Source organism: Xyrauchen texanus, chromosome 38, assembly GCF_025860055.1.
Source record: "Xyrauchen texanus isolate HMW12.3.18 chromosome 38, RBS_HiC_50CHRs, whole genome shotgun sequence".
Classification (NCBI taxonomy): domain Eukaryota; kingdom Metazoa; phylum Chordata; class Actinopteri; order Cypriniformes; family Catostomidae; genus Xyrauchen; species Xyrauchen texanus.
Window position 1 is genome coordinate 3,638,324 of NC_068313.1, and position 144,179 is coordinate 3,782,502.

General features: G+C 44.1%; 1 protein-coding gene across 5 annotated transcripts; it reads right to left on the reverse strand.

Annotated features, from left to right (window-relative positions):
- Window positions 1-249: 249 nt before the first annotated feature.
- Window positions 250-67,205, reverse strand: LOC127631728 (angiomotin-like protein 1). Of its 5 annotated transcripts, XM_052109992.1 has the most exons (15): window positions 51,692-51,979; window positions 50,494-50,560; window positions 50,299-50,401; window positions 50,077-50,202; window positions 45,009-46,194; window positions 38,378-38,699; window positions 33,613-33,757; window positions 32,163-32,243; window positions 29,460-29,605; window positions 27,098-27,247; window positions 26,665-26,855; window positions 26,249-26,365; window positions 22,386-22,579; window positions 8,254-8,616; window positions 2,010-2,995 (listed from the first exon to the last, which is right to left on the reverse strand). In XM_052109992.1, the coding sequence occupies exons 5-15, from the start codon at window positions 46,127-46,129 to the stop codon at window positions 2,820-2,822; spliced, it is 3,006 nt and encodes a 1,001-aa protein (XP_051965952.1). In that variant the 5' UTR covers window positions 46,130-46,194; window positions 50,077-50,202; window positions 50,299-50,401; window positions 50,494-50,560; window positions 51,692-51,979; the 3' UTR covers window positions 2,010-2,819. The 5 variants fall into 5 exon arrangements, with proteins under 5 accessions (XP_051965950.1, XP_051965952.1, XP_051965951.1 ...); XM_052109991.1 differs by lacking the exon at window positions 50,077-50,202; XM_052109990.1 differs by lacking the exons at window positions 2,010-2,995; window positions 50,077-50,202; window positions 50,299-50,401; window positions 50,494-50,560; window positions 51,692-51,979 and adding exons at window positions 250-1,990; window positions 59,832-59,980; window positions 67,081-67,205.
- Between the last annotated feature and the right edge of the window lie 76,974 nt (window positions 67,206-144,179).

The following is a 144,179-nucleotide window of genomic DNA, read 5'->3' on the forward strand; positions in this document are numbered from 1 at the left end:
CCTAAAGCCAAACATCACTGGAGTAAATGAAGCAACATGCTTCCGGGCACGCCATAGGAGAGAGTTAACACATTTGAACCGATGCAAAAATCTCTGATGGGAAATACAGTCTTTCAGCGACTATCATTATGAGGCCAATGTCAGGGTACTGCAAAATTAAAGGCAACATGCTGACTTACCATATTATCATGTATGGGACATTATTCCAGGTGTTTTTACATACATGAATCAAAACAGTATTTATTGTTGTAAAATTATTTAATCACTCTTATTTGCAGCAAGTTCAATCACTAGACACAACTTTCACTCGTTTAGTCTGAGAATGAAGCTATAATTTCTGTACATACAGTATAACAATAAGCAGTATTTTTTTGGTAGATACATCCATCCTCACAAAATATTGCTCTAAATATTATAAACATGTTATAAACTTTTATCCTAATAATCAGCTCCATGGAATGCGCTTAAACAAGAGACAGTTGAAAAACTAAGACAGAAGGCAGCTTAAGACATTTATAACATTCTTTAAAATAGAATTCTGATTAGAGCGATGGCTTTTTTAGCCTGTTGTCATATGTGAACCTTTAAAGAATATTTTATTCAATGGTTTCTTTAGAAAATGTACTGGGAAAAAACAATCTGAACAACCTTTACATGTAATATCAAGTTTGCATAAACTTTATCAGGTTTTAAAGAACCACATATGGGCTTTTCACACTAGTAACCGTAATCCTGGGTTATTTTGTTCCATGTTCATACTTTAAATACGTATATAAACAAAATACTTTTGGCATCACAATTCAGGGTTAGCACCTGGAACATTTGATAACCCTCTTTTAAAATGACAAGAGTGAAACATTACTTTATCCAGGGTTAAAGTGGCCATAACCCAGGGTTTAGCATAGTGTGAAAAGTCCTAGTCGACTTGATAAGAGGGTTTTTACTGAACCCAAGGTAAAAAAACAACTAAAAAAAACACACAAACACACACATGACAGTTATGCACATTTTACCCCCAATCTCATTACCACAATGTTATATATTTTTTTGTAACCAATTGATTTGGGGTTAAAGGAATTTTCTTGACAGATTTCATGATAATCACCCAAAATTGGCAAGTACAATCACGATCAATCTTCAAATTCAGTGTTTAAAAAAAAAAAAAAAAAAGGAATATTCTGGGTTCAATACAAGTTAAGCTCAATCGACAGCATTTGTGGCATAATGCAGATTTCCATAAAAATTTATATCGACTCGTCCCTCCTTTTCTGACAAAAAAAAAGCAAATATTGAGGTTCCAGTGAGGCACTTACAATGCAAGTGAATGGGGGTTTCACAATTATAGCCACAAGACATAAACAATATGTGTGTTAACATGATTTTAGTGTGATAAAATCACTTACTAACCGCATGTAAAGTTATAGCCAATTTCACAACTTCAATTTTACAGCTCAAAGTTTTAACAAGTATTCATGTGCATTAAGCACATTTCTGCCATTAAACTCTCCAAAAATGGTCCCCATTCACTTCCATTGAAAGTGCCTCACTGTAACCTCCATTTTTGCTTTTTTTTAAAGAAAAGGAGGGACGAGTTATAAGAGATAATTCCTTAATATGGAGGTGGAGGAACAATACCTCCTCTTCTCACTCTCTCCTGCTCTCTCTTTTGCCCCCTTAACACCTGGTTTCAAGTTTAGGGTGATCTGTTTGAAATGTCTCGCCTGTCCACTTGTGTACTTGTGTAATGCACCAGGTACAATAAACAATACCAGGTGTAAACAGGGCCTTTGTTCCATTTTTGTCTTCTCTCTCTGTCTAACTTTTTCTTTCCCGCTGGAATGCTGTGCTCTCTGTAGGAATGCTACAGATATTCCAGCACTGTTCTATCAGATGAGGATCTCCATCTGGTCTGGATCAGGCAGAGGCAACTTCTGTCCTCCACTCAGATGTGCTCGACCATCTAGGGCTTTGCGCTTGGTGGATGGAGATTCTGCACATAAACACACACACAGAGGGTCCAAATATTTAGTCTCACCTGCCAGTGGAATGGTGAATTCAGAAAATTTGCCTACCATTAATATTCTTACTGGCCATTAAACTGTTTTGCCTTTTTTGATTAAAAAATATTTTACTCAGAGACAAAGGAATTATTTTGACATACAGCATATTATATTTTTTCTTGCATATTTGTGGCAAATAGCGCAGGTCATATTTTAACTTGCAGCATAGTCTCAGGGGTCAGGATCCACTTGACACAGCTTGTGCACTAACTGTTTGCTGCAGTAAACTCTGGTCTGTGCTTACCGAAATACGAAACACTTCGAAACTGGAAGTTTTTTTGAATGTATAAGCAGGTACAAATGTAAAAGCTCCAGTTTCTCAGGTGAAATGCCCACAGAGGGACACCAAAAGGGAGTAGTTTTTTGTTGTAAATGATGTAAAATAGTAAAAAATACAAATGCATATTTTATTATCTCTACCCCAAATCCCAACCTTAAACCTCCACAAGACCTCTGAAGGTGTCCTGTGGTATCTGGCACCAAGACGTTAGCAGCAGATCCTTTAAGTCCTGTAAATTGCGAGGTGGAGCCTCCATGGATCGGACATGTTGGTCCAGCACATCCCCATAGATGCTCAATCAGATTGAGATCTGGGGAATTTGGAGGCCAAGTCAACACCTTGAACTCTTTGTTATGTTCCTCAAACTATTCCTGAACAATTTTTGCAGTGTAGCAGGGCGCATTATCCTGCTGAAAGAGGCCAATGCCATCAGGGAATACCATTGCCATGAAGGGGTGTACATCTGCAACAATCTTTAGCTAGGTGGTACGTGTCAAAGTAACATCCACATGAATACCAGGACCAAAGGTTTCCCAGCAGAACATTGCCCAGAGCATCACACTGCCTTTGCTGGCCTGCCTTCTTCCCATAGTGCATCCTGCTGCCATCTCTTCCCCAGGTAAATGACACACACGCATCCAGCCGTCCACATGATCTAAAAGAAAATGTGATTCATCAGACCAGGCCACCTTCTTCCATTGTTCCCTATCAAAAGCTACACTTTGATACTGCACTGATTTTGCGCTTTGGGAACGTCTTTAGGAGTGACCAGCTGTGAATATGTGTGCAACACGTCAATGAATTTGACTAGAATTTATAGCCTCCGCTGATGACATCATCAGGATTCGCCGGTACAGGGGCTATAAATAGATGCGCCACAAGTGCATCATCAGGTCTTCAGACCATTCAAATCATTCTGTGAGTGTTTTGCTACTCAACCTTGTCAAAAACTTTCTATTTTCCTCTGTTAGGAGTTAGAATTTGTTAGGCAGTGCGCATAAACTTTTCTCTTTAAAAATGAAAAGAAAAAATGACTGATAAACAAAGCAAGCTGTGTGTGTTCCCGTGTTTATGCTCTATGGCTGAAACGGACACACACCAGTTTTGTTTTGTGTGTTTGGAGGAAGAGCATGCTGCTTTTGCTTTGGGGTGGGTGCGAGCATTGGTGATCTGCTTTCAGTCAAAATGCTTCGCACTTGTCTCGCTTCCGAGAGTCAGCGCCCACTCTTCCATAGTGGGGCTCTCATATGGATATGGCCGAGGAGGGAGAGACGGGTTCTTCCCTATAGCTCGCTCTCTCCCCAGATCCAGCCGGTCCTTCTTGTGATCTTGAAGAGCGCTCCGGCGCCTCTTTGGTTCATGAGGGGGACGCCGAATCTCTTGAGCCTGCGGACTTTGCGCTACCCACCTCTGAGCATTCCTCGCACGATAATAAAGCAGCTGAGGAATTACTCAAGGTGGTTACTCGGGCGGTGGCCAGACTACAGCTAGACTGGCCACGCTCCAAGTTGGAAGACCAAAGGAAGTGAACGCTACATCAGTCCCTTCCTTTCTTTGATGACCTCCATGACGAGCTTTCTCATTCATGGAGGACAACTTATACTTCCCGTGTCTTCATGCCATCGACGTCGACTACAGACCTGTCGCCCTGACATCTGTGGTCATGAAGTCATTTGAGAGACTGGTGTTGGCCCACCTGAAGGACATCACTGGACCCTTTCTGGACCCCCTTCAATTTGCTTATCGAGCAAACAGGTCTGTGGATGATGCAGTCAGCATGGGTTTGCATCACGTCCTGCAACATCTGGACAGACCGGGGACATACGTAAGGATCCTTTTTGTGGACTTCAGCTCGGCTTTCAACACAATCATACCAGATATACTCCGGACTAAGTTAAACCAACTCCCTGTTCCCACCTCTACCTGTCAGTGGATTACCAGCTTTCTGACGGACAGGCAGCAGCTTGTGAGGCAGGGAAAATTCACTTCCACCACCTGTACCATCAGCACTGGTGCCCCCCAGGGATGTGTGCTCTCCCCACTACTCTTCTCCCTGTACACCAATGACTGCACCACCAAGGACCCCTCTGTCAGGCTCCTGAAGTTTGCAGACGACACCACTGTCATCGGCCTCATCCGAGATGATGATGAGTCTGCATATAGAAAGGAGGTTGAACGGCTGGCTTTCTGGTGCAGTCAAAACAACCTGGAGCTGAACACGCTCAAAACAGTGGAGATGATTGTGGACTTTAGGAGGAACACCCCAACATTGTCCCCCCTCACCATTCTAAACAACACTGTGGCAGCAGTGGTGTCATTCAGGTTCCTGGGCACTACCATCTCAAAGGACCTGAAGTGGGAGATACACATCGACTCTATTGTGAAAAAGGCCCAGCAGAGGTTGTACTTCCTTCGCCAGCTGAGGAAGTTCAACCTGCCACCAGTGCTGCTGAAACAGTTCTACTCAGCAGTCATTGAGTCTGTCCTCTGCACTTCAATAACTGTCTGGTTTGGTGCAGCTACGAAATCAGACATCAGAAGACTACAAAGGACAGTTCGGTCTGCTGAGAGGATTATTGGTTTGCCCCTGCCCCCCTTCAAGAACTATACACTTCCAGAGTGAGGAAAAAGGCTGGTAAAATCACTCTGGACACCACTCACCCAGCCCACTACCTTTTTGAACTGTTGCCTTCTGGCCAGCGCTTCAGAGCTCTGAACACCAGAACCGTCAGGCACAGGAACAGTTTTTTCCCTCAGGCTATCCATCTAATGAACAATTAAATTGCCCCTTTGAGCAATAATTATGTGCAATACACAGTTTAATTTTAATTTATATTATCCAACATATCCACTTCTGCCATTACTTACATTGCTCTGTACATAATATACAGTTTTTTGTTCTTTATATAACTGATTGTATTAGATTTGCACTACGTGTGTGTATGTGGGTATGTATGAAGGTGAGTGTATGTACGTTTATGTATAATTATTTATTTTGTGTTCTTTTCTGTTTTTAATTACCTATGTCTTGCTGCTGTTTTTGGTATTGTTTGTATTGTTGTAGACAGGAAGCTCCTGTCACCTAGACAAATTTCTTGTATGTGTAAGCATACTTGGCAATAAAGCTGATTCTGATTCTGACATATTAGACTATCGTGGGTGCTGAGGCACAGGTGTATTCCATGATGCCGCGGGTAGAAGAGACACTTGCGGGTTATCTCTCGCCTGATTCGGCATCATCTCTAAAGAGACCCACTCTCCCCACAAAGCCGTGCAGGACTACCTCTACGATTGTGGAGAAAGCTTATCAGGCAGCAGGTCAGGCTGGTGCTGCCCTGCACACTATGGCAGTGTTGCAGGCATACCAGGCTGATCTGTTGAAGGACCTGAGTGCGGACTGTACGGTCGACGAGGAGGCGTTTTCAGAGCTTCGTCGAGCCACGGATCTGTCTCTCCGGGTGACCAAACAGACAGCTCGTGCCATTGGCCGGTCTATGACTGCTTTAGTTAGCATGGAGAGGCACTTATGGCTGAATCTGTCGGGCATCAGAGACAAGGACAAAGTCTTCCTTCTTGAAGCCCTTCGCCTTCTGGATTGTTTGGTGACTCTGTGAACACGGAGATCACCAGGTTCCAGGAGGTAAAAAGTCATGAGGAAGCCTTTAAGGAATTCCTTCCTCACTGCACTCAGGGGGAGGGGCCGCCGGCCACCCAGCCCCGCCCCAGTCCTTCTAGAATGGAGGCTCAAAAACAGAGCGTGGCGAATCGCACTCCCCCTCGTAGAAACTGGGGACCGGCTCGTCGCCCTCAGCAGCCCCCAAAGCAAGACATCAGGACCGTTATCTCTAGGAAGAGAAAGTCCTGATGGTCTTGCACCCAGCCTTATGGGGGTAGCCCCCCTTGGGATGGGTCACGTGAGACATTCACCTGCACCTTCCCGATACCCTCACAAAACCTCTCCATTCCCGCCGCCTCTGGTGTTTCGGGAGTTAGCGGTTTGTTGCGGAAATGTTGGGTGTTCCGTTGCTTCCTGCCGTAGTCCAGGACATGGAACCCTCGACATCCCCTCAACAGGAAGTGTCAAAATATATACCTATCTCAGAGAACCTGGCAGCGTAGAAGCTACTGCTATGTGGGTCCTGAGAACAGTAGGAAAAGGCTATAGAACTCAATTCGTTCGCTGTCCTCCTCACTTTGGGTCCCACTCTAGATGCGTCTTGCCGTCGCAAGCTGCTAATGACAGACGCCTCCCTGACGGGCTGGGGAGCGGTATTAAGTGGTCGTCCAGCTCACGATAACGATATAATAAATGTAATTCACTTCACCTGTCAGTGGTTTTAATGTTTTTGCTGATCAGTGTATGTCCATGTACAGTGTAAAGTTTTGTCGGTGAAAACCACATATAAGGGAGTGAATCCCTTATATTTTCATTCCATGTGTGTACGGAATACAGGACTGTATTTAAATCTATGCCCATGTTTCTTACAGATAATGGTGATAATTTCTTTTGTCTTATCGAATGCGGTAACCTGCCAGCAAATCCGCCCGCTGTCTACAAGATTCTTTTTTGTCAGTTTATTTGTCGACGAAGCAGTGAATTGGTTGGAAGGGGGTTAAGCACTAAAGAGTGGACTGACAACCGAATTTAGCTTCAGTGTGTACACGGCCTATGTTTGCGCTTTCATAAATATATTTCTATGTATATTTCATATCTATATAAGATCACTATGACAGGACATATATTTCTTTATTTATTGCAAGACAAATGAGTAATATATTCATACAAATGACTGCTATATTATGTTGATTTTCTGTGCAACAGAAATTTATGGTGAATTATCAGTATACCATACACATTCTCTACTCAACAAATTGTATTTGTTACTTAAGGTAATACTGTTTTTCAAGTGATTGACTTGATTTACATTTGACATGATTTACTATTTGATGAAGGAGCAACGTGGAAGGAAATTATAGCAAGTGCAACACATGAACAGTATGATGTGGCTTTAGCCGTTTGGGTGTACTACTGAATTTCTGCACATTTTATGACTATTCAGACACAATAAGTGACTGAGAAAATGTGTTATGTAGACAGTAGCTAAATATGTGTTTGACAGCCAGCTTCTTATAAAATGTCAGCATGTAAGTAATAAATCCTGTTCTATCTTTTGTTGCATCTTCTCTTTGAAATATATATATATAAAATGATTCATTACACGGCTCTCTGGAATACTCAATTCTGATTGGTCAATGGCGCCATCTAGAGGTCTGATATTTCTTAGTAACAACCTCACATCCTCACATCAGACCGCTCATCTGCTTCTCAGATCAATGTGCGATTTATACAAGCAAGCTAATAACATAATTTCAACTCAAATGAATGTTTCATGTGCATTTATTTATTTATTGGCAAGCAATCTTGCAATACGAAGCATAATGAGCAGTCAGACACTCATTTATTACAAAATAAACACCAACAGAACTCAAACCGGAAGTGGATTTCAACTGTTCAACGATTTATGAATATTTTCAAAATGTAATGTCCATATATTTGTTATAACAAAACTGACTAGGAATGATTGCTTAACATCAGTCAGATGGCTTTTCCTTTTTAAGGTTGCAGCTCTTGACCTGATCAAGCAGCAATAGAGCCCAGATCTTTTGCCGCATTCAAAGGTCAGGCTACGCGAAACTACTTGCATCATCGCCTACTAGCCAGTTTCTCCAATCTATTGAGTTCATCAAAGAATAAAGATGCTATCCTCATGCACTCACCCTCATGTTGTTCCAAAACCATATGACCTACTCTCTACCATGGAACATAAAAGGCAGAACGTTATCCACAGTCACCATTTACGGTATGGAAAAAAAGATGCTCAGTGAATTACGCTCTCTGTATCTCTGTCTCACCTGTCTTCCAATGTCTTGTGGTGGATGCGGCTCTATACGTCTCTGTTTGACTGCTGCTGTCTCTGCTGGCAGATTTGGAATGAAGGGACAGGAGAGGAATGGAGGGCAGAGAGAAAGATACAGGAGGAAGGAGAGAGGCTGAGGAGGGCAAGGGTAACATGGAGGAGGACGAGGGAGGGGTGGAGCGGAGAAGACAGGAGGATGAGGTTATTAAAGATGTGCTTGAACCTGCAGAGGCCAGGAAGGGAGGAAAAGAGGAGGGCAGAGAGGAGAATGAAGGAGAGAGTGGTGAAGAGACAGAGAGTGAAAGAGAGGGCAGAGAGGGAAGGATGTGCTCAACTGTGTCTTTTCCCGAGAGTACACCTGCAGACAAAACACAAGCCATTTAGGAAAAACCACAAGTAACACAGGTCACTAAGCAATATATGGTTAATCTAACAGTATTCCAAATGTGATAAATCACCCTCTGAAGGGCAATTTGAAGGGAGAATAATCATGATAATCAATCTGTAAGATCGTTTAAACAGAATTGCCAATAAAAATTACTTAAAAATTGAGTCCCGAATGACAATTATTTTTTAACCCCACAACTTTTAGCCTTTCAAAACTCTTACAATGTATAGTAAAGTCTTTGAAGTACATAGGGATGATTACATTTGAACAGAACGCACCCTCGTTCAAAACAACAGCATGAGGTGCTTCATTCATAGTGACCTACTAAGCTCTGCATGTCATTCACTTTTACATTTAGTCATTTAGCAGACACCTTTATCCAGAAAAAAGAGGCAAGAAAAGTATTTTAACCATCAAAAAAGAAATCCTTACCTGTCACACAGAGAGCTCCATTGAACGGCTTCATTGATTATAAAAAGACTATTTAGCAGAGACGGGTCACTTTTATTAAGATGAATGGGAGAAATTGAAACACCTGATGGTCAACGGATGTAGAAAGGAAGTCCTGCCTTACAGGTAAATTATCCAATCACCTTTTAGGTACAGACATCAATTCAATTCAATTCATTTCCAAGTAGCTTTATTGGCATGAGTGTAACAGTACAATATTGCCAATGCAGAGGTTGTATAAAGACAGAACTACATCTATAATTAAATTTAGTCGAACAATTTAACAAATCTAGAAATAAATAATAAATAATACAAATAAATACAAAAACAAGATCAACTGCTGATATACTGACATAAACTAACATATACACACATACTGTAAATTGAGGGTCACTGTGGTGAACATTGGAGTGACACACGGGGGTAAAACACGTAACACAGATTCACCCGCTGTCTCTCAGGCTGTGACACGTTAAAACGTATCTTGCAGCCAGTGCTGCTGTGTGTCCCTCTCCAAGTATTATATAAATTTTTTTTTGGTCTGTCATGGTTATAAATTTGTCTATGCTGTGTGTTAATTTATCTATATAAATGTCCCTTGTATCATTCAATTTTGGGCAGTGAAGGAGAAAGTGCTCCTCTGTCTCAACCTCACCTGTGGTACAGTCAGCACACACCCGTTCTTCTCTGGGTAACCATGTTTTTCTGTGTCTCCCTCTCTTGATGGCGAGACTGTGCTCACTGAGCCTGTACTTACTCAGGATCTGTCTCTCTCTCACTGTCTGTCTCTCACTCTCCTGTCTCTCTCTCTCACTGTCTGTCTCTCTCTCTCACTGTCTGTCTCTCTCGATGGCGAGACTGTGCTCACTGAGCCTGTACTTACTCAGGATCTGTCTCTCTCTCACTGTCTGTCTCTCTCTCTCACTGTCTCCCTCTCTCGATGGTGAGACTGTGCTCACTGAGCCTGTACTTGCTCAGGATCGTCTCTCACTGTCTGTCTCTCACTCAATTTTCAATTTTTTCAATTTAAAAGTACTTTATTGGCATGATTGTGTTTACATACAATGTTGCCAAAGCATTAATACATGAAACAGATAATGACAAGACAAATGATAATGATAAAACAGTAACAAATAACAATAAAGGTAGAATTAAAATAAGGTGCCAGGTAATGAATCAAATAAAATAAAAACTATAATAACAATATACACTATACAATATAAAATAAAATATGCATTTAACACAACATTATAAACATAAGAAAAAAAGTACTGTGAATGAAGTACATTAAGGCAGTAATTGGTTTCTGAGGGTGTGCAGCTCAAAAATGAATTTTGCTGCAACTGATGCATGATGGTCCTCCCCCAGTAACACCAGCATCTGATCTGATCTCCCCCAGTAACACCAGCATCTGATCAGTTTCTGCTGAACTGGAAAACTGTGGCATGAGGTTTGAGAGTTTGTGGAGGTATCTCTCTCTCAACTCTGTACATTTCTCACAGTGAAGGAGAAAGTGTGTCTCTGTCTCGACCTCACCCGCGTCACAGTGAGCACAGACTCGTTCTTCCTTTGGAAGCCATGTTTGTCTGTGTCGGCCTTTTTCTATGGCCAGACTGTGATCACTGAGTCTGTATTTGGGGAGGATCCGTCTCTGTTTTGGATCTCTTACAGTGTGCAGATATTCTGCCAGATTATATGTTCTGTTTACGGCCCGATAACATTCCAGTTTGCTTTGGTTTTTACTTTCATTTTCCCAATGGTCCAAATATGAATTTTTGCTTTCTTTTATGATTTGGTTTATTCTGATCTGGTTTTGTTCAGCAGTGCTGGTCTGAAACTGGTGTTTGTTAGTTGTTAGTGGGTTTGTGAGTTTCAGAGTCAGCTGACAAAGGGGACTGGTTTTAGGCTTCAGCTCTTGGGTTTTAAGGGCTTCATGTTGCAGTGTGTTAGGGGAACTTGAATTTAGGTGTGTCCAAAATTTGAGGGATCGTTTTTCAATATGTATAATAAGGGGGTATCTGCCTAGTTCGGCCCGGCATGCATTAGTAGGTGTTCTTCTGCATGCAGGGATTCTATGGGGTGTTTGTCCCATCTCGAGTAATCTGCCAGACAGAGTGGACCCCAAACCTCACATCCGTACAGAGCAATAGGCATTATAATACTATCAAAGATCTTACACCAGATTATTACAGGAATGTCAACTTGGGTATATTTGCCCTTAATAGCATAGAATGCTCTTCTAGCTTTCTCTTTTAGTGCATTCACATTTAGTGCATAGTCTCTCACTCTCACTGTCTGTCTCTCTCTCACTGTCTGTCTCTCTCGATGGTGAGACTGTGCTCACTGAGCTTGTACTTGCTCAGGATCTGTCTCTGCTTTGCATCTCTGACAGTCAGGAGATACTCTAACAATTCATACTTTTATTTTAGAGTCTGATAGAATTGTAATTTGCTTTGTGTTTTAGTTTCTTGATCCCAGTGTTTGATGATCTGATTTATTCTGATGTTTGGTTGTAAAGCAGTGCTGGTCTGAGGCTGGTTAGTGTTAGTAGTGTTAACCGGGTTAGTGTGTCTCAGAACCAGCTGACTGACAGGACTTTTTTCAGGATTCAGTTCTTGGGTTTGTAGTGGTTTATAATGAAGCGACTCTGTGGGACTTGATTTTAAATGCATCCAAAAATGTAGAGATCTTTTTTGTATGTTAATAATCAATGAGAATCATCCTAATTCTGCCCTACATGCATTATTGGGTGTTTTCCTTTGTCATTTCAAAATGTATTTGCAGAATTCTGTGTGTAGGGCTTCTGTTGGATGTTTGTCTATCTAGTGTAATTCTGATCACTGAATGGACCCCATACAGCGTTATGTCTTTGTCTTGCAGAGTGAGTCCAGGGGCTGTAGACTGTTCCAACTGCACCGCTAATTCATTAATGTAAATGTTGAAGAGTGTTGGACTGCCGCACTCCTCTCTTCTGGGTGAAGTACTCTGTTTGTTTGTTGCCAATTTTTATTGCACATTTGTTGTCCGAATACATTGATTTAATGATGTCATAAACTTTACCCCTACACCACTTTGTAATAGTTTGTAATATAGTCCGTCATGCCAAATAGAATCAAATGCTTTTTTGAAATCAACAAAGCATGCAAATATTTCCCCTTGTTTGTCTGGTTTACGTGTTTATTGATTAGGGTGTGTAGGGTGTAAATGTGGTCAGTAGTTCTATAATTTGGAAGGAATCCAATCTGACTCTTGCTCAGAACATTGTGTTCATTAAGGAAGTATACAATTCTATTATTTAAAATACTACTGAATTACTGCTCACACAAATGCCTCTGAAATTATTCGGGTCCAGTTTGTCCCCATATTTATGATTGATATAAGTCCTTGGTCCAGATGTCAGGGAAACAGCCCAAAAAAAAAGTACCAGGTTGAATAATTTGAGCGCAGCCATCTTCAGGTCAGGTGTGCTGTGTTTCAGCATTTCACCGAAGATGTTGTCAGCACCACAAGAGTTTTTTGCATTTTTGGCTTTTAAGTTTTTGAACAAATTCATCATGTGTGATTGTAAAGTCCAGTGGATACTGGTTATTTTTTATTGTGTTTTCATATATTTGTAGTTTTTGTTTGACCTGATTATAATTCTAATTTAGTTGTTTTGGTGGGATTTATATACTTTTTCAAAATGTTTTTTCCAGATTTCTCCATTTTGGATTGGCAAATCTTGTTGTTTGTTGTGCTAAAATTATTCCACAAATCTCAGAACTGATTTTGATTTATTGATTGTTCAGTGTCATGTAAGCTTTTGGTGAGATGGTGATGCTTTTTTACTCTAATTGTTTGTTTGTATTGTTGTCATTTGGAACAGTAGTCAATTCTTATGTCTGTATTGTTTGGTATTTGATAATTTTGAGTTGTTTTCTTAAATGTTTTACAGTCTGTTTCAAACCACTTTTCCGTTTTGGTTGTTTTTTTTCAGATGTTTTTTGCCTTTCTTTTTCAACTCAGTTTTACAGGCTGCTTTTTTAAATATATTAATGATTTCATTTGTAGCCAAATTGACACCATCCTGGTTCATTCCAAATAGTTTGTGAATAAATGTAGTGATGAGGTTTTTCAGTTCTTCAGAATTGAGGGCCTGGATATATTTGTCTGAGATGTCTGGAGTCCATCTGTATCTCTGCTGGACTTGATACATTAGACAGTTCTCCATTCTTCTTTGTTTTGCTGTGTGATGTCTTTTAATATATATATTAGTTTGGTTATGATCTGAGAATGGAGTTTGCTGTCTGACAGTGAATGCACTGAAGGAGGAGGGGTCCATGTCAGTGATGGCATAGTCAACTACACTAGCTCCAAGACCTGAACAACACGTGAACCTCCCTAATGAGTCCCCTTTGATCCTGCCATTAAGTATGTACAGGCCTGAAGCTTGGCAGAGGTGCACTAATTCTGTATCATTTTTATTTACAATATGGTCCAGATTATTCCGTGCTGGGAGGTTTTTCGTGAGGCTCAGGGGGCTCTGGCCAAACACATGTTTACCCTTGTGACCGTTCCTCTTCCTGCCCCCTGGCCTCTTCCCTGGCCTCCTGACCCTGTACGGTGGCCTCCTGATCTCTGTGTGGATGTTGTTCAGATATTCCTCATCATGGTAAGGGGATTCTGCTGGAAGATTGTAGATGGCACAGAGATATGTCAATTTCATTGTTTAATTTTAACCAACGGTGGAATTTTAACCAAAATCCCTCCCGAGTCTCGACCGCGATGGACTGTACTTAATTTAACTGAGGGCTCAATTATTTCATAGTAGCCTGCAGGACAGCGGGTAAGCACATCCTGTCCAGGTTTCAGTGAGAACAATAACGTTGATAATGTCATAATGTCTTTATGACATTATGACCACCTGCACTCGCGTCATCTGCACTCCTGCACATTAGTTTCACCTGCACTCGTCTCATCACCTTTCATTGTTTACACCTGCACCTTGCCCTATAAATACCACAGCACATCCGTTTCACGGGGGTTGGTTATTGTATTTAGTTTCCCGTGTCTTTGCCCCCCCTAGTCTCGTCTAGTTTTGATCTCCTCTTGAACTCCTCTTGATTACCCCCTTAGCTTGCCAGCTCCTTGTTCCCCTAGTACCCCTGTCTACTCCCTTTGTTAGTTTACCTGCCTCTCGATCCTGTTTACCCCGGCTTTGACCCTCGCTCCCCTCGACTACTCTCCCGGATTTGCCCCCTTTACTCTCTTTGATTCCCCAGCTTTTGACCCTACGCTTCCCTCGACAACTCTTCACTGGATTTGCCCGTTTGTACTTTTGCCTGCTTTTATTGTTAACAATAAAAGCAGTTTTTGACTTACATTGTGACTGTCTCATCTTGTGTGTGTGTGTGCCGGGTTACAGAATAACCAACCCCCGTGAAGACAGTCACAATGCATCACGCGGAGAATTCGCGCAGCTCACTAGAGCGGATGTTTTCAGCGCACTCTGCCCCAGGATCTACCGGTGGGAGTCATGATTTTTGTCACCCTGCTTCACCTGTGTCTGCCCCTGAGCCCGTTTATGCTTCCCATGCATATTTGAGCGCCGTGAACTCTCCACCCCCGGAGAGGTTTTTTGGCTCTTCGGACGCTGACCAAGGGGTTTTTATGCGAGGCAGCGGTTGTGTAACTCATAACCCCGCCCTCGACATTAAGGAGCCAGAGGCCCGACTCTTGGGGTTGCGTCAGGGGAGTCAACCCTTGGATGTTTTTGTTATGGATTTTTGTGCCCTGGCGTACCAGGTGAATTTTGATGAGGTGGCTCTGAAAGACATTTTTCAATGTGGACTGAATGAGCCAACCTCATCATTCATGCCAGGTGGTCGCTGCTCTCTCAACCTGGCTCAGTTTATTGACCTCGCCCTACTGTACACTGGTTCCTCGTTTACTGTGGGGGAGGCAGAAACTGAACCAGCGTTCCATACCACGGCCCCCGTCTTGAAGCCTACCACGACCCCCATCTTGAAGCCTACCACGGCCCCCGTCTTGAAGCCTGTCACGGCCCTAGTCCCGAAGCCTGTCACGGCCATAGCCCCGAAGCCTGACACGGCCCTAGCCCCGAAGCCTCACACGGCCCTAGCCCCGAAGCCTGACACGGCCCTAGCCTCGAAGCCTTACACGACCCTAGCCCCGAAGCCTGACACGGCCCCAGTCCCGAGGCCTGTCACGGCCCCAGTCCCGAAGCCTGTCACGGCCCCAGTCCCGAAGCCTGACACGGCCCCAGTCCCGAAGCCTGACACAGCCCCAGTCCCGAGGCCTGTCACGGCCCCAGTCCCGAAGCCTGGCACGGCCAGCGAGTCAACGCCCATGCCTGCCACGGCCAACGAGCCAGCGCCCATGCTCGCCACGGTCGGCGAGTCAGCGCCTGTAACCTCGACCGTCCCCATGGCCACGTCCCCTGTTGGCCGAGGACGCAAGAGAAGAGGGCCCCTTCTCCCCAGTCTCGTCTTGTACTCAAGACCGCAGAGGTTCCCTCAGAGTCTTCCACAGCTCTACCGACCTCTGCTCCGCCCTCAGAGTCTTCCAAGGCTCTGCTGGGTTCTGCTCCGCCCCCAGGGTCTTCCACGGCTCTGCCGGGTTCTGCTCCGCCCCCAGGGTCTTCCACGGCTCTGCCGGGTTCTGCTCCGCCCCCAGGGTCTTCCACGGCTCTGCCGGGTTCTGCTCCGCCCCCAGGGTCTTCCACGGCTCTGCCGGGTTCTGCTCCGCCCCCAGAGTCTTCCACGGCTCTGCCGGGTTCTGCTCCGCCTCCAGAGTCTTCCACGGCTCTGCCGGGTTCTGCTCGCCCCTCAGAGCCCTCGCGGCCTCCGCCTCTCGAGTCTCCCAAGGCTCCTCCTCCCAAGCCTCCTCTCAAGCCTCCGAGGGCTCTTCCTCTCGAGCCTCCTAAGGCTCCTCCTCACGAGCCTCCCAGGGCTCCGCCTCACGAGCCTCCCAAGGCTCCTCCTCCCAAGCCTCCCGGGGCTTCTCCTCTCGAGCCTCTCAGGGCTTCTCCTCTCGAGTCTTTCAGGGCTCCCCCTCCCAAGCCTCTCAGGGCTTCTCCTCTCGAGTCTTTCAGGGCTCCACCCCTCAAGCCTCTCACGGCTTCGCCTCTCGAGTCTCTCAGGGCTCCTCCCCCCCTCAAGCCTCTCAGGGCTTCCCCTCTCGAGTCTTTCAGGGCTCCTCCTCCCCTCGAGCCTCTCAGGGCTCCGTCCCTCGAGTCTTTCATGGCTCCACCCCTCAAGCCTCTCACGGCTTCGCCTCTCGAGTCTCTCAGGGCTCCTCCCCCTCTCAAGCCTCTCAGGGCTTCCCCTCTCGAGTCTCTCAGGGCTCCTCCTCCCCTCAAGCCTCTCAGGGCTTCTCTTCTCGAGTCTTTCATGGCTCCCCCCCTCGAGCCTCTCGAGCCTTCCAGGGCCCCACCTCTAGAGCCTCTCGAGTCTTCCACGACCTTTTTCCCCGAGCCTCTCACGGCTCTACTCCCAGAGACTCCAGAGCTTCCTAGGGCTCCGCCTCTCGAGCCTCCTACGGCTCCGCCTCCCGAGCCTCCCATGGCTCCACCTCCCGAGCCCCTCACGGCTCTGCTCCCAAAGACTCCAGAGCTTTCTATGGCTCCGCCTCTCGGGCCTCCTACGGCTCTACCCCCCGAGACTACAGAGCCTGCCAGGTCGTCGCCTCGGGGACCTCCCACGGCGCCACCTCCATTGGCTCCACCTCCTGAGCCTTCCAGGCCTCCGCCTCTAGAGCCTCCCACGGCGCCACCGTCATTGGCTCCACCTCCAGAGCCTTTCAGGCCTTTGCCCCTAAAGCCTGCTTCGGCTCCACCTCCAGTGCCTTCCAGAACCCCACCTCCAGAGCCGCCTACAGTGCCGCCTCTGACGGCACCGCCTTTCATGGCTCCGCCCCCTGAAACCTTTCCTCACTGGGTCTTGCCTGCTCCCCTTGTGACCGTTCCTCTTCCTGCCCCCTGGCCTCTTCCCTGGCCTCCTGACCCTGTACGGTGGCCTCCTGACCCTATTCCTGTTCCGTGGCCTCCTCCCAGGTCCCCTAGTTCCGTCCCTGTCCGGTGGTCACCTTCCAGGCCCCCGGACCCAGTCCCTGTCCTCCAGTCGCCTTCCAGACCCCCTGACCCAGTCTCTGCCCTATGGCTGCCCCCTAGATCTCCCGACCACCCGCCTGTCCACTATGTTCCCCCTGACCTTACCTTGAACTGCCCATGGACTGTCTCACTTCCCTTTGTCTGTCCCCCGATCATCCTGCACCGCCTCCCGCGGCCGTCAGGAGCCGTCCTATTCAGAGGGGGGAGTACTGTCACGAACCTCACTCCCTCGCTCCGCCCCCTCGAGCTTTTCACGCTCTTTTTGCTCGCTCGAGCCCTCACGCCCACTTTGCTCCTACTCGCTCACATGCTCGTAGGCAATCTCCCTTCCTCAAGGTTCTCACGCGTTTCCAATCCCCCAGAACATTATGACCACCTGCACTCGCGTCATCTGCACTCCTGCACATTAGTTTCACCTGCACTCGTCTCATCACCTTTCATTGTTTACACCTGCACCTTCCCCTATAAATACCACAGCACATCCGTTTCACGGGGGTTGGTTATTGTATTTAGTTTTCCGTGTCTTTGCCCCCGCTAGTCTCGTCTAGTTTTGATCTCCTCTTGAACTCCTCTTGATTACCCCCTTAGCTTGCCAGCTCCTCGTTCCCCTAGTACCCCTGTCTACTCCCTTTGTTAGTTTACCCGCCTCTCGATCCTGTTTACCCCGGCTTTGACCCTCGCTCCCCTCGACTACTCTCCCGGATTTGCCCCCTTTACTCTCTTTGATTCCCCAGCTTTTGACCCTACGCTTCCCTCGACAACTCTTCACTGGATTACTTATAAGTAATGAACGCATTGATATTACTAAAGATAAACCTATTTGGTAAGACAGAGAGAAAACATGTACAATATATTGCATATGTAAACACATGCATGCAAACAATTTACATTAGTGAATTATTGTTATTATTATATATTTTTTCCTTCCTTTTTATTTTTTTATTTTTTTTCATTTTGCTGTGTGTGTGTTTGTGGATGTGAGTGTGTGTGTTTGTGTGTGTGTGAGTGAGAGTTTGTGGGTGTGTGTGAGTTTGTGTGTGTGTGTGTGTGTGTATGAGTGTGGGAGTGTGTGTGTGTGTGTGAGGATGAGTGTGTGTGTTTGAGTAATGTTATTATCTCTGTAAAAGCTGGTTGCACAGTGTTTGTAGCATGTCTTTAATGTGCGCCAGCTCGCTGGTTGTCGTGAGTGTGTGTGTGGCAGGGGGCCGGGCCACAGCTTCAGCATAGCTCTGTGCTCTCTGCTGTGGGGGTCTCTCCTGGTTTGGGGCAGTTTTTTGTTTCCTTTTCCTTGTGGGGGATTGATGGCCAGCAGGTGGATGTGGGGCAGGTATGTGTGGGTTTACAGGTGTATAAGGGGCCTCAGGTAGGTGTGTTGGGGGTACTGGACGACGTAAGTTGCTTGTCCAGCTGTTGTCTTTCCTCACCGGGGTTAAAGAGGCATATCTGGGCATGTAGGGATGGATGGGCCGGTAGTGTCCTGGTGTCGTTGGAAAGGGGCTCAGTGATGTTGGATTGCGGCCCAGGGCAGCATCCTTTAGGTTCTTTCCAAAAACACGCACTCCGTCTTTGTGTAGGTGAATTCCATCATAGAGGTGGTGGAGGCCGATGTGGTGGTGTTGGGCCAGGTGCACATTAGGGAGCGTAGAACATCCTCGTGAGATTTCAGCATTGATGTTGTTGATGACATGAGGTGGTGTGTCACGCCTCGGCAGGAGTGTGGAGATGACAATACAGGTTTCTGGGAACTTTTTGCTGGTGATTTCTGCAATTTTCTTCACAGAATCAGCAGTACTGTTGCGCAGTGTGTGAAGGTCATTAGTCCCTGTGTGAATAATCACACATGAGGGGTTTCCTGAGAAGTCTCTAAGGAGCAGGTGGGCGTGGCCTGTTGTGCTGCATCGTTTCGCTGAAACTTTGTGATGTGGGAAGAGCTTCTGTGGGTCCAGGAACTTCCCATTAGAGTCCATCAGAATGAAAACATCTGGACCAGGGTCTGATAGGTTACAGTGAGGAGGCTGGGGTAATGAGGCCTGTGTTTTCAATGGTGTCTGTGTGTTAGATACAGACTGTGTGTCAGCGTATGTGTCGGTTTTGGGGGTTACAGGCGTTGTAGTGCTGCAGTGAGGTGTACTATCTCTGCTATTCTCCTGTTGATCTCTTAGCTCTTTAAACTTTCTGGAGAGGTTTTTTTCATTACTCTCTGTGTCTTCTGTTAATTTGTCAATCTGTGCACGGAAAGTGTGATTTTCTTCTTTAAGTTCTTTGAGAGCTGCTGTGAGTTTAGTGATGGAGCTGTTGCTCTCTTTCTTCAGCTGTTGGAGTTTGTCTTTGAGCTGTTGGATGCAGATGTTTGTGTTGTGTGTGTCTGACTGTCTGTTTTGAACGTGTTCTCTGAACTCAATAAAGTCCAGTTCCAGCAAGGCCAGACTGTCTCTCAGCTGACGCTCAGACGGTGATGGTGGGGGTTTTTCTACACTCTCATCCTCAGAGTCGGAGCAGTTTGCAGGGGTCTTGTCTCTCTCCTTATCTACTCTGGCTAACAGCATAGGAAAAATTTCCTCAAATGAGTTCAAGCTTGCCTCATTGCCTTGCAGAAGAATAGTGCCTTAAGTGTAGTAAGTTATGGTGAGAACGGGGTTGTATGTGTCCAGCATTTCATCTTCACATACAGTTAATCTCCCACCTCTGCTATTTCCTTCTTTAAAAACATGCTTAAGTTTATCACAGATGGCTGATTTCCATGCAGTAGACATCCCCCAGTGTTAATTATTTTCACATGTAAAACATAACTATGATCAAAATAATGCAAAGAAAGCAAAATCCATTAGGATGTGGCACGATGTGTGCCCACACACAAGATTTAAAGTGAAGGTGCTTTCGTAAATTCTTTGCATTTTTGTTTCCAATTTAAAGGTGCAGTATGTAACAATTTTCATTTAATATTCGCCCTTTTTTACCAATGTGTGAACGGCTTGTAACGCAACTTAACAAATAAGCCCTTCTTGGACTTTCTATGTTGCCTATTAAAGCCTGTAGACTGATTTTCATGCGAAGGGAGTGGGTCGCTTTTGCCGGAAAACTCAAAGGACGTGACGTTTATGCGCACTCATGAGAGCCTTGTCTTAGTGCTTCTGCAATTCAACAGCGATAACAGTCTGCAACACTAGGTAACGTTCTCTTAGATATGGAATCCAGCAAACGTTTGGCTCCCAGAACAACACCGACTACTACACAAACTCAGAGTAGAAAACATGATCTACTGAATCCCATCTGGCTAGGTTGGAACGTGATTGTGGTCAAGTGAAAACTAGAGTGAACATCGGCAGGGCATTTGATTCCTGGAGGGACCTTCATTCGGACTTTGGGGATAAAAACAGACCCTGAATTGGCATTCTTCTTATTGGACAGGTAAGCTTACATGACTGTGTGGCAGGGCGGAGGGCGGGGTCGGGTCGTGATCATACACACCCGGTCCCTTATCAGGCTAATCAAGCCTCCGAGAGGGATAAAGGTCGACTGCGGAGGATTGTGCGGGAGAGAGAGATAGTTTACGGGCATGTCCGTCATGTGTGTGTTTGGGTATTATTTATATTGACAAGCCGGTTCTCGCCTCCTCCTTTCCACTGACTGCTTTACACTGGTGCCAAAACCCGGGAAGGAGGAGGGATACGCCGTAGTAGAGTTCTCGTCACTACCGTCCACCCCAACGGAGCAGCTGTGGCCATCTGCCGGGGGACGAGGAGCCCGGCCGTCTGGAAGAGGACGCCGGCCGCCGACCGCGAGGGGAGAAGGGGGCTCCTAACCGACCGCCTAGAGCGGTCAGGGCTGCTGCCAGGGGCGGAGGAGTCGCCTACCAGCTGCTGAAACGCGCCGGGGTCTGAGACCGCCGACCGCGAGCGGGGAGGGGCTTGCTGCCGACTGCCTGGAGTGGGAGAACCACTGCCAGGGGCGGGGGAGACACCTTCTGTTCCCCAAGAACGCGGCGGGGCGTTCCATCCGGGGTGTTCCATGTCGTCCGTTAGAGGGTGGAGTGGCCAAGGAACAAGATACGGCATATCGGAGAACATGTGTGTGTTTGTGTATTATTTATATTGACAATCCGGTTCTCGCCTCCTCCTTTCCATTGACTGCTTTACAGACTGCAAAGCATGTGAAATATAGTGCCATAAGGATTGATCTGTGTCATTTTAGATAACTTGATCTTGCCTGCTAACACTGCTGAATTGCAAGCTATCTTGCTTCATAACTTTCAAATAATTTATATAATCTTCTCTTTATACTAAAAGTCAGGTTTACAGGTAAATTCACTTAATGGCCACAGGTGTCATTAATAACAAGGGTTTCTGAATCTTACTTACTGCACCTTTAAAACCAACTGAAATAACATATATATAAGTTTTTTTATACTATAATAAACATATAAAAAAGCAATTTGTCTATTCTATTGTATTCTCTTTTCTTCCTTTTTTATAGACATCATTACAATGAATATATCAGATATTCTAATTCTCAAATATAAAAAACATAGAATGTCTATATAAAAACATAGAATGACATGTAGACCACAGCAATCAGGAAGTAGACATTGGTCCATGAAAACTGAGTGGACTATCTAGTTACATGCATATTATCTTGGTTTAATTCTTGGAAAGTGTGAGCTTCAATTATTTAAATTTGCAGATGAAATAGAAAATATAAACATCAGTGTGTGTGTGTGTGTGTGTGTGTGTGTGTGTGTGTGTGTAAACCATTATTGTAATATTTCTTTACTCATTTCAATGTCTGTAACATTAGATAAACCCTCATGTGATTGAAAAGGCTGCTTAAGCAGCTGTTTCTGTCAGACACATAGCGAGTCTCTTGCTCTACTTGTAGCAGATTCTAATCTGCCAGTTTGTGGCGTGTATCACTGGCAATTCCAAAAGCACAAATATGAGACGTTATTAACGGTCGCTAGGTTTGTGACAGCTATCATAATTTCACATTATGATAGCTGTCACAAAAAATACCATGTTATTGTGTTATTAAGGTGCATTGCTAAGCATTTTTATGAGCACGAGAACAAGTACATGAACACTGTATCGGGCCCGATTCCAATACCAGTATCCGTATCGGGACATACCTAGTCCCAAGTAAACTCAGGGTCAGTGACTGTACTTGTGTGCTGTTGTATACTCACTCGTACTGCCTTTCCAGCTGTGCTGATCTCTTTGATCAGTCTGCGAGGTCTGCCGCACGTGCAGTCCAGTCGTTATGGATATGGATGGCACAGAGCGGGCAGGGCGCAGAAGGGCGGGTTCTCGACGGGAACGATGTTGTAGGACTTTAATCATGGCATCTTTCTCCAGCAGCTGAGCATGCAAGTCCTTCATCCTGTAATGACATAGAGAGACATTTTGTTGCTCAGAGGTTGCCCTTTTCTTGCACTTAAGACATAACATACTGTATTTATATGAATTACCTGCCAAGATACACTAGGATGTCAGTTAGCACTATATAGCATTGTTAGAACAATATTAGTAAGTGTTAAATATGAACACCAATGAACATGCCATTACTTGACATGCCTTTGATCTTAGAAATACTTATAAACCCACCTAAGTACTCCAGTTGCACTGAATCATACGCCGTAGTAGAGTTCTCGCCACTACTGTCCACCCCAACGGAACAGCCGCGGCCATCTGCCGGGGGACGAGGAGCCCAGCCACCTGAGCGAGGACGATGGCCGCCGACCGCGAGGGGTGGAGGGGCTCCTAGCCGACCGCCTGGAGTGAGAGAACCGCTACCAGGGGTGGAGGAGTCGCCTACCGGCCGCTAAAACGCGGCGGGGTTTAAGACCGCCGACCGCAAGAGCGGGGAGGGGATCACTGCCGACCGCCTGGAGCGAGAGAACCGCTGCCAGGGGCGGGGGAGACCCCTTCTAGTCCCTGAGAACGTGGCGGGGTGTTCCGTCCACCAAGGGCTGGAGGACTGCCTAGGATCCGCCCGGAGAGGTGCGGCTGTCGTCCGATAAAGGGTGGAGGAGTGGCCGAGGAACAAGCTGCGGCGTATCGGAGAACTGGCGAGTAAGTTTTTTTTTTTCATCTCTCTCCACTCTCTCTCACTGTCGCTCTGCGTTGGCCTTTATCCTCTTTTAAATTTTACAGTTTTTGGGGGGGGGGTACTACACTGTTACAGGAGTACCCTCCCATTTGAATCATTTCTGTTTCCCTCCCCTTGTCCCCTCCCTCGTCCAGATAGATGGGGATGACCTGCCGGCAGTCAGCGCGGAAGGCGCACCCTCCCCCAGGGAAAGAGGGGGGGGGGGGGTGTACGTCAGGCCGGGGGCTCCCCAGCCTGAGAGAACGAGGGAGGAATGTGGCAGGGCGGAGGGCGGGGCCGGGTCGTGATCCTACACACCCCGTCCCGTGTTAGGCTAATTATGCCTCTGTGAGGTTTAAAGGCTGACTGCAGAGGGCCGTGCGGGAGAGAGAGATCGTTAGCGGACATGTCCGTCGTGTGTTTATGTTGTCTTTTAAGTTTTCCATTAAACTATGATTTATATTGTCAAGCCGGTTCTCGCCTCCTCCTTGCCCATCGTTTAACTGTTTTACAATTTTGTAATCTATTAATTTCCAATGGCTGGTCATTTTTTACGGGAACACAACAAGCGTAACAAAATGAAATAAAACAAAACATTTTTAAAGAGAATTATAATTTTTCTTTTGTGTTTTCAGATACCATAAGTGAACAAATTCAAGGAATTCCATTCCAATTGGATCATTATTTTTTTTTTAAATGATATATATTTTGTCCTACTCTCTCTCTCTCTCTCTCTCTTTCTCTCTCTCTATATACAGGTGAAACTCGAAAAATTTGAATATCGTGCAGAAGTTCATTAATTTCAGTAATTCAACTTAAAAGGTGAAACTAATATATTATATAGACTCATTACAAGCAAAGTAAGATATTTCAAGCCTTTATTTGATATAATTTTTATGATTATGGCTTACAGCTTATGAAAACCCCAAATTCAGAATCTCAGAAAATTAGAATATTACATGAAATCAATAAAAAAAGATTTTAAATACAGAAATGTCGGCCCTCTGAAAAGTATAATCATGCATATGTACTCAGTACTTGGTTTGGGCCCCTTTTGCATTAATTACTGCCTCAATGCGGCGTGGCATGATGCTATCAGCCTGTGGCACTGCTGAGGTGTTATGGAAGACCAAGATGCTTCAATAGCGGCCTTCAGCTCTTCTGCATTGTTTGGTCTCATGTCTCTCATCTTTCTCTTGGCAATGCCCCATAGATTCTCTATGGGGTTCAGGTCAGGCGAGTTTGCTGGCCAATCAAGCACAGTAATACCATGGTCATTGAACCAGGTTTTGGTACTTTTGGCAGTGTGGGCAGGTGCCAAGTCCTGCTGGAAAATGAAGTCAGCATCTCCATAAAGCTTGTCTGCTGAAGGAAGCATGAAGTGCTCTAAAATGTCCCGGTAGACGGCTGCGTTGACTCTGGACTTAATAAAGCACAGTGGACCAACACCAGCCGATGACATGGCTCCCCAAACCAACACAGACTGTGGAAACTTCACACTGGACTTCAAGCATCTTGGATTGTGTGCCTCTCCATTCTTCCTCCAGACTCTGGGACCTTGGTTTCCAAATGAGATGCAAAATTTGCTCTCATCAGAAAAGAGGACTTTGGACCACTGAGCAACAGACCAGTTCTTTTTTTCTTTAGCCCAGGTAAGACGTTTGACATTTGAAGCCCATGTCCAGGACCCATCTGTGTGTGGTGGCTCTTGATGCAGTAACTCCAGCCTCAGTCCACTCCTTGTGAAGCTCCCCCACACATTTGAATGGCCTTTTCCTGACAATCCTCTCCAGGCTACGGTCATCCCTGCTGCTTGTGCACCTTTTTCTTCCACACTTTTCCCTTCCACTTAACTTTCTATTAATGTGCTTTGATACAGCACTTTGAGAACATCCAACTTCTTTTGCAATTACCTCTTGAGGATTTCCCTCCTTGTGGAGGGTGTCAATGATGGTTTTCTGTACAACTGTCAGGTCAGCAGTCTTCCCCATGATTGTGAATTCAACTGAACCAGACTGAGAGACCATTTAAAGGCTCAGGAACCCTTTGCAGGTGTTTAGCTGATTAGAGTGTGACACTTTGAGCCTACAATACTGAACCTTTTCACAATATTCTAATTTTCTGAGATTCTGAATTTGGGGTTTTCATAAGCTGTAAGCCATAATCATCAAAATTATATCAAATAAAGGCTTGAAATATCTTACTTTGCTTGTAATGAATCTATATAATATATTAGTCTTCCATAACACCTCAGCAGTGCCACAGGCTGATAGCATCCATGCCACGCCACATTGAGGCAGTAATTAATGCAAAAGGGGCCCAAACCAAGTACTGAGTACATATGCATGATTATACTTTTCAGAGGGCCGACATTTCTGTATTTAAAATCCTTTTTTTTTATTGATTTCATGTAATCTTCTAATTTTCTGAGATTCTGAATATGGGGTTTTCATAAGCTGTAAGCCATAATCATAAAAATTATATCAAATAAAGGCTTGAAATATCTTACTTTGCTTGTAATGAGTCTATATAATATATTAGTTTCACCTTTTAAGCTGAATTACTGAAATTAATGAACTTCTGCACGATATTCAAATTTTTCGAGTTTCACCTGTATTAAGATTGGAAACAGGAAATTGAATGGGAAAAAGAATAGGACAAAAGGTGGATTCAAACCACGGTCGCTAAGACAACTGTACACATTAACATACTGTCTTTACACCCCATGCCACTGCAGCGACAGCTACTGTTTAGTTTGTCGTATTTTTAATTGGTTCCACATGACTATTGGGGTGCATATAGATACACTATGTGGCAGATGCTATTTACACCAGGGTGCAAATAGACATGCTGTTAAAAAAGCCGTCCGGGTCAAAATGACTGGAACACAACATACGGGTTAAATGGCAAAATAACGGTGAGAGCACATACATTATACAGTATATGTTTATGAACATTTACCTTTGCTCCATTTCCTGGCAGCGGCGACTGCTATGGATTCTCTTCTCATCCTCATGCTGCCAAAGTAACCCGTCACTGAAACTGCCACTGCGAGAATGCTGGATTATAGTTGTGTCTCTGGAAACAGAAAAACACAACCGCCACTTTCACACATGAAACTCATTAATTTGCAGTAAAATTAACTTTTCCAGTAAGTACATCTTCTGGTAACACATGTATTGGCTTTTTGTCTTTTATCTGTATTCAGTGTTACATTTTTCAATGAAATAACTTACCAAAAAAAGACTGTAAAGAACAGAAAGGGTATTAAAAGAGACATTCAATGACAAATGGGTCGTGTGGATCTCTTCTTTGGACACACATTACACGGAACACATTTTACTCTCAACACGCAGCGAAAGGATCTATATATTGACCTTTGTGCTGCGGCTGTAGCTGCGGCCTCCATGGCAAAGTGTCTCATTGCAGTCTCCTCTAAATACTTTTGCTCCCAGCGTGTCATATCGGCCTCCAATCCCAGAATCCTCTCCTCTCTCTCCCTCAGTAGGTCCAGCATTGCAGGGGCACTCGACTCACACACAGCGAGGGGCACACCTACACGAGCACGCTACACACATACACAGACAGACAGAGATTTTGGGTAATGTTGGACTGGATAATTGCAGCTTTGCCATATTCAGCTCTGCTGCGGTTGCCAACTCCCTTCTAAAGCACTGAAAGTACTTTCACTGTCATGCATCTCTGGATTGTGTGTGTGTGTGTGTGTGTGTGTGTGTGTTGATGTACTTGTTATCACACAAAAACAGACTTGTTGCATATAATTGGCTTCTATATGTTTCATATACAGACCTGTTGAGTTCGTTGTGCCTCCAGTTCTCTCTCCAGGTGGTTCCGCAGACGTCTCTCCAGCTGCTCTCGTTTCTCACATGCAACTTGAAGATGTGCTAGTGCCTGCTGCAACCGCTCAACCCGCTCCACATACATCTGCTTTTTACTCAACTACAGGACATAGAGACAGAGAGGGAGAGTGAGCGAGAGAGAGAGAGAGATGGATTTAAAATTCAACTGTAAAATAATAATCAATATGTAGTATACTGCATTTATCTGGATTAATGAATGTATACTTCCAGATGGCAGCAAATATATTCAATTAACACATTGGTGCCAGTGGAGGAGTCTGAAGAAAAGAAAAACTTCTGGAAATGTGCTGCTCTTTGACACAGAACAAGTCAAAAGACAGGGTTCGTACACAGAGGGTTTGGACTGCAAACGAGGATGATCAGCAACAGAAACAAAAAGCTGCACTTTTAGGTTTCTCAGCGGAGTTTTTCTGCTTCCAGGCTTCACCATCAGAAATAAGATGGCCAGGATCAGTAGAAACAAACTCGCCTTTCCCCTGCACATTTGGAACCAGACTTGCGACCGCTTTCAGATTACACCTCATTTTTTGCAGACTGCAAGAAAAGTTGAGACTTTTCTCTATTTGGACCTTCAACAACACAAAATGGATTTTCAGCCTGAAGGCACAGAAGGAAACACACTAGTGTTTCAGCATGAATTCATCAGCAACAACTGCAGCATTTTCGAGTGAAGTTACCTTTCGTTCATTCAAATAAATTTTTGGGGCTGTTCAAAACTGTTGGTCTTGCTATCCACACACAATTTTTCAAAGAGAGCGTTTTCTCTCTGGCAAAGTTAATGAAAGTTTGTTTGGCTGTCATCAAGTGATTAGAAAAACAGCCAACAGTTCAGAGAAAAATCATTCACCAACTTTTTCACCACAAAAATACAGGCAGCACGAAACGATAGCTCAAAAGATATCCCGGACGAGCCCCCAATTGTTACATCACACCCCAGTCTAGGGATGGGGAGGAGTAACAAAATTAAAAAAGTTTGAGGTTCCCCTTCTCCCGTCCCAGCACTCAATGATCACTTGAGTTTAAAATCCAAAACAAAGTATTTATTTAATCAAAACAAGAGAAGGAAGTCAAAAAGGCTTCAGGAGGGGGCAAAGGCCAAAATAACAAACAAAACTTAAATATCTGTTGGGGAGTCAAAACTACCTTACCTAACAAAGAAAAAGTGCAAATAAACAACAATAACTTCCCTACCTCCCTCAATAACCAAAACACAGGAGAACAAAAATGGCACCCACCTCCCTACAGATTCCAGACTTAACTAGTATTTACAATATTTAATATTTACAATATTTACACAATGATTATGGTTAACTTCAAATCACTATTTACAACAATAGATGATGACCACAACAACACTATGTAGCAGCAATACATCAAACACAACTGTCTGGTATGGGGGAAAAAGGGAAGTTCAATTGCAGTGAAGATCTGCTTAGAATTTATCCTGTTTCTCGCTCCTCAACAACCAATCCAGACAGGGGAGTGATTGGTAAACATAATTTCAGACACCTGATGTTAATCACCCTGCAAGGAGGCTGAAGGAAAAGAGAGATAGAGAGAAACAAAACAGGAAAGCACAACACAAATTGGAAAGTATCTCCAATTGCAATAAGGCCAATGCCACACATCTATAGATGTAATTGAACAAAATGAGTTGACAAAGGAAGGAACCAACAAATACGTCCTAGGACGTAACACTTTGAATATCTTGCAGTTCGTTCACCCTCTGCTTATGTCTGGAGGTGGTTTGATATGCATTCTAGACACGACTTGGCCGAGTATACATGCATGTGGTTGTTCTTGCCATTTATGCGAACCCAAAAGGCACTACGTCAGCATGCGGAAAATACGGCACATAAGAGCTGATATGGAATATCTGCATAGAGTGCATGCAAACATGATACAATTACAGAAAACAGAGGCACATTTTAGGAAAGACAGAAATTAGTTTATTTGATGCAGATCGCTGACAAAACTGAAACTAAACACTAGAGCGATATTTCGGTTTTACCGATTAAATGGTGCTGATAGTTGCTTTTAGGAACTATTGTTATCAGCAAAAATTAACGCTGATCATTGCCAAAATTTTTTCTTTCTTTCTTTACTCCTCCATGGCAATGGCTGGAAGTTCTACAGTTAGAAGTGGTTAGATTTACAGTAACAGTGACCAAGTGTAAATACCTCTAACAATAGCCTCATGTGTTTTTCATTACATGAGAAACCCCAGTGACTACTATGTTTCACAATTTATCATCTCTGATTACTTGATCATAGATTGTGTAAAGACTCACCTCTTCCTCTAATCTGAAGGCTTTACTCCTAGCATTATTCAAAGCCTGTTCTAAGATTTCAATGTGTCGCCGCTGATCCTCATTGGCCGATCGGAGACTGGCTGCCTCCATTTCTAATTTCTCCAGATCTTTCAGGCTTTCTCTTCCTGAGAGGTAATACAATGAGAATATGTAATTATAATTTTCTCATTATTTACTCACCCTTATGCCATCTTAAAATAAGATATTTTGAAGGATAAATTAAGTGTTTATATCCATACAATGCAAGTACATGCTAAGGTTGTGCTCGAGTAATCAACTAATTGAGTACTTGTTCTGCACCAGCTACTTGAATGTTGCAAATTGATTTTCCTTTGCCTGCAGTGAACAACGCTGAATAACAACATAGTTTCCCAGTGAATCTCTTACCAAATCTCACAGTAACAATTGAGTCCACTGGGGGGTGCTGTGGATGTGTGTCATTGAGGTGTTTGAAGATAGAAGAAGATATAATGGCGTCTGTGCTTTGCAAAGGGCATGATTTCCCCCCCAAAACCACTTAAGTGCAAACCACGTCCTGCAGTCTTGACTAAACCCTAAAAAACGTTTTCATTCATCATCTCAATAACGCAGTCACATGTGAATAGTTCGGACTTCAGAAAGATTGTGAATGGATCTGATGCCGACAAATGGTAAGATTGGTAGATTAAAATAGCATTTTATTGTCAGACTTACTTGTTTGTGTTTGAAGAATTCAAAATGTTTTTTTTCTCATCTTCATCGTATTTAAGGTGCACTCAGTAACTTTATGTTTGTGTCATCTTGGACTTACACTGACACCTAGTGGTGTGGATGCAACATCATTCAAAATCAATAGTTTTCAGTTACTGATGTCATTGTAGAAATGTACTATTCACAATCACCCATGACTAATTCGATCCAAGAGTGAAAGTGTCCAATAACAGGATGGTTAATGAGATTAAGCGAGTAGTATTCAGCTGGTCATGTGATTCTAAAATGGCAGCACTGATGAGGAGACCCTCTCTATGTAGAATAAAACAGCTTTTATATGGATACTGATATGAAAGGACTCGAGTCTTCATTTTAATGTGTTCATGATTTTATACATATGTTTCAAAAACTTTTGAGTGCACCTTTAAGTCTGTGTTATAAATCCTAGGCTAGGACTGCATGTTGTGAAGTCATATTATTTGCAAGGATTTATAAAAGAATTATGAGTTAAAGAATTGAAAAGAATGCTTATTTGTTTTTTTTATAAAAATTTTTATTGTATTGGTAGAGCCACAAATTGTCAGAATCTGCCGCAATGAATTGCTCATACCAAGCTTGAAATGGCACAAATATTTGAATGTTGTGTTTGATTATTCATCCTAAGTGGTTCAAAATTATAATTAGTAGACAAGTTAATGCAATTGGCTACATGGTGTGATGGTTAAAGTGCAAATGCTCTGATTTAATTACATAAATATACAGTTTACTTGTAATACGCGCTCCACAGTGGATTAGAGCTCTGCTTTGTCATCTCATACAACGAGAATGATCCTCAATGTCTGTGGAGTTTCCAGTGCATAAACGATCGGCTTCACACATTCATTTAAAACACATAGCTTAAGTTTACCACAATAATCTCAATAGGACACATCACGATTTTAATTTGGTTAATTTTCCATCTCAGTGTAAAAGGAGAAACGAAGCACATGCTCAAATAAGCGTGTGAGCATTTGAAAGCAGTCATGTGTCAGTCAGGCAAGTGTGCGGGTACCGAATTAAGTTGGTGTACTTAACAGGAGTTAAGTTCTACCGGTACTGCAGAAACACTGTCTTTTGTATTTTGTTATCGACTTGGAACCGAAATACAGGTACTTTTGACAACACTAGCGTGAACTATTACTTTAACTAGTATTTGACATTTTCGAAAGAAATGCGATATAAACAATATTTTAATTATTAACTTAAACAAAAGACAAACACACACACATGACGGACATGTCCGTAAACGATCTCTCTCTCGTCGCACCACCATCCGCAATCGGCCTTTATCCCTCTTGGAGGCTTAATTAGCCTGATAAGGACCGGGTGTGTAGAATCATGACCCGGCCCCGTCCTCCACCCTGTCACAGATACTCTTTGGATAAGGAACGATATGAAGGGGAGAAAATTATGACAGGATTTAAATTTTTGGGTGAACTATCCCTTTAAGGCTAACTTTAATACAATGTCTCAGTGTTCTCCAGTATTATGTGTGAGTTTATGGCTCTGAGACTATAAAGGAAATGAGATAATTCCATGTTATCATTTTTAGAGAGAGAGAAAGTTGAGTGTAAGGGAGGAAGTGGAACAGGAAGTTAAGGGAGGGATGCAGGAAATAATTTGGGCTGAGCATGACACATTTACAACAGAGAACAGAACTTTTTAACAGGACAAATTCATTGTGTATCAACCCTTACAAAATTAAGAGGCCACTGCAAATTTGCTGCAATTGCCGCTAATTTGCTACAGATAATTTTCACATGTATTTGAGCAAATTGTCCATTGCTGCCAAAGGTTTTCCGGAGTTTCACTGCAAACTTCTTTGCAGTGAATCACAAGCTCATTTGCATGTGAAAAACAACTGTTGAAATTTTGTGCCTAGTTTCGATTTTTTGTAAGGGAAGTTCACTTATGTAGTGACAAACACCAAGCAAATAAAATATAGTCCCTTACTCTGTGAAAGATACAAGTGTCCATCCTCTTGTCCATTCAACTCCTGATTGGCTAGTTGCCGATTGGCTGTTTCCAAGCGATCTGGACAACACATTAAAAAAAAAATTATTATAGAAGCTACTTCACAACAATAAAAATGGCATTTAAAGAAATGTTCCAGTTTCAATACAAGTTAACCTCAATCGACAGCCTTTGTGGCATATTGTTGATAACCACAAAAAATATTTTTGACTCATCCCTCATTTTCTTACAAAATCTGGGATACAGTGAGGATGGCAGGGATGAAGAAAAACGTGGAAGATATGCGAGAATCCAAATGCTGGGATGTTTAATTAAACCAATGATAAGAACATTCAACAAATAAGTAAAAACAGATGTAAATCAAATAGTAGCAAAGAACAATCAGGAATAAACACAGCTTGAATGGAGAGCACGAGAACTGGTCTGTACAACATGGACGAGACTAAACAATGAATGGAGACAAATGGAGAGTATAAATAGTGTCCTTAATGAGATTGGGATGATTAACAGGTGATGCTGATTAGAATGCCGGTGAACTGGAGTGGGTGATAGCAGACGATTGGGAGACAGATGTAGGCATGACACTGAATGTGTGAAAGTGACCGAGATTTGAGGACGGGTCAGTCTTCCATGCCCCCCCGCCCCCCCCTGCAATTCCTCCATGCCCCTACCCTACGGGGCTCGGCCAACACTTTGAGGACCAAATAGCAAAGAAGCCTTTACACACGCTACATCCCCGCAGTAACGCGCTCAACAAGCCACGTGATAAGATGCGCGGATTGACGGTCTCAGACACGGAAGCAACTGAGATTCGTCCCCTGCCATCTGGATTGAGGCGAGTCACTATGCCACCATGAGGACTTTGGAATTGGGAATTGGGCATTCCAAATTGGGGAGAAAAGGGGAGAAAAAATTTATCAAATTAAATTAAATAAAAGAAAATAATGTTTTTATGTTGCTATGTTGCAAGCAGTGACAAATAATGTATTTTTTTAATGCTCCGATGAACTTTCATTGCCTAGCATACAAAAGAGACCATCAGAAAATTCCACCCACAGCACTAAAACATCTGAATGTCCAGCTATAATTTCATTTAAGTAAATTATACATAAAAACTACAACCTTTAGAATCTGGAAAAGTTTTTTAATAACCGTATGTGTTAAGGTGCAAGTCATTTAAATTAACACTTGGTGACATAATGGTAATTGAATCTATACTTTTGAAACTGTGTGTATTTTAATGTTTATGAACTGGCCCGATCATTTCCACTTGAGCTTTTTGAGTGATTTTTAAATAAACGAGGGACGAATCAAAAATATTTTTTGGTAATAAATATTATGGCACAAATGCTGTTGATTGAGCGTAAATTGTATTGAACCTTGAACATTCCTTTAAAAAATAAATAAAATACAAATTTCACATTCTCACCTCTCAAGTCTCTGTTGAAGTCATGAAGGCGTCTGATCTCTCCCTCTAGTTTATTCTTCATGGTTTTTTCCAGACTCTCCCGTTTGGATGAGCTCTTCACTAAACTCTCATACGCATCAGACAGGTGTTCAACCTCCACCTCTAACTGTGAACACAGCACAAACTCCCATTCATCATGCAGAGTAAATCATATTCCTCCTGTGATGTATTCAAGTCATACTGGGCAGTATCCCAATAACATTTCCACACCCCAATATCACCATTATGAATTAATTACCTGCCAAGTTAATTTACAAAATACTTCCCTGCCACATAATTAACCATATCATTTTTATGAATTATTTTTGAGCACTTTGCATTATTATGCTCTCTTCATATTTATTAGTATTCGTAGCTCATACTAATGCATTATTTTAATTAGTAAACTCCAAAATTTCTCACACATTACAGTAAAAACGAATATGTTGAATTTTGCACACTCGTTGCCTTAATTCACTTAAAGGGATAGTTCACCCAAAAATGAAACTTCTCTCATTATTTACTCTCCCTCATGATATCCCAGATGTGTATGACTTTCTTGCTTCACCAAATATTTGAAGAAAAATAGAAAAATATCTCGGATCAGTAGGTCCTTAAAATGCAAGTGAATGGTGATCAGACATTTGAAGCTCCAAAAATCACAGACAGTCAGCATAAACGTCATCCATACAAATCCAGCTGTTAAATGAACATCTTATAATGCGACACGATCACTTTTAGTGCGAAAACATCAATATTTAATATTTTTTAACTCTTAATCATCGATTTTGGTCAGCAGCATTATAATAATTGCATTGATGAAACACAAAAGAACTGACGTACATGCGTCACACGTGGCAAAGCAGCAGTGTTTACAAGTGAGAAGGAGGAACACTGTACAGAAGCTTCATTGGTTTTGGTTTAGAAGTGTATTTATCTGTTTTTTACTCACAATGGTGTGTTTGTGTGTTTATCCTGGATGTCTCAACTGAGTGGAGAATGTGAGATTACGTCAGTAACATGGCAACATGAATATGTCACAACTCGTGAAGCTTAGTGGAAGCAATGGTTTATATTTAAAGTACTTAAATATTGATATTTTTTCACACCAAAAGAGATCATATCACTTTAGAAGACATTCATTTAAACGCTTGAGTTGTATGGATGACGTTTATTCTGACTGTCTGTGATTTGTGAAGCTTCAAAAGTCAGATCACCATCCACATGCATTTTAAAGGGGTCATGAAATGAGGAATCAAATTTTCCTTGATCTTTTGACATATATGAGGTCATTGTAGATCGTTCACTCCAGAAATGGGCCGTTTGAAGTTGTGGAACTTGTGACATCACAAGGACCAAATATATCTGCATATGACTGCCTCTTCAGCAAGACATCAACACTTATTTTCCGTCATTGCACCCTTGGCCCCGCCCAGGGAGGGAGATTCATCTACAGCAAAGGCGATTTATACAGGACATCTTCATGAGCTGGATTAAAATGTTTTTCTACATAATTATGATTATGATTCATTTTTAAAAGATGCAATGTCAAGTTATAACTCTAAAAAGGAGACCTCATTCCTGTTGTTTTGAAGGCTTCCTGGACCTTTTTTTAATTGTCATCTTTTGTAAACATGCACTTTAGGGACTTCTTTGCTCGTTTTGTTGTGTTTCTGGACGATGTGAGGTGTGTTTTAAGAGTACAATTACAACCTTATTCTGCTTCTGCCAATGACTGGGAGAAACACATGCCATTATAAGTGTAAATTAACACAGAAATTGTGAGATGTGAAGACCAACGTCTCTGCATTGGCCTGTTGAAGCACCCAACATCATTGTATTACATTTGAGTTTAAAGAACATTTCAGCTTGGATTATGTTTTTTTTTTGGCTGATATCACCATAGATTGCTTGTGAACCAGTCAAGGCATGATTCAAGCTTTGCAAAGGAACTGTTATTGAGTGAGCACTAATACAGATGGGGCAGTTAAAAACTCTATTGGACCCAACCAAATCCATAAGTAAACAGTTTCATTCACGTATATGTCAAATGTCATGACTGTTTTATAGTTTTCATTTTAATTTCTGTTCACATTTGAGTTTCAAATATGTCTGTATTGGAGGGGCTTCATGATGTTATCCATTCATAACCGTGGGCTTTAAATTGAAGTCTTAAAGGGCAAGAGAGCTTAAAACTGAGCGTTTCAAACTGAGGGCCAGATGTAAAATGTATGATATATTTGTAAATGGTTACTGTTTTAGTACAAAAAACTTTACTAACATTATAAGTGGACTTCAGGGAAGATAATACAATTATATATATATATAAATATATATGTCATGATCCCTTAAAGGACCTAATGAGCGAAGATATTTGTTTATTTTTCTTCAAAAGTGTTCTGCTGAAGAAAGAAAGAAATACAAACCTGGGATATCACGATGATTAGTAAATGATTGTGTGAATTATCTCTTTAAGTAAGTTTAACTAAATTATATCAAGCTAAATAGAAGTCTCCGTTATTAAAATACTCAGTGTTCCTTCCTCATTCTGAGCCAATTTTGTTACCTAAATTCTATCTGTGAACCAAGCAACAGTGGCAGAAATACACACAGTATTAATGTTCAGTAAGGGTTAGCCTACTTTAAGTAATGCATGTGTTTTGTTTATACAATCATCCCTGTATCACTAAGTGCAACTTTATCACTTTGTTATAGTTAGCACAGCGATTACTCCATGGATAGAGCGATATGTAAAGTACTCAATATGTACTGTATTATTCTCAAGCTCCACTCTATACCATAATGGTCATCAGGGCCATTTCTATCTATATGCAGTATAAGCAGCCACTTAGGGGCCCCCGAGCCACCAGGGTGCCCCGCAAAGCAAGGTTTTTTTGTTGTTGTTTTTTTATAAAAAAAAAAAGAATATATGTCTTTTTTTTATTTATAGACATTTGCTGTTAATTTTTTGTTAATTTATTTAAAAAAAAAATTGGGGGGCTGAAAACAGGGTTTCACTTATGGCCCTCATTTGATCAGAAACGGCCCTGATGGTCACCCCCAAAATTACAACATACTAGAAATTCTAATAATAATACATTAAGCACTAACAAGTTTGCCCCTTTATATTCATGTTGCACAAAGACACATAAAATAAAACTTAATTTTAAAATGTATTCTCCCAATCGAGTCCCAGCAATGTATGCTGGGAACTAGAAATCCTCTGCCCAGTTTCAGTTAACCAAACAAATAATATTCAACGCAAATGGATTAAGTAAAAATGACAAATACATTAAGCTGAATCAAATAAGCTAATTTAAGTTTCCTTGGTTACATGATTTTTTATTTGTAAAATGAACATGGTATTGAGGATTGAGTAAAACTGCAGCTCAAAGACTCCTTAATGCCCCAACACACTTATGGAGAATTTTTTCTTTGTTCAGAGGTAAACATTAGTACATACTGTTTGCAAACACTAACTAAGTTTCCATCCACTTATTGTGCTATGTTAACGACAAAGTGAAAATACGTAAAAAATGTGTTGCTGTCTCCTACTCGTTTCCATTTAAATGGTCGTTTGCTGATAAAATGGTGTGTGTCATAACGTCATTCTTAAAAATATACTTTGTTGCATTAGTTTTGGTTTAGCGCAAAATAAATCTGCCATTGAGCCATTTCCATACAAAATGTTGTGCATATCACAAATTGTGTACTTTTCACGTCCCAGATGTCCCCACAGTGCAGATTCACAATCACATGGGATTAAAATAAGATGTTTTTATTTATATATTTTTAACATGTGTTTTGGTAAAAGACACAATGTAATCTTTACTGGCTCAGGAACACGCAGTCCGCACATAAAGAATAAAGGTAATGTGTAATTTAAAGAAATTGAGGAAAACTCGTCTCCTCAGTCCAAGTGTTCCTCTCTGTTGTGCTGTTCAATGTAAAGACAAATGTAAATTCTTTCACGTGACGCTACATTTTTGTGTTAATGCCCTTTTTCTAAGCCAGTTTCCAAACCAGTTTTTCATGACAATTAATGTCAACATAGGATTTATATTCTAAACTTAAATGAAAAACATATTGTCGACATTTTATCGATAATTTGCATTTCCATCAGCTTTATTTTGATGAGCTAAAACATAATATTTGCAGAATATACTCTTTTATTGTAATTTATGATGACACAGATACTACTGCAAAAAATGTTTGCATAAAAGAGTGTTAATGGGCAGAAATACAGACTATACAGAACGGTCATACAGCTCACTAATAACGCTGCACCATGGTGTGTTCATGTTGACTGATCTGAACTGACTGAACAAGAATTGTCCATCAGCCTCAAAGTAGGTGGAGCTTCAGGTCACACCTGTCGATAACGTGGACCAATGGCAGTAAAAAGATGTTTAGCAGCCGGTACAAAGTTTTCCTAAAAGTTCTCCCTGGCGAGCTTTTTACGAACTACCGAAACAAACCAGATTTTGCTCTAAATGACATGACACCCATTCGTTCATAATTTCGTAGAAAGTGTGCAGAAGCCTTTTAGTTTGCTGAACAAAATGGCACTAATTTAATTCAAGTTATCTTAACTCTGGATATCTAAAGTAAATTAAGGCATTGTACCCCAAAAAGGTTACCAAATAGTTGCACATTAATTAAAATAAACAAAAAATTAAGTCAGCCAATTTGTTTGGGATTTAGAGTAAATCTTCACACAGAAAGGGAAAATAAAAATGTATAATACCCGTAGCAGTTTGCAAGCTTTTTCATTCAGCTGGTGAAGCTCTTGTCTAAGGCTTTGGTTCTCATCCTTTAAGATCTCCATCATCTGCTGCGCATGGCTCACCATGGCAAATGCTTCCCCTGGGAAAGGCTGCCCTAAAGGGGCCTCACGAGGAGACATCACAGATCCAGTCTGAGTTGCAGGAAATCTCAGAGATTCAGATAAAGACATCGCCTGATACGGCTGTTGAGAAGCCTGAGAGGGTAGGATACAGCTCTCAGAGAACATGGGACAGTTCTGCTGTTGGTGCAGTGATGAAGAACTTAGAGATATTGGGGACTGCCTAGAATGGACAAAGACAGTGTGTGAGATATGTTGACATCTGTGCATTTAAAAAGCTGCTATGTGTAATATTGGCACCATTAGTGGCACCTAACAGATAACTAACTAATGGCTTTTTTTAAAGGGGTTTCTAAGACAAAATACTGTAATCATTATATTTGGGGTCCTTGGCATCAAACAGTTTTTAAAAACTTCTGGCCTAAACAATAAAAAAGATAATTTTTTATAACTACAATGTTATTGCTGCTAACCAATTTAACATCAAATGAACATTTAGCATTTAATTAGAAAATGTCATCCCTACATTTGTCACTTTCCTTGGGAATTAAAAATTCAGTGGATAAATCCATGTATCCGCAATATACAGCATACAGTGCATTCATTTTTTCTCTCTACCTTTTTCTCCCCAATTTGGAATCCCCAATTCCAAATGTGCTCTAAATCCTTGTGGTGGTGTAGTGACTTGCCTCAGTCCGGGTGGCGGAGGACAAATCTCAGTTGCCTCCATGTCTGAGATCATCAATCCGCACATCTAATCATGTGGCTTGTTCAGCGTGTTTCCATGGAGATGTAGCGCGTGTGGAGGCTCACACTATTCTCCACAGTATCCAAGCACAACTCACCAGTCACCCCACAGAGAGCGAGAACCACATTATAGCGACCACGAGGAGGAAACCCATGTGACTCTACCCTCCCTAGCATCCGGGCCAATTTGGTTAATTAAGAGACCTGGCTGGAGTCACTCAGCATGCCCTGAATTCAAACTTGTGACTCCAGGGGTGGTAGTCAGAGCCTTTACTCGCTGAGTTACACAGACCCTAAAGTATTCAGACCCCTTCATTTTTGTATTGCAGCCTTAATGCTTTAAATTATATAATTTTTTCACATCAATCTACACACCCCATAATGACAAAGCAAAAACTTTTGGCACCTTTGGCAGCCTCAAGTATTTTCGGGTATGATGCGACAAGCTTTGCATGCCTAGATTTGGGGCTTTTCTGCCATTCCTCTCTGCAGATCTTCTCAAGCTCTGTCAGGTTGGATGGGACCGTGGATGGACTGCCATTTTCAGGTCTCTCCAGAGATGTTTGATTGGGTTCAAGTCCCTAATCCACTCTTGCGTTGTCTTGGCTGTGGGTCATTGTCCTGTTGGAAGGTGAACCTTCAGCCCAGTCTAAGATCTTGAGCACTCTGGATCAGGTTTTCATTAAGGATATCTCTGTATTTTGCTGCGTCCAGCTTTCCTTCAACCCTGACCAGTCCCCCAGTCCCTGCCGCTGAAAAACACCATGCTTCATCGTTGAGATGGTTTTGTGCAGGTGATGAGTGGTGCTTGGTTTCCTCCAAATATAACGCTTGGAATTGAGGCCGAATTGTTCAAACTTCGTTTCATCAGACCAGAGAATCTTGTTTCTTACAAGAAGGCTTTCATGTGTCTTGCACTGAAGAGAGGCTCTTCTCCCCTGATTACTCAGTTTGGCCAGGCTGACAGCTCTAGGAAGAGTCCTGGTTGTTCCACTGTGCTCACACAATCCTGTCTCTGAGCTCTGCAGGCAGCTTGGTTTTTGCTCTGATATACATTTTCAGCTGTAAGACCTTATATAGACAGGTGTGTGCCTTTCCAAATCATGTCCAATCAATTGAATTTGCCACAGGTGGACTCCATCAAAGTGTAGCAACATCTCAAAGATGATCCAGAGAAATGGGATTCACCTGAGCTAAATTTCAAGTGTCATAGCAAAGGGTCTGAATACTTATGTTAATGTGATATTCAATTTTTTTTATCCAAGTTATCAAAAATATGTTTTTTGCTTTGGCATTATGGGGTAAGGGGTGTAGATTGATGCGGAAAAAAAGAATTTAAAGCATTTTAGCATAAGGCTGCAACATAATAAAATGTGACAAAAATGAAGTGGTCTGAATATTTTATATATATATATAAACTGTGTGTGTAAATATATATGTGTGTGTGTGTGTGTGTGTGTATATATATATATATATATATATATATATGTGTGTGTGTGTGTGTGTGTGTGTGTGTGTGTGTGTGTGTGTGTGTGTTTATATATATACTGTACATCACTTGCACTATAATATACACTACTGGTCAAAACTTTCCCCTTCTGTCACTCACTCAACGTTGTGTCGAATGTAGTGACACAAGGGGTCTTTCTTGAGAGTCTTGCGTACCTCTGAATTTGAGAAAAGGCCAATGAGAAATTGCCAGACAGAATTTGCATGTCCCGCCCCTGGACATATGGGTATAAAGAGAAGCGGGCATCAGTCTGTGACTTCGTCAGGCTCCCGCCTCGTTTGGCATCAGATTGTTTCGCAGCGGTAAACCTGAAGGACGCGTAATTCCACGTCTCCATTCTGCCTTGACATCGACCCTTCCTGCAGTCCGTGTTCGACGGCCAGGCGTTTAAGTATAAGGTCCTCCCCTTCGGCCTGTCCCTGTCCCCTCGCGTCTTCACGAAGGTCGCAGAGGCAGCCCTTGCCCTGCTATGGGAAGTAGGCATCCGTATACTCAACTACCTCGATGACTGACTCATTCTAGCTCACTCTCGTGAGTTACTATGCACTCACAGGGAGCAGGTGCTCAAGCACCACAGCCATCTAGGGCTTCAGGTCAACGGGGAAAACAGCAAGCTCGCCCCGGTTCAGATCATCTCTTTTCTCGGCATGGAGTTAGACTCAGTCATCACAGCAGATTTCCAAACGTGTCGTGGTCACGACAGATGCCTCTCAAAAGGGTTGGGGCGCCGTATGCAATGGGCAGCCGCTGGCTCCTAAATAGAGCCCTGGCTGCGTTGGCACACCAACTGCCTAAAGTTGCTGGCTGTACTCCTTGCGCTGAGGAGGATTTGCCCACTGATTCGGGCAAGTACGTCTTGATCCATTCAGACAGCACCGCGACAGTAGCGTACACAGAGTACAGGCGGCGTGCGGTCTCATCATATGTCACAACTCGCCCGCCATCTCCTCCTTTGGTCGTTGCACGCCACTCATGTCCCCGGCAACCTCAACACGACAGCGGACGTGCTGTTGTGACAGGTTTCACCTGGTGGAGAGTGGAGGCTCCAACCCCAGGTGGGCCAGCTGATTTGGGACCGGTTCGGTATGGCACAGGTAGATCTCTTTGCCTACCAAGATAATTCTCACTGCCAGCTCTGGTACTCCCTGACAGAGGCCCCTTTCGGGACAGATGCATTGGCACACAGCTGGCCCCGGGGGCTGAGCAAGTATGAATTTGCTACAGTGAGCCTTCTTGCACTGGTGCTGTGCAAGATCAGGAAGTAGGAGGAACATATCACCTTAGTGGCCCCTTACTGGCCCACTCGGACTTGGTTCTCGGATCTCACGCTCCTCACGACAGCACCTCCCTGGCAAATTTCCCTGAGGAAGGACCTTCATTCCAAGGGACGGGGCACCCTCTGGCATCCGCGCCCAGACCTCTGGAACCTCCACGTCTGGCCCCTGGATGGGACACGGAAGATCTGAGTGACCTACCACCTGCTGTCGTAGACCCGATCAACCAAGCCAGAGCTCCTTCTACCAGGCAGCTTTACGCCCTAAAGTGGCGTTTATTCGCAAATTAATGTTCTTCCCGGTCTGAAGACCCCCAGAGATGCGCCGTTCGGTCAGTGCTTTCATTCCTGCAAGAGAGGTTGGAGGGGAGGCTGTCCCCCACCACCTTGAAGGTGTATGCAGCCGCTATCGCGGCCCACCATGACGCAGTGGACGGCAAGTCCCTGGGTAAGCTCGACTTGATTATCAGGTTCATTAGAGGTGCCCGGAGGCTAAACGCTCCCCAGGCAACACTGTACCCCTCCTGGGATCTCTCAGTGGTCCTCACGGGCCTTCACAGACCCCCCTTCGAGCTGCTTGATTCAGTTGATATCATCTAGCTTCCTATCCTAATAACGCTCACTTCCATCAAGAGGGTTGGCGACCTGCAAGCGTTCTCTATCAGCGACACTTGCCTGGAGGAGGCAGACCCAGCCTTTGCTTTGCGGATCTATTTGGACCACACGCAGAGCTTTAGCTGTTCTGAGCAGCTCTTTGTCTGCTTTGGCGGACGGCGGAAAGGGAATGCTGTCTCCAAACTCAGGCTGCCCGCTGGGTCATTGACGCCATTTCCTTGGCCTACCAGACTCAGGCCATGCCTGCCCCCTTATGGGTTCGAGCTCACTCGACGAGAAGTGTGGCATCCTCGTGGGCACTGGCCAACGGCACCTCCCTAAGCAGACATATGCAGTGCAGCGGGCTGGGCAATACCCAACACATTTGCAAGGTTCTACAATCTCAGGGTTGAGTCGGTCTCGTTCCGTGTTTTGTCAGGTCCGAGCCGGTAGAACTCGGTAATAAGGAACAGCCGACTGGTTGGTCCGTTTGCACCTAGCGCCCTTCACCAAGTTGATTCAGTGCGCTTTCTCTCCCAGGTTAGCCAATAAGCTCTCGCTTCCTGGATGTTCTTCCTCCCTAGCCTTCTGGCCTGCAAATTCAGTGGAGGAATTTGCAACCAGACCCACTACGATCCGCAAGTGCTTTGTACTGGGGTAGGGCTCCACAGGCCTAAACTCCCTGTGATGTATTTTCTGCGTTACGGTCCCCCTGTCGGCGGACCCGCGTCTCCCTTGGGCAGTCCCTCTGCCTCCAGTCGCTGTGTTTGTAGAGCTCCTCCCTCATCAGGTAGGACCTGCCACCGTGCCACTCCCATGTGTGACTTGACACATGTGGTGTATTGGCCACATATCACCTCCCCCTAGTCTGGGCAGGATGTGGTCTCTGCAGGGTCTTTTCCCTCTGAAAGAATAGGACCCGACGCATTTCATAGTGTTAAGATAGCCCCAGCCGCTTTACGCTCTATGCGAGAAACATAGAGAGAGAAAAGGCTGTGGCTGGCTGGCTTGCTCCCATGATGGTCATGTAGCGCCTGTTCCCTCCTTAGGGGTGCTGGGAACCTAGGGTCTGTATATGACATCTTTTTCTGGAGGCGTTGGGGAGGGTTACGTGCAGCCGATACAGTTGCTTCTAGCACGCAGCAGCCTGCTTGCACCTATGTCAGCAGTTCACGTAACACGGTCTAGTGCATGGCGCTTTGAAATGTGACCCTTAGTGTCACTACATTCGACACAATGTCGAGTGAGTGACAAAAGGGGAATGTCATGGTTACTGTTGTAAACTCCATTCCCTGATGGAGGGAACGAGACGTTGTGTCCCCTTTGCCACGACACAAGACCTACCACTGTGATTGGCCGTACCTTATTCTCGGCTCCGCAGTGCAAAAACCTGACTGACAGAGGCACGTCCGCTTCCCATTATACCTGTATGTGCAGGGGCGGGACATGCAAATTCTGTCTGCCAATTTCTCATAGGCCTTTTCTCAAGTTCAGAGGAACGCAAGGCTCTCAAGAAAGACCCCTTGTGTCACTACATTTAACACAACTTCTCGTTCCCTCCATCAGGGAACGGAGGTTACAACAGTAACCATGACGTTTGAAACACTTGACTGAATTGATTCTCATTATCTTAAATATCTTTTGATCTGAAGGCATATGCTTAAATGTTTGAAATTTGTTATGTAGACAAGAATATAATTGTGCCAACATATACATTTTTTATTTAAAAAAAAGTTAAAACTAAACTTTTATTTTAAAAATGTTTGTGAAATTGATGACTTGGACCAAATAATACAGAAAAGCAGCCGATAAGTGCCCAAGATAGATTGGAACTCCTTCCATACGGATTAAAAAACCTCCCAGGGTGATACCTCAAGAAGTTGCTTGAGAACATACTTTGAAGATGCTAAAATATAACACAGTTTTGATTTATTTTGGATTTTGTTTAGTCACAACATATGTTATTCCATAGTTTTGATGACTTTCCTATTATTCTAAAATGTGAAAAAAAAAATATAATAAAGCATGAGTAAGTGGGTTAGGTAGGTTGGGTATATATATATATATATATATATATATATATATATATATATATATATATATACACACACACTATCTACCAAAATTACAATATTATATTATATTATATTATATTACACTGTCTAGACCAAACATTTTCACTTTGGTCATGTTCACAGTTCTTATCTGCCCTAATAAAATTTTTCTTTTAATAAACCAAGATTAAAACATCTGCTAAAGATCTGGAGGTGTTTATTTTGCAGTCACTGACAAAATCTATTTCAAAAACTGATGGGGACATGTTCCAACTGTCGAACCCATAAATGACACAGATGAGGAAAACATAAAACAAATTGCACATATCAACTTTAAGAGTATGATACAATTACCTTGCTACATTTGAATGTGGCACTGTTTCTATCATGGCTGCTGTCAAGGTGTCACTGTAGAGGGGGACATATTCCAGAGACCCAGGGTTGGAGTTTAATGTGGCCGGAAGCATCGGTTGTAACTTGAACTTAAAGGGATATTCTGGGGGAGGACCTCTTTGTTCCAAAGACCATTGTGGTGAGGGTAGGGGTGGTGGTAGAGGTGGAAGTATAGTTGTAGAGGTCTTGCTAGTTGGTGAGGTGGAATTTGCTGGACTCTCAGCCCCACAAGGAGCAGTGTCTCCTGTGCAGGGAGAACTGGGGGGTCCCCCAATTTGCTTAGCGCCATTGCATTCTAGACTAAGTTGCATGAGTCTTTCACTTAACGAACGAACATGACCCTGTTTCAGTTCTGCCAGGCCTTCATCCCGAAGAGTCATCACACCAGTGCTCCCTTGCTGAACCCACGCTTGACCCTCCACACGGGCCTTCACAGGTACCATGGATAGAGAGGTGGAAGATGATGAAAGAGAAGGAGGGGAGGAGAGAGAGTGTACATTGGAAAGTGACAGAGGATAGGAGAATGAGCCTGTGGGGCTGTCAGACACTATTGAAAATCGTTGCGTCTGTTGGACCTGGTTGTGTTGCTGCTGACTTTGGTGGACAAGGTTTAGATGGCCCTCCATGTGAAGGACCTGGTTCTGAATTTGTTGCAGATTTTTTGGAAGACTCTGGTGGGTGTAGCCTGGGTTTTGAGATGGAGTGTTCATTGGACTCTGCTGTTCTCTGTAAAGGTGTGACTGGATTTTAGCTTCCTCATAAGATGGAAGCTCTAAGGTATCAAACCTAGGCAAAGTTAGGGTTGTCTGGACTATTCTACTTGCAACCTGGCCCACTCCACCAGTATTCTCCATGGAGCTGCTGTCCACTTGATGCTCCTGACCTTGAGGTTCCTGTCGTGACTGACTCTGTAGGGGTCTCGCCTCTTGTAGAAGTAGGTTATCTGTAGATGTGGGATTGCTTTGCATCTGAGAGCTGTCGTTTCCTACGCCTCCTCTGGTTCCACTTGTTTCGTATCGCAGATGTTCTTGCATAAGCCTCTGAAGCATGGTTCCTGACGTGCTGTCCTCAGATACACGCATGTCTGCTGATGAGTGGGTGGGCAAGTGGTAGCAAGGATATGCACCAAGGAAATGGATGATGTTACCTGCAAAAAACAGATAGCATAGCTGATCATCCCAGTATTGGCACAACAATACCATATCATTCTTTGAAATGAAATGTATCTTCCAGGAAATAGATTATTAAGGGTCCAAGCCCCTGGAGCCCTATTCGATTGGGACTGATTTTTTATTCTTATTCTGCCCTGGGTGTGGAGTCTGGGCAGGGAGGGTCTGGACTGGTAATCTGGTATACCGGGCATTTTCCCGGTGGGCCGACGCACTGTGGGGCCGATCAGGGGTGAACTGGCCATTGGGCAAACCGAGCGGGCCAGTGGGTCGGCCATGAAATGTGCCGAATGGCCCAAAATAAGCAACAATGAGCTACTGCGTTATGCAGAATGGACCACAAAACGATATGTCCAGAAAAGGACAGCGTATTTTCATCTGATTCCCAAAATCTATATCTCCAATTTCATTTTCATCTAAAAAGAATTTCTTCCATTTTGAAAAAAAAACTTTTTCAAGCCCTTTAGACAGTTATTCCGATTCACCAAAAAATTTCATGAATCGTCTAGGGACCCTCAAGATAATAAAGTTATCAAAAGTATTTTAATTAATCAAATCTTTCAGAAGATATCGGCTAAGTGAATTGGGCCATGGCCAAACAATTAATTGGCTTATATCTTTTAAGCAACTCAACACATACAAAATATTTTGATAATTTTTTATCATGAGTGTCTCTAGATGATACATTCAAAATTTTGCATAAAACAAACTAGTAGGAGTTTATAAAAAATAGGTATTTTGGAAAACTAAAAATGGCAAATGGATGCAATTCCTACGCAGTAACTAGAGTACTTAATAATCAAATAATTTTGCCCCTGACATCTCTGTTCCTGCAAATTTGGCACACACATTGGGAGATCAGGTTAATACAGATAATCCACTAAAATAATGTATAATTCAGATCTAAATACTTTGTTTGTGCTTAGATAAAATTTCAGATACAGCTGGGAGTCACAGCGTGCTGTTTTCTTTCACACCTTCTTTGTCTTTCCTTTGTTGCGCTTTAATATCATGCAATAGCACACTGACATAGTGATTGATGTATGTCATCATGAAATCCAAGACCCTCCCCTCAAAATCCAGACACAAGTGGGACGCATTTAGGGGGCTTTCACACTAGCACTTTTGGTGCGCACCCCGGTTCGAATGACGTCAGAGTTCGGTTCGTTTGGATGATGTGAACGCTGTCTTCCGAACTCGGGTGCGCACCCGCGAACCGTACTCGGGTCCGCTTAAAAGGTGGTCTGGGGTACGGTTCATGTGAACTCCAGTACGGTTCGCTGCTGATATGAACGCAATCGAACCAAACCGCGGAAGTGAACCGCTATTGATGACGTATAATGTGGTCGTCAGTCTCACACACTTTCAAAATGAGCGGAAAGGGTTTACTTTCGTGCGTGCGTTCGTGTGTATACACTTACCTTGACGAAAAGCGGGACTGACGCACACGCACACGCACTGCAAGCAGAGAGATGATTTCTGCTTGCCTTCGCAAAAATTGTCTTCGGCGGACAGCCCGCTGTCTTTTGAACGATTTCAGTATTTTTGCGGCAGACAGACGCAAGTGTGTTTCTGTATCTTGATGTTGAAAACAAAACCAAAGGTTAAAAAAGGAAGAACAAATGTGAACCGAGCAAGTCTATTCATTGAATTTTGCCGCTTTTCATTTCAGCGGTTATCAAGCAACACGATTACGCACCAGCTGCAGCTTGATGACGCAAGCGTACCGCGGTTCGGATACAAATATATAATGTGAACACAGTCCATCGGGGGCAGGGGGGAGGGGGGAGCAATCGAACTCGGGTTCGGAACAGGCAATCGAACCAAGTGTGAAAGCCCCCTTAGAGACCAAGTGTGAACAGCAATGTGTCTTGCATGACCAAATGTGATCAGATCAGCCAAGACGCATCTTAATACTAGCTGTAAACAGGGTCATAATGTATGCACCATTTAAGACTTGTGATCACCGCAGTTTTAAAAGTCACATTATATTGTATGTTCAGTATTCAACACACTCTAATGACAAAACGTCACTGATGGGACTTTTTATTCCACTTTTTACTGAAGTTCAACTCATTTCAGAGCATTCCCTTGCTTTTCCAGATGCAAAACTTTAATATTAAATTATTTAAAAATTCTGTCATTGCTTTATTTATTGCTTATTTGTTTGCTGTGGGACACAAAGGGAGTTTCAGAATGTTTGTGTTCCAGCAAAAAAATTTTTTTTAAAGCACCATAAAAATTATAAACAAAATTAAGACTGTATTTGTGTGCTGCATTCAAGATGTTCTGATGCTGTGTACGATAAATCCGATGATTACAGGTCCAGTGACGGAATTGTAGGAATTGTTATTAGAACGGCATGACAATGACGTTTTGGCGATGCAGGCAAAAAGTTGAAACAGGGACGTATTCGTCACGAGAATGACCTGTCAGTATTAAGTCTGAGGATTATTAACAGACGGCAGTCACACCATCTGCCAAGTACTTTGAATACCCAAGTTCAGCAATGTGGAATCAAGAGCGAGGAGCAGCTAAAAGAATGTTTGAAGTCTGTAACTGGATGCACTTAACCTCTGAGGATAGGTCAGCTCCCAAAACACCCCATTGACACTCTATAGCACCATCAATTCTTGGCTTTTCAAGGATGTAATTTCTGCTCATGTGATACTGCTTCTTTGAATTTCATATTCATTCAAATTAGTTAACAACATTAGTTAAAATAAACTAACAAAGAACAATACTTTTACAGCATACAGTTTATTCATGTTGGTTGATATTAACAATACTAATATGTTTTTAAATTGAAAAGTTGCATGCACTAACATTAGGTAATGCATTGTGAACTAAAATGAACTAACAATGAACAATTGTATTTTCATTAATTAACATTAACCAAGATTAATAAATTAACGATGTAATAAAACGTTATTATGATTTAAAAAACACATTTTTATATAAAAAATGTCATGTGACATACTATACTTCTATATAGTTAACTAGTCATTAACTAGTTTCAAAAAGGTCAAAAAACATGTCCTACATAAAAAATGCACTTTGTTAAAAATCAAGAAATTCATATTAATAAAAAGACTGAAAAAGTAAAATCTAAAGGAAATGTTTATTCTCTGGGCATTCATTACTTTTTTGTCCAATACTTGGAAGCACATGTAACTTAATCTGTCCTCAGCAAGAGGTCACAATGTTAAACTGTATAACAATGTCTTTACAAATTAATAAATATCAAATGAAAGGTAGGGATCTGTAAGATATCAAACAATACATTAAGTAAACTTTAAATGATAATTTCCATAAAAAACTGTATATAAAAGTTGTGTCTTCACTTATCTATTTTTATAATCCTGAATAAATTAGAATGAAATCAGCTATAACTAAGAGGACTCCTTTCCCACTTCCTGCTCATGTTGGATGCAACAGCAAGACATGTGGTCTGGTAAGTCTGATATTTTTTTATATTTAATTTTTTTTAAGGCTCTGCGGTCACAGTTTCAACATGTCAACTCCTTCATTCGCTTTGTCATAATTTCTGTTAAGAATGGTGGAATCATTTTGGCAATTTAGTTTAGATTATAGAGGAAGATTTAACAGAAGGAACAAAAATGGATCCAGTGCACAACACATGATTAAGATGGAAAAATATTTTAATTTCAGAACAGAAAGAAAACAGAATAAAAAATTATAGAATAAATGTTATCACTTAAATTAATATTACCTAGCATGTGTGGAGGCTTCACGCTATTCTCCGCGCCATCCACACACAACTCACCACACACCCCACCAAGAGCTAGAACTACATTATGGCGACCATGAGAATGTTAACCCAACATGACTCTACCCACCTTAGCAACCGGGCCAATTTTCACTCAGCAAGACCTGGATTTGAACTCGCAACTCCAGGTGTGATAGTCAGTGCCTTTACTTGACCTACCCAGGCCCCCGCTCCCTGTAACTTTTAACTGTCTTGTCTAATGATAAAAAGGCAAATATCAATAAAACTAATATCATATACTGTCTGCAAATATACACATCGTTTAAACGTTTAAACAGTGTAATAAACCAACCTCACACAACTTGAGCAGATCCAGCATCCTGTGGAGCGCTTATAAATCTTCCTCTGAAGCACGTATTATAACAGTCTCTCCTCAACAGTTCCCTGTAACTTTTCTAATGATAAAAGGCAAATATCAATACAATTTCTATTATATACCATTTGCAAATATGCAGATAACTCGTTTAAACAGATGTCATTCACGAACCTCAAGAAAATCCAGCGTTTTCTTGCCAGCGAGCACTCATCTAATATCTTCCTCTGAAGCGCGTATTCTATCAGCCAGAATAAAAAAATTCAGGATCAAAAGTTCCTCTGTTTCACAAAACATGATGGTCAGTCCATGACAATCCAAGCAGGTAATCTAGGCAGTTTAAACTGTCAGGAGATTAAGCATGTGAGTGCAGTTTCAGGGCTGTGTCCGAAACCAGGAAAATGCTGCCTCCAGAGGCTGTATATGGAGGTATGATGGAAATAATGTGCTTTTCAAACTGTTCGGAGATCAGTTTCTTTTAGAGTTCAGCTGTTTAGGAAGCAGCCCAAAGTAAAAGCGCTTCACGTGTGCTATGAGCAAACTTTATATTCACTATGCACTGTATGTACAACTGGTTTGTAAATGTTTTGAGAAAAAGTGATTGTTAATGTTCACATGCCATCCATGGTTGCTAGACTACTGTGTGTACTGTTATTTCCTTCTTCCTAACATATTAACAATTTCTTCATGTGCAAATAAATTACTCAAATTTGATGACTAAACAGAAATCTGAAGAAACTGCTATATACCATTAAAATACACCTTTATTTTTTAAAGTTTGTGTGAAATTGAGTAAATATAGTGCTAAATAAGAGTTTATATAGCAATTTTATGTTTATGTTATTTACTATATAAAATTGTGTGATATATCGGCATTGTATCGGCCTATCGGCCACCCTGCTCTCTGGATATCGGCATCGGCCATTAAAAAACCCATATTGGTTGACCACTATATCAAAGGTAATAAAATACACGTAGAATCACCATTTACACTTCTTACACTGACGTGCATGTTATTTTGCAAGCAACTTCTCAAGTCCAAATCAAGACAACACAAGAAAAATGACAGAGGGTGAGCAGGGAAACATCCTCAGAGGCACCAGTCCAGAAACACATGCTGACACACATTCAACAAGATCAAAAATAGAACCACCACATGAACTTCAGTAATACGTAGCCAGCTATTTAAAAAAAACAAAAAAAAACACAAAGCAATCCACATTATGCTACAGACTGCATAAAACATTACAAGACTTTTAGGAAACAACAAAAAAAGATATATATAATTTGTGACTCTATTAATGTATACTGTATATTCCATGTTTAAAAGTTTAAATGGCAGCTTTACTAAATTATGAGAGAATTAACTTACCACAACATCACCAATATAGACACCCTAATGCTGGGAAAATGCAGATTTGTCAACTTCAGCTGAGAGCTGGTAAACACGAGTCACGCATCACATGTTAAATGATCACATCATACGCTAATTACTCCTCTAAGGAAACTTTACAAAATAAAGAAGGCATAGAAATTAGGAAAGTTCTGCTGAGAAATAGCCCGGAGATCTTGACGCGGATTACTCTATCTATCAGATGGGATATGTTTTAAGAGTGAGTTTCCCTGGACTCTCAGGAGCTGATCGCAGTGCTGAGCGCGTTTGACGGACTCACAACAATCACTTGCATTCACTGCGGTATGACAGGAATGCGCGTGTGCCCGAACCGCTGGACAAAAAGCGATGCTGGGTCCTAGCGCCACCATTTCTCTGTTCGCAGCCCTCCTAATGGTTTCATGTTTGAGTCCCACCCATTGTTCTGAATGGTGATTAAGCCCAGCTCTAAAAATGTAAACGACCAATTCAGCCTTATCAACAGCAAGTCCTGTGTCCTAAATGCTATGCACACGGTCATTTCTACTGTATGAATTTTAAAACTGTAGAACTGTCCCAAAAGGAACACTAATGTGTCCTTTACTACAGAGAAGCACTCAAAGTTTTTCAGCTGAAGACAATGTGCTGATACTAGCATTAGCACATTAGCCAACTCCGTACAACACATATCTACAAAAAAAAATAATAAACACAAATAAATGTACATTTTCATACAATGTAGTGGGGTGATGTTACAGCATTCAACTCATATTTGTAAGGTGCTGTCTTTACAGAAATGGCTAAATTTGCCATATTCTGCATTAATTATAATTTTTTGTCAGGCCAGCATTGTGGCCCAGCTGGGACCTGTTGCAACAGCTACAAGTTACAACTTAAGCTAGTTGTGGCGTAAATGGGCACTAAGTCACAATTTACACACAACTAAATATTTGAGCGTTGCACCATTAAACTTAGGTATGATGTAACCCTACGTATAAACTAAATATTTACGGCAACCTCTGACCAGGAGTAACGGATGGAATAAAAAAGCAGACTGATATTTTATGACAACGATTGAGCTCGTGTTTTGCGTGACAGGCTTCAATCCTTTCGACATACATTTTGATGTTGACATTTACACTCCTTTACATTTAAGAGAGAAAACTAAAACTTTTAAGAGGCTCTTCAGTATGAAACCATTCTGATGGTGCAGTTTTCAGGATGTGTCGCCCGGTGTCAAGTTTCAACACATTTAAAATATAGGATATTAAATTAATTAATGTCTGTTTTCACAGCCTGCTGTGTATTTATTTATCACCCATTATTTATTTTAGATACAGGTCCTATATATTGTTATTTACACAGGGCAAATATACTAATTATCAAATGTTCTTTTATTACGTATCGTATTTTAATGGATATAATTTATTACAGCTGATAGTTACGTGAGCAAACAAGGTTTGAACATCAAGCGTAACAAGATAAAACTGAAATTCTCAGCTTTTTAACACATCTGTCCACAAATTTGAATGCTGTTTATTGGATCGATACAGGTAAACGTCATATTTTGCGACTACGCTTTACGGAGAGTTTGCGACCTACTAGTTAAGTCTTGCCTTAAGAGCAGGTAGTGCAACCAAATTAAGCACTGACTTCGTTACAAACTAACTAGTAGTTACTAAGCACTTGAACTTTGTGTGAACAAAGTGTGAACACTACTAAGTATGAACTTTACGTCCTAACTTAGGCTACATGAGAACTTACGCACAGCTGTTGCAACCCTACCCAGATAACTCCGCCATGAAATGCCGACATTCAATACTCTGTTATATCGATAGAAATAATCCATCAACTGGGTACTCATAGTACACTTTTTTTGTTGCAATTTCAGTGTAAATATACTCGCACTACTTGCACAACAAAAATAGTGTAGTCGAGTAGAATAGTGCAGAATTATATGTGATAGTTTTTATCGTGAGTGTCTCTAGATGATACATTCAGAAATTTGCATAAAACAGACCAATGGTCTAGTAGGAGTTGCAGATGGATGCAATTCCTACGCAGTAACTAGAGTACTTAATATACTTAATAATCAAATAATTATTTAAACAATATTTAAACCATAATCAATGGAAACATATACATTTTAGTTCCAAGTGACTGATAATAGTTGACTCGATTCTTATAACTCAGTTTCCACAGTTTTTATTCAGAATACTGTGTAATTTGACAGTTTCTTTAAAGAAAACATCAGATAAAAATGTAATGTCACTTTATATTCCAATATCACTCTTTTCAGCCCATTTAAGAATCATATCCATTCAGTTTTTGAGTACATTTTGCCAAACACTGTGCCGTTTATGGCAATATCTCCATGAGCTTGTTTGCGTGCACAATCTTACACCGGTTATGCTTAAAAAAACAACAACATTTGTGGTCATGTAAACGCCTTTATTGGGGTAAGGATTGATTAAGCAAAAAACAATCAACACAGGTAGCCTACATTTTTGCCCATTATCCAGATTTTGCTCTGCATGTAAACACCTTTACAGGCATTTTAACTGGCAGTGCGTAAGTGTTGTACATATCACTGTTTACATTTTGGCATCAAAAGCAGAGAATAATATGATGATGAGGTCTCATGTACATGCTGTTTTCTTGCATTGTCAGATTGTTTTGAATAAACTGATTCTTGATAGTTATCAGCATTTTGGTGGGCATGTAAACATGTTCGTTTGGACAAACTAATGTAAATGTAAGAACAATTACTTAAAATTGTAAAGCTCCTTGCAGGTGAAATATGTTTATTAAAAGTGGTGTATAAATATATAATATATATTCATAAACCTCTTCTTTCTGTGAGGACATTTTAAGTATGTTTCATTAAAAGGTTTAATCTATTAAATAATTTCAAAAGTTTGATCAAATAAAGAGAAAATAAAATGAATTAATACATGTGTGTAAAGAACATTCTATTGATCTATGTTAACACCACATAGTACAAAAATGACAAAAAACACTGTAAAGAACTGTATTTTTTTTTTTTTTTGAGTGAATAGAAATATAAATATGTATAGAAATGTGCAGTGAATTGAGTAGCAAGCAATGTTTTGATCGCCACTGTTTTTGTCACACTCTTCAGGAACGAATCGGTTACTAACGTAACCTCGGTTCTCTCTAGATGAGGGAACGAGTATTGCGTAAGCTAGCTTACGCTACGGGAAAGATTAATCTTTTCTGAGATATTGAAGCCAAAAAATTATCCTTAATTTTGTATCCATTGTCAACGCAGTGCGGCAGCTGCAGCCTATAGACGATCGTTCCGCGAGCTTGCGAGAGGAGATCTGCTCTCACTGGGATGGGCCACGGTGCTGTCAGTGACAGCTGCGTAAGCTCCGGGAACCATGTTTGATTCTCCCAGCGCGGGGCTATGAGGAGCACCGAGTGGCGCGTTTCCCTGATCCTCTGCATTACCTGTGGCAATAGCGAGACGGGAGGGAAGGAGTAAAGCGGGCGGTTGGGCCAGTCCTGGGCCAGCGCGTCCTCGCTTTTCGAGAAAAATATTGGGCAGTGAGAGTTCTCTTCTGACGCAAATAGGTCTATCTCTGCTCTGCCGAATATGCGCCATAACGTCTGGACTGTTTGAGCATGCAGGGACCATTCCCTGGGGGAATATTGTCTCTGGACAGTCTGTCTGGGCCGTCGTTCAGGTGGCCTGGAACGTGCGTCACCCTCAGCGAGCGCAGGTGGCGCTGGGACCAACTCAGTATGCGTTTCGTCAGATGGAAGAGGTTCCTGGATCTGACACCGCCTTGACGGTTTAGATAGGATACCACAGACCTGTTGTCCGAGCGGACCAGGACGTGGTGACCCTGAATGATCGGGAGGAAGCGCACAAGCGCGTACTCGACCGCTATCATTTCCAGACAATTTATGTGAAGGAGCTTTTCCTGAACTGACCATAGGCCAAAAACCGGAGAGCCCTCGCAGACCGCGCCCCAACCCGTGTTGGACGCGTCTGTCGAGATGACTTTTCGGCGAGATACAGCTCCCATCATCACTCCCCGCTGATACCACTCGGCCACTGTCCAGGGCTGCAGAGCTGAAATACAGGTCTGAGTCACTCTGATTGGCTGGCGGCCTGTGGCCCAAGCCCGGCGAGACGCGCGGGTGTTTAGCCAATGCTGAAGCGGGCGCATGCGCAGTAAACCCAGTTGAAGTACTGCTGCGGCTGAGGCCATGTAGCCTAGCACTCTCTAAAACTTCTTCAGAGGTGTGAGGCTGTTCATCTGAAATGACGCGGCTAGTCGCTGCACACGGCGCGCGCGCTGTGTAGATAAGCGAGCCGTCATTGCCACTGAGTCTAGTCTAGTAGGAAATTGTCTGACTGGGCTGTAGTGAGCTCTTGGTCCAATTGACTGCAAGGCCCAAACTGTTCAGATGACTGAGGAGAACTGTCCTGTGAGACAGAAGCTCCGTATGTGATTGTGCCAAAATCAGCCAATCGTCCAAATAGTTCAGAATTCGCAAACCCTGACTCCGCAGGGTTGCGAGCGCCGCGTCCATGCACTTCGTGAAAGTACGGGATGCTAAGGACAGGCCGAACGGAAGGACGGTGTATTGATAAACCTGGCCGTCGAAGGCGAATCTCAAGAATGGCCTGTGACGGGGATTTATCTGAAGTATGCATCTTTCAGATCGAGAGAAATAAACCAGTCCCCTGGCGCACATGCGCGAGGAGTTTGCTGGTTGTAAGCATTTTGAACGGTCTTTTTGCAAGCGCTTTGTTCAAAACCCTGAGATCTAATATTGGTCTGAGGCCGCCGTCTTTCTTGGGGACAAGAAAATAACGGCTGTAAAACCCCGACTCGCTCAGGGGAGGCGGCACTCTCTCTATGGCCCTTTTGCACAGAAGGTTTGCTATTTCTGAACGAAGCATGCACGCTGCTTCCGTGTTCACAGTAGTTTCGAGCCGCGCTCTGAAGCGAGGAGGACGGCGATCAAACTGTAGCAAATAGCCCTGTTTTATTGTGCTTAACACCCATTCGGATATCCCTGGAATATCTTCCCACGCTTTGAAGCGTAATGTTAGAGGGTGAGTGGCCAAATCGCTCTGATTGCCGCACACAGCGCGCTGAACAGAATGTGTGAGCGCGCTTACTGTGCTTATGCTGGACTGCTCACAGACAGCATGGACAGGCTGTTCTGTGAGTGACTTCCCGATTGAGGTGAATGGGGAAAGAGTCACGTCTGTTAAGTGATACGCAAGCATAGTCACGGGCACGGGACTTACATACAGAGAAGTGTTTGCTGGCCGTGTGACAGAGCGGGCAGAGAATGGGCGCGCACGTATTCGTGAGCGCATTTATTGACTCTAACACTCGAGTGGTTCGTAACCGCTTTTGAGTGTGCTCTGATGGGGACACGGAACGTGTAATGCTTGTGTGTAGAGGTGAACACTGGATTGTGGGCACATTTTCTACACATAAGACATGTTTGCTCTCTGGTATGGACACGGGATGTGTAATGCTTGTGTGTAGAGGTGAACACTGGGTTGTGGGCACATATTCTACACATATGGCATGCTTGCTCTTTACCAGATTTATTTGGGTCGCCGTGAAAATGCCGTTTGAGCGCAGGCAAGCGGGCATTAACACCGGCTTGTTGGCTGCTGAATCTACCACTGTAGTAGCCTGAAGGAAGGGGACTGACAGGGGGTGAAGCTTTGATGGTGGTCCGGCCGCAGCGGGACTGGTCCGTCGTTTTGTCAACAAAGCTAGGAGGACTTCGGTTGTTCAGGTTTCAGCGCAATTCTAGTCCGAGGCCCGCGGGGCGGCGGTCTGCGGCGGCTGTCTGAGCGCGATCGAGGGCGGCCGCCCTGTCGACGCTGAGAAGTCTGGCTTTGTTGAGCTGGGCGCTGTGAAGAGGCTCGTGCAGGAGGCTCATGTGGGCGGCCTGCAGAGGAGCTAGCGCGACGAGGCAGAAAGAGATTCATGGCTTGTGTGGCTTTTTGGACCTCTGAAAACCGGTCAATGATACCACTCACAGCGGAGCCGAAGAGACCGGATGGAGAGAGCGGTGCGTTGAGGAACGTAGAGCGCTCTGCTTCTCCCATGTCGGCTAGCGTTAGCCACAGATGTCTCTCGGTCACAGTCAGCGCGGCCATGCACTACCCTATAGCTTGGGCTGCAGCTTTGGTAGCGCGGAGGGCGAGGTCCGTAGCACTCCGTATGTCTGCAACCGCCTCTGGATGCCTGCTTTCCTCATCCCACTCCTGCAGAAGGTCCGCTTGGAGGATCTGTAGGACGGCCATAGAGTGCAGAGCAGATGCAGCTTGGCCGGCGGCGGAATAGGCGCGGCCAACACAGGCGGAAGTTGTTCTGCAGGCCTTAGACGGGAGCACTGGTTTAGACCGCCATCTCGCGGAGGGCGGGCAAAGGTGTGCTGCTACCGCATCCTCGACCGGAGGGATGGAAGCGTAGCCCTTCTCAGTGGCGCCGTCCACCGAAGCAAGAGAGGTGGAGACGTGGGATCGGACCCTGGCCGAGAAAGGCGCGTTCCATGATTTGGAAAGCTCGGCGTGGAGTTCCGGCAGGAAGGGAGCGGCCCGGGTAGCGGGTGCTGCGCGGCGGCGGCTCTGTAGAAAGCAGCCGTCAAGTCTGTTGGGTGCCTGCTCAAGGGGCGGTGACCACTCGAGCCCGAGGCGGTCGACGGCCTGTGTGAGGAGGCGTGTTAGTTCCCCTTCGACTCCGGCGCGGGTCCTGCTGGATTCCTGGGCCGAGGAGGAGGCGTGTGAGCCTGACCACTCCTCGCTGTCCGAAGCCATGATGGAACAGCCCTTATCCTCCGCTTCTTCCTCCGAGATGGCAGCAGAGCAGCCGCTCGGCGGCAACTGCGCATCCCGGGTGGGCGGGAGGGTGAAGGCGATGCTCGAGGGATGGGCTCCGGCAAGGCAATCGCTTCTACCACTGTTTCCGGCAGCCTTTGAGAGCGGCGCTTTTTTCTGCACGGCTGAACGGAAGGCGGCGCGGCGGCTTCGGTCCTGAGCGCTTCGAGTCGAGCCCGCAGGGTCGACATCGGCAGCTCCTCGCAGAGATCGCATCCGCCTTCGGCGAGGGCGAGCTCTGCATGCCCCAGTCCCAGGCAGAGAGCGCAGATGATGTGGCGGTCTCCGGTGCTGAGAGGAGCGTGGCATGAGGCGCAAGTGGAGCGAGGCATCTTAAAAAAAGACGCTCGTACTCTTTTGTGAAGTTCTTTAAGAACTAGCTTGCTTTTAAAAAGGATACGTCGCCGGATGGCGTAGCTCGCAGGACGGCTGAAGGTGGCGAAGACGGCCGGCTTCTTCGAGCGCTGTCCACGCTTGCTTGATGCCCCTCGAACGGCGACGCGGCTTCCGGTTCAGTGATGCGAAGAGCTTCGCTGAAGAGATGAAAATCAGGGTTCCAGCCTACGAACTACGCTTATATGCACTCTAGTCACGCCCTTTTTGGCGGGCTTTGATGCAGTGAGCGCGCGGACGCCTCTCATTGGATGCGAGTTCGCCCAAGCTCGTCTATAGGCTGCAGCAGTTGCCGCAGAGCAACCAATGAGCTCGCTAGCTAGCCCGCTCAAGGTCTGCAGCTGCCGCACTGCGTTGACAATGGATACAAAATTAAGGATAATTTTTTAGCTTCAATATCTCAGAAAAGATTAATCTTTCCCGTAGCGTAAGCTAGCTTACGCAATACGAGAGAACCTCTCGTAAGAGAACCTGTGACTTACTTAGTTTCCTCTGTAGTTTCCAAAGAGTGTGTGTGTGTGTGTGTGTGTGTGCGTTTGGGTGGTTTACGAGAAAACATTTTTAGGTTACAAACTGGTAATTACAAGGGTATTATTTCTATAAATGTGGTTTATGAGGACATTTCTAGTGTCCCCATAATCCAAATCACTTAAAAAAAACACTAAACAATGTTTTATTGAAAATGTAAAAATGCAGAAAGTTTTTTTTTGTGGGGTTAGGGGATAGAATCTATTGTTCATACAGCATAAAAATCATTATGTCTATGGAGAGTCCTCATAAGGATAGCCGCACCAACGTGTGTGTATGTGTGCGTGTGTGTGTGTGTGTGTGTTGTTGTGATAAGAAGATGGTAATACATACTTTGCTGCATGTCTAGAGAAAGCTGGTGAACTCTGTTTTGTTCCAGCCTTTGAGGAACATCCTCAGGAATCCAGTTTTCTCCAGGATCCATGCTTTCAGATTTCCCTCAAACACAAACACAACCCTTTCACCACTCTCTGGAACACAATCTGTACCAATGGTGCTCAATTAGTATTCACCTAGAATGAGCTTTCAAAACTCAACAGAAATTATATGCATCATATATGGTAAGGCTGAACGATTTGGAAAAAACGAATTGCGATTATTACGAAAAAATATTGCGATTGCGTTATCACAAACTGTGATATGATTAACATAGGAAGTGTTTCCTTTTGACCAAAATTAAGTCATGGGCAAATATGCTCCACAGCCTATAGAAATGATAGGGTGATTACATTTGAATCTTCTTAAAAAGAACCAGACTAATAAAAGTGAAACATAGAGGGGGGAAACATTTCACATCACATTCACATTAGATCTACTCAATGTGTTCCTGTTTGGAACCAAAATAATAGGTTATTATTAAGTTAAGAAATAATTATGGAAATATATTTTTGTATAATATTAACAACAACAATTATTGGTAACACTTTGCTATAAGGTTAACATTAGTTAACTACATTAGTTAACATGAACTAACAATGAACATTTTTACAGCATTTATTTATCTTGGTTAATGTTAATTTCAACATATCAACAATACTGTACACTGATAAAATAACATTTTTGTAACATTAGTTAATGCACTATGAATTAACATGAATGAACAATGCACAATTGTTTTTTTATTAATTAACATTTACAAAGATTTATAAATGCTGTGAAAAAATACTGTGCAATTTTAGTTCATGCATTTACTAATGTTCACAAATGGAACTTTACTGTAAAGTGTTAACCTATTATTGCTATTATTATAATTATAATTATTATTGTTATTATGATTAAAAAGTACAATATTTATGTCATTGTTTTAACCTGTATGCGGCATAGCTATACAGGTCTTTATTTTTTGTGAAAGCTTTTACTTTGATGGTAAACTGATGGAAGGAAGTTTGTAGTTGTGTTGACAGTGGCCTTTGAATTCAGTGAAATGCCCTCATCCACTCTTCTGTCCTCTAAAAAACAGGTGTTATGCATACTTTAGATTGGATAGTAACTTTTAGCGGCCAATCATATTTGGGATTACACAAATATGTAATTAATGCATCTTAAAACGCTCATTTCATGAGTCTCACACGTGCTTTGAGTATGTGCAATACACTACACTGCATCACAACATGATGTATGTGATTATTAAACTGCAAAGGCTGTGATAGATTCACTGCACATACAGTAAGTGCAGTGAATCTATCGCAGCCTCTATGGGTTGATACACTACGTCATATCACGATTTCAGGTTTATTTTGATTAATCATTCAGCCCTATAATTTGTAATTGCTTTGATTTCCTCTGGCTTTAGTCAAACCTTTTTGGTTCTTGAGAAATGATATGATGACACGTGGGCATGAGATGCGAGAGAACCAATGAGCTTTGATGTTTTCGACATAGCTTCAATATTGATGTTTTTCTGTACTTTTACTCAAGAATGGAAAATATACTTACTATACTTATTTAAGTATGGAGTACATCTTCAATCACAGCCAGTAGCTATGTTTTTATAAAAGTTGCAAATTTAATCTATACTAAAAATCTGAATTTCCAACCCTTGTGTTTAAGGTACAAAATTGTCACTTCTGGGGAAATTGGCACCTAATATAAATGAAAATAGAAGTAGCGTGGCTCATTTATTATAAGTGATGAATTACATAAGGGATAATTCACAGTCATTCTGTTGTTTTTGCTAAATAAACCCTGAATGGATGATTAGTCTTGACTGACCGGCCACTTCTTACACGGCTAACCAAATAAATAAATGGACATAAAATATTGATTCACGTTGAAATTATGTGAAAATAAATAAATCGTAGAACAGTTGAAATACACTTCCAGTTTATGCCGGATATCTGTTGGTGTTTATTTTGTAATTAATAAATGTCTGACTGCCCATTATCCAGACTATTATAAGTGTCACGGTCTCGTGTCATCCGCACCGTGTTTTCTGTTTCACATAGCACTGATCCTGTTCTATGTCACGTTTTCCCTGTTGTCCGCCCTGATTCTCACTGTCCGTGTGTAAACTTCACTTCCCATCTTTCCCGGCGCTGTCACAGCTTTATTGTCCGCACCTGTTCGTCATTTTGTTATCACCGTGTCTGTCCATTTAAACCCCGCGTTTTCTCCTTCCCCTGTCGATCGTTGATGTTCCATGTCTCCACTCATGTATTGTTTGACTTGCGCTTCGTGTTCCCTGCCTGCCTGCCTGCCTGCCTGCCTGCCTGCCTGCCTGCCTGCCTGCCTGTCTGTCTGTCAGCCCGTTCATGGTTACCCCGTTCTCTGTCCGTCCAAGGTTACCCTGTCGTTCTCCGCCCTCCGTTTTCTCTTGTATTTAGTTTGCCTTTTTTCCCTTTGTGGACTTTGTTTTGTTCCTGTGTTTTGTTTATTCAGTTCTTTGTTTCAATAAAGCCCGCATTTGGATCCACACACCCATCTGCCCTCTTCTACTTCCACTAGTCATTACAGAACGATCGACCCAAAAATGGATCCAGCGGCATTACGTGCAAGTTACCAGCTCCTCTGTCTGAAGCAAGAAGACCGCCCAATAGAGGACCACGTTCGCGACTTTCTCCATCTGGCGAACTTTACAGACTTCCCGGACTCAGCATTGGTGGTCTTCTTCAGGGACAACTTGAACCCCTCACTTAGGGAGCGGTTGCCACAGGCAACGCACGGCTGGACTCTCTGCGACTTCCTGGGGGCGACCCTACTAGTGTGCGGCTCACCGCTCACTGTGGGCGTCGCTGAGGAGGTTCCTACCTCACCACCCACAGTGGAGACCCCTCAGCCATCCCTGAAGCTCCCTGTCACACCAGCCCCACCTGTCAGCGAGCAACCCCCCACGCCAGTTGCTTCCCTTGAACCTTCACGGTCAACTTCGTCCGCCCGGAGGAGGAAGAGAAGACGGGCTTCCGCCTCCCGGCCCACACCTTCCCCGGTCTGCGAGCCAGAGCCCACGCCTGCCCCGGTCTGCGAGCCAGAGCCCACGCCTGCCCCGGTCTGCGAGCCTGAGCCCTCGTCAGCCCCGGTCAGCGAGCCTGAGCCCTCGTCAGCCCCGGTCAGCGAGCCTGAGCCCTCGTCAGCCCCGGTCAGCGAGCCTGAGCCCTCGTCAGCCACGGTCAGCGAGCCTGAGCCCTCGCCAGCCACGGCCGGCGAGCCTGAAGCCACGCCGACCAGGAACAGTGTACCAGCGCATACCACGGTCAACCAGCCAGAACCTGTCGCCTCAGAAGTCAGTGAGCCAGTGCCTGTCGCCTCAGAGGTCAGTGAGCCAGTGCCTGTGGCCTCGGTCGTCCCTGAGCCAGTGCCTGTGGCCTCGGTCGTCCCTGAGTCAGTGCCTGTGGCCTCGACCGTCCCTGAGCCAGTGCCTGTGGCCTCGACCGTCCCTGGGCCAGCGCCTGTAGCCTCGACCGTCCCTGAGCCAGCGCCTGTGGCCTCGACCGTCCCTGAGCCAGCGCCTGTGGCCTCGACCGTCCCTGAGCCAGCGCCTGTAGCCATGACCATCCCTGAGCCAGCGCCAGTAGCCGTGACCGTCCAACAGCCAGCGCCAGTAGCAAGGACCGTCCAAGAGCCAGCGCCAGTGGTCGTGCCCGTCCTAGAGCCAGCGCCCCTCGAGTCTCCCAGGGCTCCTCCTCTCGAGCCTCCTTGGGCTCCTCCTCTCGAGCCCTCCAGGGCTCCGCCTCTCAAGCCTCTCGAGCCTTCCAGGGCTCCGCCTCCCGAGCCTTTCAGGGCTCTGCCACTCAAGACTCTTGAGTCTTCCAGGGCTCCTCCCCTCGAGTCTGCCAGAGCTCCTCCTCTCGAGCCTCCCAGGGCTCTGCCACTCAAGTCTTCCAGGGCTCCTCCTCTCGAGTCTTCCAGGGCTCCTCCTCCTGAGCCTCCTAGGGTTCCGCCTCTCCAGTCTCTCGAGTCTTCCAGGGCTCCTCCTCTCGAGCCTCCCAGGGCTCCGCCTCTCAAGCCTCTCGAGCCTCTCAGGGCTCCGCCTCTCAAGCCTCTCGAGCCTCTCGAGCCTTCCAGGGCTCCGCCTCTCAAGCCTCCCAGTGCTCCGCCTCTCGAGCCTCCTACGGCTCAGCCTCCCACGGCTCCGCCTCCCGAGCCTCCTATGGCTCAGCCTCCCACGGCTCTGCCTCCTGAGCCTCCCATGGCTCCGCCTCCTACGGCTCAGCCTCCCGCGGCTCCGCCTCCCGAGCCTGCCACGGCACCACCTCCAGAGCCTCCTAGGGCCTTGCCTCTAGAGGCCCCTATGGCGCACCCTTCCTCGGCTCCGCCGCTAGAGCCACCCTCGGCTCCGCCTCCGGAGCCTCCCTCAGCCTCTCCTCTGGCGCCCCTCCCGGCTCCGCCTCCGAAGCCTCCCTCAGCCTCGCCTCCGACGCCTCCAAGGTCCTTCCTGGCTCTGCCTCCGATGCCTCCCTCGGCTCCGCCTCCGGCGCCTTCCCCAGCTCAGCCTCCTGAGCCATCATCGGCGTCGCCCCCTGAGCAGTCCTTGGCGCCACCTCACAAGTCTTCTACGGCTCCGCCTTCAAAGTCCTCCTTGGCCCCGCCTACCACGGCTCCGCCTCCTGGGCCTTCTACGCCATCGCCTCCCTCGGCTCCGCCTCCTGAGCCTCCCACGGCCCTGCCTACGCCTCCTTCGGCGCCGCCTTCCAAGTCTTCTACGGCTCCGCCTCCGAAGTCCTCCTTGGCTCCGCCTCACACGGCTCCGCCAGCCTCTGTCCTGCGGCCACCTCCCAGGTCTCCTGTACCGGCCCCTGCCCAGAGGCCAGCTCCCAGGCCACCCAAACCAGCTCCTGCCCCATGGCCCGCTCCCAGACCTCCTAATCTGGTGCTCGCCTTGTGGCCAGCTCCCGAGCCCCCCAGGCCTATCCCTGTCCTGTGGCCACCTCCCAGACCTCCTAAACCTGTTCCTACCCACTGGAGACTCCCCAGGCCACCTGACCCTGGCCCCGTCTCACACCCCCATAGACTGCTTGCCTGCCCTCTCGGCCTTCCTGGTCTGCCTATCTGCCCTTTGTACCCCCATGGCCTGTTTCTATGCCCCTTGTGCCCCTGTGGTCTGTCTCTGTGCCCCTTGTTTCCCCCCTGGTCTGTCTGTTCTCTCCCTAGTCTACCCCCCTCTCTCCTGGGTTCTTCAGTCTTTTTTATTTTGTTGTTTGTGTTAGGACCGTCTGGTATCCGGTCCTTTTGAGGGGGGATTATGTCACGGTCTCGTGTCGTCCGCACCATGTTTCGTGTCATCCGCACCGTGTTTTCTGTTTCACCCAGCACTGATCCCGTTCTATGTCACGTTTTCCCTGTTGTCCGCCCTGAGTCTCACTGTCCGTGTGTAAACTTCACTTCCCGTCTTTCCCGGCGCTGTCACAGCTTTATTGTCCGCACCTGTTCGTCATTTTGTTATCACCGTGTCTGTCCATTTAAACCCCGCTGTTTTCTCCTTCCTCTGTCGATCGTTGATGTTCCATGTCTCCACTCATGTATTGTTTGACTCGCGCTTCGTGTTCCCTGCCTGCCTGCCTGTCTGTCAGCCCGTTCATGGTTACCCCGTTCTCTGTCCGTCCAAGGTTACCCTGTCGTTCTCCGCCCTCCGTTTCCTCTTGTATTTAGTTTGCCTTTTTTCCCATCGAGGACTTTCTTTTGTTCCTGTGTTTTGTTGATTCAGTTCTTTGTTTCAATAAAGCCCGCATTTGGATCCACACACCCGTCTGCCCTCTTCTACTTCCACTAGTCATTACAATAAGATGACTTACCAAATAAATAAATAAATGAACATAACACTTTGATTTGAATTAAAATTATGCAATTATGTGAGAAAAAATGTATTGCTGAATGGCTAAATTCTATTCTGAGTTTAATTGGTGATTTTTTGTAATTAATGACTGTCTAATTGCACATTATCCTGCTCATTAAAAGACTACTTGCCAAATAAATTAATAAATGGACATGAAGCGTTGATCTGAGTTGAGATTATTTTATTAGCTTACTTGTAGAGATCAAACAGTTATGAGAGAATAGTAAAGATGACTCGCAAATATCCGGAGGATCAGTCTGAATGTGGATGTTAGATGTTACTAAGAAATATCAGACCGTTAGATGGTGCCATTGACCAATCAGAATTACTATATACGTATATTTCTATTCTATAGAAATATACTTACTAAATGTGTTTCCATCATAGTTTATACATGTATTCTTACCAAATAAAATAATCATAAAATAGTCAATAATGAAATAAATTTGATCCTTGGTGTTCTACCCAGCATTTTTTATGAGACGATATCCCCAAATTCACATAAACATATGAAGATGGAAACCCAGCTGCTGAGACCTTTAATTAAATTATATCTTTTTATGTTCCACAGAAGAAAGTTAGACATCCAGGTTTGAAACTATGAGAGGTAAATGATGAGAGGTAATTATGCCTTTAATAATAGCAAAGTCTGATATCACTGATTGACTTTTACCTGTACATTGTGTCTCCTAAGTTTCAAACATTTGTTTTAAATTATTATTATTATTATTATAAAATCTTTTTTTCCTTACAGAGCCAATTGTAAAATCTTTTAACCCGGCTGTTCAACGAGAAATAACAATATCGTTTCAATGTCCTTTTTCTGAATGGTAAATTTAAGTATTAAAAGCATTCAATTATTAAGTGTGTAAAGAAGTGACACAAACAGCCAGACAGTTAGACTAAACACTGGCCATTGTGCATACAGTATGTGTGCATACAGATTATACACCCTCAGGCAGCCTATTTTGGAGTGTCTGTATTATCTGAACTCAAGTTGGGACATGGAACGACTTACTGTACGTTCTGAAGAAAGACTAAACAAAATTCCACAACTGCGAAGCTGTTTCACAAAAAGCTACGCATCATGAACTGTACATTTTACAAAGCAGTAACTGAAATTGTATTTCACCATCTAGTGACATCTGTCAAATCTTAAACTATTCTGTATAAAGACTGTAGATTGTTAAAGATCTTGATCTCTCTCAGAAACAAAGGCAGATCTTAATTCTGTCTTTTCCTCTATCACTCAATTGCTTATCTTTTCTTTTTTTTCTCTTTAATTGCCCTCCCAGACTGTTATCTGTGTCCTACCTATTTAGAGGCTCCTCGGTTGTTGTTGCTGCAGCAGATATCAATAATACAGACGGAACTTCTGGGCTACTTTGGGTGTTCAAGTTGTCTTTTGTTAAAATGCAAAACGTTTCTCAATCAAGGAAAGAAGGGTGGAAGTACTCAGGAATTCATGTTTTTGTGTGAGCCTTTGTGATGCCAAAACGATGCAAAATATCCTGCCGCAATGCATGTGTCCCAACAAGCCAGTCCAAGTGTTCACACATACACACACATTGTTTTTGCCCAGACATGCACAGATCAAAAGGCCTTGGAATGGGAATAAGGGTGTGTGAGAAAGAGACGTGGGTCGAGGGAGCTAAAGGAGGAGACAGATACCAACATGCATAGACAAAGACAAAACATGTTAGAAACACACCATTCAAAGATTAATATCATTACTGTAAATTAGAGATTACAGAAAGTGAGTTTTGATGTCTTTATTGAATCCGTTAACTATAGCATTTTGATATTTCAGTTAGGGAGTACATAACTGGCTCCCTTTTGCTGATACAGTAAGTCACTTGATGATTGTCTGTAAGGAGAAGACTTACCCCCGTAACAGACACATAAAAAATGAACACTGAATGGTAATGATGGGTTAATGAGAATGTTCTGGTTAGGATTCTGGAGAATGCCAAAAGGAATGACCCGTGAACTTAATCTGCTGAATAAAACATCATCATCGTTGTCTTGAGTTAGGTTTCTCCAGTAGGACTCTCCCAGCAATAGTTTATGCTTCTGTAAAAAAAAAAAGTATGTGAAGTGCCAAGTAACCAAAGATGTAAATCATAGAGCAGGGTAGTGAGACCTTTTTCCTTTCTTAAAAGAAAACATTTAATAAAAAACAGAGGCCGTATGTATACAACTTTTAAGAAAATCTCTTAGTCCTAGGCTTTCGCATATTTTCCAATAATTCTGAGCAAACGCATGAGATTTTTATAAAGCATCTAAAAGTATCTTTCAGCAAAGTCTAAGTCTGAGTCTGATTCTTAAGCACTGTCTGAGGTGACACTTAAGTGTTGTAAAATGAGAAATACATTGACGTCAATCCAAACAGAGAAATTGCCAGTGGCGAGTCTGCAAGGGTAATATGCCACAGCCGCATGACCATATCCACCACCCATGTATCGACAGCACAACACAAGTGTCTTAACTCATGTCTCTTCATTTCTCCACACAGGGCTTCTCATAACTTCAGAGGGATTTAATTTCATATAATGTTTAATTTCATATGGTATCTATGTAGATCGTTCACTCACTTGGAATACTCACACTGAATGGGTTTGTGCTCGTCTGCATCAGAGATTGTACTTTTTACGTAGACTGTGTTTTATTGTGTTTTTGATTTATCAGGCTGTTTTAGAAAGTATTGTCAGGTACGGAATAACTGTATGGTTTGGGAATCCTACTGTGAAGCTAAAATAGTTTACATTTAGTACAGACAGCAATGAAAATTATGGGACGGAAAGAATACAACAACCTCCAGTCTCTATATGAGCAGTGCATACTTAGCCAGGTGAAGAAAATTCTGAGTGATCCACCCCAATTTTTGTACTCACACTATGAATTGCTTCCTTCTGGAAGAAGATACAGAGTGCCACATTGCAAATTAAATAGATTTAAGAGCTCATTTGTGCTTGTATCAGTGCAAATGTTTAATAGCAATTCACACTGATGTCTTTTTATTGTGTGTTTGTGCTGTACTATGTGTAATTTTTAATGTTCAATGACATGTAGCAAATGAGATTCCACACCAAATTTCCACTTCGGGACAATAATGTATACTTTGACTTTGATATAATGTTTTTGAAGCTTTCCTTATCTTTCCAAGAAGAGCCATGCTTATTGTGACTGCTTCCTCAAAAGATTAGGCTTTGGTAGCATTGTTCCCCGTCTGTCGCTCTCTCGACGTTGTGTCAGAGAAGCGACACTGGGGGTCACTCTTGAGTGCCGAATATGCCTCTGATCTATGAAAAAAGGCCAATGAGAAGTTGGCAGCCAGTATTTGCATACCCCGCCACCGGACATACGGGTATAAAGGCGAGGAAATACTATGAGTTCATTCAGAAATTTTCTTCAGAGCCAATGGTTGTGCATGCTGTTTGCCACGAGTAACACCTGTTCCTGTATTCCTCTGACGCTCTGCATGCTGTTGGATTGACGGCGCATTACAGTGGTTATTTCCCCTTCTTTGCACGGCAGTGCAATTTGCCCCTGGGAGCTTCGGCAGTGCAGAAAACAAACTCTAAAGAGTTATTTAAAAGAGTGATTTCTCTAAAAGTGTACATTTTCACTAAAAGAGCAATACACAGCGGCGTTGAACGTCCTTTTCAGGACACGTCTTTTTAAAGATGCCTTTCCACCCCTGTGTAGTTCCTGGATGCGGTAGAGTGCTCTCTGCTTCAGACGGCCACAGGCGTTGTCTCGTGTGTCTGGGCAGCTATCCCATCGAGGCTGCGTTTGTGGATGGTTCATGCTCTCACTGCGAGGGCATGACCATGGCAACGTTGCAGTCGCGGCTCGCTTTCAATAGAAAGCAAGCCACTCCAGCCGCCCCCCCGCATTACTCCTTCTTCCCACGGGTTTGAGGACGATGCGGCTGGCGCTGGAGGCGATCTGGCGATGGCAGCGGGTGCAGCTCCACCAGGTATGCCCCCTCGGACCACCCGCCCCCCGGCACGCTCGTTGACTCCCGTCCGTGCTCGAGGCAACAGTCAGATGACCGACATGCTTTCCCTGGCCACCGGCAGCGTGCGCTTGGACTGGAACCGGCCGACCTCCCCACAGCCATCGCGGTTAGATGACTGGTTTCTGGGGTCTGGGCGCCGCTCCGGAAATGGTAAGACCACTCCGTCCCCCGGTGGAGGGCTGGGGCTGCGGCAAATTCATCCTCAATAATAGAGTTATTTCCTTTGTCTCTGGGTCACCTGGTTCGCAAATGCCGTTCTCACGGCACTCTGTCACCAGATCCTTCAGCCCCAGGACTGTTCCCCGGCCGGCCGGTTCCTCATCCTCAGTCGCTAACCCGCCCCCTGCCGCATGTGTGGAGCAAGGTAATTGCTTTGAGTCTTTTCTCAGCACTAGAGCCTCGGGACGCACGCTTGCCTCCTGACGCCATACCACCTGCTCCGCACCGCCGCGAAGCCCCACCGGGTACGTCAAAAATACTCGTCCTTTTGGTGCCCCTAGCACGGAGATTGGATGCGTGGCTTTCACTTCCCAACCCATCCAATTTATTCCAAGCAGATGACGATCTAACTAATACTGTTCTTGCCATACAATTGGACCTTGCAGATGGAACCACTAACACACCTGAGCTCACCTGACGCGTAACATGTCCGTGACAATACCCACTAAAAACCAACTTATCTACAAAAGATTTTGGATTGTTTTTAAATAGAGCATTGTGCATATAACAGAGAAGACTTATATTAAGTTTGTCCTCCACCTTTAGCCAGCCCAAACAGGTGTGCATTTTATCCACACTAGAGCGAAAAGAGCAACCAAGGGCTACTCTTGCGGCTCTATTCTGAACGATTTGTAATTTTTTCAGATGTCCCTGTGCAGCACTGGACCAGATTACTGGGCAGTACCACAGATGTGACAGAACTAAAGACTGGACAAGTATTTTCATAACTACTGGTGGACAATATACTGAACATCTCCTGGAAAAAGCAATGCCTTTAGCCATTTTTGACACAATATGATCAATCTGATCAGCCCAGGAGAGCTGACTATCCAGCTTAACACCCAATAGTTTAGTCTGACTCACCTGCTCTACCACAGATGTATCAACAATTAGATTTAAGTTGCAAGGCTTGCCAAGCATATGTTTAGTACCAAAGACTATACATTTAGTTTTAGATATGTTGAGAACTAATTTATTAAGTTTAACCCAATTTATAATGGCATTAAGTTCATTCTGCAAGGTGCAACTTATGTCATTTATTGTAGATGCTGCATAAAACATTGTAGCATCGTCTGCATAAAGTACAACATCTGCTCTTGAAACAGCAAGTGACATATCATTAACAAACACTGAAAACAACAATGGACCCAAACAACTGCCCTGAGGAACACCACATGACAATTGCTTACAATCAGAAAAGCTCCCATTGAAAAATACCCTCTGACTTCTACCATAGAGATAGCTGCGTATCAAGGACACAGACTGATGTGAAAAACCATAGCACTTAAGCTTAGACAGTAAAATGTCATGGTCAATAACATCAAAAGCTGCTGTAAAATCCAGCAGCACAGCACCCACAAGCTTTTTATCATCCATAAAAGTTAGCCACTGGTCTACCATTTGTACCATTGCAGTGTTAGTGGGGTGTCCTGGCTTATAAGCATGCTGTGAATTAGAGAGCAAATCATTTGATACAAAGTACTGCATCATTTGATTAAAAAGTAACTTTTCAAATATTTTGCTCAATATAGGTAGAATGTTAATTGGTCTACAATTTGATTCAGTGAGACCTAATCTATCATCTTTCACTAACGGTATAATTTTAGACTGCTTCCAGGTTTCCGGAAACACCCCACTTATCACAGATCTATTAAAAATGTGACTGATAGGCTTGCATAAGATATTAGCAACAGTTTTAAAAATGTTGCCATCCAAATCTATACCTGCAGTTTTTTCCTCCGGGAGAGAGAGCAACATCCTTTCAACCATTTCCTCTCTAACTGTACCAAATGTCAATGAACAAGATTTATTCCTCATAATGTTCTTCACATTACTACAAGGTGAATCTTTATGATAACATACTAGATCTTAAATTTGCAGTTTTCTTTATAAAAAAGTCATTCAAATGATTTGCTATATCCAAAGGTTTAGTGATTATTTCTTCTTCTGTTTCCAAATACATATTAGAACACTTTGGTTTTTTACACATTATTTCATTTATAACTTTCCACAATTGCTTGCTATTATTTGATGAGTTACTAATCTTTTGGCTAAAATATATTTTCTTTTTTAATCTATTTAACTTTGTCACTTTATTTCTCAACTTACAATAATACCTTTCATCCCTATCACTTTTAGATTTTAGAGTTTCGGCTTTGGCATTATCCCTTTCCCTCATTATAGATTTTAGATCGGCATCTAACCAAGGAACATTATTGCCTTTTATCAACCTTTTTCTAATTGGTGCATGTTTGTCAACTATTTCCACAAACCTATCCATAAAAATACGTAAAGAAGCATTAACATCCTCCTCTTCACAAACCGCCGACCAAGTGGACCTTTCAACATCTTCCACAAATGCATTAGGATCGAACATTTTATAAGATCTTTGATAGACAATCCTTGCACCAAATTTAGGCAATTTAGTTTTCTTTGTTGTGATGATTAAATTATGATCACTGCATCCTACTCCAACTGAGATGACATGTGAACACAACTCATACACATTTGTAAAGATGTGGTCAATGCATGTCGATTTAAATTTACCATTCAAAGAAATTATTGTGGGTTGTGTAACATTCTGCTTAAGGTTAGAAGCATTAGTTATAGTAATCATCTTTCTATGTAAATAACACTTCTATGAAAACCAATCAAATAGAATGCTACACTTGAAATATAAGAAATGAGAAGATTACCTGTGAATGAGAGTTTAGTATTGTTCTGGATCATATAATTTATTTAATGTGTTATTGATTGCTAGTCACAATCAATTCTATACCTAGTCATGCAGTCTTTTAAATGGTTGCCAGCAAACATTCTGATACAGTTTTATTCAGTAAAGTGCAATGCTTAAATTATTATCACAGCTAGACTACTAAAGCCATTCTTTCTGTGATCACTTGTAGAAAGCATTGTCTGTAAGTGTTTCTGATCATTGCTGTATTTACTGTTTATATAGCTATATGTACAGAAATATTTAAACCATTTAAAGAACAAAACAACTCATATTGGAGAGGTGTTGTTAAGAGATTTGTGTAGATGTATAATATTTTCATCCTTTTACAGCAGTTTCACGCTTTTTCAACAAATTAATTGTGATGATGAATAACAAGAATGTTCTCCCAAAAGCCTATGTGTGAAGGAGTTTACCTATTTGTCTAACTGAGGAAAGGGACTGCAAATTGAGGACAGTATAAGTATGTTAAACATAAGTCAGAACAGGGGAAGGTACCTCATCACCAAGGATACTAAAGGCTATCATCACACAACATAAACTGATTAAGACCTTTTTAATTAAATGACTGAAATAGGTTGTGTTTATTGTCCACAGTGCAACACATGGTCTAAAAACAGACAATAGTGTCTATTTCAAGTTTGTATGTGGTATTAAGCTGTTAGTCCTAGTCATAGTCTGTTTACAAAATGAGCAAGAAATAAAGAGTGACACAGAATAATCATACCCCCCCAAAAATATTAAATCACAGCTAGTTCTGCAATTTTAGTCATAGCTGTTAAGGATAACTGTTACACCTGCAGCGTCTGCAATCTCTCATGTACGCCACCAGAGGTCACCATCCCCTGAGTTCTAACTTTCACAAACTACATCTCCAATAATCCTCTGGTCAGACTGATTACTCACCCACCTGTTCCACATCCAATCTGTGAATTTAAGTTCCCTGTTAATAAGCATTCATTGCAAAGTCTTGTTTGCCTTATCAACATTTCTGTGCGTTTATTACCATTCCTGTTTACCCTGTGTTTTGACTCATGCATGTTTTCTCATATTTCCCAGCCTGCTTGTGAGTTATTGGATTTTATGCCTGTTTACTGGATTACCCTTCTGCCTCTCAAATTTATTGGTTTGCCTTTCTGGACCGTCTGCGTCCTTTGCTTGCCTTTTGTCTTCCCTTTATTTGCTAATTTGTTTTACTATTTATACTGTTATTAAGGCTGCACATTGATCTTACACAACTGCTCCGGCATCTTTGCTACAGAAAACTTTGCCCATTTTAGATCCAGCAGCTTTCCAACAGTTAAATTAGCTTGTTTCTGTGCAAGCAGCCATGCTTACCAGTCACCATCAGCAGCTGTGCAAGCTCACCTCAATCACGGAAGAACTCTTGAAATCTGTGCAGCCAAACCTGCAAGTATCTCTGATGGGGGTTTCCACTAACAACTCAGCCTTCAGCACAACGCACTCTACAGCCATTGTTAATCCTCGAATCTTGCTTTTAGAGAAGTTTGACGGATCACCCAGTAAGTGTTGATGATTTCTTATACCATGTCAGCTTTTTCTGTCTCAACTACCTCTAATGTATCCCACTGATGAAGTTTCCTTCATTGTATCACTGCTGTCAGGAAAAGCACTAGACTGGGTTACGGCAGTTTGGAGTTGTGAGAACATTTGAAAGGGTTCCTTGTCTCACTTCCTAGCTCGTTTAATGGAAGTTTCTGAGCACTCAGAGGGAGTTTAAAACAGGGGAGGTCTGCTGCTGAATTCGCCTTATCATTCCGCAAGCTAGCAGCACAAACTGTGTGGGTGGGGGACAGAATGGAGCTGTTGTTCCATCAGGGGTTAAATCCTGACCTTCAAACTGAATTAGCATTTCGTGATGAGGGGAGATCTCATGATGAATTCATCAGGTTATCCAGCCATTCACCTGGATAACCTGATCAATGCCCATCATCCAGTCAGTTCTCTACCGTCACATCGCTGCAACCAGTCATCACGAGCCCATGCATGTGGGTCTTTCTTCTCTCTCCTCCGAGGAATGATGACGCCATCTCCAAGAGAGATTATGTATCTACTGCAGACAGTCGGGACATTTACTTGCTGCCTGCCCACCTCATCCCCCTATGAAGGGTGTCTGTTACGTTACATGCTCTAAATAGTGAACATCAATTATCTGCCATTTTAGATTCAGGGGCTGCAGGTTATTTTATTGACCTGGGTCTCACCTCAAATCTAAATTTGTCTTTTGTCCCTTGTGTCCCTCCTCTACATGTCTCTGCGCTTGACGGACGACACCTTTGCTCTGGCAAAATTCAACAAATCACCCAACCCGTTCGTCTTCAAGTTGGACTCTTTCATCATGAGGAGATTCAGTTCCTAGTCACTCACCTAAGAACCCGAATAGTACAAATACCTCACTCTCCTAAGAACCCTATTGTTCTTGGCCTGCCATGGCTGAGACTTAACAAGCCTGAGATCTCCTGGAGAGATGGACAAATCATTCGTTGGATTACTTCCTGTTTCCTGTCTTGCTTCAACCTTCCTGAACCCATCTCTCTCCCACCTGTAAGCACCATGATGATCCTCACAGAGAATCAGATTTCGATCCTACCACATTGTTATTCGGATCTCCAGGAGGCATTCAGCAAAGAAAAGGCTATGCAGCTTTCTCCTCACCTTTCCTGTGACTGTGCCATTGATCTTCTGCCAGGCTCCTCTCCTCCATGCAGACGGATATACCTCTTACCTGAACCTGAGACTAAAGCTATGGAGGAGTGCATTTCGGAGTCCTTTGAAAAGGGATTCATTCGACCATCCACTTCTCCTGCATCTGCTGCTTTCTTCTTCATAGAAAAGAAGGACGGGGATCTTCGTCCATGCATTGACTACTGAAGCCTGAACTCAGTCACTATCAAGTATCAATATCCCCTCCCTCTGGTACCAGCCGCATTAGAGCAGTTAAGATACGCCAAGATTTACACCAAACTTGATCTTTGTAATGCCTACAATTTAATCTGCATCCGGGAGGGGCATGAATGGAAGACAACCTTTTCTACACACACTGGCCACTATGAATATCAGGTTTTTCGGACTTTCCAACAGTCCATCTGTCTTCCAAGCCTTTGTTAATTACATTTTTCGAGATCTTATTGGCAAATGGGTTATAGTCTACATTGATGACATTCTGATATACTCTTCTTCCCTTGATGAGCACGTTCAACATGTCAGAGTGTTGCTCAGCAGCCTCATTCAACATCAATTATACGCCAAGATGGAGAAATTTGAGTTTCACCAGACGACCATCTCTTTCCTGGGGTATGTCATCTCCCCTGAGGGGGTCACCATGGACTCTTCCAAGGTACAAGCCATGCTATAGTGACCACTACCGGTGTCTGTCAAAGAACAACAGTGCTTCCTTGGTTTTTGCCAACTTCTACAGATGGTTCATCCGAGGTTTAAGCTTGGTGGCTGCCCCACTCACCTCATTGCTTCGTGGTAAAGCCCAGAAACTAAACTGGACACCTCCTGCTCGTCAAACCTTCAAGGACCTCAAACGTCGCTTTACCACTGCCCCATTCTCCATCATCCAGACCCAACTTGACCCTTTTTGCTGGAAGTGGATGCCTCTGATTCGGGATTTGGTGCATTACTCTCCCAATGACAAGGATCTCCTGCCAACCTACATCCCTGTGCCTTCTACTCATGCAAGATATAAGATACTGAGTAAATTACGATGTTCCAGTATGTCTTCTGTTTCTATGGCCTACCTGAAGACATTGTCTCTGTCCATGGGCCGAATTCACCTCCCGAGTCTGGTCAGCATTCTTCAAATTACTCAACGTCAATGTGAGTCTAACCTCTGATTATCACCCTCAATCCAATGGTCAAGCTGACCGTCTGGACCTACTGTCAAGTCAATCAGCACAACTGGAGCCGTTTCCTTCCCTGGGCTGAGTATGCTCAAAATTCTATGTTCAAACCAGCCACTAGAACCACTCCTTTCATGTGCGTCCTAGGTTTTCAACCTTCACTGATATGCCTGCAGTTGATGACTGGATGCAGCACAGTGAGGCTATCTGTGATCAAGCTCAAGTCCACTTACAGCATGCTATTTGCAAAAAGAGAGAACAGGCTAATTGACATTGGCGCCCTGGCCCCAACTATGCTCCTGGACAACGGGTTTGGCTATCTACCCAAGAGCTTCATCTGCGACTCCCGTGCAAGAAACTATGTCCCAGGTATGTTGGTCCTTTCAAGATTCTTCGTCAAATCAATCCTGTGTCATTCAAGCTTCAACTCCCTGCTAATTACCATGTTCCCCACACTTTTCATGTTTCCCTGCTCAAACCCATGGTGCCTCCGGGAAAGGAGGGCCCTCAAGACCCCCAGAGACCCCTTCCATTCCTCATTGATTGAGAGGAGGCCTTTCGGGTACACAAGCTTCTGGACTCTCGACGCTGGGGTCAGATGCTGCAATACTTGGTTGACTGTGAGGGTTACGGTCCTGAGGAGTGTTCCTGGACGAACTCTGAGGACATTCTAGACCCTGCTCTCATCGCTAAACTCCACCACAATATCCCTAATAGTCCCATTCCCAGAGGTCGAGGTAGACCCCGACACTGACCGTCACCTTGTGAGTGTTACATAGTGGTGGCCCGTACGGGGACTACGTGCTGTTTCTTTTTGTTAGTGTTTTTTTGTGTGTCCATAAATATGGAGGAAGAGACACACGTAAATGGAGTAATTAATCAGACTCTAAATACTGATGAAACTGATGTAAATGAGTTAAGGTGTAGCTCTGATGAAGCACAAGCGGCTGATTTCACTGCAGGCCCATTTGTAACCAGACATAATCCAGGAGCTGAAATAACATCTATGCTGAGTTCATTGTATATTTCTGATGATGATGATGATTATGATGATGATGATGATGATGATGATGAAAGAGATGTAGTGAATGTAAATGTTGTACAAACAATGCAAACAGAGGTTGATAAACTTAAGGTGGATTTATTGGCTCTTAGTGATAAAATACAACATAATGAACAGGAGTTAAAACAGTCTGTAGATAGTTCCCTTAATAGAGAAACCAGTTTCCGGGAGGCAGTGGACGCTGGCTTAGCAGATTTAGAAGATCATTTCCAGAGGTCTATAGAGAAGTTGGAAAGAGCAGTGGCTGACTGTTTTCTGCGGAGAGATGCCAGATGGGAGAATCAAATGAAAAAGTTAAGATTCACCAGTACCCCATCTTGCTCTCAAATACAGACTTTTAACCCTGCACCTTCCATATCTACGGTGAATGATTTGAGAACTCCTATACCAGCATCGAGAGGTAAAGTCCCCCCTGCCAATAGGGTCAACGCTACCTATGATGTCACTTCTGGAGCTCCATTAACAAATATGCCTCACTCTACTGTTGTGACCAGTTTCTCGTCCTTCTGTGGGAGACCCCCGATACGGCTGGAATTTCCTTCCTTCGGGGAGTCATGTGAGACATTGGACGTACTCCATTTCATTGAGCAATGTGAAAATGATCTGGACATCAGGCCCCTTCCTAGTGTGGAGCTGGTTGGCACGCTGAGTACAGTGCTCAAAGGACCCGCTTTGAGCTGGTGGAAGGCAGAAAAGGCCAAGTTAACAGATTGGCAATCTTTCAAAGATGCTTTTATGTCTTCTTTTCTCCCAGAGGATTACCTCACTGAAGTGGAAGACAAGTTGAGGTCCCTGGTGCAGCAACCACGTCAGCGATTGAGAGATTTTGCCTATGACTACCGAGCTCTGTGCCTCAAATGGAAGCCTAATATCACAGAAGATGAGATGGTGAGCAGAATTCTGAACAACATCAATCCAAAGGTTGCGGGCTGTCTGAGAGGGACGGTGAAATCTGTGGAACAGCTGGTGAAGGTGGGATCTATGGTGGAGAAGGACTGGATGGGTGCAAAAGATTACTGGCAGAAAGTGGGTAATTTGAATGGTAAAGACAAGGTGAATAAAAAACCACCTGAATGGAATACCTCCAAAGGTCTAGCAGGATTGTCCATTGCACAACCACACCCTATAACTTCCCTTCTGGTAGTGCCTGTAACCATAAAAGGACAAGAGGTGAAGGCGGTGCTGGTACAGGGAGCACGTACACCCTTATTCAGGAAAACCTGTGGAGACAATTAGGAGGGGAAGCAAATCCTGACCCTCCAGTTCCCCTTCAACGGTTCATTATGGCTGATGGAAAAGTGCACCAGGCTATTAGCCAGAAAACCGTATGTTATAAGTGGCATGATAAGGTATGCATAGTGGAGACTTATATAATGAAGGATGCTCACCTGGCCTTTCCCATTATAGCTGGCTTAGACTTCCTAAGAGCCGCTGAAGCCATAGTGGATGTAGGACAAGGGAGATATGGCCTGAAAATGGGCAAAGGATATATTTATCATCCCTTCCTAACCACCCTTATCAATCCTGGGCTGTCTACGAATCCGGTGGGTGAAAGAGTATGCACTACTACTGCTGTGAGTCTCTATTACGCCTTACCTCCAACCTGGAAACCTCCACTCGTTTCCCTGCACCCAGAAGTTGCTCCCAGCTGGGACTCCGACAATCAGGAGGAATTACGGAAGCTGATGGATACTTGGCCTCATACCGCCTCCAAGGTCCTGGGCAAAACATCTGTGGAACAGCACAAAATCATCCTATCTGAGGAAATGCCCATTAAATCCCGAGCTTATAGGGTCTCACCTTTCAAGAAAAAGATTATTGATGAACAAGTAGAACGAATGCTAAGAGATCACATCATCGAGCCTTCTTTCTCTCCTTGGTCATCACCTGTAGTCCTTGTCCCCAAACCTGATGGTACCTACAGGTTCTGCGTGGACTTTAGGAGGCTGAATAGTAAGCCCATACCTGACGCTTATCCAATGCCAATCATTCATGACATCTTGGAATCCATGGAAGGCGCCTCCTAGTTCAGTACATTGGACTTGCAGTCAGGATACTATCAGGTAGAAATGGAGGAAAGAAGTAAAGATAAAACAGCATTCATCACCTCCCAGGGACTATTCCAATTCCGCTCCATGCCATATGGGCTCAGGAATGCCGCCGCCACCTTCCAGAGGCTGATGGAGAAGGTCCTAGCAGAATTGAGAGGGAAGTTTTGTTTTGTTTACATTGATGACATTATAATCTATTCACGGTCTTTAAACGAACATGTACAACATCTGAACACCATTCTGCAAAGACTAAACCAAGCATCGCTTACCCTGAACATGAAGAAATGTCACTTCTTTAAAAAACAGTTAAAGTTCCTTGGCCACATCGTCTCAGTGAAAGGAGTGGAGGTCGATCCTGAAAAGACCAGAGCGGTTGCTGACTATCCTCCTCCCAAAGACCTTAAAGCCCTCCAACGCTTCTTGGGATTAGCAGGGTGGTACCACAAGTTCATTCCCCATTTTGCCGACATCACAGCTCCGTTAAATAACCTGAAAAAGAAAGGAGTAAAATGGGATTGGACTCCTGAGTGCCAAACCAGCCTTGAGAACATCAAACAAATATTACAAGAACCACCTGTATTGATGCAGCCTGACCTCAATCAACCTTTCCAGGTACATACAGATGCCAGTGATGTGGGCTTAGGAGCCATTATCACCCAGCAAAGTCCTGAGGGGGAACGGGTAATAGCTTATGCATCACGAACATTGCGTGGACCTGAGGTGAACTATTCAACGGCTGAAAAAGAGTGTCTGGCGGTGGTCTGGGCGGTGGAAAAATAGAGACATTACCTTGAAGGAAGACAGTTTGACATTTACAGCGATCATGCTGCCTTAACTTGGGCCTTCAATAGCCCTAAAACCTCCTCTCGGCTGACCCGGTGGACTCTTAGGCTGCATCTTCCAAGTACATCACAGGAGAGGATGTCTGAACCTGGGACCAGATGCCTTGTCACGAGCCTGTGAATCTAAGGAAAGAGAAAGTGTGCACTGTATGGCCATAACAACATCGAAATGTGCATCAGACATACCTCACATGTTAGCGGAAATCTCTCAAGCACAAAGTAGTGACAATACCGATTCTCTCCTACAATTGGCCCAAAAAACAGAAAGGTACAGGATCAACAGATTACCGTCGAAGTCCACCAGGGGGTGTTATATCGTCGGGTACCTGTAAAGAATAACGGAGATAAATTCCAATTGGTTGTTCCTCAGGCATTAATACCTGGATTTTTACATTACTTTCATGATAACCCGCTGGGAGGACATCTGGGACGACTAAAAACACTGCTGAGGCTCTTGGAGGTGGTGTGGTGGCCCACTGTCCGTAAAGACGTCTGGCAATACGTCAAAGGATGTGATACCTGTCAAAAATATAAACACGACAATACAAAGGCTGGGGGGGGGTCTATGTAGCGTGGCCACATAAGGGGACGTTTTTAAATAAGGTTAATGACAAAAAACTAAGTATGTTTAGTCATTATATGCAATTAGTTTTATTGCTTTCCCCTGTATGCTGTATTTGCCTTAGCTGTTGTGGATTTGACCCCGATTTCTGTTCACGCGATAACTTCTCGTGACTTCGCGTCACGTGATGACCTGTCATGTAAACAGGAAGAGACTTTGAGTTTCCATATAAGGAACCGTTATGCCGGTCTTCGGGAGAGCGTACTCTCATTCACAAACTTTCCTATTCATTTGTTGGATTATTGCTGACTGACTTGGAAGCGCGGGGTCGCCGTTCCTCAGAGGAGTATTTTCGTTTGGCTCGCAGCCTGGATTACTTTTATTGGAGGACTAAAGCCAGTTATCTTCTTCATTTGATATTGCTCACGGACTACACAAAGTTACCGGTGAGGCTGATCTGATCTCTGCCATTAACTCTGTGCACGCTGGATGATACTTTTACACACACACACATACACATCACTTACATGCGATTGCCTTGTAATATTGTAAATGTTCTTTGGTTTTGTAAATACACTTGGGTTGATTGTTTATTCATCAGTATTGAGTAATACTTTTTTATACTCCGTAGTTTAAATAGAAACGGAACTTTTGTTCCCATTATTTTGTTAATACTCAACTTTTTAATATTGTGGAGTGTTACAACCTCATGTCAGTAGTCTTTTGCGGGGGGGCTCTGTAACACCTGCAGCGCTTTCTATCTCTCCTGTATGCCACCAGAGGTCGGCATCCCTTGAGTACTAACTTTCACGAACTACATCGCCCATAATCCTACGGTCAGACTGATTACTCACCCACCGGTTCCACATCAATTCTGCAATGAATGCGTATAAACAGGGAACTTAAATAGGCAAAGTCTTGATTGCCTTGTCAACATTTCTCAAGTAACAATCATTCCTGTTTACCCTGTGTTTTGATTCCTTCCTGATTTTTACTAGATTACACCTCTGCCTCTTGGATTTACTTGGTTTGTCTTTCTGGACTGTCTGCCTGTGTACCAAACCTTTGCTGGCCTTTTGCTTTCCTTTTATATGCTACTTGTTTTACTATTTATACTGTTATTAAAGCTGCACATGGATCTTAACACAACTGCCCTGGCATCTTTGCTACAATAACAACTAGAAAGTCAAAATTATTTTGTGAAGGTCCTCCTTGTGCCACCAAAACAGCTCTGACCCATCGAGGCATGGACTCCACAAGACCTCTGAAGGTGTCCTGTTGTATCTGGCACCAAGATGTTAGCAGCAGATCCTTCAGTCCTGTAAATTGCGAGGTGGGGCCTTTATGGATCATACTTGTTGGTCCAGCACATCCCATAGATGCTCAATCGGATTGAGATCTGGGGAATTTGGAGGCCAAGTCAACACCTTGAACTCTTTGTCATGTTCCTCAAATCATTCCTGAACAATTTTTGCAGTGTGGCAGGGTGCATTATCCTGCTGAAAGAGGCCACTGAATGCCAGGATCCTAGGTTTCCCAGCAGAATATAGCCCAGAGCATCACACTACCTCCATTGGCCCGCCTTCTTCCCATAGTGCAACTTGCTGCCATCTCTTCCTCAGTTAAATGACGCAAACGCATCCGTCTGTCCACATGATCTAAAAGAAAACATTATTCATCAGACCAGGCCACCTTCTCCCATTGCTCCATGGTCCAGTTCTTACACTCACGTGCCCATTGTAGGCACTTTTGGTGGTGGATAAGGGTTATCATGGGCACTCTGACCAGTCTGTGCCTACGCTGCCAGATACAGCATTACGTTTTTCATCAGTTTGTGCTACAGTAGCTCTTCTGTGAGACCTGCCGTTTTGGAGATGCTTTGACCCAGTCATCTAGCCATCACAATTAGGGCCTTGTCAAAGTCGCTCAAATCCTTACGCTTGCCAATTTCTCCTGCTTCCAACACATGAAATTCAAGAACTGACTGTTCAACTTGCTGCCTAACATATCACACCCATTTGACAGGTGCCATTGTAACAATATAATAATTGTATTCACTTCACCTATCAGTGGTTTTAATGTTGTGGCTGATCAGTGTATAACTGTAGACTACTGTATTTGTATTTGTAAAGTTTGATCTTTTCTAATGTTACCTAATACTAACTTCAGTAAATGCTGTATTCAGGAACACAAAACTAATCAAAACACATATTGCAATTATAAGGTCTCAACTGTTACAAAAAGCTCAATATTGTAGTTTATACAAACTTCGTTCAACACTGAAACTTAAATACCTTTTCAAAATAATCCTTCAGGCAAACTGAAGTTGAGTCATTACAGTGGTGCACTAATGCCTCGTACTCACTATATGACTTTCAAAGACGTTGGATCGTGGTACCATTCATATTACACAACTGTCTGTCTTGTCATGGAAGTCATAGCGTTTTCAGATTACACGACGAATCGGCAACAGGGGTGAATACATTACAAAACATTTCACTATTGACGAATCCCCGACGACTCTGCCTGGACTCCAAAATTACATTTCACAACAGAGTACACACGAGAAGTGATACTAGATACGATGATCATATGTTATGCTTTTAAGAATATGATGTGTATGTTTTTAATCGCCTTTACATAATGTGTAAAGCCATGATATATTTTTTTGGTTAGAATATGAAAAAGTACCTCCTACTGAAAAATCTACCTATTTGCTTACCTGACTGTCCAAGAGAATTGGCAATTTTCCTCCAACTCTTCTCTTTCTCCACCCGGTTGTGGTACAGTTCAGATGAAACATTGAAACACTTGTGCTCCTGCCGATATTCCACAAAATTTTCCTCCATTTCTTCGATCCAATAAGGTATTGATACCGCAGACATGCTAGTTGATGTTCTGTTACAGGTACATCAGGACTCCTCCGACTGAAACTTCCTGTGGCCTGTTTCTTACTCTCTCATTGGCTGTAGGTCAACCCTGCAGTTGTATTCAGTCAAAAAACATTTCACATTGTGTGATTTAGAATCTTAGACAAGTCCAAATATTTTCCATTTTAGATATCTCACTGACATCGGCGACGTGTCGGCGATTCTCTCAGATTGTGTCTTTGATAATTCATACATTGCGATCGTCATTCATGGGAGCGAGCTCTGATTTGCCTATGATTTCAGGATTTTGTCGGCGATCTCTAAAAAACTGTCAGCGAGTGAAAATTGGGCTTAAAATTGTGTAGTGTAAACTCGGCATAACATTTTCAGCTCAACTTCAACATCAGGTCAGGATAATTCATGAATATTCATGTATGCTCCGCCCACTGAAACCAAATATCTCAGGATCTGAATATATTGTAACACCATATATATTTATCCTGAGATGTTGATTGTGTGTAAACAATTGTGCATTATGTCTCTGATTATACTGCAAGCTTGTGATTTTTCAAAGAGAATCAGTTTTTTTCATGGGGACATTTTTGTGGAGAGATTTGCAGGAAATATTAAACAAATTGGAATGTGTGAAAACAGATGTATAGTGTTTCTATTTTTGAGAAATGTATCGATGGATATTTAAAATTAAAAATAGAGTGCCAAAACATTTTTTTACTGTATTGTTAGCAATTGAGAAATACTTCAAGATGCAACTTGAATAGTGTTCTGACCTGCACTCACATTTTAGCTGAGGGCTTTTGGTGCCCTCTTGAGGTAAACCAGTACCATCAGTGGCCATCAGATACAATGCTTTTTTATCCACTGACTGAAAAGATAAATGAATAAATACACCATGAATTGTAGGTAGGTCTAAATAGCTAAGACTTGTTGATTCTGAGCTAAAACAAAAATGCACAGTAGAAAATAGAGAGTAGAACATTTTGATTATCTCTGAGAAAACCAAGAACTGGATTGAAGGCACAAAATATTAACAAACAGTTTGCTTACAAATATTAAAAGGTACCCTTTAAAGTGATAGTTCACCCAAAAATTTAAAATTCACTCATCATTTACTCACCCTCTTGCCATCCCAGATGTGTATGACTTTATCTCTTCAGCAGAACAAACAAAGATTTTTAGAGGGATATTTCAGCTCTGTAGGTCCATACAAAGTAAGTGAATGGGTGCCAAAAATGTTAATATCCAAAATCCACATAAGGGCAACATAAAAGTACTCCAGGCGACTCTGGTGGTTAATTCCATATCTTCTGAAGCTATTTGCTTGGTGTGTGTGAGAAACAGAAAAATATTTATGTAATTAGTTTTTTACTACACATTCTCATCCCAGCTCAGTCAGTCTCCATTTTACTTTCACTTTCACATTCTCCTTCTGTTTTTGGTGATTCTCTTTCTTAATGCATATCGCACCCTACTTGGCAGGGTGGAGAATCTATGATAAAAATGACTTAAATATTGATCTGTTTCTCACCCACACCTATTATATCATGTCTAAACACATGGATTTAACCACTGGATTCTTTCAGATTAATTTTATGATGCCTTCATATGCATTTTGGAGCTTCGAAATTGTGGCACCCATTCACTTGTACTGTATGGACCTACAGAGCTGAAATATTCTTCTAAAAATCTTTGATTTGTGTTCTGCAGAAGAAAGAAAGTCATACACATCTAGGATGGCATGAGAGTGAGTAAATCATGATTCCTTTAATGCTTAGCTAAAGCCTTTATCATCTGGTGATGATCAATAGAGGTAGTGTCACCGTCCTCCACCTCCGCTGCAGATGGAAGTTGACAGGTTTGAGTGCTGCATGTTTTATGAAAGGTTACAAGACGCATTTGCACATCAGTCTCCTGCTTTTTACATGCCTCTGCTTTGACTTTCAAATTAGCAGCTACTCAAGCTCAAGACTTCTACCAAATTGCATCTAAATCAACAAGTCACGATATTCAGAGGAGAAAAGCTCATCTGAATATGTAAATGAGAATTTCCTGTTCGAATTTCCTGGAAAGCTTTAGTACAAATTAATGTATTTTTCAAATGGGATGCATTAAAGTGAGATGTTGCATTCTGTTTTCTGAAGGGAAATGGGCAGAGCAGACCACATTCCACACTTGTGTGCAGAGAACAGTGGGTGAGGCTGTGTGTACACAAGGATGGACACAAGAATAGGTCAATTATGAGATTATGTGTTCAAGGTTGCTGAATGAGCACACTGAACTGCATTCAAAAGGACATCTATTATTTCAAGGTTGAATGGTATGCAAGACTTTATTTGTATTATCATCAGATATCGGAGGTATAAATGTCACACACATTCCTTTTTAGTGGCATCCCTCATTTTCTAAAAAAAAAAAAGCAAAAATCTGGGATACAGTGAGGCACTTACAATGGAAGTGAATGGGGGCCAACCTGTAAATGTTTAAATACTCACTGTTTAAAAAAGCATAAACACAAGACATAAACAATATATAATATAGGCGATAAAATCTGTGTAAAGATATATCCAATTTAAATTTGTTGCCATAATGATGTAACACCGCTAACTATTAAACGACCACAAAAAACAACGATTTAACAGAAGTTTGACAGAAGAATTGACGATAGTGCTTTTATAAAATTAGAAGCATCACATTTCTGCATATAAACACTTCAAAAATTTGCTCTATTCACTTCCATTATTAGTACTTACAGTAAACGTAACCCAGATTTTTTTATTATTTATTATTATTATTATTATTAATTTTAAAAGAAAAAGGACTAGTTGAAATTTGAGCGTAACCTGTTTTGAACCCGCAATTTTATTTAAATTTAGACATCTGCTGTTCTTCACAGAAAATTTCTCAATGGAGTCTCAGTTTTAAATACAATACACTGACAGACAATCAAGCAAACATCAAGACTCGAACCAGAGAGCAAGATCACTGAATACTTTGTTTTGGTTTCTACTGGCTTGAATGGCTCCACAGTAACGCCCGTTTCACACATACTCCGTTTGCAGTGCGTATGCGGTGCGTATTTTTTTCCGTACCCATGTTAACAGGTTAGAGCTTTTACACTGCACGCGGATGCAGTCCGTCGATCCGTTCCAGTTGCGGTGCGTATACAGCAGTGCAGCGATCGTTTACGGACCGAGTCTATTTTTGCTGTGCTGCACCGCACTGAATTAAAGTGGCAGCGCATTGCTCACATTAAAATAGACATAGATTGACAAGAAACTGTAATCATTTCATCATATACGCATAATTACAGTTAATGTGTTCTACAGTTACTAAATTACAGGGTCAAGAAAAACAAAAAAGTATGATTATAGTCCCAAAAGTTGCAAAATGCCATCATATATGATTTTTTTTTACCCTAAAAAAAGACAGTGAACCCAAATGCGTCTCATTCTTCTCCTTATTAGCAACAGATATAGCGCGATAGCTTTTCTTCTGTCAACAACTTGAACTACATGTAAAAAAAGAATAACAATGATTAAAATTAATTTTCATACTGTTTCAATGCCTTAAACAATCTCAAAGTTAATGTTTGGATTTAAAATCAAAATTCCTTACACATTTTTGATTTTGTGGCACACAGAAACTGCGGATCAGTAGCGCACTGCAAACGCAGCATATGTGAAAGCACTATAGCGCGTGCTGCTCCTGTACCGTATATGCACCGCATACGCACTGCACACAGAGTATGTGTGAAACGGGCGTAATGCTCCACCCTGAATGACATTACATCCACGCTGTAGTGATGCGTCTAGCTCAGGTAGCACTGATAGATAGCGGGATTCGGTCTAGGTGTTGCAGGTAAGTGGTGAGGGGCCTCGGAAGTCTGTCATGTAAATTAAGGCATCGGCAGTAAGAGAGAGTTCGTATTCTCCTGTGGCGGACCCAAAACTACAGGCACGGCACCTGATGAGAGCTCATTTCTCCACTGTTTCTCCATGATGTAATCTGTGTGCAGAGAATTCTCGAAGGCCAGGTAGATTTTATAGCGTGAGACAGTGCGCACCATGCTGTCGGATATCAAATCACATCCGAACACATCCACCTGTATATATCGCCCGATATTCCTGTAGAAGAGCACCCTCTCGTGATGCTCGTCCCAGTTGCTGATGACCCACGAGACCAGCCCGTGCTTGTGCCATTGCAGCACGCACACCTGCGGGGCACCACATATATCTCCCCTCTGGGGCTGCAGATAACCATAGGGCAGGAATATGCCTCGGTGGTATTACATGGTGAGCTTAAAAACTCAGTCGAGTCCGTAGACAGCCGGAGTATGTTGGAGGCTTAAAGTTCATCCAGATCCACTTCTGGCACAGAGATATCAGTCCTCAAGGCAGCGTGCTCCAGTTTAATTCCTGAATGCCATAAATCTCAGTCCAGTCGGGCAGGGGTTCCTAGTTCCTGAAAGGCCTCTACCAGATGAAGAGTGTGGAAAAAAAAGTGAAAACTGCATTAGTCATTACAACCAAGGTTATTATATAATCTTTTTTTGTTTCTACTTGATTTTCAATTTGTCAATTCAATTTATTTTAGTTTTGTTTAAAATGATCCCTATCTAAAGAAATAATAGTCTATAGTGAGATTTCTTTCTGAATCTTGCCCATGACAAGTCATAGAAAATGGACTGATGACCTGGAGTCCGAGTCCAAACTCAAGTACCCCAACTCTACCAAAAGGAAAGCTCAAAGCGGAGAGGGAATTTGTGAACGCATGTACCTTAACCCTGAATCAGTCTTTACTGTCACATTTCAGGCGCTGAACGTGGCAAAGAGTCACAGTTTAAAGTGGTCTATGTTTACACACATATGGCGCATTTAATTTAGAAGGCAATGCACTGGCTTCTACTGAATTACAACTCCTCTAAGAAATAAAGATAGGGTACACATTTGATTCTCTCCCAAAACACTAGCTTATATAGCACCAAAAACAAAAAACACTTTCCTAAATACCTATCACTATGAACTGCAATGAGATCATTGCATGTAAAGTATAATGGTTGATATTAAGAATTATAAAGCAGTTCAATGGAAAGGAGGAGGTGAGTACTGGCCTGGCGATATAAACAATATTTTAATGATTAACTTAAACAAAAGACAAACACACACACATGACAGACATGCCCGTAAACGATCTCTCTCTCATCGCACCTCCGTCCGCAATCGGCCTTTATCCCTCTCGGAGGCTTAATTAGCTTAAGGGACCGGGTGTGTATAATCATGACCCGGCCCCGCCCTCCGCCCTGTCAGAAGAATTTTGTATATGTTGCAAATTTATATGTGTAGCGAAGATGCCGCGGCAGTAATGTTAAGATCCACATGCAGTTTAATAAAAGTATAACATTACAACATAGTAGCAAATTAAAGGGTAAATGAAAAGGCAGGCAAGGGATCGGTACACAGGAAGACAGTCCAGAAAGGCAAACCAGTTAAATCAGAGAGACAGAGTGTAATCCAGTAAACAGACAATAAGTCCAAAAAACACACAAGCAGGCTGGGAAATACAATGAACAGGCAGGAGTCAAAACACTGGGAGAACAGGAATGGTAAATAATGGTCAGAATTGCAGACTAGGCAGAACAAGACTTCGCACTGAATGCGTGTAAACCGGGAACATAAATAGGCAGAGTTAATGTGAAACAGGTAGGAGAGTAATCAATCAGATTACTATAATCAGGATTATGGGAAATGTAGTTCATAAAGGATTAGTACTGGCAGATGGCGACCTCTGGTGGCGTTCAGGAGAGATAGCAGGCGCTGCATGTGTAACAATATGAATAATGAGAATTGGTTTTTATTTTAGAAAAATACTTTTTTGTTATTTTCAGTTTGGTTCAAAATGATTAAATCAAATGTTTTTCAATAACTCTCTATTACGGGAAAGGATTGTTCCCTATCCAAAAGCTACACTTTGATGCTGCACTGATTTAGCGCTTTGGGAACGTCTTTAGGAGTAGCCAGCTGTGAATATGTGTGCAACACGTCAATGAAATTGACTGGAATTTATAGCCTCTGCTGGTGACATCATCAGGATGCACCTGTAGCAGGGCTATAAATAGATGCGTCACAGGTGCTCTCCGCGGGCAGGAATTTGGCACGTTGGCCGTGCACTGCGGTAAAGCGGACTCCCTTGAAGGGTGGTGGGGGCCTGGCAAACTGAATTGTGTAACCGAGTCGGATGGTCCAGGCCAGCCAGCGTGACGGTTTGGGAAGTGAGAGCCACGAATTCAATCTCCATGCTAGGGGCACCAAGTGGACGAGTATTTTTGACGTACCCCGTGGGGCTTCGCAGCGGGGCGGAGCAGGTAGTACGCCATCGGCTCTGGTGCTGAGAAAAGAATCGAAGCACTTACCTTGCTCCGCACACCCGGCAGAGGGCGGGTTAGTGACTGAGGAGGAGGTCTTGTAATGGCGTCCTCTGGACTCGTCAGAACCGGCCGGCCGGGGGAAAGTTGTGGGGCTGACGGCGGATCTGGGACCGCGTCCAGCATGCCGGGACTGTTGAGATCTGGTGGCAGAGTGCCGTGAGAACGGCATTTGTGGGCCAGATGACCCAGAGACAAAGGAAATAGCTCTTTTATTGAGAATTTGGGTACCGCTGCCCCGGTTAAGGGGAGCGGCAAATGAAATGTATTCAAAAGAAGATTCTCCTCCCGGCCCTCCACCGGGGGATGGAGTGGTCTTAACATCTCCGGAGCTAACGTCTTGGGCTCTGGGTTGTCCATCTCAGGAGCGCCTGGGAGCCTTACGGTGTTGCCGAAGAGACCGAACTGGGAGACTGGGGCGTCGAGAAAGCGAACCTTGTCAGTTCAGCCACAGGTGTCGTTCCTGGACCACGAGGGTGGCCATCGCCTGCCCGAGTGACTGCACCGTGACCTTCGTGGCTCTAAGGGCGAGGTCGGTCGCTGAGTGCAGTTCCTGCAGCACGACGGGATCAGGGCTACCCATGTGCAATTCTTTAAGCGCCTTGGCCTGGTGGCAGGAGGGCCATGGCGTGCAGGGCGGAAGCGGCATTTCCGGCGGCGCTGTAGGCCTTCGCTGTCAGCGAGGATGTTGTCCTACAGGCCTTGGAAAGGAGTACAGGGCGACCCCGCCAGGTGGTAGGGTTTCCGGGGCATAAGTGGAGCGCATCAGCCCATCCAATGGGGGAATCGCTGTGTACCCGTGGGCCGCTCCACCATCGAGGGTAGCGAGAGCGGATGAGCGCGTGGCTTTGTGATGTCATGTGGTGAAAGGTGCCCTCCACAGCGACGTCAGCTCATCATGCACCCCCGGGAAAAACAGGACCGGGGGGGTGCGGCCGTGAGCGGCGCCTGGACCCCAGGAACCAGTCATCCAGCCGTGATGCCTGTGGTGAGGACGGGGGGTTCCAGTCCAAGCCCACATTGGCGGCGGCCCGGTAAAGCATGTCGGACATCTGAGCGTCAGCCTCAGCCTGGGCGTGCCGGCCCGAAGGCGGCAGCCCAAGGGAGTCATCCGCATCACACGCCACGCTCTCCGATGCAGCGACGAGCACATCTGCTCTAGAGGATAAGCGGGCAGGCTGTGAGGCGAGCCGCTGTTGCCTCGAGTACGGACGGGAGTCAACGAGCGTGCCGGGGGGAGGGGTGGTCCGAGGGGGGGTACCCGACGAAGCCGCACCCGCTGCCATCCCCAGATCACTTCAAGCGCCACTCGCATCATCCTCAATCCCGTGGGAAGGAGCAATGCGGGGGGCAGCTGGAGTTGTCATGGTCATGCTCTCGCAGTGAGAGCATGAACCATCCACAAACGCAGCCTCGGTGTGATCGCTACCCAGACACACGAGACAACGCCTGTGGCCGTCTGAAGCTGAGAGCACTCCGCATCCAGGAACTACACAGGGGCAGAAGGACATCTTTATAAAGACGCGTCCTAAAAAGGACGTTCAACGCCGCTGTGTATTTTTTGCTCTTTTAGATAAAATCACTCTTTTAGAGGAAATCACTCTTTTATATAACTCTTTAGAGTTTGGGTTTTCTGCACTGTCGAAGGTCCCAGGGGCAATCTGCACTGCCGTGCAAGGAGAAATCGGCGCTGTAATGCTCCCTCAGTCCAACAGCATGCAGAGCGTCAGAGGAATACAGGAACAGGTGTGTTTTCACGCGAACAGCATGCACAACCATTGGCTCCGAAGACATTTTCTGAATGATCTCTAGTATTTCCTCACCTTTATACCCGTATGTCCGGGGCGGGGTATGCAAATACTGGCTGCCAACTTCTCATTGGCCTTTTTTCATAGATCAGAGGTATATTCGGTGCTCAAGAGAGACCCCTAGTGTCGCTTCTCCGACACAACGTCGAAGAGAGCGACAGACGGGGAAATGTGAATTTTACATAGCTAATCTAACACACCTTAGTGGCAAACAAACTCCACCTTCCCCTGTGCAAAATGCTTGGTGAGGAAGATTATTCTAAAGGTCACTTAATCTGAATTTATTTTAAAGTTGATTTTTGAGTCATAAAGATCAAGAGGCTTTCTCGGGGTTACATCAAATTACAAAAATGGCCTTTTCATAAAAATGTAATGATATGATAAAAAATGTATATTTTTAAATGTCACATACATTCATGAGGGTTTAAAGAGGTCCTATCTGTGTTTTTTTGTTTTAGTTTTTTGTCACATGACAACAAAATGGCTACCTGCACGCTGGTTGCACCACATTACATTGATTTAGTGGACTAGTTTTTCAGACATTAATTATTTAAAAATAAAGTTTTACTGCTTATTTTTTTCAAAGAAATAAAAATGGAATAATTTACTTTCAATCTCTACTTTTAAGCTGCCTTTATGGCCTTTTGGACCTTCAGAGTTCTATCCACCATTCACTGGCATTGTATGAACCTACAGAGCTGAAAAATTCTTTTCAAAATCACAATTTGTGTTCTGCAGAAAAAAAGAAATGCATACACATCTGTGATTAAATTATGAGAGAATTTTGCTTTTGGGTGAACTATCCCTTTAAAGGTGCACTCGGTAATTTCATGTGGGATGAACAAAGACGCTAGCATGACTACATCGAACTTCATTATTCAACATGTTTTTCTGTCGATGTGTTCATAAACAAAACAACATGTCAAATATAATAATTTCTCTTTCGCTTAATTTTAACTTCACTGTTGACAGGGTTCGTACAAGGTCCTTGAAGTGTTTAAATTTAGCTTTTAGAGATGTAATAACCTGGAAAATCTGCATGTTTTGTTGAAAGGTGCTTGAAAATAATACAGACTATTTCTTCCGTGTAATGTGTGTCCATCAAATATGACATTCACACACTCCACAATCATTGAATGATGTCTTTTAATATCATATCTCTTAAAAAAGTCAGACGAAATATACATTTTAATCACACATAGCACAGACAGATAAAGTACAATTAAAAATCCAGAGAGGCTTCTCTCTCATTAATAAACAAACCAGAACATCTGTGTGAGTCTGCGAGTTCTATTTTAGCGCTTTGTACACAAATGAATGTAAACTCAATGTTATTTCTTGTAAATTGTACACATTATTTCAAACAGTAACTCCTCATTTCAGCTCAAATATTAAATTAGATTTAAAATATAAATGTTATGTGATTATAATAATGCTGAAATAAATATGATAAAAAAATAAAGAATACAATTTAACGTCTTTCAAGATGGGTTCTGTTCTTTTATATTGCTTGTTCCGCACCTGATCAGCCTGAATAGGCCACTATTTGTGCATATTTGTTTGTGATCTTTTCTTAGAGAGAAAGATTTATGAAAAAACTTTGACCATTTATATTGTGTATTATTAAACAGTATTTTAATGAGAAATTATAATGTGCATTTTGCTCAAAATTTTTTTGACTCGTCCCTCCTTCAAAATAAAAGTGAAAATCTGGGTTACAGTGAGGCAATTACAATTGACGTGAATGGGGGCCAAACCATAAATGTTAAAATACTCACTGTTTCAAAAGGACAGACACAAGACATAAACAATATGTGTGTTAATATGTTAAACTTATATCACTTCGTTGCCATTACAATGTAATACCGTAAACCCTAAAACGAGCATGAACTATAACAGCTCAAATAAAACATGAGATTTAACAAGACTTTATGTGAATTTACTGTATTTACTGTAATTTACTTTTATAAAATTATAAACTTCACATTTCTGCCTTTAAACCCTCCAAAAATAGGCCCCATTCGCTTCCATTGTAAGTGTCTCACTGTAACCCATATTTTTGTTGTAACCCAAGATGTTTTTGAGGGATGAGATGAAATCATTTTTTTGTGGTAATCAGTATTTTACCACAAGGGCTGTCGACTGAGAGTAACTTGTTTTGAATACCAAATATTCTTTTAAGTGTCAAGACATCGACCTGACACCTGCCCACTCTTGCCTATACACATTTTTATACACATACAAAAAAGTGCATGTCCAAGTTATTTGTCAGTTACCCAGATGAGGCTAAGACAGCTATTTAAGTGGAGAGGAATGCTGCATACATTCATACAATCCATTATGCGTTGTCATGGTGCTGGTCCTCCATGCAAATGTATAATTATTACAAACAAACAGTTGGCTAATAATAATTCATGAATAATCCCAGCAGGGAACATTGTGTCATCTTCAGAATTCCGTGTGTGAGACCTGCGATTGAACAAGCCAGGTGAAAATCACATTCTTCACAGAATGCTACAGCATTTCCTACCACTAGTTGCAGTGGTGTGAGTTGCCTTTTGTCATGGCATTGACCTCTGCCCCCTGCTGCAAAAGACAGGACGCCACAGTATTGTGACCCCAGCAACAGGTGCTATGTAGAGGTGTCCAATCATCTCAAATGTTGTTGTTGAGGATCTGCCCCAGTATCCAAAAGGGCTGAAACCACAACAAAACGACCACCCTTGGCAGCACGGTGTAGAGTAGTGTAACCGTCACTATCACGACAATTAGCAAGTGGGGTCTGACGCAATGAGACATTCAACTGTGGCCAACTGTGATAGAAAGAAAGAGAGGGAAATGTATTAGTACTTCATTTCTTTTAGGCCTCAATATTTATGGGTGCTATAAAATGAATATTCCAGGTAACTATCAACAGCAACTGTGTAATGTTGAATGTGTATGTTGGTAACGTCCTCATGTCAAGTCTATGCCACATTTAGTCAAGTCAAGTCAAGGTCATGTTTATGTTTCATTCACATTTGTAGTTAGGGTTTTTACATTTATAAATAAAACTGCACTTGGGTTCTTCATATTCACGTCATCGTCTTCGTCATTGGCACCAGCAACAACGTTACAGAATACTTGACTGGCCATAATTAACCCAGCAGTTCAGCTCCTCCGCCTACGTCAGGGGTATCATCCCCTGGAGGATTACGTAGAGGACTTCTGTGATCTGGCCTGCCAGGTGGATTTTAAGGAGGTGGCCCTTAAAGACTGTTTCCAATTTGGAATTAATGAGCCCATCTCATCTCTGATGCCAGGCGGTAAGAGTACCCTCACTCTCGCTCAAAATATCTACCTCGCCCTGCAGATCATTGGTTCCATGTTCACTGTGGGGGAGGCGGATGCCAAGCCAGAGTCCCATGTCATGGTCGATGAGCCAGCATCCCATATCGTGGTCCACGAGCCAGTATCTCACGTCATGGTCAACAAGCCAGTGTCCCATGTCATTGTCGACGAGCCAGCGTCCCACATCATGGTCGACGAGCCAGCGCCCCACGTCATGGTTGATGAGCCAGCGTCCCAAGTCATGGTTGACAAGCTAATGCCCACACCTGCCACAGCCGACGAGTCAATGCCCACACCTTCCATGGCCAACGAGTCAACGCCCAAGCCTGCCGCAGCCAGCAAGCTGAAAGCTTTGTCCATCCCAGGGCCAGCGTTATCAATCTCGTTCGTCCCAGAGCTAGCGTTGATAGCCTCGTCCATCCCAGAGCCAGCGCTGCCATCTTTGGCCTCCCAGAGGAGGAGGAGGAGGAGGAGAAAGGCTTTTGTTTCTGCCCATGTACTCGATTCCAATTCTCTGTCCATGTTCACGACCCTGGAGGTGGTTTCCAAGTTTCTGTCCATGTTCACGACCACAGAGGTCAGTTCCAAGTCTCTGCCCATGTTCACGACCAGGGAGGTCGTTTACAAGTCTCTTCCCATGTTCACAACCACAGATATCATCCCCGAGTCTCTGCCCATGTATACCACCATGGAGGTCATTTTCAAGTCTCTGTCCATGTTCATGACCACAGAGGTCATCTACGAGTATCTGCCCATATATATATATGACCACAGAGGTCATTTACAAGTCTCTGTCCATGTTCACGACCACAGATGTTGTCTCCGAATCTCTGTCTACGCCCACGACCACAGAGGTCGTTCCCAAGACTCTGCTCATGTTCATAACCACTGAGGTCTTTTCCCAGTCATCTAGGACTCCCACAGCTCTGACTTTCACGAATTGGTTCCATATTAGGGGTCGGGTGTGCAGAATCATGACCCAGCCCCGCCCTCTGCCCTCCACCCTGTTTCATTCACATTTGTAGTTAGGGATTTTACGTTCGTAAATAAAACTGCACTTAGGTTCTTTATCTTCATGTCATCGTCTTCATCATTGTCACCAGCAGCAATGTTACAATCTGTGAAATGCTGTCAATTACCACAGGAAAAAAAATTCGTCTTAGTTTGTAAAAAGTGAACAGAAACCACATTTTCAGTAATGCACAATGAATCAGAAATTACACAGAACAGTTGTAATGTTTGAACAAATGCGTAAACTGTTAAGGGAATATTCCGGGTTCAATTCAAATTAAGCTCAATCGACAGCATTTGTGGTATAACATTGATTACCACAAAAATGTATCTTGACTTGCCCATCCTTTTCTTAAAATAAATAAATAAATAATCTGGGTTACAGTGAGGCACTTACAATGTTACAATATTTGAATGTTAAAATATTCAGTTTCAAAAGTTTAGCCACAAGACATAAACAGTATGCGTGTAAACAGCATTTTATTGTGATAAAATCACTTACTAACAGGGGTGGAAAGAGAACAGAAATATAATACTCAAGTAAAAGTACTGTTACGTCTTAAAAAATGTAGTTTGATTAGAGTAAAAGTACCTGTCCTAAAAACTACTCACGTAAGAGTAAAAGAGTAGCTCATTTAAAAGTACTCATTAGTAGTGAGTATTGAGTACAGAGTTGCGAAAGCTATGCCCCTTTATAATAAAAATGATATGCTGAAATTTGAAAATGTAGCACACTTACCACATTTGCCAGTAAGAATAAAAATTATCATCATGGTTACTATTGTAACCTCCATTCCCTGAGGGAGGGAATTGGAGAGATATCGACCGCAACCAGGAACTACACAGAGGCGGAAAGGCATCTTGAAAAGACGCGTCCTGAAAAGGACATTCAACGCCTGTCTGTGTATTGCTCTTTTATGAATGAAACTCAAACTCTTTTAGAGAATAAAACTCTTTTAGGAGGGGAAAACACTCTTTTAGGCAGTGAAAGCACTGTTGATCCAGGGGTGTGGACTGCACAGCGTGCAGAGAGAGAGAGAACGCCAGCTGGAAACATGCCATTGGATCCAACAGCAGTGCTTCTTGCCAACAGAGGTGAGTGGAACAGTGGTGAACTTCAGCTTGCTGTTGCACAACCACTTGGCTCCGAAGAAAAAATCTGACTGACAGATGCACACCCGCTTCCCTTTATACCCATATGTCCGGGGGCTGGACATGCAAATTCTGTCTGCCAATTTCTCATTGCCTTTTCTCAAGTTCAGAGGTACACGAGGCTCCCAAGGAAGACCCCTTGTGTCACTTCATTCGACACAACGTTGAGTGAGTGACAGAAGGGTATTTTATAGGTGTTTGTGACTGACAACTTTTAAAATACATCACTTATCTATGATAATGTAAACACTACATGAATCTGATGGAAAAAAATACAAATAAAAGGGCAACATGATAACAGAAATGAAAAGATGAAAAATATATTTTCAATACAATGATCCCCATTGTATATCGTAATGTATGAAACAATTGCATTAAATTCAGTTTATGTGTGTCTAAATCTCCCTTAATGCCTACAGAGAGAGTTACTGTTGCCCATAAACATGTTCAAAACAATGCAAGGAATGCAAAAAAAATCTCACTAAAAAACCAGGGTCACTTGGCGTGTCATGTCCCGCACAATAGAGGCGGTAGAACAGTTGTTTGGTACAGGGGCCACATTGGGCTTTAAAGGAATAATTCAGACAAAAATGAAAATTCTCTCATCATTTAGTCACCCTGGATGTGTACGACTTTTCCTTCTTCAGCAGAACACAAATTAAGATATTTAGAAGAATATCTCAGCTCTTTTGGTCCATACAATGCAAGTGAATGTGTGCCAACATTTTTAAACTCCAAAAATGACGCCAGCAAAATCAAAATAGGTTGGGTGAGAAACAGATCTATTATTAAGTCAATTTATGGTATAAATTATCCTCCCTGCTCAGTCAATCTCCACTTTAACTTTCACTTTCTTCTTCTTTTGTTTTTGGTGATTCACATTCTTCATGTATATTGCCATCTACTGGGCAGGGTGAAGAATTTCTAGCAAAATTGGACTTAAATATTGATCTGTTTCTCACCCACACCTATCATATAGCTTCTGTAAACATGGATTTCACCACTGGAGTCATAAGGATTACTTTTGTGTTGCTTTTATATGCTATTTGGAGCGTCAAAATGTTGGCATCCATTTACTTGTATTGTATGGAATTACAGAGCTGAAATAGTCTTCTAAAAATCTTAGTTCAGCAGAAGAAATAAAGTGAAACACATCTGGGATGGCATGAGGGTGAGTAAATAATTAGAGAATTTTCATTTTTGAGTGAACTATTTCTTTAAGTAGCACATGGGTGGGGTGGGGCACATTGTCCTCCTTTTGAGATGCATTGATTTAGTTCTTGTATCTTTTAAGCCCAGAAATAGTTTTGTTCTCATTCTAATGCATGACGCACAATTTTCTGAAGTTTGTGACTGGTGGAATATTCTGCCTGAAGTATTGCTCTGCAAAGGTTGATACTTTTCAATCAGGCATTAGAAACAACTTGCGAAGCATAATTCTAAAATATTTTATCATATTTTTATTTTCTGGTAATTTATTATACAAATTAACACACTCTCTACATCAGGGATACATACAATCAAACGAAAAATATTACTGATAAATATATTATTATTAAAAATATCACTGTTTTATTGTATTTCATGAATACTTTTAAAGCTACTCAAGTTAATCAGCCAAAAGTAGTGAGTGGTTTTCTTGTTATTGTTGTTTGATTAATAGCCTTTTAATGACATAGCCTACTAGACAACTCAGTTCGGTTCCATGAACACTTCAAGTCCCACATTTTGATGCAAATAGGCTTTTTGTTCCACTGTTTACATTCACTTTATACCAAACTGACTGCGTTTACATTAATGCCTTACCAAGACGGGCATTGGCAGAATTATAAAATGTATTTGATCTTTTAGGTGCATGTCCGCATTAGACAGACATCAGGAAATAAAAAGTCAATCTTTTATATTTTATCTAGATCAACCAACCAGTGGTGCTCTTGCTATCCCGATCGATGTAGTGAACACCCTGTAGAACATAGTCTAAGTATAGAAAATGACTCAAAAGTTTATTATCGATATAGAGGACATCTCTCTTTTTTCTGATAAACATCATGATTGTTTTAACGCCAAGCCCTATTGAAAACATTGCCTTAATCTCTCACATCCACCCAATAATCACAGTAATAGATAGCTAATTTACAGGCTACGTTACAGACACAGAATCTAGTAAGCAGAAATATGAAATTTACCTCAACATTTTTCTTCAAATTAGAAAAAATTTCTTCACATGACACAATCACGCAATTTGCCTTTTTCACTGCGAAAAACCCTTTCAGGTGTAGCTGTGATGTTCAGGTGTTGAAATGTGTTTGATGCATCCTCCATAGTTAGCGCACATTCAAGTTTTTTGGGGATGATTTGATGGGACTCACGAGACTCTCCCTAGACAATCATGTTGATAGATAAAAATAAATCAGGACAGGGAAGTAACAAACACAGATGGTGGGAAAACAGCGCATTAAAAGTACAGTTACAGCATTTAAATTTTTAATAAATGAAAATGCAAAAATCGAGAAATAATAATATCCAGAATATGTATATGGGTTGGCGCTCCTAAGAGTATGAAATGTTTAATTTTGTATTATTTCTCGTTTTCACGTTAATGTGGAAAAAATGGCAGAAATGGAGGTGACAGTTGTGCAAGTGGCACTTACGTATATGCAATATGATGAGGGAAACCTTCCAAATCCTTTAAAACCAGCAGTTCCCCTTCTGTCGCTCTCTCCACGTTGTGTCAGAGAAGCGACACTAGGGGTCTCTCTTGAGCGCCGATATTCACCTATGAAAAAAGGCCAATGAGAGTTGGCACCGAGTATTTGCATGTCCCGCCCCCGGACATACGGGTATTTAAGCGGCGCAAATACGGGAGTTCATTCAGAAAATTCCTTCGGAGCCGATGGTCATGCATGCAGTCTGCTGCGAGTTACACACCCAGTTCCTGTTTAATCCTCTGACGCTCTGCATGCTGTTGGCTGTGACGCCGCATAACAGCGGCTTTCTCATTAGTGCACGGCTGTGCATTCTTGCCCCTGGGTGCTTCGACAGTGCAGACAACTCGAAAGAGTTATTCTAAAAGAGTGAATTTGGCTCTAAAAGAGCAAAACACAGCGGCGTTGAACGTCCTTCTCAGGACGCGTCTTATTTTCCGCCTCTGTGTAGTTTCTGGATGCGTTGATTCTCCCCACCTCTGACGGCCATAAAAACTGCCTTGCATTCCTGGGTTGCGATCACACGCAGGCAGCGTTTTTATGAATGGTCTATGTTTTCAGTACGAGAACATAGCCATGACAGCATTGCAGGCATAGGCTTTTTCTTGTAGTGAGAAAAAAGCCGCTTCAGCCGCCCCCCCCGTGCAACGCCTCCTTCCTACGGGACTGAGGCAGGCGCCGCGGGCGATGAAAACGATCTGGGGACAGTGACGGGCTCCGTTTCTCCGGGTGAACCCCCTCGAAACCCCCCGCCTCCCCGGCACGCTTGCTTGTTTCCGTCCGAGCTCGGGATGAGCATTCTCTCCAATGGGTTATGTTTTCAGTGTGAGAACATAACCGCGGCAGCATTGCGATCTCTGCTTTCTCTTGTAGTGAGAGAGAGCCATTTCAGCCGCCCCCCGTGCCTCGCCTCCTTCCTACGGGATTGAGGCAGGCGCCGCGGACGATGGAGAACGATCTGGGGAGAATAACGGGATGCTTTCGCCGGGTAAATCCCCTCGAAAACCTCCTGCCTCCCCGGCACGCTTGCCTGCTTCCCCCGAGCTCGGGATTAGTGCGGTCCACTTAACAGCCTACCGTCCGGTCCCTCGAGCTCCCCGGCATTGGATGATGACATCACCGCTGCATCGGAGAGCGTAACAGCAGCATCGGATGCGGATAACTCGCCTGGGCCGCCAGACGAAGGCTATTTTCAAGCAAAAAAAAAAGCATCCTGCCCTGCCGCAAACCTGCAGCCAGGGGCCATGCCCTGTCTGCTCGCCGAGGGCGTCCTACTGCGGCTTTCAAGAAAGAAAGAAAGTGGTGCTCCACCTCAACTAACAAGTGAGTGGGCCCAGCTCTCAGCCCCAGCGTTCAGCCCCCCGCAGAAGTTGGACGCCCATCGTCTCACGGACCCCCTTGAGGACCCAGAAGGCTCCCAGGTGCTCCTGAGATGACAGACCCAGAGACCGAGGCGTTAGCTCCGGAGCTGGTAAGACCACTCCGTTCCCCGGTGGAGGGCCGGAAGGAGAATTTTTTGTTAAATTCTTTACACTCTATAGAGCTATTTCCTTGTTGTCTCTGGGGTCACCTGGCCCGCAAATGCCGTTCTCACGGCACTCTGCTTTCAGGCCTCAACAGTCCTGGCTCCATGGATGCGGTGTCCCCGCCTTCAGCCTCATGACTGTTCCCCGGCCGGCCGGTTCAGACGAGTCCAGAGGACGCCAGCATCAGACCTCCTCCTCAGTCATGAACCCGCCCCCTGCCGGGTGCGCGGAGCAAGGTAAGTGCTTTGAGTTTATTCTCAGCACCAGAGCCTCGGGATGCCAAGTTGCCTCCCGACGCCGCGTTACCTGTTCCGCACCGCTGCGAAGCCCCGCCGGGTACGTCCAAAAAACTCGTCCCCTTGGTGCCCCTAGCACGGAGCTTAGAGGCGTGGCTTTCACTGCCCAACCCGTCACGCTGGCTGCACCGGACCATTCGACTCGGTTATGCAATTCAGTTTGCCAGGACTCCGCCCCCTTTGTGGGCGTACATTTTTCCGCAGTACATGGCCAACATGCCCATTCCCTGCGTGAAGAAATCGCCTCCCTTCTAGGACACGATAGTGCCTGTCCCTCTAACCGAAATGAAGAAGGGTTTCTACAGCCCTTACTTTGTTATACCCAAGAAAGGCGGCAGCTTACGACCGATCTTGGACCTGCGAGTTTTCAATCGGACGTTGTCCAAACTCCCATTCAAAATGCTCACCCAGAAACAAATTCTATCTGGTGTCCGGCATCTAGATTGGTTCGCAGCGGTAGACCTGAAGGACGCGTACTTCCACGTCTCAATTCGCCCTCGACATCGACCCTTCCTACGGTTCACGTTCGACGGCCAGGCGTATCAGTACAAAGTCCTCCCCTTCGGCCTGTCTCTGTCCCTCGCGTCTTCACGAAAGTCGCAGAGGCAGCCCTTGCCCGCTCCGAGAAGCCGGCATACGCATACTCAATTACCTCGATGACTGGCTCATACTGGCCCACTCCCGAGAGTTACTATGCGCACACAGAGACCAGGTGCTCAGCCACCTCAGCCGTTTGGGGCTTCAGGTCAACTGGAAAAAGAGCAAGCTCTCCCCGGTCCAGAGCATCTCTTTTCTCGGTCTGGAGTTAGACTCAGTCTCAATGACAGCACGTCTCTCCAACGAGCGTGCTCAGTCAGTGCTGAAATGCCTCGCTTCCTTCAAGCCAGGCGCCGTGGTCCTGCTAAAACGTTTCCAACAGCTCCTGGGGCATATGGCATCCTCCGCGGTGGCCGCGCCGCTGGGGTTGATGCATATGAGACCACTTCAGCACTAGCTCCGGACTCGAGTCCCGAGATGAGCATGGCGCCGCGGCACGCACAACGTAAAAGTTACTTCTGCCTGCCGCCAAACCTTCAAACCCTGGACAGACCTCTGCTTTCTAAGGGCAAGTGTACCCTTGCAGCAGGTGTCCCGACGTGTTCTGGTCACAACCGACGCCTCCAAATTGGGTTGGGGCACCGTGTGCAATGGGCGCGCAGCCGCAGGCCGGTGGAACCGAGGCCCGCTGCGCTGGCACATCAACTGCCTAGAGCTGCTGGCTGTTTTTCTGGCCCTGCAGAAGTTTCTCCCGTTAATTCGGAACAAACACGTCCTAGTCAGGACAGACAGCACCACGGTCGTAGCCTACATAAACCGCCAAGGCGGAGTACGCTCCCTCCACATGTCACAGCTCGCCCGTCGTCTCCTCCTTTGGAGTCAGCAGCGACTCAAGTCACTGCACACCACTCACATCCCCGGCAACCTCAATGTGATAGCGGACACGCTGTCAAGACAAAGCTTGCCCGGCAGAGAGTGGAGTCTCCACCCCCAGTCGGTCCAGCTGATTTGGGACTGGTTCGGCAAGGCTCAGGTAGACCTGTTTGCCTCCCAAGAAACCTCCCACTGCCCGCTCTGGTATGCCCGGACAGAGGCTCCCCTCGGGGCAGATTCGTTGGCACACAGCTGGCCCACGGGGCTGCGCAAGTACGCAAAGTCCACGTACACGGCTCAGCGCATGGCACTTTTATAAGTGGACCCCTAGTGTCACTTCTCTGACACAACGTGGAGAGAGCGACAGAAGGGGAACGTCTAGGTTACATACAGTATGTAACCTCCATTCCCCGATGGAGGGAACGAGACGTTGTGTCTCCCCTGCCATGTCGCTGAGCCGAGCCACTGTGAGCCAAAAATCCTGAATGAACTCCCGTATTTGCGCGCTTAAATACCCGTATGTCCGGGGGCGGAACATGCAAATACTGGGTGCCAACTCTCACTGGCCTTTTTTCATAGTTCAGAGGTGAATATCGGCGCTCAAGAGAGACCCCAAGTGTCTCTTCTCTGACACAAAGTCTCGTTCCCTCCATCGGGGAATGGAGGTTACATACTTAACCTAGACGACTTTTTTATTTTGAGACATTGAAATAATATCCATTAATGCAGCATGATTGATTGAATTAAGATTGAAATTGCAATATTTTTCTTTATAAAATCAAGTGGGAATACAGTGAATTTGATTTCTGAAAGCATAGCTGTATCTGCTTGGTGAGTTTACATGCACATTTATAATCAATTGAACACATTGGGATTTTGCATTGTTAAGCGAGATGTTCCCAAGAACTTTGTGACGTGACCCGACTGGTAGGCTACCGTAAAATTTTAAGCCTGAACCTGATATGAAACAGAAATTACTCACTCACTATATAATCTCTTCTCCAAGCAATAAACTTGTTGCAATATACTGGATTTTATTTGAGTATCTTTGGAAATATTTGTAACCTGTTGTTTGTAATTTGTAACTGACCTCTTGTTTGAGCTGCTGTAAAAAGTCATTTTAGGTACATTGAATTGATAGGTCGACACAGACCAAGTTGGAAAAAAGTGGATGGCATGAGCTGGATGGTGACTGGGTCAGGATCTTGGTTTGAGAAAGATGATATGGATAGTGAGGAATGGATGGCTGTTGGAGGTGAAAGGGAGTGAGATAGTGGGAGAAGACAGGAAGAAGGACATAGGAATAGGAAGAATATAAGTCAAAAAAGGAGTCTGGAGGAGAATAGTACAGAGAAGTGTGGAAAAGGAAGAATTCAAAATCATTCTTGTGTTTAGGAAAGAAGATGAACATATAGGGCTAAGTCCAATTGCACTTACCAAAGAATTAAAAAAGAAGCTGGGTGAGATAGAAATGGCAAAGATCCTTTGTGATGGGAATATAATAGTTAAATGTAAAACAGAGGAACAGAGAAATAATGCATTACTCATTGGAAATATATGCAAAAAGACTATAGGTGGACAAAAAATAAATAAGTGCAAGGACGGGAACACAAGTAGTGATATGGGCATTCCAATTGAAGAGGATTTGGACAACATCAAAAAGAATATTAAAGGAGGAGAAATAAAGAATATAAGGAGATTAAATAAAACAATAAATGGAGAAAGAGTAGGAAGTCTCTCAATTTTACTTGAGTTTCAAGAAGAAAAACTTAGGAAAAAGGTCAAATTAGGATATATGAGCTATCCAGTTATAGCATATGTTCCACCACCACTTTGGTGTTATAAATGCCAGAGATATGGACTTATAGCTGCTAAAAACAAAGATGTGCAAAGTGTGGGGGCATGGACATGAGGAATGTGGAGAAAATGTGAAGGCGAAGTGTTGGAATTGTGGTGAGGATCATAGTGTAAAATATGGAGCATGTGAAGTAAGGAAAATAGCAGTGGAAATCCAGCAAGTCAAAACAAAGAACAACATAAGTTATACAGAGGCAGTGAAAATAATTCAAGGACAGAAAACAATGGGAGTAACATGAAAAGATGAAAGTGTCTGGGAGTTAGGAGGGGAACAAAGGAATCCAAGTTATATATCAATGAGTCTAGAGAACGTAATTTTGTTCATGGCATATGTCATTAATTGTACAGATCAATTGAGACATAAAACAGAAAAAATGTATGTAACTGTGAAAGGTGCTGAAAAATTCTTGTCAGTTAAAGGCATTTCGTGGGAACAAATCAATAAAAGACAGACAGGAATTCAAAGGATTTATTAATTACTTAGGAACAAAACCAGATACCAAACTTGGCTGAAACCAACATTAAACTTTGTAATAGCAGGATATGATGGTATTAGAAGAGACAGAGACAGCAGTAATGGAGGAGGATGTGTGACATTTATCAAAAAGGAACTCCAGTACAGGGTAGTCACTAAAGGAAAAGAGTTGGAATTCATCATACTAGACGTTTGGACAAAATAAGGCAATATTAAAATAGGAAATTATTTTAATCCAAAACTGACAATGGAAAAATTGGATGAATTGGTTATCTGCTGTGATGATTTTAATGGTAATAGTACGTTATGGGATAATTATAGTGATATGAATGTTGAAGTTATAGAGGAATTAATTGGTAGGAAAAACCTAGTATGCGTTAACAATGGAAATGGTACTAGAATAAATGTTGTAAATGGGAAAAAACAGCAGTTGATATCCCAACTGTATCTGAATATATAGCAGGGTTATGTTGGTGGGAAGTTACAAAAGAAAGCATGATGGGGAGTGACCATTATCCAGTTCTAATAGAAATAGGTTCAAGAGCCAAATTAAATTAAGCAAATAGATCAGGAGGATGGGCGTTTAGTAAAGCAGATTGGGTGAAATTCAGGGAAATAATTGATGGAAAAATTGGAAAAATAGATGTTAATCATGATATAGAAGATTTAAACAGTGGGGCTATAATAGAGGCAGCAATTCAGTCAATTTGAAATTGTAAAAAGAAGATTGTTCCATGGTGGACAAAAGAATGTCGGAAAGCAGTTAAAGAGTGAAACGAAGCATTAAAAATACTAAAAAGAACTCATAACTTTGAGGACCTGGTCAAAGAGAATGCAAGCAAATAGTGATGAGGAGGAGGGCGTGGCCGGGCCGTGAGTCCCCTAATCAGTGGGAGAGAGATAAAGGGGAGACAGAGACGCCAGTTCGAGAGAGAAACACATGCTGTGTGTGTGCGTCTATGTGTTTTATGTTGTTTTAAGTTGAGTTTATTTAAGTAAAGTTTTTGTTGACTGCTCAGCCAGTTATCGCCTCCTTGCCCATCCCTTACCTGTTACATTGGTGCTGAAACCTGGGAAAAGGGGAGGGATGCGCTGTTGTGGAGCCCTCGCCGCTGCCGTTCACCAGGGGAGATGCCGCAGCTGGGGGATGGAGGAGTCACTGCCCGCCGCCGGGAGTCGGAGAAACCACTGTCATCCACTCGGGGAGGAGCGGCTGTCATCCGCCAGAGGGTGGAGGAGTGGCTGAAGAAAAGGCGACAGTGTGTCCGGGGACCGGCGAACACATTTTTCTCTCTCTTCACTCTCTGTGTCCCTCCTGCTCACCCTTTTCCTTTCCCTCATCTTCTCCCCAGGTTCCCAGGAAGCGGGGTGGACCATCAACTGGTGGAACTGCTAGAAGGGCAACATCTCCCCTCCAGAGATGGGGAGGAGTGGGCAAGTCTGGATGGTGCCCCGGACTGATTCGTGCTGGGGAGGAGTGTGCAGAAGAGGAGGGCGTGGCCGGGCCGTGAGAGTGTTCCTTGAGGGAATTCTCCGCGGTCATTTTCACAGCTGTATACATCCCACCTCAAGCCGACACAGACTGGGTACTCAAGGAACTGTATGGGAGTATAAGCGAGCAGGATATCGCGCACTCTGAGGCCACGTTCATTGTGACCGGGGACTTTAACAAAGCCAACTTCAAGTCAATAGCACTGAAATACTACCAACACATTAGATTCACATGTGAGGGGACCGGGTTTTGGACCATTGCTACTCTCCCTTGCAGGATGGATACAAATCCCTCTCCTGCCAACATTTGGCAAATCGAACTACTCTTCCATTCTGCCTGCTTACAGGTAGAAATTTAAACAGGAACCACCCGCCCTCAGAACGATCCAGTGCTGGTTGGACCAATTAGATTCTATGCTACAAGACTGTTTTGATCACGCAAACTGGGAGATGTTCTGGTACGCCTCTGATGACAACATCAAGATCTACGTTGACAGCATAATGTGTTTCATCAGGATGTGCATAGAGGATGTTGTACTGACCAAAACAATAAGGATCTACCCCAACCAGAAACTATGGATTAATAGCAATGTTCGTGCGGCACTTAATGCGTGGACCTCTGCTTTTAATTCTGGGAACACGGAGGAGAATAAACAAGCCAGTTATACCCTCCCCAAAACTATCAGAGCATCCAAACACCAGTACAGGGACAAGATTGGAGGCCAGTTCAACACCATCGACCCTAGAAGCATGTAGCAGGGAATTAATATCATCACAGACTTCAAAGGGAATAAAAAATCCACCATGAACACAGCTGCCTCTCTCCCAGATGAACTAAATACGTTTTATGCTCATTTCGAGGGAAATAACACCGCCCTCGCAGAGAGCTCTCGTGGCCGAAGCTACAGAGATTAGTTCACTCTACGTCTCTGTAGCGGATGGAACCCGATCCTTCCGATGGGTGAATATCCATAACGCCGAAGGTAACCAGAGATCAGAGTGTGCGTGAACCAACTGGCTGGTGATTTTACTAACATTTTCAACCTTTCCCTCTCTTTGTCTGTAGTCTCCACATGCTTTAAAATGTCCACTATTGTGCCTGTACCAAAGCAATCCAAAATCACTTGCTTAAATGAATGGCGTCCTGTTGCTCTAACCCCCATCATCAGCAAATGCTTTGAGAGACTAATCAGAGATTACATCTGCTTTGTGCTGCCCACCTCACTGTACTCACTACAGTTTGCATACCGCAACAACCGCTCTACACTACACACTGCTCTCTCCCACCTGGAAAAAAGGAACACATATGTGAGAAAGCTGTTTGTAGACTACAGCTCAGCATTCAACACCATAGAACCATAGGGCTCTGGGCTTAAACAGCTCATTGTGCAGCTGGATCCTGGACTTCCTGTCAAGCAGACGCTAGGTGGGTAGAATGGGCAGCAGCATCTCCTCATCACTGACCCTCAACACTGGCCCCCCCACAGGGCTATGTTCTCAGCCCACTCCGGTATTTCCTGTACACACATGACAACACATAGCTCAAATGCCATCATTAAGTTTGCTGATGATACGACGGTGTTCAGTCTGAACACCGTCTGATCACAGTGACAGTCTGATCACTGACAATGATGAAACAGCCTGAAAAGAGGAGGTGCACAGTCTGACATGCTGGTGTCAGGAGCATAACCTCTCCCTCAATGTCAGCAAGACCAAGGAGCTTGTGGTGGACTTCAGGAGGAAAGACAGAGAACACAGCCCCATCACCATTAATGGAGCACCGGTGGAGAGAGTCAGCAGCTTCAAGTCCCTCTGTGTCCACATCTCTGAGGAACTCACATGGTCCGTCCACACTGAGGCTGTTGTGAAGAAGGCTTTCCAGTGCCTCTTCTTCCTGAGATGTCTGAGGAAGTTTGGAATGAACCACCACATCCTCACACTGTTCTACACCAGCACTGTAGAGAGCATCCTGACTAGCTGCATCACTGCCTGGTACAGCAACAGCAATGCCTTCAACCGCAAAGCCCTGCAAAGTGTGGTGTGAACTGCCAGACACATCATCAGAGGTGAGCTTCCCTCCCTCCAGGACATATATACCAGGCGGTGTGTGAAAAAAGCTCAGAGGATCATCAGAGACTCCAGCCACCCAAGCTGCTCTCACTGCTACCATCAGGCAGGCGGTACCGCAGCATCAGGACCCGCACCAGCCAACTTCACGACAGCTTCTTCCCCCAAGCAATCAGACTTTTGAACCCTTGATTGCTCACGATCAATATACATCAGCACTGCACTTTATTAATCTTACACTGGACTGTCATAAATTATATACTCACTTAACCACACACTGGCAACTGACTATCAACCGACATCCTGAATGTCAATACAACCACTATACAACCTACTGTATATTTTATATATACTATTTTATTGTATACTGTATATTCTATATTGTGTGCATGTTTATTCTATATTGTGTGAGTTGTATACTGTACATTGTATATTATTATTTGTATATTGTGTTGTGTGTAATAATGTCTATATTAGATATGTAAAATGTATTATGTAAATCTGATGTTTATTGTAAATTGGTATATGTCTCGTCACTGTCATGACTGCTTTGTTGCTCGTAAATGCACACAAGACTTTCACACACTGATGCACTTGTATATATGGTTGAGTGACAATAAATGGATTTTATTTTATTTTATTTGAGTCTATCCTTTACCCATTACAAGAACAGTTAAAACAGCAAAAAGGATATATTGGAGATAATTTTGTGAGATAGTGGGAAGAGAAACAGAAATTGTTAAGGTGTGGGGTATGATAAGGAAAATGAATGGGATTTCAATGGGATAACAAACAATGAGGAGAATGCGATAATTGAGGTAGAGAAAGCTGAAAGGCTTATGAAAGCATTTGTTAAAATTCACAGTTTGGATAATATCACTGAAAAAGGTATGAGAAGGCATTAAGAAACAGTGGACACATTTTAGAAAATGAAAATGCTAATGACACATTGAACATGCCATTTACAATAGGATAATTAAATAATGCTTAAAAAATACTAGATTACCAGTGCAAGGTAAAGATCAGGTTTGTTATATAATGATATTCTAAGTGGATCATCCAAAAATGGTCTTCTTGAGATAAATAAGGTTTGGGAATTGGGGAAATTGCCTAGTTGCTGGAAGGAAGCTGTAGTGGTACCAGTCCATAAAGCAGGGAAGGAAAGTAGCAGTCCAAATGATTACAGACAGAGTGCTTTAACATCCAATTTATGTACAGTGATGGAGAAAATTATCAACCTAATGTTAACATATTATATGGAAACTAAAGGATATATCTTTAATGATCAGTGGATTTAGAAAAGGTAGAAGTACAATAGATCCTACACTGTAAAAAATAAATATATTTTTAGAGAGAAAATACAGTTTAATTTAACAGTCATTACCCATTTTTCATTAAAAGTATGAAATTCCCCTAAAATACACTTATTCACACTAAATTTACATTTTCCCTGTTACTTAACTGATAATATGTGTTACTGACAAAAACAGAAATTCTCCTTTAAATGAAGGTAAGCACCATGTTTAAACTGAGATGAAGTTTAAACTTTTATGGAAAATATGTCCATAAAAAAATGTCTTCCAGTGTAAAATTTTTTTTTTTTTACAGTAAAAATACAGTATAATTGAATATTAATTTAAAACGTTTTAATTCCCATAAAAATAAATTCACAACAAATGTAAATTTTCAGCAAATATTGTAAGTTATGTTTTGTTCTTTTTGTCACTACAGTTGCATCACAAGATATTACGTTTATGCTGTATTCATAATTATGAAGAAATTCAGCCAGCCCAGGACCTCCACATCCGGCTTCTTCATCTGCGGGATCATCTGAGACCAGCCACTCAGACAGCTGACGAAACTGTGGGTTTGCAAAGCCGAAGAATTTCTGCACGAACTGTCAGAAACCGTCTAAGGGAAGCTCATCTGCGTGCTCATCATCCTCACCAAGGTCTTGACCTAATTGCAGTTCGGCATCGAACACCCAGCAAGAGTCACTATAAAACCATGTTGGGAAAAGGAAAAGGTGGAAATTCAAAGTTTTGGATGGAAAATACCTAAGATAACAGAAGAAATGGAAATAAATAAGACTCCCATTAGTACAACAGTACCATGGTCAAAAATTCCTCAATGGTTGTTACCACAACCTACTGTACATCTGTTAGATAAGGAAAACAAGGATCAGGGGTCTAAACCAAATGCCCAAATAACAAATAAGTAAATGAGGATAATTATCATAGCTATGTCCATATATATTCAGATGCATCTAAAAATATAGAAAACAAAGTATGGCATTCACGGTTCTGGATTTCAATATTCAGGTTAATAAAATAATCTCAGATAATCTTTCAGTGTACACTGGAGAAATGGTAGCAATCTTAATGTCTTTACAGTGGCTCGAGGAAAAAAACACCATTTGAGGGCTCTTACATGTTCAGACAAGTTCATCATTAATAACATTAAAAACATGTCATACTGAAATTAGAGCAGACGTTTTGATTGAGACAATGTACAGGATTCAGATGGTGGGATTAAATGTAACTTTTTGTTGGGTACAACTCGTGTAGGGGTAAAAGCCACAAAGATAAAATTATGTAAAATAAATGTAAAATATAGTAAGACTGAAATGAAAAGTTGAATTAAACGACATTTGAGGAGTAGGTGGCAAAAACTATGACAGGAGGATAAAGCAGGAAGATGGTTTTATAACATTCAAAGAAATGTTGGTAAAGGTAGAGTAACAGGGCGAAATAGAAGTGAAGAAACAATAATCTCTACACTTGGATTTGGTCATACAGCATTTAATAGTACTTTTGTATAGAACAAGTTAACATGATTCAGGGAAATGTGAAGTTTGTAATCAGGAAGAAACAGTAGAGCATATTATGATGATCAGTCCGAGGTATAGTAATGAAAGAAAGATATTGATTTTTAACCTTAAGAAAATTAAGATAATTTTTGAGTTGGCAGGCATTCTAGGAAGAAATTAATCGGATGAATGTTTTCTATTTCTCTATTTGACACATATATACACTGGCAGCCAAAAGTTTGGAATAATTTACAGATTTTGCTGTTTTGGAAGTAAATTGATACTTTAATTCACCCAAAGTGGCATTCAAATGATCACAAAATATAGTCAGGACATTACTGATGTAAAAAACAGCACCATCACTATTTGAAAAAGGTTCAAAAATAAAAAAACATTCATCCCCCTTTTTTTCTCCCAATTTGGAATTCCCAATTCCCACTACTTAGTAGGTTCTCGTGGTGGTGTGGTTACCCATCTCAATCTGGGTGGTGGAGGACAAGTCTCAGTTGCCTCAATCAGAGACCGAGAATCTTATCACGTGGCTCTTTGTGCATGACACTGTAGAGACTCATGCTACTCTCCGCTTATTTAAGAAAAGTTATTTTTGATCAAATCAAGACAGGCCCCAGTTACAGCAGCCATCACTCCAACACATTATCCTTGAGTTATCATGCTAAATTGCTTATTTGGTACTAGAAAATCAATATTAGGTCAGAAAAATGGCAAAAAAGTTTCTAAAGTAACTCGTCAGTCAATAATTGTTTTGAGGAATGAAGGCTATAACAATACTTGAAATTGCCAAAAAACTGAAGATTTCATACAAATGTGTACACTACAGTCTTCAAAGACACACACACACACCGATCAGCAACAACATTAAAACCACCTGCCTAATATCGTGTAGGTCCCACTCGTGTGGCCAAATCAGCTCTGACCGGTTGAGGCATGGAAGGTGTCCTGTGGTATTTGGCACCAAGACATTAGCAGCAGATCCTTTAAGTCCTGCTAGTTGCGAGGTGGGGCCTCCATGGATCAGACTTGTTGGTCCAGCACATCCCATAGATGCTCAATCGGATTGAGATCTGGGGAATTTGGAGGCCAAGTCAACACCTTGATCTCTTTGTCATGTTCCTCAAACCATTCCTGAACAATTTTTGAAATGTAGCAGGGTGCATTATCCTGCTGAAAGAAGCCATTGCCATCAGGGAATACCATTGCCATGAAAGATTGTATGTGATCTGCAACAATCTTTAGGGAGGTGGTACGTGTCAAATTAACATCCACATGAATGCCAGGACCCAAGGTTTCCCAGCAGAACATTGCCCAGAGCATCACACTGCCTCTGCTGGCCTGCCTTCTTCCCATAGTGCATCCTACTGACATCTCTTCCCCAGGTAAATGACGCACATGCACCCAAGAACTGACTGTTCACTTGCTGCCTAATATATCCCACACCTTGATAGGTGCCATTGTAACGAGATAATACATGTTATTCACTTCTGGGTACTCAAGTACTCATGCACTCCCCTAATATCAAGCGATATAAAGAAATTCAGTGCTACAAAAATGTTGGGCCAGACTTGATTTTATCCATCAGCAACTGATTGGATCATATAAAGTAGGTGCTGCATACCCGAATGGAGCTTAGTGGTTGGAGGGGAGAGTTTGAAAAGCAAGAAGATTTGTTAAGTCAGCTGGGTGATACATACTCTATAAATATAAATATATGATCACATTTCTCAATATATGTATTTGCTCTGAAAGTCGTAAATTTGTACTTCCTTAGACATTGTAACAATCATATAGATTAAACCAAACAGCTACTATTGTATAATAGATTAGAAATGCTTAATGTAACGTTGAATACAGTAAAAATAATCACAGCATGTTTTCTACACTGTTTTTCACTAAATTAACACAATATGAATCATACATGCATAAAAAATACCAGTGTTTTGGTTAAAATTTTGAAAGTATTCAGGAGTGAAATATGCTTCAAATAAGTAGAGCTGCAACAGGGCTAATAAATTAAATAAAAATTTTGCACTGAAATCATACAAAAATTCAAGACATTATTTCATGTAGAGGGAAAAATCAACTAGAAATTTGATACTATGTCCACAAGAGGGCGAAACAAATCGTCTAGGTTACGTATGTAACCCCCGTTCCCCGATGGAGGGAACGAGACGTTGTGTCAGAGAAGCGACACTAGGGGTCTCTCTTGAGTGCCGATATTCACCTCTGGACTATGAAAAAAGGCCAATGAGAGTTGGCAACCAGTATTTGCATGTCCCGCCCAGTATTTGCATGTTTGCATATTTAAGTGGCGCAAATATGGGAGTTCATTCAGGATTTTTCTGAGGAGCCGGAAATGGTCCGGCCACAACAGTGGCTCGGCTCAGCGACGTGGCAGGGGAGACACAACGTCTCGTTCCCTGCATCGGGGAACAGGGGTTACATACATAACCTAGACGTTCCCCTTCTGTCGCTCTCTCCACGTTGTGTCAGAGAAGCGACACTAGGGGTCCACTTATAAAAGTGCCATGCGCTGAGCCGTGTACGTGAACTGCTGATACAGGAGTGAGCAGGTATTCTTACGTGCAGGATGACCAACTGTATCAGGCTGCACGTACCCTTCCCCAATGCCCCATTTAAGCCATCAGGATTCCTTATTGTTACCCAGGAGGGGGGAACAAGGTGCTGGCCGCCAACCTGGGAACGGGCCAAGCCTGGCCGGGCCTCTTTTCTCTCTATGTTTCTCGCATAGAGCAACTAAGGCCGGGGCCCTTACACGCATTGAGGGAAGGGGGTCTTAGCCCTTATTCAGGGCGGAGAAGACCCTGCGGAGGCCACGCCTACCCGAGAGGGGAGGCAAGTTTAAGTGGCAAAACCATCAGAGGCCTACTTAGGGCCTTTGTGGAAAAGTCGGTGCGGTGGTGGATCCAGCCTCATAGAGGGGGGAACATACAGCACGGCAACCGAGGCAGCCATGACTGCCTAAGGGAAACACGGGAGTCAGCTCGCCAGAGGGGACAGAACCCAGAAGGGCAGTGCCCCTAGCCAGTGCCCATGAGGACGCAACACTCCTGGTGGAGTGAGCTCGGACCCGCAGGGGGGCCTGGGTGTGATAAGCCAGGGAAATGGCATCGACAACCCAGTGGGCGAGTCTCTGCTTGGAGACAGCGTTCCCTTTTTGCTGTCCCCCAAAGCAGACGAAGAGCTGCTCAGAGCGTCTGGTGCTCTGTGTGCGGTCCAGATAAATACGTAAAGCACGTACTGGACACAGCAGTGAAAGGACTGGGTCTGCCTCCTCCCGGGGCAGCGCTTGCAGGTTCACCACCTGATCCCTGAAGGGCGTGGTAGGAACCTTGGGCACATAGCCCGGTCGCGGTCTTAGGATCACGAAAGTATCTGCCGGACCAAAGTCCAGGCAAGCGTCCCTAACAGAGAACGCATGCAGGTCCCCGACCCTCTTGATGGAAGCGAGCGCGATCAGCAGGGCAGTCTTGAGAGAGAGGGCCCTGAGTCCAGCTGAGTCAAGCGGCTCGAAGGGGGGTCTCTGGAGTCCCGTAGGGACGACCGAGAGATCCCAGGAGGGGAACAGGTTAGGCCGGGAGGAGTTATCCTCCGGACACCTTTTAGGAACCTGACGATTAAGTCGTGGCTTACCAAGAGACTTGCCGTCTACCGTGGTCGTGGTGGGCGTGATAGCGGTGACATACACCTTGAGGGTGGAGGGGACAGCCTCCTCTCCTGCCTCTCCTGAAGAAACACGAGCACTGACCTAACTGCGCACTTCTGCGGTCTTCGGCTCGGGAAGAACACCAGTCCGCGAACAGACGCCACTTTAGAGCATAGAGATGCCTGGTAGAGGGGCTCTGGCTTGATTGATTGTATCTATGACGGTCGGTGGTAGGTCGGCTAGATCTTCCGCGATCCCGGTCCAAGGGCCAGGCGTGGAGGTTCCAGAGGTCTGGGTGCGGGTGCCAGAGCGTGCCCCGTCCCTGAGAAAGAAGGTCCTTCCTCAGGGGAATTCGCCAGGGAGGGGCTGTCGTGAGGAGCGTGAGGTCCGAAAACCAAGTCCGGGTAGTTCAGTAAGGGGCTACCAGAATGACTTGCTCCTTGTCCTCCCTGACCTTGCATAGCACCTGTGCAAGAAGGCTCACTGGGGGGAATGCGTACTTGCGCAGCCCTGCAGGCCAGCTGTGTGCCAACGTGTCTGCCCCGAGGGGAGCCTCTGTCCGGGCATACCAGAGCAGGCAGTGGGAGGTTTCTTGGGAGGCAAACAGATCTACCTGAGCCTTGCCGAACCGGTCCCAAATCAGCTGGACCGACTGGGGGTGGAGCCTCCACTCTCCGCCAGGCAAGCTTTGTCTTGACAGCGTGTCCGCTATCACATTGAGGTTGCCAGGGATGTGAGTGGCGCGCAGTGACTTGAGTCGCTGCTGACTCCAAAGGAGGAGACGACGGGCGAGCTGTGACATGTGGAGGGAGCTTACTCCGCCTTGGCGGTTTATGTAGGCTACGACCGTGGTGCTGTCTGTCCTGACTAGGACGTGTTTGTTCCGAATTAATGGGAGAAACTTCAGCAGGGCCAGAAAAACAGCCAGCAGCTCTAGGCAGTTGATGTGCCAGCGCAGCGAGCCTCGGTTCCACCGGCCTGTGGCTGCGTGCCCGTCGCATACGGCGCCCCAACCCAATTTGGAGGCGCGGTTGTGACCAGAACGCGTCGGGACACCTGCTGCAAGGGTACACCTGCCCTTAGGAAGCAGAGGTCTGTCCAGGGTTTGAAGGTTTGGCGGCAGGCAGAGGTAACTTTTATGTTGTGCGTGCCGCGGTGCCATGCTCGTCTCAGGACTCGAGTCCGGAGCCAGTGCTGAAGTGGTCTCATATGCATCAACCCCAGTGCCGCGGCCGCCGCGGAGGATGCCATATGCCCCAGGAGCTGTTGGAAACGTTTTAGCGGGACCATGGCGCCTGGCTTGAAGGAAGCGAGGCATTTCAGCACTGACTGAGCACGCTCGTTGGAGAGACGTGCTGTCATTGGGACTGAGTCTAACTCCAGACCAAGAAAAGAGATGCTCTGGACCGGGGAGAGCTTGCTGTTTTCCCAGTTGACCTGAAACCCCAAACAGCTGAGGTGGCTGAGCACCTGGTCTCTGTGTGCGCATAGTAACTCTCGGGAGTGGGCCAGTATGAGCCAGTCGTTGAGGTAATTGAGTATGCGTATGCCGGCTTCTCGGAGCGGGGCAAGAGCTGCCTCTGCGACTTTCGTGAAGACGCGAGGGGACAGAGACAGGCCGAAGGGGAGGACTTTGTACTGATACGCCTGGCCGTCGAACGCGAACCTTAGGAAGGGTCGATGTCGAGGGCGAATTGAGACGTGGAAGTACGCGTCCTTCAGGTCTACCGCTGCGAACCAATCTAGATGCCGGACACCAGATAGAATTTGTTTCTGGGTGAGCATTTTGAATGGGAGTTTGGACAACGTCCGATTGAAAACTCGCAGGTCCAAGATCGGTCGTAAGCTGCCGCCTTTCTTGGGTACAACGAAGTAAGGGCTGTAGAAACCCTTCTTCGTTTCGGTTGGAGGGACAGGCTCTATCGCGTCCTTTAATAGAAGGGAGGTGATTTCTTCGCGCAGGGAGTGGGCATGTTGGCCGTGTACTGCGGAAAAATGTACGCCCACGAAGGGGGGCGGAGACCTGGCAAACTGAATTGCGTAACCATGTCGAATGGTCCGGTGCAGCCAGCGTGACGGGTTGGGCAGTGAAAGCCACACCTCTAAACTCCGTGCTAGGGGCACCAAGGGGACGGGTTTTTGGGCGTACCGGGCGGGCTTCGCGAGCGGTGCGGAACAGGTAACGCGGCATCAGGAGGCAACGTGGCGTCCCGAGGCTCTGGTGCTGAGAATAAACTCAAAGCACTTACCTTGCTCCGCGCACCCGGTGGGGGGCGGGTTCGTGACTGAGGAGGAGGTCTGATGTTGGCGTCCTCTGGACTCGTCTGAACCGGCCGGCCGGGGAACAGTCGTGGCGCTGAAGGCGGGGACACCGCGTCCATGGAGCCGGGACTGTTGAGGCCTGAAAAGCAGAGTGCCGTGAGAACGGCATTTGCGGGCCATGTGCCCCAGAGACAAAGGAAATAGCTCTTTTATTGAGAATTTGGGTACCGCAGCCCGTGTTAGGGGGTGCGGCAAATTAAAAAACAAAGGATTCTCCTCCAGGCCCTCCACCGGGGGACGGAGCGGTCTTACCACCTCCGGAGCTAACGTCTCAGCAGCGCCTGGGAGCCTTCTGGGTCCTCGAGGGGGTCCGTGAGAGAGGGGGCATGCGCTTCCCGCCCTCGGCGAGCAGACGGGGCATGGGCCGTGGCGGCAGGCTTGCGGCGAGGCATGATGTGAGAGATGGCCTCTGTCTGCTTCTTCACCGTGGAGAACTGCTGGGCAAAGTCCTCGACGGTTTCGCCGAAGAGGCCGAACTGGGAGACAGGGGCGTTGAGGAAGTGAGTCTTGTCGGCTTCACGCATCTCGACCATGTTCAGCCACAGTTGACATTCCTGGACCACTAGCGTGGCCATCGCCTGCCCGAGCGCTTGTGCTGTGACCTTCGTCGCTCTCAGGGCGAGGTCGGTCGCTGAGCGCAGTTCCTGCAGCGTGTCGGGATCAGGGCCACCCCCGTGCATGTCGCGTAGTGCCTTGGCTTGGTGGACCTGCAGGAGAGCCATGGCATGCAGGGCGAAGCGGCGCGTCCGGTGGCGCTGTAGGCCTTCGCTGTCAGCGAGGAGGTTGCTCTACAGGTCCGGGAAGGGAGTACGGGGCGACCTCGCCAGGTGGTAAGGGTAACGGGGCATAGATGGATCGCAACCGCCCTATCCACCTGGGGAATCGCCTCGTACCCATGGCGCGCTCCGCCGTCGAGGGTGGCGAGGGCAGACGAGCCTGTGGCGATGCGACGAGTGGAGAGGGGTGCTCTCCACGAAGACATCAGCTCGTCATGCACTTCCGGGAAAAACGGGACCGGGGGGGCAAGGCTGTGAGCGGCGCCCAGACCCCAGGAACCAGTCGTCCAGCCGTGATGGTTGTGGGGAGGATGGAGGGTTCCAATCCAAGCCCACGCTGTTGGCTGCCTGGGAAAGCATGTCAGTCATCTGTGCGTCAGCCTCAGCCTGGGCATGCAGGCCTGAAAGCGGCAGCCCAGGTGAGTCCTCAGCATCAGATAACACGCCCTCCGATGCCGCGGCGAGCTCATCTGCTTCCATCGCAAGAGGGTCGGCAGACTGGCTGTGAGACGAGTCACCACTGCCTCGAGCACGGACGGGAATCAACGAGCGTGTCGGGGTGCGGGTGGTCCGAGGGGGCATACCCGGCGGAGCTGCACCCGCTGCCATCCCCAAATCGCCTCCATCGCCAGCCGCATCGTCCTCAATCCCGTGGGAAGAAGGAGCAACATGGGGGGCGGCTGGAGTGGCTTGCTCACGGTTGTAAGCAAGCCGCGACCTCAACGTTGTCATGGTCATGTTCTCGCAGTGAGAACATGAACCATCCACAAACGCAGCCTCGGTGTGATCGCTACCCAGACACATGAGACAGCGCCTGTGGCCGTCGGAAGCGGAGAGCACTCTACCGCATCCAGAAACAACACAGGGGCGGAAGGGCATCTTTATAAAGACGCGTCCTTAAAAGGACGTTCAACGCCGCTGTGTTTTGCTCTTTTAGAGGAAATTACTCTTTTAAATAAAATCACTCTTTTAGGGAAAAAACTTGTGAAAGTTTTTGAATCTGCACTGTCGATGCGCCCAGGGGCAGGAATGCACAGCCGTGCAAACAGGAGAAATCCGCTGTTGTGCACCGTAGAATCCAACAGCATGCAGCAGAGGGATAACAGGAACTCGGTGTGTACACGCAGCAGTTGCAGACACGACCATCGGCTCCGAACAAATTTTCTGAATGAACTCCCGTATTTGCGCGCTTAAATACCCGTATGTCCGAGGCGGGACATGCAAATACTGGTTGCCAACTCTCATTGGCCTTTTTTCATAGTCCAGAGGTGAATATCGGCGCTCACGAGAGACCCCTAGTGTCGCTTCTCTGACACAACGTGGAGAGAGCGACAGAAGGGGAACAATAAACACCACGTTTCCAGTTATTAGGCAAATTGTATTTCTCAGGATTAATTTTATTGTTGAACAAACACAATGCTCTCAGTCAATCCAAAATGTTATTGATCCTAAAACCTGAATGTTTAACAAAGAAAAAGTTATTTCTCAGGGGAATAAATAAGTGTGCACAATTATTTATTCTAAGTTTTTAGAGTAGGCGCAACAAATAAGTAAAACAAAATTACAATTAAATAAAATTTGTGGCCTTTCAAAAATATTCAGTGACCAATATAGCCACCCTTCTTTTCAATAACTGCCATGAGCCTTCCATCCATGGAGTCTGTCAGTTTCATGATCTGTTCACGATCAACTTTTGCTGAAGCAGCAACCACAGTCCCCCAAATGCTGTTTGAAAGAGGTGTATTGTCTTCCCTCACTGTAAATCTCACTTTTGAGGAGGGCTCACAAATTCTCATTAGGATTATGTCAGGTGAGGAAGGGGGCCAAGTCATTATTTGGGCATCTTTGAGGCCCTTGCTGGCTAGCCAACAGTGGAGTACTTGGATGCATGTGATGGAGCATTGTCCTGCATAAAGATCATGACCTTCTTGATAGCTGATGACTTCTTCCTGTACCACTGCTTGAAGAAAGTACTTTCCAGAAACTGGCAGTAGGTTTGAGAGTTGAGTATCAGTCGATCTTCAACTCGAAAAGGTCCAACTACCTCATCCTTAATGATAGCAGCTCACACCAGTACTCCTCCTCCACCTTGCTGGCACGAAGTGGTGCCCTGTGTCCATTAAAGATCCAGCCACTGACCCATCCATCTGATCCATCAAGAGTCACTCTCATTTCATCTGTCCATAAAACCTTTGAAAAATCTGTCTTCATGTGTTTCTTTGCCCAATCTTGACGCTTCAACTTGTGAATATATTCAGTGGTGGTCGTGATTCAGCCTTCTTGACCTTGGCCATGTCCCTGAGCTCTTGGCATCTTGAATTTCTGGACACACCAGGTAGGTTGCAGTTCTGAAATATGGTAGCATTGGAGGATAATGGGTTCCTGGTAGCTTCTCAAGTCTTTTCCAGTTAATATGTGCCTTTTCTTCTCCATGTGTTTTTTGCACCCCAGTTGACTATTCACAACATAACGTATGAGTTTCCGATGGTCACGCCTCAATAGTTTAGCTATTTCAAGAGTGTTGCAGCCGTCTGAAAGGCATTTTACAATATTTGACTTTTCAGTGTCAGTTAAATCACTTTTTTGGCCCATTTTACCTTAGGTAATGAAGCTGCCTAATAATTATGCACCCCTTGTTATAAGGTGTTAGTCACTTTCGCCAAACCCTCCCTCATTACTCAAATACATACCACCTGAATATGATTTATTCCAATAAGCATTCAAGTTTATATGGTTTGGAGTTGGAAAATGTGCTTGGAAATAATGATAAGATCAGAATACTCACTTGCCTAATAATGACGCATGCAGTGTAAACCAACAAGCAATTAAAATTTGTTGTTTTGCAGATTTTTCCAAATTATTCAGATTATTCAAGAACAGTAATTACTTCACTTTTGTTCTCTTGGCCATCCATCCGACTCCTTCTCCAAACATTCTCTTGGTGCCACGGTGTCACTGCATTGGTGGGGGTCATACTTCCTGATTTCTGGTGACAAGAGCTGCTCTATAATAAGGTCTGCTAAGGTATCAGACTTCAAGTTTGACAACCAATCACTTTTCACCTGTTTCATAATATTAAAGTCCCTTTTTCACAGTCTTCTGTGGATGCAGGAAAACAGGACAAGATTGACAAGGTCCAGGACATCTCACTGGTCACTAGTTAAAATGAGCCCTGCTGACCCTACCTCTAAAATGTTTATTGATTCACATATTTGAAAATTGATAAACAAAACATATATACACAGAATCAACATTAACCCCCATTATAAGGATCTCAACACTCCACTCTCATATAGGTCACTGAGTGTAGTAACCCCCCTCACAATCCACTCTGACCAGCAGAAAGGGGAATTATTAATACATAATTTGGTTCAGCCATAAGCTCGAGGCAACATTCAAATCAATCAGAGAGGGGGACATCTACAGGGAGAGACTGTAGCAGGTAGATGAATTTTGGAATACAATTCATTTTAATAACATTAACCTTCCCAATAAATAAATGTAAAGAAACCCACCTGCCCATATCACTCAAACCTTTTTATTAAATCAGACAAATTTGCTGGGAATACAATACCCAAACACTTTTTGGGCCACTGGAAGGTGCCCAGCTGAAAAGCTGTTATCTGGTAGTATGCTGTCAGAGCTTCGGATTTAGACCAATTGACTCTTAGAAAAGGAATTAATAATTCTGTGGAGACAAGGCATAGATCAAGTAGGGGCAGAGATGAATGATAAAATATCATCTGCGTAAAGTAGAAGATTATGTGCCATACCTCCAGCCATCACCCCTGGAAAATCATTCTCCTTTCTTATCGCGGCTGCTAATGGATCCAGGGCAAGACAGAACATTAATGTGGAAAGCTATCTAGAGTAAAATAATCTGAAATGAATCCATTTGTTTGTATCCCCTCTACCGGGTGTCTCTAATTCTACCATATCAAACACAGGTGACATTTGGTGCTTAAGTTCTGCCTCAGCACTTTTAATATTCCATTCCAACTCCACGAGATCTCGTGCTTTGGATTTTTTTTGATGAATGAGGCACACTGTATGATCCGACCCCTAAGAACCACCTTAAGTGTCTCCCAAGATATGCCTACAGAGGATACTGAGCACCAGTTGGTCTCCATATAAACATTGATTTCAAGTCAAGTCAAGTGGTTTTTATTGTCGTTCAACCATATACAGTTAGTACAGTACACAGCTAAATGAGACAACGTTCCTCCAGGACCATGGTACTACATAAAACTACATAGGACAAACACAGAACCACATGAGACTACACAGACTAAATAAGATTTCTACATAAAGTGCACATGCAAACGTGTGCAAAAAAGTACGGGACAGTACAATAAATTACTAAAAGGAACAAGACAATAAGCACAGTAAGAGACAGTGCAGCGGCGACCAGTACACATTTGTAATCGAGTAGTGCAAAAAGATGACATTTTCTAAAATGTAAACATAATACAAACATGAAATAGTGTTCTATGGACAAAGCAGTTATTGAGGTAGCAGCCAGGTATAAGTGAAAATGAATTAAAGTGCAACTCTGGAAATTTGCACAAGTCGGCTGGTGTACAGGTATTTGTGTTTGTCAGTCCAGCCACTGAGTATTCAGGAGTCTGATGGCTTGGGGGAAGAAGGAAGAAGAAGCTGTTACACAGGTACAAGCGTAAACACATAAATTACAAATGTTCAGCCTGTAACATTTGTTGAAAATCTGAATTTTGCAAAAGGAATACATTAAAGTGCCAACTATATGATTTCTTTTCTCTATAGGTGGCAACACCTCTAAACACACCAGGGTGTGATCTGAGACTAAAAGGTTTTTACACATACTCAGGGGGCTTACACACTTTTTCGTCACTATGTCCATCAAAAGACTAAAGTCTCCTCCCAATATTATATCATAAAGGGTGCCAGCTGCTTTCAATATCCCTTAAATATTAGCCAAAATCAACCTTTGCCCCTGAATTTCTGCTGAAACAATAATGACTCTTCCTAATTTATCTTTAATATGTATGAGACATTTGAATTGTAGATGTTTACTTCTAGGAACCAATGCAATGACTCCCCTGCTCTTGAGCCAGCACTAAAGAAAATATGTCCATCCCATATCTTCCCAACTTTTGCAGCTTTCTTCGGGCAAAGATGCATTTTTTAAAGAAACACTATGTCATATTTCTTTCTTTAAGAAAATAAATAACCTCCTTCTTTTTATGGGGTGCCCCAACCCATTCACATTCCACATAGAGAGAGACAATCTGCTCATATTAGCATTTGTCAAAATGGATTGTGTGTCAAAAACTAAATTATACAGACCACATTCTAACATTAGTGCATTAATCAAACCCTGAACTTCCCCCAGAACCAAACAAACAGAAAAAGAAAAACGTGTGCATTAATCCTGCACACACCAACGCCATCTGGCATCCATCCCTCTAAACTCATGTGTATGCCTACAAGAACAACTTTGCCATCAGATTGCTCAAGTCTGGTATTTCTATACAGATTTTGTGAGACAGAATTACATAACAGATGAAAATCTATAAAACAAACTCCAGCCAAGAGGCAGAATAAACACAAAGAACATGTAGATTCACACACATCACTTTCATGAATGTGTGTTCCACCACAAAACAAACTACAGCTGCCTAGCAGAACAAGTACACACACTCTCACACACACAAAATAAAAGGCTGTTAAGTTCCCTCGGACATTCAAGCGAATGTTCAGTGAGCCGGCAGTTACATGAGTGCAACAAATGACCTAATCCTTCTTATGTCCTGCAAATAGTATTGGACAAAATGATCTCCAGCCAATAGAAGGCACAAGCACAAAGAACAAGCAGATTAATCCACAACACTGACCCAAAGGAGTGTTTATTACAAAACAAACTCCAGCCGCTAGGCAGAACCAACACTAAAAGAAACAAAAAAGGCAGTTTCCTCGGACAGTCAAGTGAATGTTCAGTGAGTCAAGCTCACTTGGCTGCAACGTGAGAATCACACCATGACTTAGTCATTCCATTGACTTTATGAAGGACAATGCTTGTGGGGAACATGTAAATACTTTGAGGCCATCCTTAGCATCATTTCTCAATTTGGCCAGGAACATCAGTGTAAAAGCAAACTTCCGTTGATGTAAGAGTTTCTTGCATTCCTTTAACCCTCTGGGGTCGACGGACACACCAGCACATCCTGCTGGATTTTTTTGGCATTACAGCGGAAAAAACATAAAATTCTCCATCATTTTGGGGCATACGGATAAGTTTAAGACATCATTAGAGACTATAAAGAGACTATTTATTTGTTTACATTCACAATAACAACAAAACCTTGTGCTTTTGTAAAATAAAGAAAATAAAAAGGGTGAACTGTCAGCAGTCTCTGGGTTCGCGAGCATATATCTGAAACACGTCACAAAAATTAACTGAAACTCCACGAATACTTATCACACAAACATGAAACATATGTCTAAAGAGAGCTTAAAATGTCTACTTTTAAATAAAAAAATTTGAATTTAAAACAAATATTCTCCTGCAATGTAATCTGTATGAAACTAAGCGATGTACAGTTTCTCCTGGCTCAGCTAATTACTACTAACGTGATCACACCTACCAGCAGAGCGCACTATTCATACGCTAATGTGGTGAGACGATCAAATCAAATGATAAACGCACCCAAGTGTGCCGTGAAAACAAAGTAATTGACTTTTCTGCACGTTTGAAAGATAGCACGATACACAATTGAGAAAACTCCTGGATAGTGTTGAAGAGTTAACATTTTCCTCAGAAGAAGAGAGGGACTCCGATGAATGTTTGTATTTTGAAGAGAGACTTGATCCAGACGAGGATACAATTTCGGAGGAGTAAGTCATTTAGTTTTCATTAGTTTTCATGCTATTTTATATAAACATGTACATATTTTACGAGTGGGACTGTATCCAGACTTGCCAGCCAGGATTCAGAGTATTGAAATTTGAAATATGACTCATAATAAGCAAGTTTTAGTTACATTTAAATACTGTTTCAGCTAAAGCAGGTATTTAAATTGTATGCTGTATGATATAAATATTATATGTAATATGATATAAAAATAATATGAATGTTTAGACTATTTTAACTAGTGTTTATGCTGCTTCATTATCATCAACAAAGCTTGTGCTTGCAAATATGTGTTTGTTACGAATGGAGGCAGCGAAGCAGATGAGGAGATGCGGATCCAATCGCAGTTCAACTTTATGAAGTAAACAAGCAAGAAAAAACACAAAGGAAAACCCTCAATGGGGAAATAAACATAAAACTAGAAAACACAGGCAGGGAACACACACCAGGCTAACAACATTCAACGAACGACAAGGAGTGAACAAAAAGCAGGGCTTAAATACACAGTGAGTGATGACAGAATGAGACACAGGTGAAAACAATGAACGAAATGGCAGTGATGATGGCAGGTGGATTCTGGGAAGTGTAGTTCTAAACAATGACAAGTGAGACAGTGGAGCTAAACAAGGGACAAAAGTGAAAACTATGGAATGCAAAGGTGACACAAATGGCAGACAGAGGGCAACAGTGAAACAAGACAAGGAATTCCTAACATAGCCCCCCTTCAAGGATCGGATTCCAGACGATCAACATAAAACAAAAAATGTCCATTGACTGGGGGGGGGCTTGTGGTGGGCAGGCAGACCAAGGGGGGCAACGACGGGCAGACAGGCAGTCCAGGGGGCAACGAAGGGTAGACAGGAAGTCCAAGGGGGCACAAAGGGCAGGCAGGAAGTCCAAGGGGGGCACAAAGGGCAGGCAGGAAGTCCAAGGGGTCACAGATGGCAGGCAGGAAGCCCAAGGGGGCACAGATGGCAGGCAGGAAGTTCAAGGGGGCACAAAGGGCAACGACAGGAAGTCCAAGGGGGCACAGATGGCAGGCAGGAAGTCCAAGGGGGCACAAAGGGCAAGGACAAGTTCAGGTGGTCAGGGAGCTGGCCACCGGGCAAGGACAGGTTTGGGGAACCTGGGAGGAGGCCACTGGACAGGGACTGGGTCAGGAGGCCTGGGAGGAGGCCACAGGACAGGGACTGGGTCTGGGGGCCTGGGAGGAGGCCACAGGACGGGAACAGGGTCAGGAGGCCTGGGAGGAGGCCACAGGACAGGGACTGGGTCAGGGGGCCTTGGAAGAGGCCACAGGACGGGAACAGGGTCAGGAGGCCTGGGAGGAGGCCACAGGACAGGCACTGGGTCAGGAGGCCTGGGAGGAGGCCGCAGGACAGGGACCGGGTCAGGAGGCCTGGGGGAAGTCCACAGGACGGGAACAGGGTCAGGAGGCCTGGGAGGAGGCCACAAAGGCGGTGACCTGGAAGGCTCTGGCGGTGAAGCCGTAGGAGGCTCTGGAGGCAGAGCCGCAGGAGGCTCTGGAGGCAGAGCTGAGGGAGGCTCAGAGGCCTCATGGGGCGGAGCCGTGGGAGGCTCAGGATGCAGAGCCGAGGGAGGAGGAACCAAGGAAAGCTCAGGAGGCTCAGGGGGCAGAGCCGTGGGAGGCTGAGGAGGCAGAGCAGAGGGAGGCTCGAGAGGCGGAGCCCTGGGAATCTCGGGAGGAGGAGCCCTGGCAGGCTCGAGTGACTTGAGAGATGGAGCCCTGGGAGGCGGAGCCCTAGGAGGCTTGGGAGGAGGAGCCCTGGGTGGCTCGGGAGACTTGAGAGGCGGAGCCCTGGAAGGCTCGAGAGGCTTGAGAGGCGGAGCCCTGGGAGGCTCAAGAGACTTGAGGGGTGGAGCCCTGGGAGGCTCAAGAGACTTGAGGGGTGGAGCCCTGGGAGGCTCAAGAGACTTGAGGGGTGGAGCCCTGGGAGGCTCAAGAGACTTGAGGGGTGGAGCCCTTGGAGGCTCAAGAGACTTGAGAGGCGGAGCACTGAGAGGTTCGAGAGGAGCCCTGGGAGGCTCGGGAGACTTGAGAGGCGGAGCCCTGGGAGGCTCGGGAGACTTGAGAGGCGGAGCCCTGGAAGGCTCAAGAGGAGCCCTGGAAGACTCGAGAGGCGGAGCCCTGGGAGGCTCGAGAGGCTTGAGAGGCGGAGCCCTGGGAGGCTTGAGAGGCAGAGCCCTGGGAGGCTCGGGAGGCGGAGCTCTGGAAAGCTTGGGAGGCGGAGCTCTGGAAAGCTCGGGAGGCGGAGCTCTGGAAAGCTCGGGAGGCGGAGCTCTGGAAAGCTCGGGAGGCTCGGAAGGCGGAGCTCTGGAAAGCTCGGGAGGCTCGGAAGGCGGAGCTCTGGAAAGCTCGGGAGGCGGAGCTCTGGAAGCTCAGAGGGCGGAGCTCTGGGAAGCTCGGGAGGCTCGAGGGGCGCAGGCTCTAGGACGGGCATGACCATTGGCGCTGGCTTTTGGACAGTCCAGGCTATTGGCGCTGGCTCAGGGACGGTCGAGCCTACAGGCGCTGGCTCAGGGACGGTCGAGGCTACAGGCGCTGGCTCAGGGACGGTCGAGGCTACAGGCGCTGGCTCAGGGACGGTCGAGGCTACAGGCGCTGGCTCAGGGACGGTCGAGGCTACAGGCGCTGGCTCAGGGACGACCAAGGCGACAGGCACTGGCTCACTGACCTCTGAGGTGACAGGCACTGGCTCACTGACCTCTGAGGTGACAGGCACTGGCTCACTGACTGTGGTATGCACTGGCTCACTGACTTCTGAGGCGACAGGTACGGACAGCTGACGAGGGCTCTGGCTCGCAGACGGGGAAGGCGAGGGCTCTGGCTCGCAGACCAGGGCAGGCGAGGGCTCTGGCTCGCAGACCGGGGCAGGCGAGGGCTCTGGCTTGCTGACCGTAGCTGACGAGGGCTCTGGCTCGCAGACCGGGGCAGGCGTGGGCTCTGGCTCGCTGACCGTGGCAGGCGGAGACTGGGGAGCAGAAGCCTTTCCTCTTCTCCTCCTCCGCCGGGCGGACGAAGCTGGCAACGCTGGCTCGTTGGCCGTGGTAGGCGTGAAGGGACGAACCACGGGCGAAGGGAGAGTTACCACTGTGGGAGGAGTGGCAGGGTTCTCCTCGATGACGCCCACAGTAAACGGTGAACTGCAGGCCAGCAGAGTCTCCTCCACGAACGCGTGGAGCGTCCAGCCAGCGTTGCCTGTGGCAACCGCTCCTTGAGCGCACTGTTCAGGCTCGCCGGAAAAACCCCACCAGGTCGGAGTCAGGGAATTCGGTGGCACTTCGCAATCGCGAGGAAATCGCGGATGTGGTCCTCCACCGGACGATTTCCCTGACTAAGGCTGAGCAGCTGACAGCTCGCTTCGAACCGCTGGATCCATGTTTGGTCGTTCGTTCTGTTACTGAATGGAGGCAGCGAAGCAGACGAGGAGATCGCGGATCCAATCGCAGTTCAACTTTATTAAGTAAACAAGCAAGAAAAAACACAAAGGAAAACCCTCAATGGGGAAATAAACATAAAACTAGAAAACACAGGCAGGGAACACACACCAGGCTAACAACATTCAACGAACGACAAGGAGTGAACAAAAAGCAGAGCTTAAATACACAGTGAGTAATGACAGAATGAGACACAGGTGAAAACAATGAACAAAATGGCAGTGATGATGGCAGGTGGATTCTGGGAAGTGTAGTTCTAAACAATGACAAGTGAGACAGTGGAGCTAAACAAGGGACAAAAGTGAAAACTATGGAATGCAAAAGTGACAAAAATGGCAGACAGAGGGCAACAGTGAAACAAGACAAGGAATTCCTAACAGTGTTCAGGTTAAATGAGTAAAATGCACTTTAAATATGCCCATATTAGAAAATCACTACCTTATAATGATTTCTGAATGATCATGTGAAACTGAAGACTGCAGTAATGATGCTGTTCACACAAAAATGAGTTCACACAATGTTTTTACTGTATTTTGGATCAAATAAATTCAGTCTTGGTGAGCAGAAGAGACTTCTTTTAACGGTAGTGTAGGTCTAAAAATAAGTAAAGTCTTTATGTAAAGAAAATGTATAGTCAGATTAATTCTTTTAACTTAAAACTTGATTTTGATCATTAAGTGTCTTCACATTCATTCTCTTTGTCACATTCCTCACTGATGGGCCCAGAGGAGGGGACTTTGTGTCCTCAGGTGTGAATCACATAAATATTTGTGATAGTTCTCACCTCCTCGCATATTACCTTTCAGTACTAAAATTGTCTTACAAAAGTTTAATTACTATATTGTTTTGTATGAATGAGTGATCAGGATGGTTTTCACACCATTTTGTAGAAAAACTCTAGGCTACAAGATCCAGTTCTCAAAAGTCTTGTGGACAAATGTTTAGTATGTGTTACATGGCCTTATTTCAGTGTCTTAAAATGTTAGTTTTTTCAAAAACCACGCATAAACATTATTTTCTCAAAAATACAAACATGTACACACATGTTGCTCAGATATTATTGTAGCCCAGTTTGTGCTGAATACAGTGTTATCAGACTTTAGCCATTCATATGTTTTTAAGCAACTGAAAAAAGCACAAATATCAAGGTGTGTCAAAACTTCTCCAGGGCCCAAAACACCCTCAGAACCCAGAGGGTTAAACTATCACATTTCTCTCTTGTCGAATTTGCAAAGTCTGGGAACAAGAAAATATTGTGGTTCTTCCAAGAAAGCCTTCCTTTGCTCCTCGCCTTGCGTAACACAAGTTCCCCTTCTGTCACTCACTCGACGTTGTGTCGACTGTAGTGACACAAGGGGTTTTTCTTTTGTTTTTCTTGAGAGCCTCGTGTACATCTGGAATTGAGAAAAGGCCAATGAGAAATTGGCAGACCAAATTTGCAGGGATATATATATATATATAAGGGATATAAAGGGAAGCGGACGTGCGGCTGTCAGTCATATTTTCTTCAGAGCCGAGCAGTTGTGCTCACTATTGTTCCACTCACCTCTACAAGCAGAGCATTGCTGTTGCATCTACGGCGCATTACCAGCGGCTTTCTCCCTCTCTGCAAGCTGTGCAGTCCACGCCCCTGGGCGCTTCGACAGCGCTTTTGTTAAAAGAGTGTATACCTCTAAAAGAGAAGTATTTTCCCCTCTAAAAGAGTATATTTTCACTCACAAAAGAGCAATACACAGCAGGCGTTGAACGTCCATTTCAGAACGCGTCTTCTTAAAGATGCCCTTCTGCCTCTGTGTAGTTCCTGGATGCAGTCGATATCTCTCCAAATCTGACGGTCATAGATGCTGTCTCGTGTGCCTGGGCAGCATCTATGACTGTACTCACTGCGAGAATATGACCATGGCAAGGTTGCGGTCGCTCCTTCTTCCCACAGGATTGAGGATGACCCGGCTGCTGATGGAGGCAATTTGGGGATGACAGCGGGCTCGGTTTGGCCGGGTATGTCCCCACGAACCACCCGCCCCCCAGCACGCACGCTTGCTTCCATCCAGACTTGAGGTGAGTGCGGCTCACCTCACGGCCAGCCTGCATTATCCCTTGGGTCCCCTAAGTTGGATGATGACATTGCCGCTGTATCAGAGAGCATTCAGGCATCTGACGCAGAAGACTCAACTGGGCTGCCACCTTCAGGTCAGCCCACCTAGTCTGAGGCTGAAGTGCAGATGGCTGACATGCTTTCCCGGGCTGCTGTTAGCATCAGGTTGTACTGGAACCCTCCGTCCTCCCCACAGCATTCATGGCTTGACGATTGGTACCTTGGGTCAGGGCGACGCTCTCAGCCACTCCCTCCCACCCCCATTGCCTTTCTTCCCAGAGGTGCATGACGAGCTGACGAGGTCGTGGAGGGCACATTTTACAACCCGGAATCGACCTCCTAGCTCGTCCGCTCTCACTACTCTTGAAGGTGAGGCAGCCCACGGGTACACAGAGGGTCCCCAGGTGGATAGAGAATTTGTGTTCCACCTGTGCCCAGAGAACGGCAGCACCTGGCGGGATCATCCGGTACTCCCCTCCAAGGCCTGTAGGATAATGTCGTTGCTGACCTCGAAAGCCTACAGCAACACTGGTTAGGCCACCTCCGCCCTGCATGTCATGGCTCTCCTGCAGGTCCTCCAAGCCAAGGCACTTAAATATCTGCATTTGTGTAGTCCTGACCCCGATGTGCAGCAGGAACTGTGCTCTGCCACCAACCTCGCTCTCAGAGCCACAAAGGTCACAGCGTGGGCACTCGGGCAGGCAATGGCCACCCTCGTGGTCCAGGAACGTCACCTGTGGCTAAAACTGGTCCAGATATGCAGCGTTGACAAAGTCCGCTTCCTCAAAGCCCCAGTCTCTCAGCTTGCTCAGAGCGTGCCCCGTCCCTGAGAAAGAAGATCTTTCCTCAGGGGAATTTGCCCAGGAGGGGCTGTCGCAAGGAGTATGAGGGCCGAGAGCAAAGCCCGGGAGGGCCAATAGGAGCCATTAGATTGACTTGTTCCTCGTCCTCCCTAACCTTGCATAGCACCTGTGCAAGAAGGCTCACTGAGGGAATTGCGTACTTGCGCAGCCCTGTGGGCCAGCTGTGTGCCTGTGCATCTGCCCAGAGGGGAGCCTCTGTTCAGGCATACCAGAGTGGGCAGTGGGAGGACTCTTGGGAGGCGAACAGGTCTACCTGATCCTTGCCGAACCGTTCTCAAATCAGCTGGACTGACTGATGGTGAAGCCTCCACTCTCCACTGGGCAAGCGTTGTCGTGACACATTGAGGTTGCCGGGGATGTGAGTGGCATGCAGTGACTTGAGCTGGCTCCAAAGGAGAAGATGACGGGCGAGTTGTGACACGTGGTGGGAGCGTACGCCGCCTTGGCAATTTATGTACGCTACCGCGGTGGTGATTTGATCAAGACGTGTTGGCCCTGAACTAGTGGGAGAAACTTCCGCAAGGCAAAGAAAACAGTCAGTAATTCCAGGCAGTAGATGTGCCAGCGCAACAGGGCCCCTTTCCAACGGCCCGCAGCTGCGTGCCCATTGCACATGGAGCCCCAACCCAATCTGGAGGCGTCGGTTGTGACCAGGAAGCATTGGGACAGCTGCTGCAAGGGGACTCCTGCCTGCAGAAAGCAGAGGTCTGTCCATGGTTTGAATGTTTGGCGGCAGGCGGGGGTGACCATCACACGGTAAGTGCCACGGCGCCATGCTCGTCTCGGGACCCACCGCCTTCCTTGGGTACATTGAAGTAAGGGCTGTAGAGACCCTTCTTCCCCTCGGTTGAAGGGACAGGCTCTTTAGCATCTTTGAGCAAAAGGGTCACGATTTCCATGCGCATGGGACTTGGCATGTTTGCCGTGTACTGTGGAAAAGCGGACGCCCGCGAAGAGGGGCGGGGGCCTGGCAAAATGAATTGCGTAACCGAGTTGGATGGAACTGGCCAGCCAGCGAAATTGGTTGGGAAGTGAAAAGCCACGCATCTGAGCTCCGTGCTAGGGGCACTAAAGGGCCGATTATTTTTTACGTACCCAGCGGGACTTCGCAGCGGGCGGAGCAGGTAGTACGCGTCGAGAGGCGAAAGTGCGTTGGGAGTACGTCCCCAGCGAAACCGCGCCAGCTGCCATCCCCGGATCGCCTCCATCACCAGCCGCGTCGTCCTCAATCCCATGGGAAGAAGGAGCGAAGCGGGGGGCGGCTGGAGTGCCGTTCCTTCGGTTGAAGGAAAGCCGCGACCGCAACGTTGACATGGTCATGTTCTCGCAATGAGAACTTGAACCATCCACAAACGCTGCCTCGGTGTGATTGCAGCCCAGACTCATGAGACAGCGCCTGTGGCCATCTTAAGCGGAGAGCTCTCTACCGCATCCAGGAACTACACAGGGGCGGAAAGGCATCTTTACAAAGACGCGTCCTGAAAAGGACGTTCAATGCCGCTGTGTATTGCTCTTTTAGAGAAAATTACTCTTTTAGAGAAAATCACTCTTTTCATACAACATTCTTTTTAGTATTGCGCTGTCGAAGCGCCCAGGGGCAAACTGCACTGCCGTGCAGAGAAGGAGAAAGTCGCTGATGTGCGCCGTAGATCCAACAGCAGATTCGACCAGAGGTAGAGGAACAGGTGTGTGACTCGCAGCTCGCTGCATACACGACCATCGGCTCCGGAGAAAATTTCTGAATGAAACAGACACATTTCCCTGCCTTTATACCCAGTATATCCGGGGGCGGGAAATGCAAATTCTGTCTTGGACATTCAGTGGAAGTTTAATGCCGGGTTCACACATCTTCCGTGAGCAAGGAGTGAGCAGCATGTTTTCGTTTTTGTGCCCATATTAAGAGATTACACTTTTTACACTGTAAGCGTGAGTTACAAGCGGATAGTTTCGGCTTGAGCCTAAATTTGCTGTCAAATCGAACCTATAGTACACTACAATTTATATGTTTGCATGCAAGAAAACTCAATAAAATAACTTAAAAAGAAAATAATTAATAAATTGCCGAACCTTTTGCCATTCTGTGTACAGTTGAAGTCAAAAGTTTACATACACTTAGGTTGAAGTCATTAAAACAAATTTTTTAACCACTACACAGGTCGTATTAGCAAACTTTATGTAATATGCTGAGGGATGACAGGAGACAAAAATTACAGTAAGTATTAAACAATTATTTTAATAATTAGGCCTTTCCCATTTTTTAAATAAATAAAATACTTGTAATAAAATACAATAAAAAGAATAAACAATTTAAAGTAAATTACATCACTTTAACAAAAAGAAACTCAAGCAAATCACTGTTAAGTTCACACACTGGAGATACATTTACCACATACACGTACAGTGAAATATAACACAGATTTGTTCAGATCCAACAAACTCAAAAATCACTGCCTGCAATTATTGTTTAATTTAAAATGTCACGTATGACAACAATAAGTTCAATTTTCAAAGTTTAATTAAATCACTGATATCAGTTTCTTCTTTTACTTATTTCAGTTCTATACTCAGTATACGAAGAACCACAGTCTCTATCCAGGAATGATTTTACCTTATGCAAAGTTTTTGTTAACATCTGGTTTGATTTTGTTAAATCTATTATGTACAGGTATATCTGAATTTATATCAGCCATCCTGCTCTCTAGATATTGTATATTTCTATTGAAAAATCCATATTGGTCGTCACAAGAACATGCAGTTCACAGCAGTTTTTCCAAGAATGTAAATTCACTCTTCCGTCAGTGGGGATTCATTCTTTTTGGTTTACCAGCAGGTGCTAACAAGTAGCGAAGTCCTAACTAGACGTCAACAATCAGAGGACAATCTGCTTCCATAATCAGGTGTGCATTTGTAATATTTTGTTTTCAAAAATGTCCCTTGATACGAAAGCTTCCAGTGTTAGTGAAGACAGCAGAGGCCCTTTGTATGATCCTGCTAATTAAAAGCATTCATTGAATATTACGAGGTTCACCGTGCTATCATGAGATGTTTAGAAGATGCACTCAATGGGCATTCCCAAAATTGATAACGGCGACAGCAGTGGTGCATGTACAGTGCGACACAACTTGTAGTGCTGGCGAGAGCACATTGGGTCTCAGATAGGAAGAGGACACAAGGATGATAAGCCAATATATACTGACGATTTTCATGCAGTTATTGACTTTTTTTGTTCACTCTCTAATTTTAATTTATACAGTTATCTGCATCAATCATGCCACCTCTTTGCTGTTACCAACTAGTCCACACAAATAACTTTATTTGTTTACTAATTAAACTATTCATCCATTTATATAGACTATCTGCTTTATGCATTTCATTATTATTATTATTATTATTATTAGACTCGTCTGTTCAAATAAAAATAAATAAAACAGGTATCCTGATATTAAAGTTTTAGCATAAAGTGTAGATATATAAAGTGTAGGTGTTTAAATTGTATCAGTTATCAATGCTTGATTATTTGCACACTATACATCTAACAACCTGTAATGGTGGCGGCCCCCAAAGAGAATTTAAATCAGCAAATTAAAGAGATTCTAAATAAATAAACAAATTAACAAACTGATTTACTTAGTTAGGGTGCCAGACAAGGTAAATCAAAATAATACTGTTTTCACCCAGAATAGTTTGTTAAGCCACTGGTTACAAAACATGAATCAGATTCACACATAAAGTTCAGTTTCTCAGTTATATTTCAGCAATCAACAAGGAATCAAACAAAAACATAGAAACTGGCTCTTTGGCTGAAGTTCAAATACAAAATCAATTTCACAAATATATTTTCCCCAATCAACAAGGAAATTACACACACAAAAAACTATTTTTGGAACTAATTGTTCCACCGTTTGTGTTGTCATTACCCACTGCAGGGCTTAATGATCCGTCACAACCATGACTAGCTTGGGCTCTAGATAATGTTGCCACCTTTCAAGATCCCACATGATGGCAAGACATTCTTTCTCTTTCACAGAGTAATTTGTTTCGGCTCTGCTCAGGGTTATACTAGATTAGGAAATCACCTGCTCTGAGCTCTGGTCCCTCCACTCAGAGGCGGATTAAGGTGGTCAGGGGCCCCTAGGCTGCTCTTTGTGTGAGGCCCCCCCTTAATCATTATGCTTTACTGGAAAAATGTATTTAGTGCCATACATGGTCCACGTGTACATAGTAAGGTGAACTGGCATACACACACACATTGAGACAGCCAATACTACAGTGTTTCCTCTACATTCCTTAAAGTGGTGGACCACCACAGTAAGAAAATTACCACCACACCACATAAGTAAAATGAGCAATTGAACATTACATACAAAACACAAATATAAACAAGCACAGTGCTTAGAAGCAGCCCTTTAATTAAGATCAAGAAACACCAGCACTACAACCAAAACTAACATCAACAAAGATGTAAGTGTAAAGAATACCAGATATTACCCTCTGCCACCACAGCCATAAAACAATTACAAATTAAATATGTAACTATAAACAGCAAAGCAACAGAATTCCCTGCATTCACAGTTCAACTGCAAGCTGGTAACCGCTTTTAGCTTTATAAACCAACATGTAGGCTACAGCATCTGCATCAGTGCAGAACACCCTGTTTTACTGAGGCAAAATCACAACATCATTACTGAGACACAAACCGCTGTGCAATACACTAAACTGTGTATGAAACAAAGCCATAATAAAAACAACAGCACAGCAGCAGCACATAATAATACTGTTATTATAACAGCAATAATGAAACAGCAGCACAATAATACATCTGTACATATTGTTGCATATTCCTACCTTTAGAATTTTTTCTTTATTTATTTTTTGGCAGAGAAGTCCTTAATGAGGCTGGTAAAATCCAATTTGCACAGAACATCATTTTCAATGGACATCAGAGACAGGTGGTTTTGGCCCATCATCGTGGATCTCAGTCTACTTTTAATGAGTCCCAGTTTTGAAAAAGAGCGCTCCCCGCTGGCGTTGGTTACAGGTAATGTCATAAATAGCCGGAGTGCTATATCAACATTTGGAAACATTTGTAGTTTCCTTGCTCTTATAAGTTGCAGCAGTGATCTTGCTGAGGTGTCCTCGTTTTCTATGAAAAATTGTCTGAACTGTCCAATTTCATCCACAAAATCCTCCTCTAGATCACCTGCATATTTTCCGTTTTTGTGCTCCACTATCGTACTTTCATTCGGACATTTCGCAATAACAGTGACGTAAATTTAGATGATTAACATGATTTGATCAGCAGCTGATTGGACAGATGTGACCCAAGTCTGTGCGTTAATCCGCCCCTGCCTCCGCTGTGTCAACACAGCACCTAGTCCGGTGTTGCTGGCATCTGTATATACGATGAATGGAAGTTCAAGGTTGGGATGTCCAAGAATGGGAGGTGAGGCATGCTTTTAGTTGTTCAAAAGCTTGTTGACATTGGGGTGACTAATCAAATGCATGTCCCTTTTTTTCAAGGCATTGATGGGCTCAGCGATCCTTGAGAAATTTGGTACAAACCGGTGGTACCAACCAGCGAGTCCGAGGAAGCGCTGAACCTCTTTGATGTTATGAGGTACAGGGTACGCACATATGGCTTCTACCTTACTCAGATCTGTGGAAATACCATGATTGTTCACCACATGCACGAGGAATGTCAACTCCTGAAGAAAAAACGTGCTCTTCTTTAGGTTGATAGTCAAGCCCGCAGTCTGCAATCAATGGAGAATAGTTAGGAGATCGAGGAAGTGCTGGTCCGTGGATGGTGAGTACACTATAATAATAATAATAGATACCTGCTTGGGTTCAAACATCATCCTCGATTCTGAGTATATGTTACACTATCATACTACTCTTACGGTTTCTGTTATACCAGTGTTTGGTAAAAAAATAGTGAGAGTAGAATGGATAGTATGCCATTGTGTACATGGCCATAAACTCAGCAGGGCTCGTGAATTGAATTGATGCCTGATGTGTGAATTAATCAGTCTTTTCATTTGGTTCTTCTCAACAAATTTTTCTAATGTGCTCTTTGTCACGCAGTAAAACAGTTACGGGATGCTTTAGAAGACCGAGAACAAAAACAATGCTGAATAAAATTAATATTTACTTACAATAAAATGAAACAAAACCTGCAGCTTCATTCAATCGTTTGAGAGTGATGAAAATCATGTGCGAGTGCAGTCTGTGAACTGCAGCCAAAGATACTTTCTAAATAAAAGTGTATAAAAACACTTAAAATTAGCAAAACCAAACCATACCATGTTTTTTGGACATGTTCTTTGGAGTAGGTTACTATTGTAACCTTAGTGAACGAGACGTTGTTTTGCCCCAAAGACGTGCTTGCCCTGAAATAACCACCGCAGGGCAAAAATTAAAGCCAGCAACTCTAGGCAGTTGATGTGCCAACCCTGTTTGGAGGCGTATGTGATCGTGGTGACCAGAACGCGTCAGGATACCTGCTGTAGGGGGACTCCTATCCACAGAGAACAGAGGTCTGTCCAGGGGTTGAAAGTCTGGTGGCAGGCGGGGGTGATGAACACACGGTATGTGCTATGGCGCCATGCCCATCTCAGGACTCGAGTCTGAAGCCTATGCTGAAATGATCTCATATGCAAGGCGCGACCGCTGCCGAGGATGCCATATGCCCCAGGAGCCTCTGGAATTGTTTTAGAGGAACCACTGTGCCTAGCTTGAATAAGGTGAGACATTTCAGCACCGACTGCTGGTGAGGCATGCTGTCATTGAGACTGAGTCTAACTACATGCTGAGAAAAGAGATGCTCTGAACCGGGGCGAGCTTGCTCTTTTCCCAGTTGGCCTGAAGCCCTAGACATCTTAGGTGCCTGAGCACCAGGTCCATGTGGGCGCATAGTAAATATCGAGAGTAGGCTAGGATGCCAGTCATCGAGGTAGTTGAGTATGCATATGCCCACTTCCCTTATCGGGGCAAGGGCTGCTCTGCAACCTTCGTGAAGATGCGAGGGGTCAGGAACATTGTGTAGTACAAGGGGAGGACCTTGTACTAATCCGTAGAAAGGGTCGACGTCGAGGCAAGATTGAGACGTGGAAGTACGCGTCCTTCAGGTCTACCGCTGTGAACCAATCCTGATGCCGGAAAAAGTTAGGATGTTTTTCTGCACGAGGATCATGAACGGGAGTTTGTGCAAGGCCCGGTTGAGAATTCGCAGGTCCAGGATCGGTAGCAAGTCACCGCCTTTTTTTGGGTATGATGAAGTAAGGGCTGTAGAAACCCTTCTTCATTTCGGCTGGAGGGAAAGGCTCTATTGCGTCTTTGTGTAAAAGGGTCACGATCTCCACACGTAGGGTGCTGGTGTCTTCGCCATGCACCGAGGTAAAGTGGATACCGCTAAAAGGGGGCAGGGTGAACTGGCGAACTGAATCGCATGGCCGAGTCGGATTGTCCTGGCCAACCAGCATGATGGGTTGGGAAGTCCAATCTCGGCGCGAGGGGCACTAAGGGGATAATCATTTTCGACATACCAGGCGGGGCTTTGCAGCGGGGTGAAGCAGGTATTGTTGCGTCCGGAGGCGAGGGGTCCACGTCCGGGGTGCCGGGACTGCCGATGTTTGGTGCCGGGTTGCCATGAGAATGGCATTTGCGGGCCAGATGACCCAGGGAATGAGGAAGTAGCTCTTTTATTGAGAATGTGTGTACCGCAGCCCGAAGCGGGTGCAGCAAAGGAAATAAAGGAAAATGAGGATTCTCCTCCCAGCCCTCCACCGGTGGGTGGAGTGGTCTGCTTACCAGCTCCGGAGCAAACATCTCATTCCCTGGGTCATCCGTCTCAGGAACGCTTGGCAGCCCTCCAGGTCCTCGAGGACGTCCGAGAGACGGGGGAAATGCGCTTCCATGCAGAGCGCTCGACGCTGGGGCTGAGAGCTGGACTCAAGTTGAGGCAGAGCTGCCTGATGTTTTGGAGGCTGCAGGGGGACGCCCTCGGCGAGCAGACGGAGCACAGCTCGAGCTGGAATGGCAGCGAGGCATGATATGAGAGATGGCCTCCGTCTGTTTCTTCATTGCTGAAAACTGCTGAGGGAAGTCATCAGCCTAGATCTTTAAGTGCCTTGGCCTGATGGAATTGCAGGAGGGCCATGGCATGCAGAGCGGAGGTGGCCAGTGACGACGTCATCCTACAGGCCTTGGGAAAATAGCTCTTTCAGAAGGGCTGTCGGAGCTGCACTGGTGTGCAGAGAAGGAGAAAGCCGCTGATACGTGGTGTAGATCCAACAGCAAACGCTCTGCATAGGCGAGTGGAACAGAAATGATCTCACCTTTCTGATCGCACAACTGCTCGGCTCCGAAGAAAAAATCTGAATGGACAGACACACGTTTCCTCCTTTTATACCCGTATGTCCGGGGGAGGAACATGCAAATTCTGTCTGCCAATTTCTCATTGGCCTTTCCTCAAGTTCAGAGGTAACCGAGGCTTCATTTGACACAACGTCGAGTGAGCAACAGATGGGGAACGCTCATTACAGCAGTTAAGAAAATGGCAATGCTGATTTGAGCAATCTAATTACACAGCTTGCTCAGCAGATAGGTCAGTCCATTTCAGATCAGATAAATATGAGAAGTGAAGGAAATGATACACAGATGCCCAAGCTAAGATCGTTGAAGCAGGTCAGGTACATACAGACCCACTGAACTTCAGTTTATCTGGAATGAAATTGTTGATGCAGCCTGATGTCAAGAAACCTCCCTGCTTAAGAGTAGATGAGTCTACCTGAGAAAACGAGGTGTTCCTCTAGCTGAACAGTCACAAGAGATTATATCAAAATTGATGGGGAGTGCTAGAGATGTATTAAAGATAACCCTTTGTTGCAGCCTCTCCCTTAAGCCTGAAGACAATCCCAGGGTGGTCACAGGTATAATAAAACAGCACTTCAGTGAATTAACGTTTTAGGATTATTCATGCAGAAGAATTGCAGCAATATGATTTGAATCCTAGAATTCCTCAACGTCATACATTAAAGGACCAGGCACCAACAATCCGAGTGAAGGCCTGCCTTTGGACAATAAAATGGTCAAAGACACTGAAACAATATAATTCAAAGCAAAGAAGGTCATTTGTCAGAGAGGGCCCTCATTATGACCTTCTCAAATTGTATACCAAGCTAAAGCAGGCTTTCCTTGAAAAGACCTCTAATACTTGAACATTTCATCTTAATCCAGGAACATTTTACACAAAGTCACAGTACTTTACAAAGTTAACCTGTTGATACGTAAGCGACCGCACGCGGTAGTGACGTCAATCTGCTTACATTTAATATATAAATTACCGTCTATAAATGTAATTAATGTTAACAAATTATACATCTTTTCAAAAGTCTAAGGGTTCAACATTGATATCCAATCTCTGTTTCACAATAGCTATGCTCCAAAAACAGCAATTTAGTTATTTGTGTGAGGAGAACAAATGAAAACATGCAATATCAAAATTCATACTTCATACCTTTTTATGAAAACGCGATTGCCAGATGAATCCATTTCACCACTCTTGGGTCAGTTGTCGGGTCGTCCATGAAAAGCGTTTATTGAAAAACATCCAAAAGCACTTTTTGACCATAAAAGAGATAAATCTGAGAAATATTGATATATTCTCCATTGTTTGCATGAGATCTCGCCTGAACGAATTACCCTTCGTCATCGTTCGTCAACAAACTATGCAAATTGAGCAGCAATCATGATGTAAAACTGTATGTGATCTTATATTAGAGTTCCGTAAACAAAATGAGTCTGTCTCCAAAGTCTATTTTTAAAAATGGGGCATAGTTTTATTCATAATAGCCATGCATTACAGTCAGATTTTGAAAGGTGGAGACTTAATTTTACTCTGTACACCACCAGGTTGTTTTTCAGAGAAAAAAGCTTGCAGGAACCTCAGTTTTTGTTAGATCATCTTCATATTTTAAACATATTTTCTTTAGACTTGTGGCTTTGAAAACATTGTATTTCTGGGTTGTCTTGGTACTTTTATTTTTATTTTTTAGATTGTAAAATCATGTTCAGCACAAAATATTTCCATTACTATAAACTTCAGCTTCTCTAACTTTAAAAAATAAAAACATATATTAATTCTGATACTTGGGGAATAAAGCCCAAACTTCAGTCAGGTAAAAATTTGTCCTGCAAGTACTGTGAATTTGAACACAATAGCTAGTGCAGGAGGCAGATATTTGTGTAGTTAATAATTGGCAAAAGAACAAACTGAGTTGATTGTGTTTGTGATTGAGAGGGCTGACTCACAGCTGTATAGAACCAAATATAATCTGGATATTTGCAGCTTCTGTTTCACATTATAACTTAGTGATATAATAATTTGAGTGAATAAATGAGCCACGCCCATTTGACACTTCAAGAATTGTGAATAAAAGCAAAATTTTCAGCGCATTTCATTTGAACATTCTGTTTTCATCGTTGATTTCTATTTTGTTGTATAAGATGTGCTTCTGCACTGACAACATTTCGATAACCACTCCAGTGATCATTATTTACACACAGATTTGACCGCACTCCACACAGCAAAGCAATTTATATAAATATATTTGATTGAAAGATGCGATCAAATGCTTGCCTATATGGTGCGATCCATATTTAGCAAAACAGTAAGTCAAGTCATTTTATTTGTATAGCACTTTTCACAACAAACATATTTTCAAAACGGCTTTACAGAAAATCATGCTTTAAAAGAAAATGTAACTGTAATATCTATTAAGTCTTGTAGTCATCATTATATAATTATAAATTGTGTATAAACTACTACTATTACTAATTAAAGTGAAATAATAATTGGATTTAGTACCCCAGTGAGCAAGCCAAAGGCGACTGTGGCAAGGAACACAAGACACCAAGATGTTGGTTAATGGAGAAAAACCTTGGGAGAAACCAGGCTCACTGTGGGGGCCAGTTCCTCTCTGGCTAAACAGCATGAATATAATGCCAATATTAGTTATTTGTGTGCAGTGCAAGTCATGGTTTAAAATGATTAAACTAAGTAAGTGTGAAGGGCCAGTGTTTAAACAAAGATTTTGTATGAACTGTAAGATAATGACTAATGGCTTTTGAAGTGCATCCTGAATTAACTCCAGAAGTTCACATAGATGCAATTGTCCTTGTTAGTTTTTATGGCAATTAATTCATGGACTATGTATTCCATTTCAAGAGTCTAATCCATCAATAAACAAAAGTGATGCAGGCAGAGATCAGTAAGGTGCATCACAGTTCAACCGGCAGGTCATTTCAGTGAGGTTCGGTGTAGTCCATTCTATGTCTAAGGTTCAGGCAGTGGCATATGAAGTATCCAATGTCTTACAGTTGGAGTTGGCATCAGTTCATCCTCTGAAGTCCATTGTAAAAGACTGAAGTGATGTCTGGTTAGCACCGGCTGTAGTTTGTCTTCATCACTCAGTGACAGGTAGCAGTGGAGTCCAACACCATGCAAGAATGGAGCTGGATCTGACCAGATCTGGTAACCTTAAATCCAGAGGTTGAGACTAATAATATCATAATAAAATAATTATTCAAAAAATAACATTAGTGTAGATGCCATTCAATTTATTGCAGCGTTATAGATTATGAGAAATGTTTCTGGTTATGGCAGAAATAACTAAAGCAGCCTAATTGTGTGTTTAAATTAGGTGTATGCTTGGCTA

Excerpts from the sequence above, each read along its gene's own strand:
- LOC127631728 (XM_052109989.1), bottom strand. The coding sequence starts at position 59,922 with ATGGATCCTGGAGAAAACTGGATTCCTGAGGATGTTCCTCAAAGGCTG. Across the intron at positions 38,700-45,008 it reads CCACATTCAAATGTAGCAAG|GCAGTCCCCAATATCTCTAA; the intron begins GTAATTGTATCA and ends TGTCCATTCTAG. Across the intron at positions 33,758-38,377 it reads AAGCTTGCAAACTGCTACGG|TTAGAGGTGGAGGTTGAACA; the intron begins GTATTATACATT and ends CTGTGTTCACAG.